This window comes from Phacochoerus africanus, chromosome 4, assembly GCF_016906955.1.
Source record: "Phacochoerus africanus isolate WHEZ1 chromosome 4, ROS_Pafr_v1, whole genome shotgun sequence".
NCBI lineage: Eukaryota > Metazoa > Chordata > Mammalia > Artiodactyla > Suidae > Phacochoerus > Phacochoerus africanus.
In genome coordinates, this window is record NC_062547.1 from 135277228 (window position 1) to 135421102 (window position 143875).

The 143875-nt window shown below is 44.4% G+C and overlaps 2 protein-coding genes across 3 annotated transcripts; both read left to right on the top strand.

Moving 5' to 3' along the window:
- The first annotated feature begins 3285 nt into the window (after positions 1-3285).
- ZCCHC10 (zinc finger CCHC-type containing 10) lies at positions 3286-25449 on the top strand. Of its 2 annotated transcripts, XM_047778619.1 has the most exons (4): positions 3286-3379; positions 17690-17851; positions 24013-24054; positions 24721-25449. In XM_047778619.1, exons 1-4 carry the CDS (start codon positions 3339-3341, stop codon positions 24983-24985), a joined length of 510 nt encoding a protein of 169 aa, XP_047634575.1. In that variant the 5' UTR covers positions 3286-3338; the 3' UTR covers positions 24986-25449. The 2 variants fall into 2 exon arrangements, with proteins under 2 accessions (XP_047634575.1, XP_047634576.1); XM_047778620.1 differs by lacking the exon at positions 24013-24054.
- Positions 25450-43698: 18249 nt separating this feature from the next.
- On the top strand, positions 43699-89291 carry HSPA4 (heat shock protein family A (Hsp70) member 4). Its single transcript, XM_047778621.1, has 19 exons — positions 43699-44084; positions 54839-54896; positions 57175-57315; positions 59341-59463; positions 65925-66024; positions 66750-66883; positions 68805-69049; positions 73839-73915; positions 75142-75293; positions 75793-75899; positions 76354-76487; positions 77459-77640; positions 78615-78704; positions 81819-81971; positions 82862-82987; positions 84573-84680; positions 86943-87062; positions 88407-88568; positions 89047-89291. Exons 1-19 carry the CDS (start codon positions 43978-43980, stop codon positions 89248-89250), a joined length of 2523 nt encoding a protein of 840 aa, XP_047634577.1. The 5' UTR covers positions 43699-43977; the 3' UTR covers positions 89251-89291.
- The last annotated feature ends 54584 nt before the right edge of the window (positions 89292-143875 follow it).

Genomic DNA, 143875 nt, shown 5'->3' on the forward strand with positions numbered 1-143875 from the left:
ATTTTGGTCTTTCTAGCCCTACTGCTATTATTTTCTCTTTTCTTAATATTTTCTAAAGGAGCTGATAATATCTTGATTTCTTCCTAAGATTACATTAATATTACCTCAAATTTTATACCATCTCAAATTAACAGAGATTATGGAATCTATGTCATAATTAATGGAGTTATGTGGCTTGGCTTCTTACAGATCAAGTCACTTAACTGGTCTCTCTACTTGGAGACTTAACACTTCTTTTCGGCCCCGCCTGTGGCTTGTGGAAGTTCACAGGCCAGGGATTGAACCTGTGCCACAGCAACGACTCAAGCTGCTGCAGTGATAACGCCAGATCCTCAATCTACTGTGCCACAAGAGAACTCCTCAGTCTACCAACACCCAATGCTTTCACTGACACATGGAATCTGAAAAAAGGTCAGACTGAACTTCTTTGCAGAACAGATGCTGACTCACAGACATTGAAAAACTTATGGTCTCCAGAGGAGACAGTTTGGGGGGTGGGGGGATGTGCTTGGGTTATGGGATGGAAACCCTGCGAAAATGGATTGTTATGATCATTATACAACTACAGATGTGATAAATTCATTTGAGTAATTAAAAAAAAAAAGAGAGAGAACTCAGTCTTGAGACTCTTAAAAAGACTCTAAGTGTTTCTTCAATGTAAGGCTTTCCTATCATCTCTCAGATAAAATGCAAATTTCTCAGCATGACAAATAATACCCTTGATAACACTGCACTCTTCCCACTTTTGCAGTCTCCCACACCACAGGCTCTGGGCCATGCTCAACAACTCTTTCTTAGGCAAATACGCCTCCCTTGAAAGGCTTTATCAAACTCTCCCAGCAATTGTTTTAAGACTTTCAGCTCTCCAGCGACTTATGACTTGACTTATGCTTGCACCGCTTAAGGCATGTCTGTAGTGGTTTATTAATAGCCTATGAATCCTCAGAGGAGGACAAAGACAGGTTCTTAGTACTAGCTGTCAAATTTTGCATGAATGAGTGTGTGTCCACATACTCACTGATTCCCTTCAAGTGAGCTAAATAGTTAGGCATGATTTTCCTTGCGAGTATCTAGTAATATCGGTTTACATGTTTTGTGACCCTAGGCTTTTATTATGGCTTTGCCTAGTACAGAAATCATCTCTCCAGAGTACTCTCAGGATTTCTTAAGAAAGGGAATTGTTTTATCAAGTGTATACCACAATGTCCATGTAACAAAAGTTACCTAGCAGTTCTATGGTTTTCATTTTTGATTTTGTCCAGAATTTTTGGGAGTAAGATCCAGTACTGGGGATTTATCAATGTGGCCTACTAGCATTTATTATCTATAATCCAAGTAACTTGTAATAATAATTATAGTAATATTTGCTTCCTGGGAGTTCCCCTCATGGCTCAGTGGGAACAAAACCAGCTAGTATCCATGAGGACAAGGGTTCCATCCCTGGGCTCTTTCAGTGGGTTAAGGATCCAGGGTTGGTGTGAGCTGTGGTGTAGGTTGCACATCTGGCTTAGATCCAGCCTGACTGTGACTGTGGTGTAAGTCGGCAGCTACAGCTCCATTTAGAGCCCTACCCCAGGAACTTCCATATGCCAAGGGTGTGGCCCTAAAAATATATAATAGTAATAATAGTAATAATTGCTTCCTTCTATTTGTTTTATCTTACTCTCTCTTGCCTTTTCACATTTGCTGTAGCGCAATTTCCTTTAAAATTAGTTGACAAATACATCTTAATATTGTTTTGTGGAAAACTTGAAAATTTGAGAACAAACTTCATCTAGAAAAATGAATGTTTAAGAGCAATAAAGAGAACTGAGGAGACCTAGAATTATTTAGGAGAGACTTGACCTACCAGACATCAAAATAGTCTATAAACTATGGAAATCAAAGCCATACAAATACTGGCACAAATAGATCTTTGGAAGAAAACAGAATGTCTAAATGAATTAAATTGGTACAAAATCAGAGTTCCCGTCGTGGCTCAGCGGTTAATGAATCCGACTAGGAACCATGAGGTTGCGGATTCGATCCCTGACCTCGTTCAGTGAGTTAAGGATCCTGCGTTCCTGTGTGCTGTGGTGTAGGTTGCAGATAAAGCTTGGATCCCACGTTGCTGTGGCTCTGGCATAGGCCAGCGGCTACAGCTCTGATTGGACCCTTAGCCTGGGAACCTCCATATGCCGAGGGAGTGGCCCAAGAAATAGGCAAAAAGACAAAAGAAAAAAAAAATTGTACAAAATGGATTTAGGAGACTAAACCTCCATGATCTGTCATTAAATGCTAAAATATCCTTAAATAATATTTGTGTACTCTTTCCAGTTGACAAATCAAATTTACCTATACCCTTATAACATCACTATGATATACATAAAAATGTAAGTAATTAACATATACTGCACTTGATGGTTTGATAAGGTCAGCATTTTTCAATGGACGGTTTTTTTTGTTTTGTTTTGTTTTGTTAAAGCCGCACCTGCCGCATATATAAGTTCCCCAGCTGGGGGTTGAATGCAAACTGCAGCTGCCAGCCCACGCCACAGCCACACTGGATCTGAACCACATCTTTGATCTACACCGCAGCAGAGGCAACACAGGATCCTTAACCCACTGAACAAGGTCAGGGATTGAACCCAGCATCCTCATGGATACTAGTTGGGTTCATAACCCGCTGAGCCACTGACGGGAACTCCTCAGCTGATGGTCTTACTCATGTTTAACTCATTGTTTTTCACTTAGCTCTCCAGACAACTTCTAGTTTCTTCAACACTGCAGTTTCATTCATTTATATATAAAAATTCATTTGTGTATAAAGATGACCAGGAGTTCCCCCTGGCTCAGCAATAATTGAAACTGACTAGTATCCATGAGAACACGGGTTCGAGCCCCAGCCTCCATCAGTGGGTTAAGGATCCTACGCTGATATGTGAGGTGCGGTATAGGTTCCAGACGTGGCTTGGGTTCCCAGTTGCTGTGTCATAGGCCAGCAGCTGCAGCCCGGATTTGACCTCCTAGCCTCGGAACTTCCATATTCCACAGGTGAAAAAAGAAAAGGGAAGGAACAGATCAACACCTCATCGGAGAATGTTCTTCCCTGTCTCTCCTGGCAATTACATGACCCCATCCTTCAAAAGCCTTGTTCAGAAGAGACAATCAAACTCACTCCTCTTCCTCAAACAAGGGCCCCGACACAGGCCCAACCCCCTACTTGCCCCAGAAGCTGCCCCCGCGACTCGCCAGGCGGGACTAGCTCCGCCCACGCCGACGGCCTCCAGGGTTCGAAGGCCCCGCCCTCTTTGAGGAACTTCCCAAAATCCTGCGCGGCGGGCGTCAGCTGCGCTAAGATGGCGACTCCCATGCATCGGCTCATAGCCCGGAGACAAGCGTAAGTGAGGGCCGGAGTCGGGCCGCGGGGCGGGCTGGGGGCGGGGAGAAGCGCGTCAGCCAGCTGGTGAGCGGGCGCCGGGATGCTGGGCCAGTGTCAGATCCTCTTTGTGACTCGGCCGAAGGTGCCGTTTTTCTCATACGTTGCCTCCCCGCAAGGGGCTGGGGCCCGGGCGTTAAGTTTGATGTCCGGTGGACTAGCGATTTCGTGGACGACGGCTGCGTAGGACCGCTAGGCGGGACCTAGGGGTGTCTGAAGAGAGTTTATTTAGCGTTTGGCTCCCGGTTACGGGACGCCCCGGAGTTGGTCACTAAGCGATTGATGCCCCTTTGACAAGTTAGCCGCCCACCCCACGCGTGACAGGGAGAAGATTGCAGCCCTCATCCAACACCCCCTTTTCTCGCCGACGTAAACCTTCTGCTTCCTGTGAGGGCCTCCAGCCCATCTGGCTTTACCTGCTCCCTTCCTGTTACCTTCCCTCGAAACAGCTGACTACGACGCCGACGTTTTCCCGAACTATCTTCTCACTTTCTGCCGTTCATTCTCTTCAGCAGAATTTAATAAGCATTGCCTATCATTCTATGTCAGGTTTGGGGTATGAGGAAAAAGAAGTGTTCAAGGCAAAACCTCTGCTTTTAGAAAGCTTACATTCTGTTGGTGGAGTCGATAAACTAAACATTTTACGTAAATACAGTTGATAATAAGAGCTTCGAAGGAAATAAGAGGTGATGGAAAGAGAAAGATCCACGTTTGGTTGGTTGGACAGGAAAGACTTTTCTGAAGAAATGTTTCTGTGGCATTTGAAGAGATCTGAAGTGTGAGAAAGGAGCCAGTCCTGAGAGGACTAAAGGAAAGAGCATCTAGACTGGAGTAGATACCTTGAGACAGGAAAGAACTTCGTTTTTAAGAACCGAAAGATGGCCAGTTGTAGCTAATGAGCTAGTAAAAGAGCGCGCAACAAGAGGTTTGCAGTGAGGAGATAATGAGGGAGTTCATGCCGGATGCCCCCCAACGTTTTTTTTTTTTTTTTGGCCATGTCTGAGGCATGTGGAAGTTCGAGGACCAGGGATGGAACCTGAGCCCACAGTAGCCACCCGGGCCACTGCAGTGACAATGCTTCCTAAACCCGCTGTGCCACAAGAGAACTCCCCAGATGCCCCTTTCTTGTAGTCTTTTTTTCTTCTTCTAACCTGCACACTTACCTGTCTGCCGCTTTTTCACTCTCAGCCATTTTTGCCCTCACCATTTTCCCATTTATTGCCCACAGTCTGCTCGAATGTATGTTCATATTTCTTTTTATATTTATATTTTTTTATTTTAAGAACTCTGATCATCCACGTCTCCCTTTCTTCAGACTCTTCCTCTCATGCCCCATGAAAAGAGTCCCTTGAGCGTAAGGATAAAGACTTAGGGAATCAGAGTAAGTAGTATGCTGGATGGAGGAAGGACACTTTGAAGTCAAATGGTTCTGAGATTAAGAATGGAGTGACAGTACTTAATAGATGTGTGCCTAATAATGTCACCAGGGTCTAATCTCTAACTCTCAGGTTTGTTCTTTTGTGTGTTGGTTCCATACTTGGATAGATTCACTCCTTTGGTCCTAAGAGGCTGTAGTATTTAGGGTCCTTTATGTCCTCTCAGCTTCAAGTTGATAGCATCTCACTGTCTAGGTTGGGTTCTATGCCCTTCCCTGAACCAGGTCTATGGGATTATGAAGCTATGATTGATTTGGATATCATTTTTTTCCTAGCATAATTGAACGGATCTTTATAAGCCAAAGAAGAGCTCAGTGGTGGTGGTAGTTTGGTCAGAGGAGGTAATGATTGCTAGAGTGACAAAACCAACCAATATCCACTGTAAATATGAAGTGAAAGTAAGACTTCTAGTACTTTTAGCATAAGTTTTGGAAGTATCACAGAATTAAATGTTCCATTTTTGCAGTATGTCTTTATATAGTACGTGAGCTTCACCGAAGTAAAGGACAACTCAGTTTTAGGAGGTTTTGTTCTTACTGGGAAGCAAACATGGTGTGTAATAAAACATGTCATGGTTTACAGACTGTCAGGAGTCCCCAAGTAGTCAGAGAGGGAGACCCTTTAGAGGCAAGGGCAGTCCAGTATTTTTGGGGTGAGGGGAAGGCAGAATAGGAGCATTTACTTTGCATTTTATATTTATCAAAAAGATTTAACTTTGTAAGTTCTCTGGTGGCCTAGGAGGTTAAGGATCAAGCATTGTCACTGCTGTGCTTGGGTCACGGCTGTGGCATGTGTTCAATCCCTTGCCCAGGAACTTCCACATGCTACAGGAGCAGTGAAAAAAAAAGATTTAATTTTATTTATAAAGAGCATATATCACTTTCATAAGAACACTTTTAAACTACAGGTTATATATGAGAAAGTACTATTGACATTCTTTTTTAAAAGTCTTTGGAGGAAAAGAGGAAAATTTGAACTTCCCATTCAGCACATCTTTCAGGAACCTAACTTCGAATCACACTTAAACACAACTATATGCAGAATGAGAAGAGTAGAAGTGAAACCCAGTAAACTTGAGGAATAGGTTATAGAGTCCTAATCCAGTCTGAATATGTTTAAGGCACTTGGCCCAGGTATTTGCTCCCCCAACATACCAGAGATTTTCCAGGTGAGACGGTTGTGCTGCTGCTGGTAATCTGAGGAACTCTGGCAGACAGAAGTGGTGCTGAAGGATTGGACGTAGGCAAATACTGTTTTGATTTTCATAGTGTGAATAGTAGATTCCACAAACTAGACCAGTGAACTTGACATCCATTCCAGGCAAAATCTGGCTGGATCCACTCAGAAAGAAAAGCCAAAATCACCAGGTATCACATCATTACAGATGATGTGCCTTGTTGCCTTTTATGTATTTATATTTCAGTAAGGCACTTTGGAAAGTCTCTCAGGGTATCCCTGAACAAAACAGGGATTAGGTAGATCCATTGAACATCATGGACAAAGAATATTGTGTAATGGGTTTAATGAATATGTAGTGGCATCTCATGATGGCCTGCAGAGTCTGGTCCTGAGTTTGGTCTTGTCAGCATTTTTATAAATGACTTGGATGAGGACACATTAGCATATTTATCAAACCTGCAGTGGACACAAAGCTGAGAGGGATAACTAATACAATGGATGACTGAATCCCGACCCAAAAAGTTCTTGACAGGCTAGAACTCTATGTTGAGTCTAACAAGAAGGAATTTAACAAGGGTAAAGTAAATATTGTAATGGTATTTTTTGTAAAAATTTTAATTTCCAATTGTTTGTTGCTAGTATTTTGACTTTTCTATATGGACCTTCTATCTTGTGACCTTAATAAACTCATGTATTTGTTCTAGTAGCTCTATTTTGGATTCTTAGGGATTTTCTGGATAATCATTTACATTTTTTATTTAGTATGTACATTTTTGTTCATTTGTTTTTTAATTTTTTATTTATTATGGTATGTACATTTTTGTTATATGTTACCAGGTAGCCCTTCAGAAAGTTTCTACTGCTTGCATTCTTACCAGCAATTGAAACTTTCTTTCTTTCTTTTTTTTTTTTTTGTCTTTTTAGGGCCTCACCCTTGGCATATGAAAGTTCCCAGACTAGGGATCAAATTGGAACTGCAGCTGCTGGCCTACACCACAGCCACAGCAGCCAATGCAGAACCCAAGCCACATCTGTGACCTACGTTGTAGCTCAGGGCTTTAACCTATTGAATGAGGCCAGGGATGAAGCCTGCATCCTCATGGATACTAGTTGGGTTGTTAACCTGCTGAGCCACAACGGAAACTCCCTAACCAGCAAGTAAGAATGCATATCTGGGAGTTCCCATTGTGGCTCAGTGGGTTAAAGAACCTGACTAGTATCCATGAGGATGTGGGTTTGATCCCTGGCCTCACTCTGTGAATTAAAGTGTCTAGTGTTGCCATGAGCTTTGGTGTAGGTCACTGATGTGGCTTGGATTTGGCATTGCTGTGGCATAGGCCAGCCGCTGCAGCTCTGGTTCCACCTCTAGCCTGGAAACTTCCATATGCTGCAGGTGCAGCCCTTAAAAAAAAAAAAAAAAAAGTCTGTATCTGGAGTCCTGTTGTGGCTCAGCAGGTTTAGAACTTGACATAGTTTCTGTGAGAATGTGGGTTCAAGCCATGGTCTGGCTCAGTAGGTTAAGAATCTGGCGTTGCTGCAAGCTGTGATGTAGGCCTACAGCTGCAGTTCTAATCCAGCCCTTAGCCAGAACTTGTATATGCTGCAGGAGTGGCCGTTAAAAAAAAAAAAAAAAAAAAGAAGGAATGTATATCTTACTATATTCAGAGGGCCCACTCTCCACCTTTGCCAACAATAGGCTTAAAATCCAGTCTTGCCAATGTGGCAGGTGTGTCTCAATATTTTAGGTATCAAAGAAGTTGTTTCACATAAAAGGGCTGTGCTATTAAAACACTTTTTTTTTTGTCTTTTGTTGTTGTTGTTGTTGCTATTTCTTGGGCCGCTCCCGCGGCATATGGAGGTTCCCAGGCTAGGGGTCGAATCGGAACTGTAGCCACCGGCCTACGCCAGAGCCACAGCAACGCGGGATCCGAGCCGCGTCTGCAACCTACACCACAGCTCACGGCAACGCTGGATCGTTAACCCACTGAGCAAGGGCAGGGACCGAACCCGCAACCTCATGGTTCCTAGTGGGATTCGTTAACCACTGCGCCACGACGGGAACTCCTGAAACACTTTTTAAAGCCTTAGCTTAGAATATAGAAGTGGAATAATATTAAATACAGTATTCATTTGAATAGAAATAAATACTGATCTTGTTTATTTTGAAATTGTCTGTCTTATTCAGCATTCTTTGTGGAAGGTTTAAGTATTTTTAGGGGTGATTGGTTAATATTTAGACCACCGTAAGTGGGCTTTAGATATTGGTGAATGTTCTGTTTATAACAAGAAAAAACAAACTCCACGGGGCTGGTAGACAATATTTTTATTGGCTGGGATCCTGAGTAGTAAGTTTTTGTAATATTGGGAAAACAACCTATGAGTTGGAGAAGACTTTATTTCCTTGATTCTGAGAGGCTTCCACCCTCCCCTGTATTTTCATTGTTCGGAAATGTTGTAAAAGGCTTTGAAATAGATTTCAAAAAAAACAAAAAAGATTACTGGGTGTCCTACAGGACACCAGTCTTTCTGTCTTTGTGACTTTATGAGGGCCTGTGCCTCATTGTCATTAAGCTATTTTAAAACTCTGTGAATTGTAGGAGTTCCCGTCGTGGCGCAGTGGTTAACGACTCCGACTAGGAACCATGATGTTGCGGGTTCGATCCCTGACCTTGCTCAGTGGGTTAATGATCCAGCGTTGCCGTGAGCTGTGGTGTAGGTTGCAGACTTGGCTCAGATCCCGTGTGGCTGTGGCTGTGGCGAAGGCTGGCAGATACAGCTCGGATTCGACCCCTAGCCTGGGAACCTCCATATGCTGAGGGAGCAGCCCAAGAAATGGCAAAACAAACAAACAAAAAAACAAAAACTCTGTGAATTGTAGAAAGCTGGTAGAAAAGAATCTTACCCATGGAAATGTGGTAAATTCTTGCTCTGTGGCTATTGACCAGTTTTTAACTATTTGTAAATTTACTTCCCACCTTCCTGATTGCCCGTGTATGTGTGCTCTTTGGATTCTCTTTTGAACCAGTTGCAACATCCTACTGGTTCCCTTATTAATTAAATAAAACCTTTGACATGTGTGTGTGTTATATTTGTGTGAGAGTCACTATTTTACGTTTGTTAATAATTAGCCTTTAATGTTTATGAAATTATTTCTGGAATGCATATTACAATTGTGTATAAAATGTCTGAAAAGTGGGCAATTTAAAATTAAGTTCATAGAGTGTTTTATTATTAATAGCCTTAAAAATTTGCTACAATATTATGTATTCAGATAAGCTCTGAATTTAGAGTCATGGTTGTTTACTGACATTTATGAACTATTACTAGGCAAAAAGATGACTCTTTTTTATTATCTTTTCTTTTGTGTGTGTGGTTTTTTCAGGGCCACACCCACTGCATATGGATGTTCCCAGGCTAGGGGTCCAATCGGAGCTGTAGCTACCGGCCTACATCACAGCCACAGCAACACCAGATCCAAGCCGTGCCTGCGACCTACACCACAGCTCACGGCAACACCCGATCCTTAACCCATTGAGTGGGCCTAGGGATTGAACCCTCATCCTCATGGTTATTAGGGGTTTATAACACAATGAGCCACAAGGGGCACTCCGGACTTCTTTATTATCTTTTAATACTTTATCTACTGAGACTTAGTTCCTTACCTGAAACATTAGTTCTTCACATAAGGATTATTGGCTTAAATTTTGGACAAGTGCTAAAAAATAAACTATGAGATAATAGTCAAAATTACAGAACCTGGCCCACAATACGGGAATTAATGAAAAGCATTCTGTAAACAATGTATATTCTCTTAAACTCTTTCCTATTTTAATAGTCATTCATTTTACAAATATTTCCTGAACACCAATTACGAATTCTTCAAAGATAAAAAGGTGACTGCTCTAGGTCAAAATTAAGAATCCAGCATCTCATCCTGCAACCATGTTTTGTGAAAATTTAAATTGCTGTGTATCATTAGCCCAAATAATTGATTAACCTAATGTGTGGATTGATATTAATATCTCCCATTTACTTGTGTATTATTTTTTGCCAAATTCCATACTTCTTGCTGTACCAACATCCCAGTCTGTAGAATGGGGATATTGTTCCCAAACTCCTTGGGTTTTTAATGGGGATTAGATGTAATTATGCATAAGTGGTACTTAGCTAAATTCCTGGCACACAGTAGGAATAAGTCATGATTATGGTTTTACCTAATTCTTATAATGACCTAGTGAAGTAGGTATTATCCCATTTATTAGAATAGGAAACTGAAGTTCAAAAACCAGCTTGCTAAAGAGCCTAAAGCTGTATAGTGAAAGAGCCATGAGGTAAAAAAAAAATTTATTTCCCGTTGTGGCTCAGTGGTTAATGAATCCGACTAGGAACCATGAGGTTGCAGGTTTGATCCCTGGCCTCGCTCAGTGGGTTAAGGATCGGTGTTGCCATGAGCTGTGGTGTAGGTCGCAGACGCGGCTCGGATCCCACATTGCTGTGGCTCTGGCGTAGGCCAGTGGCTACAGCTCCGACTGAACCCCTAGCCTGGGAACCTCCATATGCCGTGGGTGTGGCCCTAGAAAAAGGCAAAAAGACAAAAAAAATTGTTATTGTGAACTATAATATATGTACAAAGAAGTTCATACAGCATAAATATGTCAATAAATAGTTATAAAGGGAACATCCCATGTGACCACTACCCAGATCAAATAATTAAAAGTTGCCAATTCCAAAAACAAACAAAAACAACAAAAACAAAGGAGTTCTTGCTGTGGTACAACTAGAGGGCAGCGTCTCTGCAGCTGCAGGACACAGACTGGATCCTTGGCGTGGCACAGTGGGTTTAAGGATCCAGCATTGCACCAGCTGTGGTGTGGGTCACAACTGCAACTGGGATCTAATCTCTAGCCCTGGTAACTCCTTATGCTGCTGGATGGGCAAAAAAGAAGAAAAAAAAAAGTTGCCATTTTACTGGAAGCCACAAAGCCCTTTTCCAGTCACAACCTCCTTCCTCCTTCCTAAAGATAACTAACCACTGTTCTAACATTTATGGTAATTACTTGCTTCTGTTGGTGCTTTTAGCACCTAACTATGCACTAGTTTGATTTTTTTTTTGCTTGTTAGGGCTGCAGGTGTGCCATATGGAAGTTCCCAGGCTAAGCGTCGAAATGGAGCCACAGGCACAGCAACTCAGGATCTGAGCTGTGTCTGCGACCTACACCACAGCTCATGGCAACACCAGATCCTTGACCCACTCACTGTATGAGGCCAGGGATTGAACCTGCAACCTCATGGATACTAGTCGGATTGTTTTCACTCTACCACAATGGAAATTCCTAGCGCTAGTTTGATTTTGCCTGTCTTTGACCTTTACACAGAATCAGACAATTTAGACTGAGTCTGGCTTCTTATATCTCAGCCCCACCTAAGTTAAATTAGGCTGTAGTTTGTTCTTTTATTTTTTTTTTCCATCCTTACAGCCACACCTGCAGCATATGGAAGTTAAGGGGTCAAATCAGAGCCAAATCTGCAACCTCAGCAGCAACATACAGCAATGCCGGAACCTTAACCCACTGATCCAGGCCAGGGATCAAACCTGCACCTTCACATAGACAACATTAGGTCCTTAAGCCACCGAGCCACAGTGGGAACTCCTGTGGTTTGTTCATTTTTGTTACTATGAAGTATTCCACTATCTTTTATACCCCAGATCATTCTGCTTTGATGTTATTTCCAATTTTAAGGATTTTATGAATCTTGTTAAAAGTGTTCTTTTTTTTTTGTCTTTTTTAGGGCAGCCCCCGCAGCACATGGAGGTTCCCAGGCTAGGGGTCGAATCACAGCTGTAGCTGCCAGCCTATGCCACAGCAATGCCAGATCTGAGCTGCATCTGCGACACCACAGTTCACGGCAATGCCGGATCCTTAACCCGCTGAGCAAGGCCAGGGATCAAACCTGCATCCTCATGGATACTAGTCAGATTTGTTTCCACTGAGCCATGACAGGAACTCCTTGTTAAAAAATATTCTTATAGTTCTTTCTCTTCCTTTTCCTTACTTGAACAAGTCAGTCCTAAAGCCATTAGGTGGTATAGAGCAGAATAGGTGTCCATGCAGAGGGCTGACCTGGCCCTGGAGCATTAGAGCTGAAGTCAACCATATAGGGGCATGACCTTGCCCAAGCGGGGTGAGGAGCATGTCCACAGGAGGGTGGGAGAGGACAGCAAAGGGCAGGATATCTAATCCCAAGCAGAGTAAAGAGGACCTCTGTAAGGGGGGAGGGGTGGCAGTGGACATTTGGCTGCATGAGAAGAATGGACCCAAATAAGTAAATCTAGTGAGGGTACTGGAAGCCCGATTTTTCACTGGAAAGGAAAAAATAGAGTAAACTTTGTGAAGTTAGATTGGAATTAAATATACTGGTATGAATTCATGGTTTTCAAAATATATAGTGAAATATAGCTGTAAATGTCTATATGATCATTGTGTATGTTGTTCCCTTGCTCTGTTCACTGAGAGTCGTTGGAAATAACATTGCAGTAACAGTGAGCACATGTGTGCCTTGATCTTGAATCTGAATATAATCAGGGTTCCATCAGGCTGATTTCCAGCTGGGACAGGGAAAATATAACATGAGCCTGGGTTTTTTTTTTTGTTTGTTTTACCAGAAAGCAAGGAAGTCCTCGAAGAATGAAAGAGCCATGTCAAAAGAACGCAGAATCCAACTAGGAAGGATTCCTGCTGACCAAATCTAGGACAGTCTGAGGATCAAACTAGATCATAGTAATGGATTATAACTCATTGATTAAAATAGAAAAAATGTGTTAATGCTGATAGATGAATAAGTGAACTAAAAATTAGGGTATTTATGTACCTTCAAATACCAACCCACAAAATACTTAATTGCTTTGTTAGTTATCAATTATAGTTATACAACAACTTACCTCTAAATTTAGTGACTTCTAATAGTTAACATCTCAGTTCTGTGGATCAGGAATTTGGGAATGACTAAACACATTGGTTCTGACTCAAGTTCTTCCCATATGTTTGTGGTCAGGATGTTGCCAGGGGCTACAGTCATCTGAAGATTTGACCATGACTGGAGGATGTGCTTCCGAGATAGCTTATTTAGGGCTATTGGCAGGAGGCCTCAGTTCCTCACCACATGGGCATCCCTAAAGGCTGCCTGAGTGTCTAAAGTTAGAGTCATGCTTCTGGCAGTTGTTTACTGACATTTATGAACTGTTACTAGGCAAAAAGATAACTCTTCTTTATTATCTTTTTTTTGTGTGTGTGTTTTTAGGGCCGCACCTGCAGCATATGGAAGTTCCCAGGCTAGGTGTTGAATGAGAGCTGTAGCTACTGGCCTACACCGCAGCCACAGCAACACCAGATCCAAGCTGTGCCCACCACCTATATACCACAGCTCACGGCAACACTGGATCCTTAACCCATTGAGTGGTGCCAGGGATTGAACCTGCATCATCATGGTTACTAGTTGGGTTTATAACACAATGAGCCACGAGGGGCACTCCGGACTTCTTTATTATCTTTTAATACTTTATCTACTGAGACTTAGTTCCTTACTTGAAACATTAGTTCTTCACATAAGGATTGGCTTAAATTTTGGACAAGGGCTAAAAAATAAACTACTGTCAAAATTACAGAACCTGGAGTTCCTGTTGTGGCTCAGTGGTTAATGAACCCGACTAGGATCCATGAGGATCCCTTGTTGCTGTGGCTGTGATGTGGGCTGGCATTCATAGCTCCAATTTAACCCCTATCCTAGGAACTTCCATATGCCTCAGGTGCTGACCTAAATAATAAAAAAAAAAGGGCAAAAAAGAATTCCAAACTCAAGAATATGTCACTTCTGGAGTTCCTGTTGTAGTGCAATGGTAATGAACCCAACTAGTATCCATGAGGATGTGGGTTCAATCCCTGGGTTAAGGATCCAGCGTTGCCGTGGTGAGCTCTGGTGTAGGTCTCAGATGCAGCTCAGATCTGGCATGGCTGTGGCTGTGGCCGGTGGCTGTAGCTGTGATTCGACCCCTAGTTTGGGAACTTCTCTATGCCTCAGGTGCAGCCGTAAAAAGACAAAATTAAAAAAAAGTCACTTTTTTTTAGTACTGTCTTCTAACCCTTATTTGGCCAAGTCTATAATCAGTGTTGGGTATGGTTAAGTCTTACTTTTACTATATGCATAACTAGTTGTTGTTACACCATTTATAATCCGTCTTTTGCCCTACTGCTCTTTAGTGCTGTGGTTGTGATAAATTGTTCATATGTACATTAGTCTATTTCTGGACATTCTGTTCGGTTCCATAGGCTTATTTGTATATCTTTGTGCCAATCTCACATTCTTAATTATTACAGTCATATCATAAGTCAGTGTCTTTTATATTTTTCTTTCAGTTTTATTGAGACGTAGTTGACATACAGCACTGTGTAAGTTTAAAGTGTACAGCATAATAATTTGATTTACACACATCATGAAGTGGTTAGAATAAGTATAGTGAACATCCATCATCTCATATAGATACAAAATTAAAGAAACAAAAAAATTCTTTCTCTTGTGATGAAAATTCAGGATCTATTTTCTTAACTTTCATATATTATATATAGCCCTATTGATTCTATTAATTATGTTGTATGTTATATCCTAGGTACTTATTTATCTTAAAACTGGAAGTTTGTGCCTTTTGATTGCCTTCATTCAATTTTTTTTTTCTTTTTTTGGGGGGGTCTGCACCCATGGCATATGGAAGTTCCCGGGCTAGGGGTCGAATCGGAGTTACAGCTGCTGGCCTACACCACAGCCACAGCAACATGAGATCTGAGCCCCATCTGTGACTTACACACAGCTCACTGCAACACCAGATCCTTAACCCACTGAGCGAGGCCAGGGATCAAACCCACATCTTCATGGGTACTAGTCGGAGTGTTACCCCTGAGCCACAATGGTAACTCCACGTTTGTTTGTTTTTGAAGTCTGACTGACCTACAGTACTGTTAGTTCTGGACGTACGACGTAGTGATTCAGTTTCTCCATACCTTACAAAATGACCACCGTAAGTCAGTTTCTTTTCATACAAGTCTTCCCCACTTGATCCTTTATAAGGGTATTTTGGCTCATCTTGGCCTTTTGAATTTCCATATGCATTTTAAGGAATAAATTTAAGTTCTATGCCAAACAAACAAAAACCTATTGAGATTTTGATTGGCTCTGCTTTGAATATATAGATCAGTTTGGGGAGAATAGACTTTTTGCAATATTGAGTCTTTCAGTCTATCAGCATGGTAATCCTTTTATTTAGCTACTTATTTAGATGTTTAATTTCTCTCAGTAATGTTTATTTTCTATATAGAATTCTTGCACATATTTTCTTTTACTCATAAGTATTTGTTATTTTTTAGGATATTATAAGTATCACTTTTTAGAATTTTATTTTTAACTATTTTTGTTAAATAGAAACTCACTTTTTATGTGTTGACCTTATATCTAATACATTTTGGCAAACTATATAGTCCGCAGAGTCCTACATGCTGCCTATTCTTGTAGACTTGGAAGCTAAGAATGCTGTTTATACATGTTTGTGTATATATATATATGATCAATTTTTTGGCCACTCCTGGGGCACGTGGAAGTTCCCAGGGCCAGGGATCAAACCTCCACCACAGCAGCAACCTGAGCTGCTGCAGTGACAATGCCAGAAACTTAACCTGCTGTGCCACAGGGAATTCCTTATATGATCAATTTGATGATAGGGGACACTGGCTTTGAACCTCAGTTCAGTGAAATATTATCTCCCAGAAAAGAATTCCATTTTCATTAATAAACCTCTTTTGTGTGAAATGTTTTCATTAATAAAATACTTGTAGAGGAGTTCCCATCGTGGCACAGTGGAAATGAATCTGACTAGGAACGATGAGGTTTTGAGTTTGATGCCTGGCCTCGCTCAGTGGGTTGGGGATCTGGCGTTGCCGTCAGCTGTGGTGTAGGTCACAGGCGCAGCTTGGATCTGGCGTTGCTGTGGCTCTGGCGGAGGCCAGCAGCTGTACCTCCAATTAGACCCCTAGCCTGGGAACCCCCGTATGTCGAAGGTGAGGCCCTAAAAAAAGGCAAAACAAACAAACAAAAAAAACTTGTAGAAATTTGTTTTCTCTCTCTTTTTTTTTTTTTGGTCTTTTTGCCATTTCTTGGGCCGATCCCTTGGCATATGGAGGTTCCCAGGCTAGGGGTTGAATCAGAGCTATAGCCACTGGCCTACACCACAGCCACAGCAAGGCGGGATCTGAGCCGGTCTGCAACCTATACCACAGCTCATGGATCCTTAACGCACTGAGCAAGGCCAGGGATCGGATTCGCTAACCACTGAGCCACGATGGGAACTTCTCTTTTCTCTCTTATTATACAAAAACCCATGTAATTTTGTGAAATTTGCCTCTTGGTATGCAAAGCCTAAAAGCCTAAAATATTTATTCCAAATATTTACAGAGTTTGTTGACTCCAGTATAAAACCTTGCTAAACTCACAAATTCTTATTATTAAAAGTTTTTTATCTTTCCAATTTCAGTTTTTTATGTTTCCAATTCTTTTTCTATTTCTCATCACTGCCACATTTTTTTTTTTTTTTCCCCTTCACCTAGCATGTGGAAGTTCCTGGGCCAGGATCTAACCTTCGTGACAACAGCAGCAACACCAGATCCTTAACCTGCTGTGCCGTGAAAGAGCTCTTTCAATTGCCACATCTTAATTCAATTTCAGGGACTGAGATTTTTCTTAGTCCCCTAGGTGGCTAGAAGCTGGGCTGCACACTACATGCAGATGCTTTATTCTTAAGTAAAGCCCTTTTGGAGTCCTACTTCTAAATGTGTAATTTGTCTCCCTTACTTTTCATAGGTGATGCTTACTTACTGTCCTGAGTTGGGCAAAAACCTCCAGCACAATAGTTAACTTAAATATAGGGCTGACCACTCTGGGGTTCCAACTTCTTCCATATCTTGGCTTGGTTATGCTTTAGCCCCTTGTAAGTTCTCTTATGTCTCAATTAGATTGTTTAAAATGTTTTGACTGTCTTTTCTAGTTCTGAGCTGAAGGCTTGGTCTGAGTTAACCTTGTATGCCATTACTGGAGTGGAATTGGGGAAGGAACGTTTGAACTTAATACTTTCTAACTCCAGGGTCCTTGCTCTTAACCACTTACTATATTGCCTTGTGATTAAGTCTAACAAATTATTTAAAATGTCTATTTTTGAGTTGTACCTTAAACATAAATGTCATTTTATGCTTATATTGTTTATGCTTTTCATAGCAGAAAATGTCAAATCAAAAATTTAAGGCCTGGGGGAGTTCCTATTATTGCTCAGTGGTTAACAAACCCGACTAGCATCTATGAGGACGCAGGTTTGATCCCTGACATTGCTTAGTGGGTTAAGGATCTGGCGTTGCCGTGAACTGTGGTATAGGTCGCAGACGAGGCTCAGGTCCGGCGTTGCTGTGGCTCTGGTGTAGGCTGGTGGCTACAGCTCTCATTCGAGCCCTAGCCTGGGAATCTCCATATACCAAGGGTGCGGCCCTAAAAGACAAAAAGACCAAATAAATAAATAAATAAATAAAATAAAAAATTTAAGGCCTGTGTTCTATTTTTTGCTCTGTAGTGAAGCAAATAAGCAACATGTGAGATGTCAGAAATGCTTGGAATTTGGACACTGGACTTATGAATGCACAGGGAAAAGAAAGTACCTCCATAGGCCTTCAAGAACAGCAGAACTAAAGAAAGCTTTAAAAGAAAAGGAAAACAGATTATTATTACAACAAAGGTAAGTTTACATATAGTATTTAAAGGAATATTTATTTGTATTTATAGAATTTATCATGAGACTAAATATTTCATAGTGGTTATCCAGATTTAGGTTATGATATTAGCTAATGCTTAATGAGTGTTACTGTGTACTAGGCACTGAACTAAGCTCTTTACAAGTATTAGCTTATTTCAGCATCATATCTATACCGTTAAGGTAAGTACTATTATTATTCCCATTTTACCTAGGAAGAAACTGAGGCATGGCAAGATTCAGTAACTTGCTCAGTGTCACACAGCAAGTAAGTGTAAAAGTTAAGTGTTAAACCAACTAGCCTGTATCCAGAGTCCATGGGCTTAATCACTTTGCTTTATTGCCTCAATTGCCAATGAAATGACAGCAGAATACTATGAGATAGATTATGTGAACTAATGTGGAAAGATATCCAAGATAAGTACCCGCGATACTTATACTAAGTATATAAACAGGGAGAGAAGAGTATATATAATATACTATCATTTATGTTAAAAAGGAAGAAAAAAGGAGAGATGGAAATTTTTTTGGAAATATAGATAATTGATGAGAGTGGTTCCTTTCTAGAGGGAGAACTGGGTAGGAGAGAAGCTGAAAAATTATTATTTACTCTTTTATGCCTTTGAATAAAGCTTTTTTTTAAATTCCCATGAACTAAGTAAGTATACATGTTTTAGAGAAACTGAAATAGGAAGGTGTCAGGTCTACTTTGTGCTGCAAATTAGAAGCAGCATCTTCATGAGGACTGTCAGCTGTATAATAGTGTCTTAAAAATGTGGCCTTTCCAGGCAACAGTCTTCTGTTTTGTGAACAGGAAGGCTCTTCAAGGCCTGTAAGGTAATCACTTTCTAGATCATTGATATTCATATATGCTTTTTCCAAAAATAAATCTGTATGAGACCTTGCCTAACCTCTAATTTCGCAAAAGAAAGGCATACCTCTTACCTGTCTCTAATCTTACCTTGGTATATTGTCCTCATGTATAAAATCCTAGACATTTTTCACAATACTGATGTTTGTAAAAAAGGGAAAGACCCTAATTATTGGGAGCAAATTCATTTGTAATTTTTTTTCCCAGCAAAGTTGAAGGAGGATCTAATTAAGTTGTCAATTTAAAAGTATATTTTAATGATACATCATTATGTGATGTGACTTGTGGCATATAACATAGGAATGCAAAGAAGTGAGTGACATTGCTGCAACAGAACCCTACACCACAGCCACAGCAACACCGGAAGCCACAGCAACACCACAGCAAAGCTGGAAGAAAACTCTATACCCATCAACTTGTTTAGGTTAACAATGTTTCTCAGGGTTCAATCTGTAAAAATTAAGTATAGGAATTAAATTGATACTGAACCCTGTCACAGTCAAGCAGTAAGATCCATGGATACATAAACTGGAAAAAAGAAATCAGTGTCATTAAGAATATAGTTCCAGGAGTTCCCTGGTGGCCTAGTGGTTAAGGACTCAATGTTGTTACCGCTATGGCTCAGGTAACTGCTGTGGTGCAGGTTTGATCCCCAGGCCTGAGGGCTTCTGCCTGCCATGGGCGCAACCAAAAAAAAAAAAGATAGAGAGGAGTTCCTGTCGTGGTGCAGTGGAAATGGATATGACTAGGAACCATGAGGTTGTGGGTTCGATCCCTGGCCTTGCTCAGTGGGTTAAGGATCTGGCATTGCCATGAGCTGTGGTGTAGGTTGCAGACATGGCTGAGATCTGGTGGTGCTGTGGCTGTGGCGTAGGCCAGAGGCTATAGCTCTGATATGACATCTAGCCTGGGAATTTCTATGTGCCCTGTGTGCAGTCCTAAAAAGACAAAAGACAAAAATAAAAAAACAATATAAATAAAAAAATAAAACCTTGGAAAGATACCGTTTCAAGTTATATCTATATTTTTTATTGCAGGGAAATATCATAAGTCATCACAAATTTTTTTTTTTTTTGTCTTTTTAAGGCCGTACCTGAGGTATATGAAGGTTCCCAGGCTAGGGGTCGAATTGGAGCTGCAGCTGCTGGCCTATGCCAGAGCCACAGCAATGCCAGATCTGAGCTACGTCTGCAACCTGCACCACAGCTCTCAGCAACTCGGGATCCTTAGCCCACTGAGCGAGGCCAGGGATCAAACCTGCATCCTCATGGGTACTAGTCAGATTCGTTTCTGCTGAGCCACAACAGGAACTCCTAACTAAAATTTTCAGGCATAAAAATATATTAGTACATATTTTATGGGGGAAAGGAGAATAAAAGTACAAGTTCAAAGAGGAAAAAGGAAAATATAAAAGTACCAGCTGTGGAAAGTTTGTTCATTTGTTGTTTTTAAAAATTAATTATGGGAGTTCCCTTCATGGCTTAGCAGTTAACAAACCTGACTAGGATCCAAGAGGATGTGGGTTCGCCCTGGCCTTGCTCAGTAGGCCAAGGATCTGGTGTTGCCGTGAACTGTGATGTAGGTTCGAAGACGCGGCTTGGATCCCATGTTGCCGTGGCATAGGCCGGCAGCTACAGCTCCAACTTGGCCCCTAGCCTGGGAACCTCCATATATCATGAGTGCAGCCCTAAAATAGCAAAAAAAAAAAAAAAAAAAGATAGGTAATTGAACTTTGCGGTATTTACATTTATCAGAATGATCTAGCAATTAAAAAATATATCAAAAATGTATTGGGGAAATAAGTATTAAAATAAGTAAATAAAATAGGAAATGTAAAAAATAAATAAATATCAATATTTTATATATAACATGCTAGACTTTATAGCCTTTGCAAATATTAAAATTTAGGATTAGGAGTTCCTGCAGTGGGGCAGTGATTTAGTAATCCAGTTGTAGAGACTTGGTTCCCTACAGGTTTGATCCTTGGTCTGGTGCCATCAGTTAAAGGATCTGGCATAGGTTGTAGCTGTGGCTCAGATTCTGAGTCCTGGCCGCGGAACTTCCATACGCCATGGGTGTGGCCATTAAAAAAAAAAATTTTGGATTAAAAAGCATGAGGGGACAGAGTTCCTGTCATGGCTCAGTGGTTAACAAACCTGACTAGTATCCATGAGGATGTGGGTTCGATCCCTGCCCTCAATCAGTGGGTTAAGAATATGGCATTGCCATGAGCTGTGATATAGGTCGCAGATGTGGCTCGAATCCAGCATTGCTGAGGCTGTGGCCTAGGCTGGTGGCTGCAGCTCTGATTTGACCTCTAGCCTGGGAACGTCCATATGCTAAGGGTGCAGCCCTAAAAAGAGAAAAAAAAGTATGAGGGGAAAAACATAATTTTCAAAATTCTTTTATTAGGAATGTAAGAAAAAAATGTTTGAAGACCTCTGTTCTAAAGAATAAAGAATTAAATAAATAAATAAATAATTTGGAATTTCCATCATGGCACAGTGAAAATGAATCCGACTAGGAACCATGAGGTGGCGGGTTCGATCCCTGGCCTTGCTCAGTGGGTTAAGGATCCGGCATTGCCGTGAGCTGTGGTGTAGGTCGAAGATGCGGCTCGGATCCTGCTTTGCTGTGGCTCTGGTGTAGGCTGGCAGCAACAGCTCCGATTAGACCCCTATCCTGGGAACCTCCACATGCCATGGGTGCGGCCTTAAAAAAAAATGGACAAAAGACAAAAAATAAATTAATAAGAATAAAGAATTATGAAGGTGTCCCCCAGTTGTCTAGTAGTTAGGATTCATTGCTTTTACTGCTGTGGTTCAGTCCCTGGTCTGGAAACTGAGACCCTACATTAAGCTGCTGCATGCCACAACCAAAAATAAATAAATTAATAAAGAAAGAGTTATGAATAATTTCATTTTGACATTTACTTTTGTTTTTCTGGTTGTATTACACAGTATCTTGGTCTTAAAAATACATAGAATTTTAGTTACGGTTGTTACATAAAGACTGCTGATTTTTTGGCTCAGTAATAAAATGATGGAAATGTGTGAATTTAAGTGATCATGAATTCTTATGGTGTGGCTTAACAGATGTATATCTACCACTTATTTTACTGCAAAAATGACACTTCAGTAAGTAATTCATTGTGTAAAACAACTTTATATAAATACATGTTTATATTTGAAGACTTAAGAAATAAGGATAGAGGGAGTTCCCGTCGTGGCGCAGTGGTTAACGAATCCGACTAGGAACCATGAGGTTGCGGGTTCGGTCCCTGCCCTTGCTCAGTGGGTTAACGATCCGGCGTTGCCGTGAGCTGTGGTTTAGGTTGCAGATGCGGCTCGGATCCCGAGTTGCTGTGGCTCTGGCGTAGGCCGGTGGCTACAGCTCCGATTCGACCCCTAGCCTGGGAACCTCCATATGCCGCGGGAGCGGCCCAAGAAATAGCAACAACAACAACAAAAAAAGACAAAAGACAAAAAAAAAAAGAAAAGAAAAAGAAATAAGGATAGAGGCATTATCTAGGAAACAGAGAAGTTCATAATATAAAAATGCTAAATTTAGGAGTTCCCTCTGTAGCACAGCAGGTTAAGGTTGCAGCATTGCCACACCTGTGGTGTAGGTTGCCTCCGTGTCTCGAATTTCATCCCTGGCCCAGGTACTTCCATTTGCCATGGGCGTTGCCCCCAAAAAGTTAAATTTATAGGACAGTGCTATTGTAATAGTATAGTATAGTATAGTAGTAGAAGTAATTCTGTAATTGTTGATGAATTCTGTAATCCTGATTTAGTATGCATGTTGTTTGGCAGATATAGAGCAGCAAGCCATCTGTATATTTTACTCAGAAATTGCCAGCCTTTGTTCTTTATAAATAATGTGAGGGAACAAAGTCTTGAAGTATTAAGTCTTTGGTTCTTAAACAGTACACAACTGAACATTTAGGGTACATGAAGAAAAAGAGATGATTATTTTATTTTTTATTTATTTATTTATTTTTTGTCTTTTGTCTTTTTTGTTGTTGTTGTTGTTGCTATTTCTTGGGCCGCTCCCGCGGCATATGGAGGTTCCCAGGCTAGGGGTCGAATCGGAGCTGTAGCAACAGGCCTACGCCAGAGCCACAGCAACGCGGGATCCAAGCTGCGTCTGCAACCTACACCACAGCTCACGGCAACGCCGGATCGTTAACCCACTGAGCAAGGGCAGGGACCGAACCCGCAACCTCATGGTTCCTAGTCAGATTCGTTAACCACTGCGCCACCACGGGAACTCCGAGATGATTATTTTAAATTAAAAGTTTTTCTTTTTCTGTGAAATGGCCATTCATTAATATAATTCTAGAAACCTAGATTATAAATTACAGCTGTTGGGCTATTATTTGCTTTGTTCTGTTTTTCACTAAGTAGCTGATTTAGTCATGTCAACCAAAGTTCAAAACCAAAAAAAAAAGGGAGTTAGTATTGTGACTCAGTTGGTTAAAAACCCAGCTAGTATCCATGAGGGTGTGGGTTCGATTCCTGGCCTTGCTCAGTGGGTTAAGGATCTGGCATTGCTGTGAGCTGTGGTATAGGTTGTAGATGCAGCTCAGATCTGGCACTGTGTGGCTGTGGCATAGACCTGCAGCTGCAGCTATGACTCAGCTCCTAGCCTGGGAACTTTCCTATGCTGCAGGTGCGGCCCTAAAAAAAAAAAAAAAAACAGCGCTAAAAAAGAGTCCATTGGTGCCTTTGTTCATCTTAACTGCTAACTTCCCTGGCTTCTAAAATATGGTTGATAACATCTGACTTGCCTAAGTGCTGGTTAAGTTGACTGCATGTACCACATACACCTGCAGTAGGAAGCTTTCCTCTTGCTTATTAAAAAAAGCCGTGGGAGTTCCCATTGTGACTTAGCAGTTAATGAACCGACTACCATCCATGAGAATGTGAGTTTGATCCCTGGCCTCTCTCAGTGGGCTAAGGGTCCGGCGTTGCCGTGAGCTGTGGTGTAGGTCGAAGATGAGGCTTGGATCCCAAGTTGCTGTGGCTCTTGTGTAGGCCGGCAGCTACAGCTCTGATCGGACCCCTAGCCTGGAACCTCCATATGCTGCAGGTGCATCCCTAAAAAGACAAAAAGACAAAACAAAAACAAAAACCCCTGGATTCTCCATACATGTAATAAAAGACAAAGTGTTTCTCCAGTGTGAAACAGCGTTGGGGGTGGCAGAAGGGTTTGCCTGAGCTATTTATAATCCTGATAACAGGAGCTTCTTTTCCCCCCTCATGTTCATCAGCATTGGAGAAAGTAATGTAGAAAGAAAGACCAAGAAAAAAAGGTATGTATGGCTTTTGGAGTATTATATAAGTAGTAAATAATACTAGTCAGAGGGATGGGGGGTATGATTTAAAAATAATAATTATAAGATTTGGATCTAAGGTCTCATTTGCAATTCATGATTAAATACCCTGTTTTCTGATACATTCCTCTCTTTACTGTCATTTCTCCTTTTTCTTCAACTTTCTAGAGTTCTTATACCTGGAAATAGTAAATAATTTCTCTTGGGTTAGATTAAGAAATGTTATTAGAGTAGTACGAGATTATTGACCAGCTATATCTGGGATAAAGTAGTTAAGGTTATGAAACATTTACTACTCCACAGGAGGTTTATATAAACCCAGTTGTTAATCTACAACTTTGTTCTAACATCATTCACTCTGGAGAGAAATATAGTAGATACACTTATCTTGAACTCCATCCAAGAGAGTTAAATTGCTAAAGTAAAAGACCTTGTGGTTGAGGGAAGAGGGTGGGCACGATGGGGTTAGTTAGGCAATCCCCAAAGCCTCAGAATAGGGAGAGCATGCTAGCAAAGCTACACACACAGACACAGACACAGACACACAGACACAGACACAGACACACACACACACACTATTCATGGGAAATTGCTTTTCGACATTCTATTAAATGTCAGCTTCTCATGCATATAATTGTCTAATAGGTCTAAGAGTGTGACCAGTTCCAGTAGCAACAGCAGTGACAGTTCAGCCAGTGATTCTTCATCAGAGAGTGAAGAGTCGTCTACCTCATCCTCCTCAGAGGACAGTGACACTGATGAAAGCTCCTCCAGTTCTTCATCTTCATCCTCCACCAGCTCTTCCTCATCCTCTGATTCAGACTCAGATTCCAGCTCTTCCAGTAGCAGCAGCACCAGCACAGATAGCAGCTCTGAAGATGAACCATCACGGAAGAAGAAAAAGAAATAGAATTGCTCCAACCGTACTGGACTGATGGACTGAAAACATTAATGTGATTCTCAGAAGGGAATTTAGAATGTGTTAAGGCCAAATAGATTAACTGGTCAAAATTTCTGGAGTCCAAAAGTTTCTAAATGTTTTTCATTGTAAGAACATAAAGAGTATTAGTAATTGATTATATTATAAAGACTTTTTTAAGGGTAAATCTTGTTTTTCTTTTTTATCTTTAAAATATATCCCTAAAATTAATCACAGCTGAAATCCAATAAATTTATGTTTTCTCCCTGTGAAATAAATGCCATACTTTATGATATGTTAGTGCTATGTACCAGCCATGTTTTTTGGATAATGCATCAAAATATCTGACAGTGAATTTTTAAAGCTTTTGGCTGTATGTTATTATGTAAGATTTAATACATTGTTACTATAAGCTTAGGAGTTTTCCTACTGTTAATAAATGTGGTCTATTTTTATGTTTATGTTCAGAAAGTTACTCTGACTTCTTGTCCTAAATTGAAAGTTCAAGGAACCTATTAATAAATTTATACCTTTTGGATGGTACAAATTTCTAGTTACTGTATCATATCATTCATTTTTTTCTGGTTCTTAGAGTTACCCTTTTCTGAGGAAAATTATTCTAGAGGAAATTTTAAAAGGGAACAAAAATTCTTAAACTATATAGGGATCTCATCTTGGTTTTCTGTTGATAAATCCAGTGTATCAGAAAAGAAAACAGTCATTTGAAAAACTAAGTTGAGTTCCCATCCTGGCTTTGCGGGTTATGAACCCGACTAGTGTCCATGAGGATGTGGGATTGATCCCTGGTCTCAATGAGTGGGTTAAGGATCCACCGTTGCCAAGAGCTGTGGTGTAGGTCACAAATGCGGCCCTTGGATCCTGAGTTGCTGTGGCTGTGGCATAAGCTGGAAGCCACAGCTCCGAAGAAAAGCTAACTTAAGTAAAAGTGATATAAATCCCTTGTGTGTTAATGGCTACAAAATACCATTCAGAAGGGGAAAGAGGTGGGAAGAAGAGAGGTAATTTTTACAGAATATTAGAGTAATATTGGTTGCCTTTTACTAAAATTTCTTTAAGTTTTCATAGAGATTGCCTTTTACCATTTTGCAATTGTGGTATGACAGTTTTTATGGTAACTGGTCATAGATGACAGTCTACTGCATAAATGTGAATGATTTGGATTAATCTGTTGCAGTTACATGGTATATACACAGTTGAAATCTAGTGTGAAAGTTTAAAAAGAAATACTGCACAATATTTCTTAAAAGTGAAATACTCTGTCCTGGTGAAATTATTTGGTTTAACATCAGATTATTTTGCGAAGTCTTTTGAACTTTTTGGAAAGTGGTATCACTTGTAGAAAAATTTTGATTTGGGTTAAATACATTTTTTTAGTATAGTAGATTTATAATGTTCTGTCAATTTCTGCTGTACAGCAGAGTGACCCAGTTATACATTTATACACATCTTTTTTTTTTTTTACATTATCTTCCATCATGCTCCATCACAAGTGATTATAGTTCCCTGTGCTATACAGCAGGAAATAGAGGTTTTTAAAATTACAGATATCTTTTATATTTCTATGAAAAAGTAGTAGAAGATTACTTTTGAAGAAGATGGACTTCTATTTAAATGTTTATGTGTGTTATGAGTTTAAGGATCTGTCATTTCCTGTTTTATCTGCTTTCAGTGATTGTCAATAAACTCTCAAAACATCATTTCAAGGCTCCATACAGATTGTGTCTGTTGACAGGCAAATTTAATAATTTGCTAGCAAAGTGCAATTTACAGTGTCTGTAATTTCTGTAAGAGAAATTTTAGCAGTTAAAAAACTTGGAAGGGAAAAATTGTATACATAGGTTATATCACTTGTAATTAAATAAAATTCAGTTTGTGCTGATAAGCTTAAGCTTCTGTTATCCCCTTGCTACTTTACTTCATGCTATTTCTTATCCATTTAGATGGTAAGGGCATTTCAATTATAATTATTTTTGCTACTACACCTGTTTAAAGGTTTCCCTGAAAAAGTTCAGAGGACAGGAACTTGAGGCACACAGTTTACTCAGAAAAGCAGAATCAAAGGCGAAGTGGAGGATACCTTCTAAAGGGAGTCTCCCCGTCTTGCCTAAAAGCAGAACTCTGGAATGTGAGTCTCTGGCAAAAGTAGTAAATGTATTATTTCTCGACCACAGCTATATTAAAAGGAGTCATCAGACTATAGGTTTTCATTCCACAAACGTTAGTGTGACTGTACAATATAGTAAAATCGTGTTGTAATCAGAATAAGGCATTAGGCTATAAGTGAGCTCTGGAAATGGAAAAAAGTACAGAGAAGGTGTACTTTATAGTCACAGTTTTATTCTTTTTTTTTTTTTTTTTTGGCCCCACCCACAGCATTGGAAGTTTCCGGTCTAGGGATCAAACCTGCACCACGGCAGTGACTCAAGCCACTGCTGTGACAATGCTGGATCCTAAACCCGGTGTGCCACAAGGGAACTCTGTTACTATGTATTTATTTACTTATCTGTTTATTTATTTATTTGTGGGCTGTACCCACCACATGCAGAAGTTCCCAGGCCAGGGCTTGAACCCAAGCCACTCAGTAACAACACTGAATCCTTAACCAAGTCCCCAAATAACTCCTCTGCTTTTGAACTTGCTGTTGTGAACTGACTGTAGATTTACAGAAAATTTGTAAAAATACTGCAGTCCATGTGTACCTCATAAGCTTCCCCTGATGTGAGCATCTTACATAACCATAGTACCATGATCAGAACTAAAATATTAACATTTGATCAAGTATTTGGTTTAATAATTAAACCAAAAACCTTACATGTATTTCACCAGTTTTCCCATAATGTCTACTTCGGTTCCATTATATCACCCAGAAAGTACATGCAGTTGCTTCTGAGTCTGCTGCTGTCTCCAAGTTCCTTAGTCTTTCCTTGTCTTTCATGCCCTTGTCGCTTTTGAAGAGTACTGCTCATTTTGTCTAATGTCCCTCCATTTGGGTTTGTCTGGTGTTTTTCTCATGACTGAAGGGATGTTATGCTTTTTGGGAGAACACCACAAAAATGAAGATTTCCTCATGCCAGCATGTCATTTATTATTCGTGATGTTGACATGCCAGCATGTCATTTATTATTCGTGATGTTGACGTTGATACCTTGGTTAAGGCGGCTTCATCAAGTTTGCTCATTATAAAGTTGCCATCTTTCCCCTTTTAGTTAATAGGTACCTTGAAGGAGATATTCTGAGACTTTGCAAATTGTTTGTCCTCAGAGTCACCCACTACTTTCAGTGGACCTTGTTTACAATAGTCATTACTCTGATGTTTTGCAGATGGTGATTTTCCATTTCCCTCTTTGCTTCTACACTAATTGGAATTATAAGGAAGAGTTGCCTCTTCCCCCCTATTCATTTACTCAACGGTACTGTGGACTCATGGATGTTTATGTTGTTCTATGGGTTAAAATTCAATAATTGCATTTTGCTGCTCAAATTGTTGTTCAGAAAACAGCGTTGTGAAATTGCATCCTGGTGCAAAGTCAAATGTGTGTTCTTTATATGCCTTTGCATATAATAAAAAGAGCTCCTCTTCCAGTAGGATAAGTGAATTTAACCAAGTTGGCTAAGTAAGGGAGACGTTCAGAGCAGGGAGATCATTTGGTTTGTAAAGTGTAGTGGCCATGTGAGGGGACTAGTAGAAAGGCACTCAGGCCTTTGTAGGTTTGAGGCTGTGGTCCTCCGAGTGAGAAAAGGATGGCCCTTGCTTCTGCCTCTGGCTTGGGGGTGAGAGTGGTACCTGAAGTTCCCTGGAATGGGGTAAGAGCTGCCTTCCTCAATGATTTCCACTTTTCAAGAGGGCTTGAAAACTACTCAAACGTTGTGTCACATTCTCTGATCTTCACACACAGCTGCTTGGGTTCTTGAGGGTCCCCGGGCCTTGATCGAGGCCTTGCTGTGATGTGCCTTCATGAAGTGATTGTGAAGCTGTGTGCTTGTGAATACAGGATTTGTTGGTGGAGGAGAGAAGTTTACGTGCAGAGAGAGGCAGATAGAGAGGCAAGAATGACCTACCTAGACTTGATTGTCTCTTCCTTCAGTTTTTGGGGTTATCACAGCTTCCCTGTGATTAATAGGGTTCAGGTTGGGGTTCTGTGTCTTGCCTCCAAAGGATCCATGTTTTACAAATTAAGGGACTGAGATGCAGAAGTCTTTAAGTCATTTATCTAAGGCTCACTGCCTGAGCTTTTTCCATGATACAACTCTCCTCTCCTCTCCAGCTAGTTTTAATTATGGTCAGCCCTCCTTATCTGTGGGTCAAGAGTCTATGGAGTCTATCAATTGCAGAACAAAAATACTTGGGGAAAAAAATTCCCAGAAAGTTCCAAAAAGCAAAACTTGAATTTGCCCTGGCAACTGTTTACATAGTATTTACGTTGTATTTACACTGTTTAAATAGCATTTACATAAAAGCCTTAGGTATTGTAAGTAACCTAGAGATGATTTAAAGTATACAAGAGGGAGTTCCCATTATGGCTCAGCAGAAAAGAACCTGACTAGCATCCATGAGGACACAGGTTGGATTCCTGGCCTCACTCAGTGGGTTAAGGATCCAGCGTTGCTGTGAGCTGTGGTGTAGGTCACAGACATGGCTCGGATCTGGTGTTGCTGTGGCTGTGGTGTAGGCCAGCAACTACAGCTCCGATTTGACCCCTAGCCTGGGAACCTCCATATGCCGTGGGGGTGGCCCTAAAAAGACAAAAAAAAAAAAAGTATACAGGAGGGCATGTGTAGATTTTATGCAAATATTGTGCCATTTTATATAAGGAACTCGAGTGTGTATGGGGTGGAGGGGATCCTGAAACCAGTTCCCCAAGGATACCTGAGGGGTGACTGTACTTTGAGATAATATAGAATGAGTTCCCTTATGTCTTTTAGGATTCAATTGCAAGAAGCACAAAATGCAACTTTGGCTAAATAAACAAAGAAGTTATTGGTAGTTTGTTGGCTAGCTCCTAATCTAGAAGCAAGAAGTGCACACCAAGCCTTGAGGAGGCATTGAACCAGAAAAGTCCAGCTCTTAGTCATGGGAACTTGAGTGCTCCCTCTTTAGGCGATGGCCAGCAGGTATTAGATCAGCCCCCCTGCAGTACCTGTGTGCCCTGATCTCAACAGTGAGGTTCTCAGCTATGAGTTTGCTTGGCTTCTTACTGAGATGCACCCAGGCCCCCAGTCAGGGGTAAGATTCTACCATTAGCAGGCAACCAGAATGAGGAAGACGAGAGCAATACTTTAGAGAATGAATGCTGAGCAGAAAAAGCAAAAGATATACATTATATATCCTAGCATAGGACGTCTCAACAAGATCTTTCCATGTAGATTTTTCATACCTAGATATCAGAGGTAACACAGTTTTGCAAAGGCCTACAGTGGCCAAACATTTAGAAAGGTCATAAGGCAAACAAACAGAGAACTAGCTGAAATGAAAATCCCCATCTCTGCTCTCTTTCTTGCTCCCTTTTCTGGTGAGGATGATAAATTTCTGTGCTCTAAATTCTTTTTTTTTTTTGGTCTGTTTTTGTCTTTTTAGGGCTGCACCCCCTGAATATGGAGGTTTGCAAGCTAGGGGTTGAATTGGAGCTGTAGTTGTCGGCCTGCACCACAGCCACAGCAACATGGGATCCAAACCGCACCTGCAACCTACACCTCAGCTCACAGCAACGCCGGATCCTTAGCACTGAGTGAGGTCAGGGATCGACCTGTGTGCTCATGGATTCTGGTCGGGCTCAAAACCACTGAGCCCCTACTGGAACTCCAGATACGTAATATTTTTAAGAAATGAAATATTTAACATACAATTAAAATGCCCAGATTTAAACCACATAATTTGACCAATTTAAACAAATATATACATTCATGCAACCACAAAAGACCGACCCACCACCTCAATCAAGATATAGAATATTCTTTCATGATGTGACAAATCACAAGATACTGTTACACAACAGGAGGCATGAGGAATGAGAGTCCCCCATCACATCAGTCCATCTGGAATGGAATGAAGTTGTCAGTTTTTTTGCATTTCACATTGTCCACCTAACTCCTATCCCCCTTCTTGGCTCTTAGTGGACATTGCTCTTCTACTGTGAAATTCTGACAGCTCCTTGCAGCTGTTATCAGCACCTAAAAAAGGTGTCAGGTTTCCTGTAGAATTGGTTTCTTTTTTTGAAAATTTGAGTTTCATACAGACCCATTTTCTCTATTCAGTCTAGACAAAATAATTTCTTAAGTTTTTGACTCTACTTTTTTTTTGTCTTTTTGCCTTTTTTCTAGGGCTGCTCCTGCAGCATATGGTGGTTCCCAGGCTAGGGGTCGAACTGGAGCTACAGCTGCTGGCCTGCGCCACAGCCACAGCAACGCCAGATCTGAACCACGTCTGCGACCTACACCACAGCTCACAGCAACACCAGATCCTTAACCCAGTGAGCAAGGCCAGGGATCAAACGAGCAACCTCATGGTTCCTAGTGGGATTTGTTAACCACTGAGCCATGATGGGAACTCCAAGTTTTACTTTTGGTGAATGTAAAAAACATATGGAAAAACACAATTTACTGTTAGGTCCTTAGGCACATAGAAATTAAACTTTAAAAAAAAAAATCAGTATTGTTGGCGTTCCTGTTGTGGCTCAGTGATAACCACCCAACTAGTATCCATGAGGAGGTGGGTTCAATCCCTGGCCTCACTCAGTGGGTTAAGGATCCAGCGTTGCCATGAGCTATGGTGTAGGTTGCAGGCGCAGCTGGGGTCTGGCATTGCTCTGGCTGTGGTGCAGGCTGGCAGGTGCAGCTCCGATTCCACCCCTAGCCTAGGAACTTCCATATGTTGCAGGTGCAGCCCTAAAAAGATTTAAAAAAAAAATCAGTATTTTTCATGAGTATATATCTTAAGATTTAAAAAATATGAATCAAGTAATATATAATTAAGAGTCCTTTGTGTGATAGCTAAAACAACTGAAAAAACTTTGCTTATTTTTTCTAGGGTACCAAGTACTACTAGTACCAAACTCACCAAACTACTTCATTTCTCATTAGAATGCTAATCAGGAGAGTTCTCGTCATGGCGCAGCAGAAACAAATCCGACTAGGAACCATGAGGTAGGGTTTGATCCCTGGTCTTGCTCAGTGGGTTAACGATCCGGTGTTGCCGTGAGCTGTCGTGTAGGTCACAGATGTGGCTCGGATCTTGTGTTGCTGTGGCTGTGGCGTAGGCCAGTGGCTACAGCTCCGATTAGACCCCTGGCTCGGGAACATTCATATGCTGAGGGTGCAGCCCTAAAAAGACAAAAAAAAGAATGCTAATCAGAAAAATACTAAGTCAGGATTCAGTTTAAGTGGTGTGTAAAGCAGAAAGAGAACAGTAAATATACTTTGTTTTATGAATAAGAATAGCAAGATAGACTTTCTCCACAAAAAGCAGATGCAGCCTAAGAGCACTTCAGGGTTGGGAAGTGTATCTTCTTCTGCATGTGAGAAGCATCAGCTCAGGTTCCAGACAGGCTCTGGAATTGTCAACGGATCCTTTTCTTGTACTTGTTATCGGTAAATTCACTATCAAGATTTTCTTGTTGCAACATCTGGTTCTTATTAGTCTTTCAAGAATATGATCAAACTTGAGTTTACTCTGGACATTGTTAGGATTTGCTTCCAATTTTGCCAGCATCTGTAAATCTTGTCCACGTTAGGTACTAGAACTTTCCATTCATTGCATGGTGGACCATGATTATTTTTGTGAAAAACCATATATGCCCTGACTCTGAATTTTAAATATTCGAACGCTTCTTTTTCTTTCTTTCTTTTTTTTTTTTTTGTCTTTTGTCTTTTGTCTTTTGAGGGTCCCACGCATGGCATATGGAGGTTCCCAGGTTAGGGGTCTAATCGGAGCTGTAGCTGCCAGCCTGCACCACAGCCACAGCAACTAGAGATCCAAGCCTGTCTTCGACCTACACCACAGCTCATGGCAATGCCGGATCCTTAACCCACTCAGCAAGACCAGGGATGGAACCCGCAACCTCATGGTTCCTAGTCGGATTTGTTAACCACTGAGCCACAACAGGAACTCCCTTTTCTCTTTTTTTGAGGTATAATGGACATATAACATTATATTACTTTTGGGTGTACAGCATAATGATTTGATATTTGTATACATTTTGCAGTAAATCTGGTGAACGTGCATATGAAGGGCTTTTTATCATTGATAAATCTTCAAAGTGAACTTTAATCCCAGGCATTTTTATATGAAGATACTTACTGCTTTTGGAAGGTGGGTTTTATTTTTTTTAATTTAAAAAATTTTTATTGTTATTTTTTTTTCCTTTTAGGGATGCACCTGTGGCATATGCAAGTTCCTGGGCTAGGAGTCAAATTAGAGCTGCAGCTGCCATCCTACACCAGAGCCACAGCAACATAAGATCCGAGCCCCAATTGTGACCTACCCCACAGCTTGCAGCAATGCGGGATCTTTAACCCACTAAGTGAGGCCAGGGATCAAAGCTGGATCCTCACAGACACTATGTCAGGTTCTTAACCTGTTGAACCACACCGGAACTCTGGAAGGTGGGTTTTAAATGTACTAGTCATGGCTACTCAGGTTGCAAGTGACAGAAACCAAAATCAAAATAACCCTGGAGTTCCCTTTGTGGCTCAGCATGAGTCTGTAATGAGTGTCTGTAATGCCATCAGTTGTCACTGCTTCTCTAGTCTATGCTGATGGGCCTCTGTGTTAACGGATTGTGTGGCACATGCCCAGCAGAGATGTCCTTGGAGGACCCCGCTCCATAGCTCCCTGATGAGGAGGATCCCAGCTCCCCGATCACCACTCCTTCTTCACTGTTGCCTCTTGTTCCAAGGGTCTCTCCCAGCCAGCAGCCGTCTTGGGTCCGGTGAAAGCGTCCAAATTCAGCCACCTATTCCACCATGCAGTGGATCCAGAAGAACTATATATTTCCTTGTCACGCCATGCCACTGTCCTCCCGTGGTTCCTTCATCTGACTAGCTCTCTCCAGTATTCTTTTGTTCCTATTTGTCCCTCCTTTGTTCAAAGGAGGAAACTGGTAAGCATGCTGCCTCCCCATGCGGCCAACTAAGGCCGAGAATGGAGGTCTCCCTTCCCTATGTACCCCTCTCCAGTCTTTTTTTTTTTTTTTGCTTTTTAGGGTCGCACCCAAGGCCTATGGGGGTTCCCAGCCTAGGGGTTGAATCGGAGCTGCAGCCGCCAGCCTACGCCACAGCCGCAGCAATGCTGGATCCCACCTGTATCTGCCACCCACACCACAGCTCAGGGCAACACTGGATCCGTAGCCCACTGAGTGAGGCTGGGGATGGAGCCTGCATCCTCATGGATGCTAGTCAGATTCATTTCCACTGAGCCATGACGGGAACTCCCTCTCCCATCTTTACAAGGGATTCCCTTCTCACTTGTCTTCCCTAGAGAGACAATGCCTTCTGTCCCTCTTTGGTGGGAGGAGGAAATCTCTTCTCACTATGAAGTAATTTTGCATTCCCCACAAAGCAAATCACCCTGTCCCCGTCACTGGTCCCCATTCCACAGAGATGGAGGCCGGGTGGGTTGGAGTAGGAAAGAGGCTGGAAATGTCTAGGCTGTGTCTGTTACTCTCTGGGGGGAGGTGGCTGGCTCCAATTCCTGGCAATTTTCTTAAGGGTGGGGGTGAGTTAGCACTTTCCTGTTCTTACCTGTGGGCCCTAATTCCCAATTCGGGACAACTGGAAATGGGAAAAATCTCACGGAATAATCCTGTTTGAGCAACAGCAGTAACAACCATCTCTCATATTTTCTGATCAATTGCTGTGTGTCAGGCAATGTACATTTTATAATAACTGTAATATATTCTTTTCTTTCTTTTTTTTTGTCTTTTTGCCTTTTTCTAGGGCCGCTCCCTTGGCATATGGAGGTTCCCAGGCTAGGGGTCTAATCAGAGCTGTAGCTGCCGCCTATGCCAGAGCCACAGCAATGGCAGATCTGAGCTGCATCTGCGACCTACACCACACCTCATGGCAATGCCAGATCCTTAACCCACTGAGGGAGGCCAGGGATGGAACCCACAACCTCATGGTTTCTAGTCAGATTCCTTTCCACTGCACCACGACGGGAACTCCCTGTCCATTGTTTTTTAAGGATATAGTCCTTGAAGTAGAACTGTTGTCACAGAGTGTGTATACTTTTTCCAAAATTCTCTCTAGGAAAACAGAACCAGATCATATTTTCCCTGATACCTTCACCAATAAGGGGTACTGCAATTTGTTTTATATCATATTATATTGTTTTTCCAATATGCTATGAAAAAATAGAATGTCATTATTGTTTTAGTTAGTATTTTTAAAAATTCCACACGAGGCCGAACATTTTATATTTATTTGCTGTATGTATTTTTTAGTAAACGTCGTCTTCTAATATTTGGCCTATTTTTTCTGGTCTTTTACTATTACTATTTTTTTTTAGAGCCACACCTGTGGCATATGGAGGTTCCCAGGCTAGGGGTCTAATTGGAGCTGCACCTGCCAGCCTACGCCACAGCCACAGCATTGCTACATCCAAGCTGTGTCTGCAATATACACCACAGTTCATGGCAATGCCGGATCCTTAACTCACTGATTGCGGCCAGGGATTGAACCGTCATCCTCATGGATACTAGTTGGGTTGTTAACTGCTGAGCCATGATGGGAATTCCTGACCTATTTTTTCTGATTGGCATGATAACTATGTGTATATATGTGTGTGTGTATATATATATGTGTATATATATATATAATATTTGATGTCACAGGTATTAAGGATATTTCTTACGAAGTTGTCAAAAGATAATTTTTTTATTGTAGGAAAGTATACATAACACACAAGTTATTATTTTAACCATTTTTTCACCTTTCTTTTTTGGCCTTTCCCATGGCATGAGAAATTTCCCAGGCCAGGGATTGAACCCAAGCCACAGCAGCAACCTCAAATGCTGCAGTAACAAAGCCAGATCCTTAACCTGCTGGGTCACCGGAGAACTCCTGTTTCTGGACTTTTATTTCTGTTTGTCTTTGTCCTTCCTGGTACACAGTTGTAATTATTACAGCTTCATTACACTGTGTTCCCTCCTGTCGTTGTGACAGGGTGGCTCGGCTACCAGAAGCCACGCCTTTAGTTAAGAGAGCTACTCCTCACAGAGGGCAAATGACCAACTTTGCTTTAGCAAGTACCAGCAACTCTCAAATATCGCAGTGCTTTAGGAAATTCTCCTGAAAATTCTAGAGAAAGACACTCACCTAAGGAATCCAAAGTAAAACCTGAGTGGGTGTGGGTGTGTGTGTGTGTGTGTGTGAAAGAGAGAGAGAGAGAGAGATGGAAGGGAGAGCGAAAGGAGCTCCTTTGTGAACTTCTGTCAATCATTTTCAGGTCATTTACGTGCAGATGCCCGATGGTCACTGTGTCCCCTCTACTTTGGAAGGGGATTTTACTTTTAGAGACGAAGCCCCCCAAGAAAGAACATTAGAGAGAAGCCTTCATGGAGGCATTTTAGTTACTCCACTGCCATTCTGAATGACTTGGAAGAGAACTTTTAGTGGATGGGGGCTTCTTGCCCCCCTGGATCTCATCTCATTTAGGGGCAAGATGATACATCAAAGATGAACATGCTACTCCTTCCTGCCTCCTCACAACATGTGCTGATACTATTGGCATTTAAAAAAAAAAAAAAAAAGATATCCCAAGCCCTGCTCCCTGGCACAGACTACTGAACCAAGCTGGGATCTTTAAGGCCACTGCTCTTTTTCAAAAACAAACTTTTGCCTTCAGTGGAAATGGCACAAAATATATCCATATTTAATAGACTACATAGTAGGCTTAAAGGACCAGTCATCCAGTCGTGAAGAATGATTTTTTAACCACATTTCTACTCTTTGCTGAGCACCTGATTCTTTCAAAGCCTTTCCAGAATACATAACGTTCTTGTCATGCTTTGTGTTTCACAGTTATCTCCAGAGGGGAAGCTGCTTCTCGTTACCTTTTTCAGGCTTGTCTTTGTCTTGTCTGGAAGAGAAACTCTGAAGTGAGCTCAAGTCAGTTCTCTTGTTTCAGCCTGCTGATGCCTGCTGTTGCTGCTTCCCTTAGCCATGGGGATACATTCCTGTGCCGTTGCCAGGAAAACATGTTAGTCCCTCTCCTCTGAGTTAGGGCTCGCACGGCTGGTGTTCAAGTGTTAAACTGGGATCGTCTGTGATATATTTAGATTTTGAACTCACATTGCATTTGGACATTGGCTACATGTCCACAAGAAAATTAATGGTCCTCCTTCGGTTGTGAAGCAATGCATGGGCGGAATGCCACGTGAAATTGTTCCTAGGAATGCTGTTCCCGTAACACTGGTTTCTCCAATTAGACATATTCACACTCCAGATGCCTCTTCAGTCAGGAAACCTGAAAAGTGAAGTATTATCAGAGGCCACGGGACCTTTTAAAATCATTGTCTTTGAGTCCTAGCGCGAGCATTCTGTCCTGAGACAAAGGAGCTGTATGCGGCTGAAGGGAAACCAGCACAGGGTACACTGAGTCCTGATGGGTCTGATAGTGTGAACAAAAGATGGTAAAGAGAGGTTTGCAGTTTGTAGACATGACACGGCAGTGGCTACTGTGGCAGCATAGCTCCCTGGGGGCGGGGCGGGGGGGGGTCCTCTGTACTCAGGAACAGGACAAGCCAGAGCAGAACTAACTGAGTAGAGCAGTTCAGAGTCACGTTTCTGCTCTCAGCAGACCAGACCCACAGGCAGGACTTTGGGGTGGAGCTGGAATGTCAGCTGCTAGAGGTGGATGAAGACTGAGTCTGGGGCTGGTTGAGGAGAGGGTGGAGGCCGGAATTAAGGAGGTGAGTCAGGCCAGGAAAATTATCAGTGATCAAGAGACCTAGAAGAAAGGGTCAACATTTTCTGATCTGCTTGCCTGGTCTCGAGAAATCGGTGTGAAGTTCACCCAGCACTTTAAGATTATTTCAAAGAAAAGGGTTTGGACTGATGACAAAGAAGGACAAATGCATAAGTGAACATCAGCCCGAATAAGGGCAAGAGAGTGGAACTTTGCGGAAGGACCTCAGAATGAGATCATAGGGCTACTCCGTAAGCAGGCAGGACGATAGAGTGAGGAAGGACACAGGATTTCAGCCAATTTGGAGTTAGAAGCAGACTGGAATCGTACTTTCTATGTCAGAAGAGTATTATGATTAGAAAAATGCTTGAGGGAAAAATGCAGGAGATTCAATTGTGATCTACTACTCTTTAGCCGGAACTTCTTGTATTTATAACTAAACAAACTTTAAACTGGTTTTCTTTTTCTTCCTCCCTTCCCTCCCTCCTCCTTCTCTCTTCCTCTCTGATATTTTATATTATTTGAATTGTGATACCCAAATCACTCAGCACAGTATCTGGCACACACTGTAGGAGCTAGAGATGTAGGCAGGATTCCACTGGACACTTGGCAAGGAAGATTATGAATTCCCAACAGACTGAGAAACTTTTGTCTTATGGTGGGCAGGCTATAAACACTGTAGATTTAAAACAAAAAGGAGTTCCTGCTGTGGTACAACAAGATTGGCAGCGCCAGGACACAGGTTCAATCCCTATCCTGGCACAGTGGATTAAAGAATGCTGTGTAGGAGTTCCCGTCATGGCACAGCGAAAAGAATCTGACTAGGAATCATGAGGTTTCGGGTTGGACCCCTGGCCTTTCTCAGTAGGTTAAGGATCTGGCATTGGTGTGAGCTGTAGTGTAGGTCACAGATGCGGCTCAGATTCCGAATTGCTGTGGCTGTTGTGTAGGTCAGCAGCTGTAGCTCCAATTTGACCCCTACCTGGGAACCTCCATGTGCCGAGGGTGTGGCCCTAAAAAGAAAAAACAAAAAAACAAAAAAACAAAAAAAACATTCCTGTGTGGGTTGCAATTGCATCTTGGCTCTGATTCCTGGCCCCAGAACTCCATACACTAAGGGGCAGCCAAAAAAGAAAAAAAAAACAAACAAACAATAACCTTGTTATCTGCTTAGAACTAAATTTAATCATTGTATCAGAGAAAGGCAAATTCCTCCTAAAATACGCTGCTAAATGAAAAGAACTTGTGTTCCACCCTTGGGGCCTCTAACATTAAATGTTCTGGCAACTTTATTGCTTCACCATCGTGCTTCTTGGAAACTTGCCCCTTTAAATTCTTTAGAATTCTTAAATAACTTTTTCTGACTTCATTTATTTAAATATCCCAAAATAGCCTCTTGAGCTATAAGTTGGATGATCAAGGAAATTATTTTTAGCAGGATGAGTACTCTCTGTGACTAATGTTAGTTATACTTTATTTTGAGAAGGACAAATGGTTAAAAAGATTGATAGGACCAATAGTATTTTAAAATCAAAGCAGTGCCAAGGCAAATAAGGCAGGTAGGTATGAAGTTGGAACAGAAAAAGATATGGATGTGTTTTTGGCCAGCTTAGCTAAAGGCTGTGGAGGCCTCCTGCAGTGTGGAAGACAGAGACAGAGCCCACCACCCAGACATAGGGATCTTTTAGGGAGTTTAGGCACTTCAGCCTAGGGCAGCCTCTTTACCTGAAAACTCAGTTCCCCTCTTGGTGGCTGTTCAGCTAAAAGACACAAACAAGCCAAAGAGCCAGAGAAGGAAGAATTTCTTACTTGCAGCAAGTAAGAACTCCGGGATCTTTCTCAAAGCAGTGTCTCCCAACAGCAAAACTGGGAGAGTTTTGGAGTTCCCTGGTGGCCTAGCAATGAAAGGATCCAGCATTTTCACTGCTGTGGCTCAGGTCACTGCTGAGGTGTGGGTTCAGTCCCTAGCCCAGGAACTTCTGCATGCTGTGGGTGTGGCAAAAAAAAAAAAAAAGGGGGGGGGGAGTTTTAAGCTAAGGGTACCTGCATATCCCTGAAGAGGCTTGAATGGTGTATGCAGATTCATGAAAAGGCTTGAGCAGATAATTCAACATATAACTGAGACAAAGCTTTAGCTGATTGAAGCCAAAAGGGTGAGAGAAGTTCAACATTCTCCACCTAGGTGGGGGCCTTAGTCCTGGCAGAACTCAAAGATGTGTATCAGACTGTTTTGTCACTTAAGGAGGAAGTAGAACACCGTTTTATGGCCGAACTATTGTTTCTTTCCCTTTTTTCCTGCGTTCTCTCACTTCCCTTACGATCTTAATTACTGAGACCCGTTCAAGGGCAAGCACTGTGATCAGGCTTAGATCATAAAATGGCTTAGGTCAAAAATGGCTTCTCTTATGTCAAGAAAGTCATGCCTAGTTCTCTTTCTCCAGGGATCCCCTACCTGCTTGAAGCCTGGCTTCTGTTTGTCCAGTGCTTAATAATCCACAGCAGACAGATACAACTCTTGCCATAATTAGGGCCAGTAATGTCTTTGGTATTATTGATATCCTCATAGTTGGAAGAAAAATAGGAGATAAAGGAAGGCAGTTCAAGGTCAATTTTTGATGTTATTTTTTTTTTTAAATTGTGGTAAAATATACATAACAAAACCTACCATTTAAGTCATTTATAAAAAAGATGACTATTTTTATTTTTGGCCTTGGCATGCAGCGGCTTGACATGAGTTCTCAGTTCCCAGATCAGCGAGTGAAACAGGGCCTCAGCAGTGAAAGTGCTGAATCCTCACCACTAGACCACTAGGGAGCTTGCAAAACTTTTTTTTTTTTTTCCTGGCCACGCCCATAGCATGAGGAAGTTCCTGGGCCAGGGATGGAACCTAAGCCATAGCAGTGACAACGCCAAATCCTTAACCCCATAGGCCACCAGGAAACTCCCCCAAACCATTTTTATGTGTATAGGTATGTGGTTTTAATATAGTCACATTGTTTTGCAGCCATCACTACTGTCCATCTCCGCAACTCATTCGTCATCACAAAGTGAAACTACACCCACTAAACAAAAACTCTCCATTCCCTCCCACCAGCAAGGCCCTAGTGACCACTCTTCTACTTTGTTTCTATGAATTTGCCTATTTTCAGTGCCTTGTATAAATGGAATTATACAAAATTTGTTTTTATGTGTCTAGCTTCTTTGACCTAGCATGATGTTTTCAAGGTTCATCCATGCTGTAGAATGTCAGAATTTTTGTTCCTTTTTGAGGCTGTATAACGTCCCATTGTAACTATATACCATATGTTAAAAACACATTCTTGCATCAGTTTATATTTGGATTGTTTCCACCTTTTGGCTATTGTGAATAATGCTGTCAGAGTTCCTGTCATGGTTCAGCAGAAAGGAATCTGACTAGCACCCATGAGGACGCAGGTTCTATCCCTGGTCTTGCTCAGTGAGTTAAGGATCTGGGATTGCTGTGGCTGTGGTTTAGGCCAGCAGCTACAGCTCCACTTGGGCCCCCAGCCTGGGAACCTCCATATGCCTCAGGGGCAGCCCTAAAAAGACAACAACAACAACAAAAATGCTCTGAATATGAGTGTACCAGCATCTTTTTGTCCTTGTGCTCTTTTTCAAAGGCTTTTTTTCCTGACTCCACACCTCCTATTACAGCCTCAGGTTAGCACAATGGCAGGTCCTGAACTCCTCAGTACTTCTTTTTGAAGACAAAAACAGGTTTGATTTAGCCACAGTGTGAGAACTGAGTGGTAATTAGCATATTTAAAGACATATAACATGTGTTTTAAGCATTGTTCCTGGAGACTGAGGTGGCTTTTTAGGTAGCAGGTGTGAAATAAGATTCCTATTTTATGGCAAGACAAGAATTTTTTTTTGTCTTTTTTTTTTTTTTTTTTTTTTTTTGCTTTTTAGGGCTGCACTCATGGCATATGGAAGTTCCCAGGCTAGGGGCTGAATCACAGCTACAGCTGCTGGCCTATGCCACAGCCACAGCAATTTGGCACCTGAGCCACCTCTGCGACCTACACCACAGCTCACAGCAACTTGGGACACCCGACCCACTGAGCGAGGCCAGGGATCGAACCCGCATCCTCATGTACACTAGTCAGATTTGTTTGCCCTGTGCCACAATGGGGACTCCCAATAATATGTCATTTAATGTACAGCCCTCTGTCTCTAAAAACATAACTGTGCCAACACTTCTAAAGAGGGGAACGCTTCTCAGAGCTTTCTGAGATGCTCCTCTGGATTATAATCCTCAAATCTGGCTCAAATAAAATTTTCCTTTTTTTTTTTTTGGCTGCACCCAAAGCATGCCAAAGTTCCCGGGGCCAGGGATTCAACATGTGTTATAGTAGTGACAATGCAGGATCCTCAACCTACTGAGCCACCAGGGAACTCCTCCATTTCTTTCTTAGAACAAGTAATTAATTTTTCATTGACACAGCAAACGCAGAGGTTTGGGAAAATTTACTTTTGTCTTTGTTTATCCACTTTATTAAGTGGTCCAATATAATTGAGCTCTGAGATGGAGGTCTTCAATTTAGCCTACCCAGCAGCAGTACTTCCTGAAGTTCTTTTCAACCCAGACTAGCTAGCTATTACTTTTTTTCTAACTTGAAAGCAGCCTTTCATTTTTCCTAGTGTCCAGCATTCTGTGTTGTAACAGTTGCCATCCTGTAAGGGGATCCCATTTACTTGTTTAGCTACTCCTGTTACTGGTTGGATTCAGGTTTTGTGGGGTTGAAGCTTACACAATGTTGGGGGCCCTTAAAAAATCATAAAATAGATACTTAGAACAAGAAATCATATCAAATTACTGGAGACACAGATATTCAGATTCCTGGTCTTCTAAGATTTCTTCAAGCGATTTATAAGAAATGCTCATTACGTAGAGTTGCTTCCTGATTGCCAGCTGGCTTCCTCTCTATACCAAGAACACATCATAACTCTCCACAACTCCCTGCTTTCCCAGGTGCCCCTGCAGGGGAGAGTGCCTGCTTCATGTAATCCTGGCACTACCGATATGTCTGAACGTACCTATGAGTGCGTGTTTCTTGCATCCAGCTCAAGACAGGTGCTTAAAATGGGTTGGGGATTGAAAGGCTAAAGTGCAGTAGGTCCTTTAGGGGCAATTGCATCTAAGGACAGGACCGGTTTAGAAAACGGTGCAAGACTGAGGGAAAAAAATCAAGGCAGGGGGATTGAGAGTGACTTCCTCCCCTCCTTCGCAAAGGGCTCTGTCTCTGATTTTGACAGAACCTGAACTAAACCTCTGTTCAGGGCCCGGGCCCAACAGCAATCTTTTCTTCTACACACCAGACCCCACCAAGGCGAGATGACCAGGCTCTCCCAACTTTGAGGATTAGTGCGCGGTCCCATTTTACCGGGGCTCAACACAAGATGGGGCGCGGGAGGTGCCACAACCGGAACTTTCTCTGAAATAAAGAAAAACGGCGGAAGTAGGCCAACAGCGCTTGCTCAGTACTTTTCCTCAAACCAGCGCTCCTATTTCCTTCTGGAAGAGGAGCTGCTTCTCGGTTCCGCGCCGCCGCGAGGAGCGCTGCTGCCGGTTCTGTGCGCAGGCTCAATTGGCCAGCTCCGCCTCTCTGCCATCTTTTCTGCGGCTTAGTCCCTTCCCAGGTTTTTGCGGCCGGACGTGACGTAAACATGTACGCAAACGGGGGGCGGGGCTTCAGAAGGAAATAGGAGCGCTGGTTTGCCGGGGTCTCGCGAGAACATCCCGTCGCAGTTCTCGCGCTGCAGCTTTACTCTCGTCGCAACGAGATCTTTCGAGATCTTCTCCGCCCCCGCTACCGGCGCACCTTCTGCGGCCGCTGAGCCGGAGCCGGTCTGAGCAGTGCCCTCCGCCGCGGCTTTCCTTCTAAGAACCGAGGGGCTCGTGTGGTCACCCTCACTTCCCCAACTAGCCCGGGTTCCCCGGCCCACACGGCCGTCTTTCCGCGCGCCAGCCCCGCCGGGGTCCGTGTCGTGTCTTGCCGGCCGGACCGGGGCTCGAGCCCGAGCTGTAGCCGGCGCCATGTCGGTGGTGGGCATAGACCTTGGGTTCCAGAGCTGCTACGTCGCCGTAGCCCGCGCCGGTGGCATCGAAACGATCGCTAATGAGTACAGCGACCGCTGCACGCCGTGAGTGTGGGCCAGGCCAGTCGCGTGCACTGGGGGGTGGGGAGGTAGCACTTGTTCTGGTCTGTGCCACTCGCGGTTTGGGGAACGTGGGTCGGGCAGTAATCTCCGTTCCGAGCCGAGGCCGTGGTGGGTAGGGCACCTCCATTGGGTTTTAGGTCACTGGTGGCCGCGACCACCACCGTGTGGGTCTGCGGCAGGGGCGAGGCCTTTTTTTCTGTGGCCCGCCGGCTGGCCGAAGGCTGTGAATGGATACTTGGACCTGCGGATGTATTGAGTAGGAGTTGGGGGAAGGCAGGCCTGGGATGTGGGGTGGACCGAGCTCCTCTTTTAGAGAGTACATAATAGGCGCAGGGAGTACTGACGTTTCTTCAGACCAGCGCAGAGTTTGGAGTTTTGCACACAGCAGGCGCTTAATAAAAGTTAGTTGAGTTGAACGAGTTCTGGCGGTCGCCGGCCCTAAGAGCGGCCAGAGTCCCACGTGAGTGGGGGTGGGGTGGCGCCCGGAAGAGAGGAAGCCGGAGCACCGGAGATCTTGAGGTTGGGTTGGCACGGAAAGATAGCAGAAATGGATTTAATAAAATTTGATGGCTTTTGGATATCTTTGCATTCACTTTGATTTTTTACGTCGTTTCAGTAAATTGAACCACGTTGGGTCATTTTCTGTTATCATTCTGTATGCATCCACCCTTAACAGCGTTCCATTCTCAGGGTAATGCATTCCATCCGGGGTGTTGGCCGCAATTGTTAATGAATGACTCAGGGGCTCACTTCGACTTTTAGAACCTATAGTAAGTTATGGGACCAGTATAGACACAGCGCTAAAAAAATCATGACTCACCCAGGCCTTTCTTTGGTTAGAGTTAAGAGTCTACTTTTTGAATTCCTAGAGATATCTTTCAATCTATTGTTTTCCTTTCGGACAAAATTTTTTTGAAGTTTCATATTTGTTAGATTCTCATTGTGTATCATAAAGGGCCTCTTTTCTAAGGCCCATTCCCCCCCCCAACTTTTGTTGGTTTTCTTCAGCCACAGATTTCTGGCCAAGTCTCTTGCTCTGTTTACTAGGCTGATCATTGCTACCCAGAAGACTCACGTTTCCCTTGAACTTGTCAAATTTCTGCTCCTAATTTTATTTCGCCGTCCTTGTGGCATGTGAAAATTCCCAGGCCAGGGATCCAGTCCTTGCCACTGCAGTGACAAAGCCAGCTGCTTAACCCACTGAGCCACTAGGGAACTCCTTCTGCCCCCTTTTTTTACACCTAACTCAAGCGCTTCCGGGAAAATCCACCCCAGATTCAAAACTATAGTCTGATGTTCCTTTCTCAATTTTATTTGTAGTTTTCCATTTTAATGAGACGTTATGCACACAAATACAGTTAACCCTCTTAAAATATACACTTTTTTTAAGTGTAATCACAAATTTAGGTAACTATTCACACAATTTTAAAACATTTTCATCACCCCAATGAGAAATCTTGTGCTCATTAGCAATAACAACCTAGTCCCCTATTCACCCATCTTAATAGTTTTCAACGGTTGATCTAATATGTATTTCCAGGGAAGTGTATTGCATACCAAAAGGTTTTTTTTTTAAAGCATTAAAGTTTGTTTTTAAGTATTTAGGCATTAATTTCCTATTTGGTGTTGCTTTCTGCATCTAGCTAGCTTCATCTGTAGAGAGATCAGAGATCGTCTTCCCCAAGAAATTAGACCCAAGGGTCTAGTATGCTGAGCTAGACTTGTAACTTCTTGGTCTTTTCCTGCCTAGGATTGAATAGACTTGAGCTCCAAAAAGAAGAAAGTTACAGATATTGGAACAAAATGTACTTGTCCTTTGTTTTAGACTCTTATGCTCCTTTTCCTCCATCCATTGGGCAGATAGTAACTGCAGCAGTTTTATCATGACTCTCATTATTTGGAACTGAAAGAGTTGTTTCAGAAAAGAATTTAATCTTCCCAAATCACAGTTAAATTTGTCGCAAAGACTGGATGGGTGACTAGACATACCATGTAATTGTGATAAGAGTATCTATTTAAATAGCTTATTTTCCTTATATGTTTTTCCTGTATTTCCTGGGAACTTAGAGGGATGCCATATGTTCAAATAATTTTTTAACTATGGTCTTGATTAGCTCTGTTGTTGGAGTCTGGCTAAGTAGAAGAAAAAGGTTTTTTTTTAAGTAATGGTTATGGAAGAATGGATTTACATCTCAGGTACACATGAACTTTTTAATGTGAGTGGAATGAGATGCAGGTTCTGGAGAGCTGGCTATGATGGGAATAACTCACTTCAAATTGTGGGTGCAACAGGATATGAATTCCATTCTTGATGAGCCAGTTGAGTCTTACCCAGAAGAGACCCTTGCTTCTCACCAAATTTAGGTTTCATTTTAGCAGATAATGAGTGCTTCCAAAATGCCGTTGTACTAAGCAGTGAAGGTAGTCTGATAGATAAGATCCTGACATTGTCGACATGGCTAGTGGAGAAAACCAGATGCTAAACAAACATATAATTCCTGACTACGGTAAAGGCCCCCATGGGAAAGTACAGAAAGTGATGACAGGGGGACCTCATTTAAACTGGATGGTGGTAGTGATGGAAGGTGCTCTAAGAGAAGTGCCATTTAAAATGAGTCCAGAGGAGGAGGATTTTCCCATGGGCGTGAGGAAAGAGTTGTGCCCATCAAAAGGAATAGCAGGTGAGGAAGCCCTGAGGCTAGAAGAGCTTGGTACTTAGGACAGACTGAGAGGATTATAGCCACTTCAAAGATTGAATCTGGAGAGGAGATAGGCAGGGCAGGCTAGGTTATGGCAGGGCTTTGTAAATCATGCTAAGGACTTTTATCTAGGTGCTGTGGGAGGTGATCCAACTTATATTTTAAAAATATAGTTGACTCTTTTTGAGGAGAATAGATTTGAGAAGGGCAAGAGAAGAATCAGGATGACGCTTAGGAAGCTAGTGCAGTATTTGGTCCATGTGGGAGTTGATGTTGCCCTCCACCTGTGTGTAGCATGGGAAAGAAGTGTGGGCAGCTTAGAGATAAACTTGGGAGTTTTAAATTATGAGTCTCTGTGTTGACATTTCTTGACCATAGGCTTTGGGATAAGAGGAAAGCCTATTTTTACATTTAGTTGGATTATTACAGTAGAAAGGGTACAAGCTTAAAGCTTCTTTGGAATTAAAATATTAACGGACTGCAGACATTACAGGGGTTAGTTGGGCCATACTGTGTAAAATTTATAGGGTAGAGATGAGTTACTTAGGGTAATTTTGTGTGACTTAGTTCCTAATAAAACAATGTATTAGTAATTTGAAGAGATAAAATTGTCTCTTGATAACTACCCTTGAGAGAGCAAAAGCTGAAAGTATGTGTAGGTTCTGGTTAACTGGCAGATTAACATCTGAGACCTTATTTGTGTAAGAAAAGTGTTCCTCTCTGGAGTGAATGTCTATGTGTTGTGTAGATCTAAGTAGAGCTGCAGGATGACTTGGATCTTTTGGGTTCAAAGAAAAGGAAATTTGATTTGTTAGCTAAAGTTTCAGACTACTGACATTTCTCATGTCTAATTTATCAGTTGTGGAAACTCATGCAGCAACTAAAATACAGCCTTGTATACAGAATTGGTAGGAGTACTCTACAAAACTTCATGTCATTGAGTTCTAAATTGGGTTTCCTAAAGTAAAAAAAAAAAAAAAATTCTTTTTTTACTGACTTAACCAAATACTTGTTTGCTTTAACAAAAAATCAAAGTGCTTGGAGTTCTCTTGTGGCACAGTGGATCCGGTGTTGTCGCTGCAGTGGCATGGGTCACTGCTGTGGTGTGGGTTCCATCTTTGGCCAGGGAACTTCCATATGCTGTAGGTTCGACCAAATAAAAAAGTGCTAAAGTAAGATTAAGTTTCTTCTCTAATTATTTGCTGTTTGCTGTATATAATTGCATGCCTTTTCCCAGACTTCTACAAATCGACAAATAGGGCCATTTTTTTTTTTTTTTTTTTTTTGTCGTTTGTCTTTTTAGGGCCATGCCTGAGGCATATGGAGGTTCCCAGGCCAAGGGTTGAATCAGAGCTACAGCTGCTGGCCTAAACCACAGCCACAGCAACACAGGATCAGAGCTGAGTCTGCGGCCTACAGCACAGCTCACAGTAATGCTGGATCCTTGACCCACTGAGCAGTGCCAGGGATTGAACCCAAGTCCTCATGAATACTAGCTGGGTTCGTTAACCACTGAACCACAACGGGAACTCCACTGTACTGTATTTATGAACTATTTTCTTTCACTTATATTTTAGACATCTCTCAAGGTCAGTAAATATGTATCTACCTCCTTGAATATATGAGAGACCATGTTACGGCTTTAACATGCTCTCCTCAAATGCTCAGTTTAACTCTTAAATTTTTGTAATTAGAAATAGTCTTCAGGAGTTCCTGTTGTGGCTCAGTGGTGAATGAACCCGACTAACATCCATGAGGACACAGGTTTGATCCCTGGCCTTGCTCAGTGGGTTAAGGACCTAGCATTGCCATGAACTGTGGTGTAGGTCGCAGACATGGCTTGGATTCCATGTTGCTGTGGCTGTGGTGTAGGCTGGTGGCTACAAGTCTTGATTCAGCCCCTAGCCTGGGAACCTCCATATGCAGAGGGTGTGGCCCTAAAAACAACAACAAAAAGGAAATAGTCTTCAACAAGTAGTCTTTTATATTTACATGTTAACATTTTTATTTTGGTTAGATTTCCAGATGTGAAAGTGGACAAAGGATATATATATATGTTTAGAATATTGCCAAGATACTTTACAAAATTTAAGTGGTTATTTTATACCAGAAACGTAAGTGATTTCTCTGTTTGACTGGTTTGTGAAAATTATGAGTTATTAAAAGTACATAAAGTGTTGAGAATAATATTTGTCAGATAGTAAATACTCCTTAAGTATTTGCTAATATTGCTATTATTACTTACTTTTTTGTATTTGTTCTCTTTATTAATGGACTGTATATTGAGACAGTACAATGAAATCAATGGAAGTTGGCCTTTAGGGTTCATCAGATATGTAGCTTTTAATGTGTAAATGTTACTGACTGAGGAGTTTGTGATTCTTTAGGAACTGGCTGTCTTGAAAGTGTGAGTTGTTGGGTTTGTTTGATATCAGCTGTTTGGGTACTTGCTAGTTCATGGCTAGGGCAGTGACCATGGTTTTCCCTGATTAACATAATAACCATTAGCAGGCCAGTTTTGACTGCATTTCTTATTTGATAGTCTAAATAGTCTTGTAGCTTCTCTGAAAAACTCATTTTCTTACATTGTTTAAGAAATTGATTTAAAGCAACAGCCATCTTAATGTCCTGAGAGTAGTTGTACACACACCTAGAAACATGAAACTGTACCATTTAAGGAGCAGTGCTGATTGTAGCTCTTCCTAATATCCCATCAGAATGCGCATACATGTTTGGTCAGTAGTATCTCTTATCCAGGGAAGATAATGCCATTCTCTGGTTTTAAAAAATGAGTATTTCCAGGACTTAAAGAATAGAACAGAGGAGTCTTGAACTTGATTCGAATTAACTTCATGTGATGCCAGCCTGTAATTTGGAGTGGAGGAGAGGCAGTGCTAGTCAAGCAGCAAGTGTCTTTGAGTACTGCTGTTGTAGCAGCATTGACTTGGCCTTGCGTGGATATAAAGGAAGCGTAAGATAGAGTCCTGAGGTGGAGATGTAATCGTTCTAGTTGAAAATATGGATGCCATGAAGCAACAGTAAATAGGATAAGAGTATAGCTGTGGACAGGGTTATTAAGTACAGACTTTAAGTACAAGTTCAGTCGGGGCTGGAGTGATAAGGAAAGGCAGGAGTGGGACTTGAGGAAATAGGATTAAAATACCTGGAAGAAAGGATTGAGACAGTGAAGGTGTAGAAGTAGGAATTAATCTAATGGGTTTGATAGGCAGTACAAAAGTATGTATGTGTGGGATTTGGAGTTAGTCCTGATTTTTTTTTTCTTTTTTTGGGACATACCTGCAGCATACGGAGGTTCCCAGTCTAGGGGTGGAATCAGAGCTAAAGCTGCCGGCCTACACCACCACAGCCACAGCAGTGTAGGATCCAAGCCGCATCTGTGACACACACCACAGCTCATGGAAATGCCGGATCCCAAACTCACTGACCACGGCTGGGGATCAAACCCGCCATTTCCTGGGTCCTAGTTGCATTCATTTCGGCTGTGCCATGGTGGGAACTGCAGTCCTGATTTTGAATCTTGGACTCTAATGTTTACTAGTCCTGTTTCTGGGCCCATTAACTTGACTTCATTCAGTTCTTCATTTGTAAAATTGGGTCAGTTACAGTTCTTTTTTCAGTATTTGGGAGAATCAAATGTGGAATGCTTAGCACACTGCCTGGCTTGAGAAGGCTCAAAATGAAAGCTGTGGGACAAAGGAGCTTGACCTGCCTGGGTGAACGAGGGGCTGCCCTGCTGTAGATATGGATTGCACGCCAGCTGTCTCCAAATTTTGTAATTTCCTGCTGAGTGGAAAGTAGTACACATTTCCTTTCCTTTTTTTTTTTTTTTTTTTAAATTAACGGCTGCATCATCCACATGTGGAAGTTCCTGAGCAGTTGAGGCTTCTGTCACAGCTACAGATCTGAGCTATATCTGTGATCTATGCTGCAGCTTGCAACAATAACACTGGATTTTTTTTTTTTTTTTGGCCTTTTTAAGGCTGCACCTGTGACATATGGAAGATCCCAGGCTAGGGGTCAAATTGGAGCTGTAGCTTCGGGCCTACGCCACAGCCACAGCAATGTGAAATCTGAGCCACTTCTGTGACCTATACCACAACTCATGGCAATGTCGGATCCCTGACCCATTGAGGAAGGCCAGGGATTGAACCTGCATCCTCATGGATATAGCCGGATTTGTTTCTGCTGTGCCGCAGCAGGAATTCCCTGTTTCTAATTTTCTACAGTGAGTTTGCAATAGAAAGCACTGAATAGGCTCTATTTTGGGTCTGATATTTGACCTAATCTTTTTGGGGTTTTTTTTAATTTAATTTAATTTTATTTTATCTTATTATTTTAGTCTTTTTGCTATTTCTTTGGGCCGCTCCCGTGGCATATGGAGGTTCCCAGGCTAGGGGTCAAATCGGAACTGTAGCCACTGGCCTACGCCAGGGCCACAGGAACGCGGGATCCGAGCCGAGTGTGCAGCCTACACCACAGCTCACGGCAACGCCGGATCGTTAACCCACTGAGCAAGGGCAGGGACCGAACCCGCTACCTCATGGTTCCTAGTTGGATTCGTTAACCACTGCGCCACGACGGGAACTCCGATATTTTTATTTTTTTTGCTGCATGTGTGGCATGAAGAAGTTCCTGGGCCAGGGATCAAACCTGCGCCACAGCAGCAATCCAGACCACTGCAGCAGTTCCTGTCGTGGTGCAGCAGAAACAAATCTAACTAGGAACCATGAGGTTGCCGGTTCAATCCCTGGCCTCGCTCAGTAGGTTAAGGATCCAGCATTACTGTGAGCTGTGGTGGAGGGTGCAGTCGAGGCTCGGATCCCGCATTGCTGCAGCTGTGGTGTAGGCCGGCAGCTGTAGCTCTGATTCGACCCCTAGCCTGGGAACTTCCATATGCTGTGGGTGCGGCCCTAAAAGGCAAAAACAAAACAAAACAAAACAAACTGCTGCAGTGACAGTGCTGGATCCTTAATCTGATGAGCCACCAGGGAACTCCAAGGGTTTTGTTCACATTTAAGTATTGTTTCTTGGGAGTTCCTACTGTGACTCAGTGGGTTAAGAACCTGACTAGTATCCATGAAGATACAGGTTTATCCCTGGCTTCACACAGTGGGTTAAGGATCTGGCATTGCTGCAAGCTGCCGTGTAGGTCACAGATGTGCTTCGAATCTGGTCTTGCTGTGGCATAGGCCTGCAGTTGCAGCCCCAATTTGACCCCTAGCCTGGGAACTTCCCTGTGCCCCAAGTGTGGCCCTAAAAAGAAAGAAAAAAAACCCCAAATATTATTTCTTTGTGTAAGCTTTTAGTTTTAAAACCCTTTCAGTGTGTATTATGTGGTAAAGATTGTCCCATTAAGTGACATTTGCTTGCTTTGAAAGAAGTTGGGAACTGTTTGTAGTGTGCATGTATAGATAAACAAGAAGATGAACAGTTTGAACTGAGACAAACTTAGTTAGCTTTTCAAGATGTGTGGGACATTCCTTTTTACTGTTAAGAAGGCAGATGTCCAGTTCAAGAGTAAGTAAAAATGTTAACTGACCTCAAAGAGTATTGCCTGGGGCAGCTCTGTGTAGTAGAACATTTCATGGTGCATAGTTGAAGTGTTCTTCATTTGTGTCACCCGGAGTCCCACAAGTTTTAAGCCAAGTCTAAAAAGCTTTAAGAAATTGATTTTTACTTGAGGAAGATTGGGAAGGTATTATGAAAGTGTGTGGTATTTCTGGAGAACGAGTGAGATTTAGAAGGACCAGGGCATTTCAGGTGGCAAAAGTGGTAGAGTGAAGCAGGAAGTCTGGAAGACTGTCTGACTCGTGTTGGGGCACTGTGTGCAAGAGGTGCAGCTGCAAAGTGGGGGTGGGGGTGGGATTGTGAGAGGCCTTCGGTTCTATATTCAGGTATCTAGGCTTTATTTGCTGCTAATTAGTTTTGTTTGGAGGGAAATTAGGAGCAAGACAGATTCAAAATTACTGAGGTGGAATAAGAAATCAGCCCTTCAGCAGGACATACAGTGAAGTTGAAAACATTTTATTCTTAGAGCTAGTATTGTTTTGAGGAGACAAAGGCTTGAAAACAGGGCTTCAGGTAACAATGGAAGGTAAATAACATTGGCTTTCAGTATGTTGGGATTGTAGTATTGGTGGGATACATCTTAGAAATTCAGATCTGATGGCTTTTAGGACAATGTAGGTTTGCATGCCTAGGCTAGAAGTGGAGAAGGTGCAAGGAGTGGGTAAGATTACTTTGGCAGTATGGGCCGTGATAGGAGAGACATTTAAGTGGTGCTCAGGGAGGTTTTTTTTTTTTTTTTTTTAGTGTGATGTTTTTGCAGAAAGGCTGAGGGACTCCATCCACCATGTTCTAGTCCCGTAGAGCTTAGAGTTCACAGGAAATCTAATGGGATCCCAGGCTGTGCCATAAATAAAGGGTGATGCTGACTGCAACTGTTCTGGGAAATTGGCTTACAGGGGTTCTTACACAATGGTAGGAAAGGGCCGTTGAGGCACAGAGAAGCCCAACCTTCTGCCAGTTTGTACAGGGCTGTTAAGTTTATCTAAGTAAAGCAGTTCTGGACTTCTCACTGTAGTGCAATGGGATTGGTAGTGTTTCTGGAGTGCCGGGATGTAGGTTTAATCCCCAACTCAGCACCGTGGGTTAAGGATCTGGTGTTGCCGGGTCACAGCTGCAGCTTGGATCTGATCCCTGGCCTGGGAACTCCATATGCTTGCTGGCAACTGCATATATTGCAGAGTGGCCAAAAACGAAACCAAACCAAACAGCCCCAGGTCTACTTAATAGGTCATCTAATGTAGTCAGATTTGGACCAAAGCGGCATGGCTCCAGAGCCCCTATTTTTCCTCATTGCGCTAAATTGGAAGAGTTAGGCATCCAGGGAGAATAGAGAGGAGGGAGGGTCAGAGCTAGCTGGAGTGTTAAGTATGGAGAAATGACCTGTGTATGGTCTTGACTTGAGTTGCTTTCAGATGGTATGACTCTGGATAAATTTACTTATTAATACCTTTTTGGACTCTTTCCTCTTCTATGAAGTGGGGATAAGATAGGGTGCTTTCGAGGATTAAATGAAATAGTACACATAAGCAATTTATGCAGTCATTACTACAGTAGGAGAGAGAGAAGGCTTTACTGACTTGAGGAAATAGACTTTGGGAAGAGCTTTGTCTTTTAGGATTTTTTTGGGATGGCATGGGTGAATTTGATCCTCTTTTGGCTTGAGAGAAAGCAGGTACTGGAAAGGGAAGTGACAAATATATGAGAGTAAAGGGAACATGGGGCAAGTTTCCAGAGGAATTAATTAGAGGGAAAAACTGGGAAGCAAAGAGGCCATGATAGCAAAAGCATCAGCTCTGGTATAACTGACTTTTTAAGCTTAAACACAGTACTCTAAAGTATTTATACCTTTATTAGCAGGTTTCAATTTTGCTTTCTAAAATAAGCAGTATATATATCAAACCAGTAGGCAGTATATGAATTGATTTGGAAGACTGTGTTTGAAGTAGGAATGAATTTTCTTGTCAGAAATGGAGTCCTTGGAAGCTAGTTCTAGAAAAATAACTTTTTATTTATTTATAATAGGACATGAATTGTTTTCAGGGTTTATAGACTATTTTCTTGGTTAAGTTTTGAGCTGTTCTAAAACACAAAGAACATTTAATCGATACATTGATATGGTGGGTATTATTTTATACTGGCATTTTGAACACCAGACTTGAAGGAGTAGAGGACAGTGGAGACTGGTTAGTCCACTTCTCTGCAGTATTTTAGACAGATGATTATATCAAACTCGTGCTTCAACATCTAAATGATAGGACTCTCTTTATTCTAAGAAGCATCTCATTCTATGGACAGTTTCACTTAGTAGAAGGTCAGAATCACAGACTTGCGTTGTGTGCTGTTAAAATTTAGGGCTTTTTGGCTAAAAGTCAGAAATCTTGTCAGCCTTGATTTTGGATGTGATGTTGCAGTAAGGTGTGATGCTTTAATGTTTGTTTTATCTTCTAGGGCTTGCATTTCTTTTGGACCTAAGAATCGTTCAATTGGAGCAGCAGCTAAAAGCCAGGTAGAATTCTGTTTTTTTCCCCGAAGTGACTCATTTTTCTGGTTTGACCATCCTTCCCATTCAGCAACTATATCAGTGCCCATTATGTGCCCAGTACTGAGAGCCCCTAGGTGTACAACTAAGAGACAAACCTGATCCCTGGTCTCATGTACTTAAGTGAGAAGCAAATAGCTTTCTAAAATAGCATGAACAGTGTAATTAGTTTAATGCAGATTACTGGGATGTTACCCAGATACTGTTTAAGAAAGTTTGCTTATTCCTCAGTATTTTAGATATTCTTTAAAGTCTATCTTGTATTTTCATCTTATTCATATTTACGGTCTGTGTTGTCTCTAGATTTGATCTTATTGATAAAGATTTTCAAGGAAGGGAAGCATACTTGGAGAAGCAGACTTGCCATTAGTTTCCCTTTTTGCTGTACCTGTGGCAGGGGAAAGTTACCGGCAAGGGTTCGAACCTGCGCCACAGCAGCGATCCAAGCCACAGCAGTGACACAATGGATCCTTAACCTGATGAACCACTAGGAAACTCCTGCCGTTAGCTTACTTTTAAATCAGAAACCTAACATATTTGCTGGTTTCTGAGTAACTTGGAGTAGCAGAACCTGAAGGATTCTATTTTCCTGAGCGTCTGAGGTTACTATAAAATTAAGGATTTGAATGTTACATGTTTCAGTGGTTCATTCTGGAGCAACAGTAGAATAAATAGCTGTCTATTTTTCTGCACCTGGTTTGGCCTAAGATTCCTAAGTCCAAAAAATGGTGCTTGGCCAGTTGATTTTTAATTAAATTGGGGGTTTTATAATTTCATTTTCAGAAAGTTCAGAATGTTTCAGGAGATAATGGATAGCAAGTACAGAGAGATTTTGGCATGTCTTTTCCTTCTAAAATTCTAGTGAATTCTTCCTGTTTTTAAACTTGCTTTCATTATTGAGAATGGTTATTGTACTAAACTGGTTGCCTAGTTCTAGGTTGACATAGTTACTGTGATACTGGGTTTCTACTTGGCAGCTTACTGAAGCAGGGCTTGACTTGGGAGGCCTCATACTGTTTTACAAAAGAACCTGTGTGTGTGCCTTTTTTTTTTTTTGGTCTTTTTGTTGTTGTTGTTGCTCTTTCTTGGGCCGCTCCCTCGGCATTTGGAGATTCCCAGGCTAGGGGTCCAATCGGAGCTGTAGCCACCGCCCTACGCCAGAGCCACAGCAACGCGGGATCCAAGCCGCGTCTGCAACCTACACCACAGCTCAAGGCAACGCCGGATCGTTAACCCACTGAGCAAGGGCAGGGACCGAACCCGCAACCTGATGGTTCCTAGTCGGATTCATTAACCACTGCGCCACCACGGGAACTCCTGTGTGTGCCTTTTGACATAGCTGATGTAGAGGAGCCCTGCAGTTTTTCCTTGGGGCTTGTGGCGCTTACTCCTGCATTGAAAAGAGGAGCCTGTAAGTCTTAAGCAGAAGTTCATTCTTAAATTTTTTGAATGTCTTTACCAGCATTTTTTTCCCCATAAGTTATAATACTTATTCTAGAGAAATTAGAAAATATAGAAAAAGTATAAGGAATTTGGAAGTTGCTATACTACCATTATCCAAAAATGACTATTACCTTAATGTGTACTCTCTTGTATTCTTTGTAAGCATATAAATGTTTTTCTCTCCCCCACCTCCACCCCAAGAAAGTGCCGTCATACCATATAGATACTTGTCTCCAGACTTAAAAAATACTCTTACCCACTGTCCACACATAATGCCATAATTAATTTACCCATTCCCCTGACCTTGACCCTCTAGGTTCTTTGCAGTTTTCTGCTGTGATAAGTAATACTCTGTCAGTTTATTTGCACTTATCTTTGGGTGCTTAATGTCATCTTTTTTAGCTTTTATGATAAGTTTCTTTCACTAGAATGCCTGAATTGATATGTACTGTCAGATTGACTCCTGGAAAGTTTGAATCACAAACTGTGGGTAATTTTTTAAAGATAAAAATTATTTCATATAATTGTTTGTTAAAAGTTTAAGAACGGAAAATGCTTTTATAGGGGTAATGACCTGTCTTCAGACTGGGCTCTGGTCTGTGTGATCTGTACAAGTCCCTCACCCTTACTTCACGTGCTAGACAGGTGTTGTTCAGAAAGGTTTAATGCTGAAGAAAACTGAAACTCGGAAGGAAACTTTGGGGAATGAAGACGTTGCTAATTTCATCTTGAAATTGTTGCATTTTTTCCCCTTCATTTAAATGCTATTAGTTTTTCTAATCTTTGATATTCTTTCTCTTAGATAATATCTAATGCAAAGAATACAGTCCAGGGATTTAAAAGATTCCATGGCCGAGCATTCTCTGATCCGTTTGTGGAGGCAGAAAAATCTAAACTTGCATATGATATTGTGCAGTTGCCCACTGGATTAACAGGAATAAAGGTAAGGTTTTCGAAGTAGTGTCTTATGCTTGAAATACAGTCTTTTATAATCTATATCATACCATTCTAATTTCCAGTGGTAATGAAAATGCTTTTAAGTGCTTTGGAAGGCTTTTGGCTGGTAAAGACCACTAGACATTTTTTGAATCATCTGGATTTTGTTTGGGAGCCATAGGTGGCTCTGCTAACATGGGTTGAATGGCTAGGTAGTGATGGTGTGAAGTAACTGCCTTTGCTCCTTGTGTTGTTGGCTGATGCAACAGTCTTTCAGACTTTCTGGAAGGATTTTTAGTGAATGACTCGTGGAAGACCAGGCAAAGAAATCAATACTTTAAAGCCACTAGCCAGATACATGGTCATACTCTTGACATTAGGATTGGAAAGAAGTGTTGTTCTTTCCAACAACAGGGAAAGGGACTTTAGTCCTTGCTATCTCTGGGATATCTAGGAGAGTCTCTTTGTGAAAACTGTAATGAACTGGTCATACACAAGAGATTAGAGGCTGGAGGATGGATAGGGTGGATACTTCTGCCTCTCCTGCCCTCACAGGTGGTAAGAGGAATCTAGTGTGTGTGAGCTTTCCAGGCAGCCGAGTTTTAGTGAAAATTTGGTGTTTGAGACACCCCGTTTTGTGACATAAGGACCATGGGAACATGGTCAAGAGCCAAGAGATGATGAGAGTTACGGGCAAAAAGTAGTCATTTGTGCTGTTGTAGCTGAGAATTTAGTTGAAATTGGAAGTAAATTCTGCTAACTGAAAAATGATTGCTGGGTTTACTTAGGGTATCTTCGTCAGTAATTTCGTAACAGTTTGAGTGGACCAAATAATGGATAAATCTGGAGTGCAGGAGGAGAAAAAAGGAAAAGGAGTGGAGGAAATGGGGGATACCTAGAAAGAAATAGGATGGGTATTAGCAGATTTAGTTAGAAGCATTACAAGAGCAAAGGAGAAAGAGAGTAGGGAGAAGACCTGGAAACAAGTGGATCCAAGTATGAGATTGGAAGAATTGACCAAATGAGGGAAGAAGAGTAGCTTCACCAGGAAGGTAGATTTCTCATCTTTATCATGCAGTAAAGTGAGAAACTGTTATAATCTACAGCAGAATAAGTTACGGTTGGCCTGGGGAGTAAGGAGGTAAGGAGAATGTAGTGTTCAAGCTGAGGTGCAGCAGGAACTAAGAGGAGAAAGTGCCACTTTCTGGTCTAGATTGTAGTTGCAGAGTATGGGCATGTGGAATGCAGCCTTACCTTAGGCAGTCTATTCAATGTTAAAAGTTCGTTACTCTTGGAGTTCCCGTTGTGGTTCAGTGGTAGCGAACCCGACTAGTATCCACGAGGATGTGGGTTTGATCCCTGGCCTCGCTCAGTGGGTTAAGGATCCGGCGTTGCCGTGAGCTGTGGTGTAGGCCGCAGACGCAGCTCGGATTCCATGTTGCTGTGGCTATGGCGTAGGCTGGCAGCTGAAGCTCCCATTTGACCCTAGCCTGGGAACCTCAATATACCACGAGTGTGGCCCTAAAAAATTAACAACAACAAAAGTTTGTGACTCTTTATCGAGGTTGTATGCTTTTATCCAGGTTGTAGGATATCTTGAAGTTTTGTCATTTATTCTTTAATTCAACAAGGATTTATTGCGTCAGGTCTGTCCTTGATATTGGGACTATGGCAGTGAACAAGTTAACGAAAAGCATGTCTTTGGGTTAGATTGGATCCTAATTGGGTCAATAATCATAAAGTCAAGATAGTAAACAAAGTGAAACACATAGTATGTCAGATGGTAAAATAGTTTCCACCGCCAGACGTCTTGATGGAAGGGCCAGTGTGGAACCTGGTGAGCTACACACACCAGTTTGCTTCTGCTCAGGTACTTGTCTCAAGAGTTGTGGTGGTCACAACATCACATTTACATAGTTGTCCTCACCTCTTGAGATAATGTTCCACTGATAATATTAGAGATTGTTCATTTTAGGTTTTTAGGACATGATGAAGTATAATAAGTTTAGATCCTTTTGTTGTTTTATTGCAGGTGAAATACATGGAGGAAGAGCGAAATTTTACCACAGAACAAGTGACTGCTATGCTGTTGTCCAAACTGAAGGAGACAGCAGAAAGTGTTCTTAAGAAGCCTGTTGTGGACTGTGTTGTTTCGGTGAGGCTAATCTTTACACATTACTGGGGTCTTGCATGAAGAAGCAGAAAAAGAAAGGTGTCAGTTGCTAATAAAATTTCTTTTTGCCTTAGATTTTAATGGTGAGTTTAAGAAGATATCAAACTAGGGTTCCTAGGGTGGGCTCAGTGGTAAGGAACCCGACTAGTATCCATGAGGATGCGGGTTTGATCCCCGGTCTTGCTCAGTGGGTTAAGGATTCGGCATTGCTGTGGTGTAGGTCACACATGCGGCTTGGCTCCTGTATGGCTGTGACGTAGGCCAGCAGCTGCAGCCCCAATTGAACCCCTAGCCTGGGAATTTCCATATGCTGCAAGTGCAGCCCTAAAAATCAAAAAGAAAAGAAAACACTGCTTTTTCTCCATCTCTATCTCTGTATCTTTATCGTTTCCTTTTCTGTTTTTTTTTTCTTTTTTTTGGCTGGGCGGGGGCAGTGGGGGGGAATTGCACCTCTGGCATGTGGAAATTCCCAGGCCAGGGATCAAACCGGTGCCACAGGCAGCGACGGGAGCTGCTGCAGTGACAGTGCTGGATCCTTAACCTGCTGTGCCACATGAGAACTCCTCTTGGCTGTTTCTATATCTAGCACTGAAGGTACGACGGCAGTAGACTTCATCTCGTCTTTTCCATGTGTCTGTTTAGATGGAAGCCTGGCTGTAGCTTTGCGCTTGTAGTATAGTGGAGTCCTTGGGGATGGTTGAAATTTGGGTGGCTTTGTTGGTTTTGCCACTGAATCTCCTCATTCTTTTTTTTTTTTTTTGGTCTTTTTGCTATTTCTTGGGCCGCTCCCGCGGCATTTGGAGATTCCCAGGCTAGGGGTCCAATCGGAGCTGTAGCCACCGCCCTACGCCAGAGCCACAGCAACGCGGGATCCAAGCCGCGTCTGCAACCTACACCACAGCTCACGGCAACACCGGATCGTTAACCCACTGAGCAAGGGCAGGGATCGAACCCACAACCTGATGGTTCCTAGTCGGATTCGTTAACCACTGCGCCACCACGGGAACTCCTGAATCTCCTCATTCTGCAGTTGGGGTCTGATATTTTAGCTCTTTGGCCTCTTTTGTCTTAATATGTTAGTGCAGAGGTCAGCAAAGCAAGGACTGTTGGGTAGCTTATTTTACCTCAGAGTCATTTATCTAATGCGTTCCTTGGTTTGCGGCTATCTAGTAAAGGTAGTACTGACTTTTGTCAGGAGGAGTTGTCAGAAAGAGTTGGATTATGAGTCATAATCCACATTTTGGGGGTGCAAAGAATAAAAATGCAACTTCCCCCATAGAGCTCGGATTCAATATAAGCAGTGTATTTCGTAGATGGTTTCTGCCTTTACTCAAATCTCTTTTGGGCTTTAACGTTTGTCCCTGTATCCCCTAACTTTTTTTTTTTTTTTTGTCTTTTTGCCATTTCTTGGACCGCTCCGGCGGCATATGGAGGTTCCCAGGCTAGGGGTCTAATCAGAGCTGGAGCCACCGGCCTACGCCAGAGCCACAGCAACGCGGGATCCGAGCCGCGTCTGCAACCTAAACCACAGCTCACGGCAACGCCAGATCGTTAACCCACTGAGCAAGGGCAGGGACCGAACCCGCAACCTCATGGTTCCTAGTCGGATTCGTTAACCACTGCGCCACGACGGGAACTCCTATTGTCCTAACTTTGATTCTGAATTTTGCTCTGTGTAGAGGTAAAATTCATGTAAAATGGCAAGAATGCCTGAGTGGCTTTTTCAGATTTTGCGATCAAGTTAAAAAGGTGATGGATTAAATTATGCATTCGGTGTTCTTGAAGAGTATCGGTGATTTGCTAGGAGAATTCACAGGACTCAGAATATAGCCATACGCACAGCTAAGATTTATTATAGTGAAAGGATGCAAAGCAAAATCAGTGAAGGGAAAAGGTACATGGACAGTGTCTGGGGGAACCCAGATATAAGCTTCCAAGAGTCCCTTCCAACAGAGTCAGACCAGAAGTGCTTAATGCCTCCAGCAACAAGTTTTGATAACATAGAGGAAATGTCATGCACCAGGGAAGCTCTGCCTGAACCTTGATGTCTGTGCTTTTGTTGAGGGTCGTTCGCGTAGGCCCACCATGTCTTCAGCATAAATGATGTTGTACAGACAGTTTGGGCTCAGTGAGCCACTCCCAGAATCACGGGAGACTTTTCTCTTGATTCAGGGAACTCTATCATTCAAATCCCCAGATGCTAGGAAAGGGGCTGCCTTGCCTTCAGGCCTATCTGAGGCTCTCCGTCTCTGGCCTCTCTGTGAGCTTTTTCTGCACAGTCACTGCTCCAGCTCTTGGTACTGTGGTGTATCTGATTGCTTTGATTGCTTTGTAACTAGGGCCTGGGTGTATTTCACTTTTTTTTGGTCTTTTTTTTTTTTTTGCCTTTTCTAGGGCCGCTCCCACGGCATATGGAGGTTCCCAGGCTAGGGGTCCAATCGGAGCTGTAGCCGCTGGCCTACACCAGATCCACAGCACCACGGGATCCGAGCCGAGTCTGCGACCTATACCACAGCTCACGACAACGCCAAATCTTAACCCACTGAGCAAGGGCAGGGACCGAACCCGCAACCTCATGGTTCCTAGTCGGATTTGTTAACCACTGAGCCACGATGGGAACTCCTATTTCACTTTATTTACAAGGTGATTTTTGTTAAAACATAAGCTTTATTTTGGGGGGAAGGTAATAATAACTCTCCTGATCAAATCAGATCAAATATGTAAAAGGGTATATGGGAAGTTTTAGCACACTCTTGTACTTAGTAAGTAGGTTTTCTCCCCCCCCAGAGGTTAGCAGTTCTACCACTTTGTTACAGATCTTTCCAGAGATTTTTATGTATCCAAGCAAAATATGTATGGGTCCTTTTTTACTTTGATTTTTCTTTTAGTAAATTTTGGGCAGTTTACCTTGTATTTGTTCTATAGCAGTAAAGAGGTGCTGTCCTCCTTTCGTGGCCGTGGTGTCCCAGTTTATGTATGTACCATAATCTATTTAAGTAGTTCGTATTTGTTGGACATTCAGATTGTTTCCAGATTGTTTTTTAATTGAAGTGTAGTTGATTTACAGAGTTGTGGCTATTTCCACTGTAGACTTTTTTTTAACTTAAAAATTTTTTTTCTTCTTTTTAGGGCCCTACCTGTGGCATATGGAAGTTCCCAGGCTAGGGGTTGAATTGGAGCTGCAGACACCGGCCTACACCACAGCCACAGCACCAGATCTGAGCCTCGTCTGTGATGTACACCACAGCTCATGGCAACACCGGATCTTTAATCCACTGAGCAAGGCCAGGGATTGAACCTTCGTCCTCATGGATGCTAAATTCATTATCCACTGAGCCACAATGGGAACTCCAGTGTATGTGATTATAATATTTCACTCTTGAGGTAAACTTGAACATTTAAAAATTTTTGAGTCATTTTTTATTTCCCTTTTTGTGAAATGTTCCTGTCCTTTGCTTATTTTATTTTGAATTTGTGGTCATTTTGATTTGTAGTTCTTTGTATATTTGAGAAACTCTTTGCTCTTTTATGATGTGAGTTGCAAATATTTTCCTCCATTTGGTCATTAGAATTTTTAAATGAGTCAGATATATTAATCCTCCTCACCTCCCTTTTTACTCTGCCCCCTCCACCCCCAGCAAACATTATTTTATTTTTATTTTACTTAATGTTTTTGGCTGTGCGTGTGACATGTGGAAGTTTCCGGGCCAGGGATTGAGCCTGTGCTACAGCAGTGATGCCAAACCCTTAACTGACTGACCCACCAGGGAGCTCCTATTTTCTTTATTATTACTTTTGGCCACACCTGAGTCATGGGTAAGTTCCTAGGCCAGGGATTGAACCTGTTGCCACAGCAGTGACCCAGGTCACTGCAGTGACAATGCCAAATCCTTAACCCACTGAGTCACCAGGGAACTCCTCTCTTTATTTTTTTTTATTTTTTGGCTGCCCAGCTACATATGGAGTTCTTGGGCCAGGGATCATATTCGAGCTCAGCTTATATGAGCAACCTATGCTGTGGCAACACTGGATCCTTTTAACCTCTGTGCTGGGCTGGGGGTCAAACCTGCGTCCTGGTGCTGCAAAGATGCTGCTGATCCCAGTGCACCACAGTGGAAACTTCTCATATTCATTTCAGCAAATGTTCTCCTTTGGCACCTTACTGACATTAAACCAAAGACCTCAGTTTGACAGATGTGGACTGAGACCATTTGTAAACTTAGTATTTGTAGGTCTCAGTGCCTGCAAACATCAGAACACCTGTCCGTCTCTTTGGTCCCTTAGGGAGGCCTGAAACTGTTTCAGGTTTTCTAACAGTGCTGGCCACAAGGTGGTGGGAAAGTTGTGGCACTGCGTTTTGCTGGCATGGGAAGCCAAGCAGTGCCTTGAAAGCGGGTTCTTTTCTCAAGTGACGGATCTCCAGGTAGAGTCCCAGTCATCCTTATTCATCATATTCCTGCTTGCCTGGGCTGGAGTGAAGAAAGGGGTATCCTCCTCAATGACACAGGGGTGAAAACACAAGCTGGTTTGCACTCTTTAGAGCTCCAGGATCTAAGGAAGTCTTGTCTAGGGGAATGGGGCAGTGAGCTCTCAGGTCAGTGCTGCTGGCCAGAGGAAACCCTGGGTCCGGCTTTGCAGCCTTTGCACATCGGGCATTTTCCTTGGACCCATGAAATACTAAGTCCATCAGGACATTTTGCTTATATGCAGTTTCTGACTGTCAGAGTTCAGGACTGTGGCTTGGGGCTCTTTTTTAGGATTTTAACCCAGGATTAGCTATCCAGAGCATAAAATAAGAGGGAATACATTCTATGGAGTTCCCTTAGTGGCTCATTGGAAATGAATCCGACTAGTAACCATGAGGTTGCGGCTTTGATCCCCGACCTCACTCAGTGGGTTAAGGATCTGGCGTTGCCATGAGCTGTGGTATAGATCTCAGATGTGGCTTGGATCCCGCGTGGCTGTGGCTGTGGTGTAGGCTGGCGGCTACAGCTCCCATTCGACCTCTCGCCTGGGAACCTCCATATGCCACGGGTGTGGCCCTAAACAAACAAAGAGGGAATACATTCTAAGGATCAAAGCTTTTCTTTGTGGCCCTGCTGAACAATTTCAGACATCATAGAGACAGAGAAAACTGGGCACTCAGCAGGTCAGGAACTGGCCTTCAGACCCAGACTTCTCTGGTTCAGTAGAAAGGGGACCTCAGCTTGGGGTCCAGCATTCTAGCTTAGCTCTGGAAGACTAGTTGACCCTTCTGTGAATTATGAGCAGCTGCAGGAGAATGAATACTGGAGAGAAACACACAAACCAGAGCTCCTGAGTCTGCTTCACCAGCATCTCGAAGATATCTTGAGGCAAAGAACCATGTGGACCCAGAGAAGGCAGAGCATGGCCAGCTGCTTCTCTGCATCCTGGAAGAAGTTCAGGGAATGATGGTGGTGAAGTAGATCCTGAGCCCATCAGCAGCGAAGCAGGACATGAATAGATTCCAAACGGGAGAGGCTAGGAATCAGGCTGTCCACACATAGGGCCAGCAGGTTCAGGAAGATCACGAGGCCCAACCACTGTACCAGCTCTTGGAGTGAGAACAGCACTGCTCTGGTTCAGCGAGCCATGACCCTGCCTGACGGTCCCACCTGCCAGGCTACACCTCCACTTCCTGTGGGCCTTGTTGGCGCCTGCTACTTTTGCTGCAGTGAGCAGGAGGCAGCAAGCGGTCTTGCCTGTCCCGCCCCTGGCCCCCATCCCAGCCAAGGACCCAGCACTGCCTGCTAGTGGACACCTGCCTTTCTTGGTCGAGGTGCCCCCTAGTTCTTTGGGTTTTGTGTTATATTTAGAAAATCCCTTCTTCTTTGATGGTAAAGGTTCCTTTTCATTCTGATACTCAAGTTTTTTTTTTTTTTCTTGTTTTGGTTTTTTTGGTCTTTTTAGCGCTACATCTGCAGCATATGTTAGTTCCCAGGCTAGGGTTCTAATTGGAGCTACAGCTGCCAGCCCATGCCACAGCCACAGCAACACCAGCTCTGAGCCACGTCTGCTACCCACACCACAACTCATGACAATGCTGGATCCTTAACCCACTGAGCGAGGCCAGGGATCAAACTCGGGTCCTTGTGGATACTAGGTGGGTTCATTACCACTGAGCCACGACAGGAACTCATGATTTTTTAAAAACATTTAAATCCTTGACTTGAAATACATTTTGCTATTAGCTGTGTGGTTAGGAATGCAGTTTTATTATTTTTTTCTGTGTGACCATTCACTTGTGCCAAGACTACTGTAGAGTTCCCTACTGGCTTGAAATACTTCTTTGGTCCATATACAAAATAAATTACTATAGTAACTTATATGAAGGCATTTCTGGATTTGCCTATTTTTTTGACAGGTGCATTTTAAACAAGGAATCTCCATAATATAGTAAAATTTCAATTATTTTTTAATAGGTTCCTTGTTTCTATACTGATGCAGAAAGAAGATCAGTGATGGATGCAACACAGATTGCAGGTCTCAATTGCCTGCGATTAATGAATGAAACTACTGCAGGTAAGAGTCCATTAACTGGATTTGTTTTTTGTTTTTTGTTTTTCCTTTTATTTTCCATGGGAGCAGGGATTTATGAAGTTTTGACGTGCTCAGTCTTGAGGTTGTGAAATCTTAAAACCCTAGGGTTTCTTGTTCCTTATTTTGTTTGGGGCACTTACCACCTGTGTGTCTTAGTATTTTTTGGATATTCTGTCACATATGAAGAATTCATCTGACAAGTGCTTTTTCTGTATTCTCATAACATTTACTTTGGTATTTAATCATATACGTGTTTGGAAAGTAATGCATTTATTGTGTGTTTATAGCATTGCTTTGGTTTAAATACTTTTTCTCCAGCTTGTGGACTGGTGGATTCAGAAGGATGGGGTATATAAAAAGCAGCATCTTAGGGAGCAGAATTTATGGGAATGCTGAGATGTCACAAGGGTGGAATTGATATTGGAAAAAAATCTTAGGAAAAGTGGGAAGTAAATTGGGAAAAATTGTCAAAAAAAGCCGCTGAAATGGGAAATGAGAAACACTAAGGAAGCCTAAGTGCAGTAAGCATTAACTCTTTAATGTTCTTCATGAATAGATCATTTGAAACTTACAAACGTTTTGATTTTTTTCTAAAACAGCATGTGATGCAGCCCTGTTTGCTTTATATGGAGTCTGTTTCTTCCTACTTAAAAGGATTTTAAGTTTACTACTTAAATTATATTTTGTTGAATTTTTTTCTTATGTAGTTGCTCTTGCATATGGAATCTATAAGCAAGATCTTCCTGCCTTAGAAGAGAAGCCAAGAAATGTAGTTTTTGTAGACATGGGGCATTCTTCTTATCAAGTTTCTGTGTGTGCATTTAATAGAGGAAAACTTAAGGTAAGTGTATTTTTCCAGAAGACTGTATTGCAAGTGTATGGCAATTAGAAATTTATTAGTGCAACTCAAAATAGTTGGTTAAAGAATTTTGTTTCAAGAATTTTGTTTCATTAATGGAAACATCCTCTGAGCCATTTGAACTAGAAACTAGGTGTGTAGGGCTGGGGTGGAAGCAAGATCCGATGTGAAGCAAAGAGCATAGATCTGGCGGAAAATGCTCCTAAGATTCCTGAGTCTATTTTTCTTATCTGTATTGTGGGGAAAATAATGCTTGCCTTGCAGGCTTACTAGGATTCTTTAATGTTTAGGCCCTTGGTATATCGTACACTGAGGATTGAGAGAGTAATAAAGTATTCTCTTCTTGTCCTTAAGGTTTTTAGTGTCCTGGGAACAGGGTGGAGCAATCAGAACTTTGATGGTCCAAAGAAACCAGATTAAGAGTGATATTTTAGATTTCTGGCAAGGTTAGAGCTCTGGAGGAAGCAGTTTTGTACACACGGAAGTCTAGCAGTGTTAATGGCAAGGAGGAACCAGCAGGTGATCATGGTCACAGTTGAATTGGATGGTATGTGCTAGTTTGTTAGACAGAAAATCAGTTCTCTAGCTTGGTGATTTTACCGAGAGTTAGCTTAAGGACCAAGGACTTTTCGAGTACTTGCTTTGTATTTGGATTCTGTATCAAGATTCTTGGTGCCAAAGTCTAAATTGGGTTTCCTCCCCTGCCTTTGGGGGTGGTTGGGATACTCACTATCCTGAAGTGAGTATTTGTTAGGTTTGGAGGGAATTTGAGTTTCTCTTTGTTACAGTCCTGTTTCTTTGAGAACTGGACTTGGCTCTGCTTTATATTTTATTTGTTTCTGTCTTTTTTAAAAAGTATATAAAGCAGATCTTCGGGATGGTTGAGAAAGAAGAGGTTCCTGAGTTTTATGATTAATAGTGAACCACGTGTAATTCTCAGAGTTTAAGCTGTACTTTAATCTATAATGGGGTTACTTCTAAAACCCATACTCTTACCTTTTTAGACAGAAGGTACTAGCCATAATTTAGCCATAATAAAACTAGGAATAATAATATTAGCCATATTTGTCTTTGAGTCAAAGTGATGTGTATTAGTATCTGCTTCCTCCCCCCCCATTGTTCTTCACTATCAGCTGTTATTGGAGTTTTCCAATGATAATTAAAATTTAATTATCAAAATACTTACTATAAAATCATAACAAATTTGGAAACATGTATAAAGAAAAAACATTTGTTATCTTACTGCTATTTGGTATATTTCATTCTAATTTTTTATGAACACAAAGTTAGAATTATACTGTATTCAGTTCTGTGTCGTGTTTTTCATGAGTTCATTTCCTCAGAACATTTAACATTCTTTGGAAAGATTGTTTTAAGGGTGTGGCTCATCACTTATTTAGCCAACCTTCTGTTATTGAATCTGATTAGTTTGCTTCTAATCTGCTAGAGATTTGGAAATGGATAACCTAGGCTAATTAGTTTGTTTTCTGGTGGTGAATTGCACCATTGGTATTAATTTTGTGGTAGCGATAAGACCAGAACTGTGTACATGTGTATTGGGCCTTGAATTGTAGTTGTTTGGACTCAGATTGGTGTAGTGGAGAAGCCATAGATTTTGGACCTGAGGTTGGGTTTTGAATTGTACTTCTGCCACTTAATATCTTTGTGACCCACAGATTATCTGATCCATCGAGGGCTGTAGCATCATCTCTAAATTGGGGATTATAGTACCTCTTTTTTGTAGTTGTAACCCATGATTAAATGACAGAGGCATATTGCCATGTTTCACCCTTGGTATCTCTTCCCTGCCTTTTATATTTATAATTTATCATTTACCAGTTAAATGTATATCATGATAAAAATTTAATTGATTGGTTCGTTTTTGGATTATCTTTTTCCGAAGGTTCTGGCCACTGCATTTGACACAACACTTGGAGGCAGAAAATTTGATGAGGTGCTAGTAAATCACTTCTGTGAAGAATTTGGAAAGAAATACAAGCTAGACATAAAGTCCAAAATCCGTGCATTATTACGACTGTATCAGGAATGTGAGAAACTCAAGAAATTGATGAGTGCAAATGCTTCAGACCTTCCCTTGAGCATCGAATGTTTTATGAATGATGTTGATGTATCTGGAACTATGAATAGGTAACCATATTAATATACACACACACACACTTTTTTTTTTGTCTCTTTAGGGCCATGCCTGTGGCCTAAATGAAGGGTCCCAGGCTAGTGGTCGAATAGGATCTATAGCTGCCAGCGTGCACCATAGCCATAGCAATGCTGGATCCTTAACCCACTGAGCAAGGCCAGGGATTGAACCTGCGTCCTCATGGATGCTAGTTAGGTTCGTTTCCGCTGAGTCACGACAGGAACTCCCCATATCAGTATTTTGATCGTGAACTGAACTGTGATGTTTCTCTACTTATTTTAGCCTATTCGTTAATTGCTGGAAATGTCATGCTTGTTATATGATAACTTCAGTTCTATAGGTAAAATTAGGAGGGCATTTAGGATTCTGCCTTTTATGTGATGATTGGGTTTGGATATTTTAATATATAGACTATGATGTTTGTTCTGGTTAATGGAATATTCCAGGAAATTTGTAGTTTCTTACATTTGCATGTATTATACATGAGTTAACAGTTTTCATAAACCTAAATTCAGGGCAGATCGCTTTAATGCAGAATTATACTGAATTTGCTTTAGTCATTGATCATAAATTGGTGTTTTTTTTTTTTTTTTTAGGGCCACACTGTGGCATATGGAAGTTCCCAGGCTAGGGGTTGAATCAGAGCTGCAGCTGCTGGCCTATACCACAGCCACAGCAACGCAGGATCTGAGCCTTGTCTTTGACCTACACCATAGCTTATTATGGCAATACCAGATCCTTAACCCACTGAGCGAGGCCAGGTATTGAACCCACATCCTAATGGGTACTAGCCGGGCTCATTATAGCTGAGCCACAATGGAAACTCTGAAATTAGTGTTTTTTTTGTTGTTGTTGTTGTTGTTGTTGTTGTTGCTATTTCTTGGGCCGCTCCCGCGGCATATGGAGGTTCCCAGGCTAGGGGTCCAATCGGAGCTGTAGCCACCGCCCTACACCAGAGCCACAGCAACGCGGGATCCGAGCCGCGTCTGCAACCTACACCACAGCTCGTGGCAACGCCGGATCGTTAACCCACTGAGCAAGGGCAGGGACCGAACCCACAATCTCATGGTTCCTAGTCGGATTCGTTAACCACTGTGCTACTACGGGAACTCCCTGAAATTAGTGTTTTTGAGTAGTTTACTATCTCTTGAGGATGACAGGTCTTTTTGTACAATGCTGTGAGAATTCTGTGTAATTGACATTTCAAGGCTGTCCTCAGAAATACCCAGAATGTTACTGTTATCTGGTTAGGTTGATTGGAAGTTCTTTAGGCTGTGAGTTCTGTTGGTAGAATTCAGCCAGGACTGATAGCTTGTTTGGGTAATGTGGCCTGAGCTATCCTCAGAATCCTTAGAATCAGAATTGCTTCTAAACTGTTAGAATTAGACTTGTGCATAGTAGCCAAATCGTAGTCACATTTCTCTTATACTTGAAAGTGATGGTTTTCATTTTAAACATCTGCTTTGTTGTGTGGATGTATGTGTTGAGGGACTTAAGCAGTATGTGTTTGGCTGCTTTTGTGTCTGACTGTTTTCACCTAATGTTTTCTAGGTTCATCCAGGCTGTAGTATATATTAGTACATCATTGCTTTTTATGACAAAAAAAATACTGTGTGGATGTATGGCATTTTATTTATGCGTTCATTAATTGATGAACATTTGGGCATCCACCTTTTAGCACATTTCATGAACAAGTTTGAGTATCTTGTTTTCAGTTCTTTTGGGTATATAGCTAGGAGTGGAATTGCTGGGTCATATGGTAGTCATGTTTGGCTCTTTGAGGAGTTGCCATACTGTTTTCATTGTGGCCAGTACATCTCTAGTGGATGTGCATACTTCCCTTCTAAAAGTTCAGAAATACGTAATTTACATAAAAATGAGTAAAATAGAGTTACTGTATGATTCAGCTGTTCCACTCCTAGGTATATGCCCAAGAGAAGTGAAAGCACATCTACATTTGTAGTTTTGCAGCTGTAGTTCCGATTCAAACCCTAGCCTGGGTAGGGCAACAATGGATCAATCCTTAACTCACTGAGTGAGGCCAGGGATGGAACCCGAATCCTCATGGATACTAGTCGGATTCGTTTCCACTGAGTCATGATGGGAACTCCCATCAGATTTGTTACTTTATTATTATTATTAGTTTTTGCTTTTTAGGGCCGCACCTGTTGCATATGGAGGTTCCCAGGCTAGTGGTTGAATTGGAACTACAGCTGCTGGCCTACACCACAGTCATAGCAACGCTGGATCAAAGCCGTGTCGTGTCTTCGATCTATAGTACAGCTCACGGCCGCTCTGGATCCTTAACCCACTGATCGAGGCCAGGGTTGGAACCCAGAACCTCATGGTTACTAGTCGGATTCATTTCCACTGCGCCGTGATGGGAACTCCCCATAAATTTTATTTTTTAATGCATGTAAGAGCCAGTAACAAATGTTTATCTACACATTTAAGCATTTTAAATAGAGTTTAACTTTGCTGCGTTTCAGCAGTTCCATACATCTTTGTAAACTACTACTTTCATTATCATTTTGGAAAGATTTTCTCAGGCCTTCATACCTGAGGTAGCCACTGATTAGGTTTTCATTTTTTGGGGGGAGGGGGATGGGGCATAGATTACGTTTACTTATTTTAGGATTTCTTATAAATGGAATCATACAGTATTTGGTCTTTTTGTGTAAGATTTGTTTTGCTTAGTATAAAACTTGAGATTCATTTAGTTGTTGCATCTATCATTTGTTCCTTCTTGTATATTGCTTCCTAGTATGACATTGTAGGTTTATTATTTTTTTTCTTTTTCTCACTACTGTTTCCTAGTATGACATTGTAGATTTATCATTTTCTCCTATTAATGGACACTGGCTCTTTCTAGTTTTTTTGCTGTTAGAAATAAAACTGTCATTTAAAATTGCTACCAAAATCAGAGTTTTGGTTGCTATACGTGGTAACCAGTATTGGTATTAGGTTTCTTGAATTTTTACCATTCTGGTGAGTGTAATTCTATACCTCTATACTGTTTTTCTTTTTTTTTTTGAGCTGTAATTCATAAGTCACACATTTAAAGTATATAATTCAGTGGATTTTACTATATTACCACCCATTACCACAAGACAATTTTAGAATATTTTTGTCACTACATAAAGAAAGTCTAAATGGCTATCAATCTATGAAAAGATATTGAGGAACCTTATTAAATGCATATTTCTAAGCAAAAAAAAGTCAGTCTGAAGAGGTTATATACTGCATGATTCCAACTACATGACATTCTAGAAAAGGCAAAACTATGGAGATAGTGAAAAGATCAGTGGTTAGCTGGGGTTCGGTGGAAGGGAGGAATGAATCGATAGAATTCAGAGGATTTTTAGAGCAGCAAAGCTATTCAGTGTGATACTGTAATGGTGAATACTTACACATTTGTCAAACACTGTAGAACCCTAATTTATACTGTCATGTCAATATTGGCTCATCTTTTGTTAGAAATGTATGTAATGCAAGATGTTAATAGAGAAGCTGGGTGGGTGGGGTAAGGGGTATGTGGGAGTTCTCTGTACTTGGTGTTATTTCTTCGAAAACCTAAATTGGAGTTCCCATTGGGGCTCAGCAGTAAGAAACCCAGTTAGGATCCATGAGGATGTGAATTCGATCCCTGGCCTCACTCAGTGGGTTAAGGATCTGGCGTTGCCATGATTTGTGATGTAGGTCACAGACACTGCTTGGATCCTGCGTTGCTGTGGCTGTGTGTAGGCCGTCAGCTGCAGCTCTAATTTGACCCCTAGCCTGGGAACTTCCATTTACTGCGGGTGCGGCCCTAAAAAAAAAAAAAAACCACCCCCAAAGTGTATTAATTGAAGGGAAAAAAAAACAACAACCCTGTACCCAATAGCTGTCTTTCCCTGGCTCTTCCCCCCACCCCCCTCAGCCGTAGACAGTTGTTAATCTACGGATTTACCAGTTCCGAACATTTCATATAAATCAAGTTAGTCATATATGTTCTTGGAGCTCTCTTGTGGAGCAACAGGTTAAGGATCCATTGTTGTAACTGCCTAGCTTGGGTCCCTACTGTGGCTTAGGTTTGATCTCTGGCCCAAGAGCCAAAAAAACCTTCCTAAAAACCACCCCGTATTCTTTTGTGATTGCCTTATTTCATTTAGCATGGTGTTTTCAGAGTTTGTCCGTGTTCCCACATGTATTAATCCCTTTTATTGTTATCGTTCCTTTTTGCCTTTAGGATTTTTTGCACTTTTTTGCTTGTTACGAATAATGCTGCTGTGAACATTCATGTGCAAGTTTTCGTTTGATCCTATTTTCCATTGTCTTGAATAGATACCTAGGGTGGAATTGCTGGGTAATGTAGGAACACTGTTTAATATTTTGAGTAATTGCCAAACTCTTTTACAAAGTGGCTACATCATTTTCTATTCCTACCAGGAATGTTTGCCTGATCTAATCTCTTTCCATCCTTGCCAGTACTTGTTTTTCTGTCTTTTTTTTTCTTTTTTTTTCCTCCATTCTTGGCCGCCCCTCGACATAAGGAGTTCCCAGGCCAGAGATCAGATTTGAGCCGTATTTGTGACTTAAGCCACAGCTATGGCAATGATGGATCCTTAACCCACCGTGCTGGTTCCGAGATGTCGAACCTGTGACCAAGTGCTCCTAAGATGCTGCTGATCCCATTGTGCCACAGTGGGAACTCCTATCCTATAAATGTTTATAACCATTTATTCCACATAAAAGTGGAATGTGATTTAACTTACTGTTTTTTTTTTTTTTTTTCCTCCACAGAGGCAAATTTCTGGAGATGTGTGATGATCTCTTAGCTAGAGTGGAGCCACCACTTCGCAGTGTTTTGGAACAGGCCAGTAAGTATATTTGTGATTGAATTGTTCATCTCAGGCTCTTTGGAAAATGTTGTTAATTGCTTTTCCCCCCAGTTTTACAAATTTTCATTGCATGAATTATTGCAGTGCTGTATTAAACTTCTTTCATCTCTACCTTTCCCCTAGAGTATACCCCCACGCCCACCCCACCTCAAGTTATTTTTGATGATAGTTTCTGGGGAAATCTAATAGTTTTCCTAGGAAACCTAATTCAGATTCAGAGATGGATTTAATCTCAGTTATTTCATAGTGGTAGTAATTGTCTTTAGCAGTGTTGCTGTGGTAGTCTTAGAGGTTTTTCTGCCAGTGAATATTTTGCTGAGTAATAAATGAAGGGAAGATAGGATAACCATATACTTAATTGAATAGAATGCTTTAATGTTATCTGGTGTAAGTTTACTTTAAAAATACATGACTGATACTGCAAAACCTTGACAAACCTTTCCCTAGAGTCCACTCTTGTGTTGTTGCTAACTGTTTCATAGTGTTGAGAAGTACTGTAATCTTAACACAAGCTCAGCTCTTAAGTCAGAATGAGTATGACAGGTGGGCATGTTCTTTCTATACCGCCACAGCCCGTTTCTTTAAATAGTCCTTCTCAACAAATTGTCAGTGTTTGTTTCAGGAAACCAGAGCTATTTTATGAGTGCTGTGGAGCCTTGGTGTGTACCTTCTTTTCTTCTGATATAAGAAGACTGTACCTGTGTTATAGTCGGGACTAAGCTTATGCTTTGGATGGAGTGCTGAAGTGGCTAGATGTGCATCTGAATACCCCCTTTTTTTTTCATCCCATGTTGGAAAATCTAATATTTTGAGGCCCTTCTTCTTTTTTTTTTTTTTTTTAAATGGCTAGTTTAACTGTTGATGTTTTAACAGCTAATTGTGTGAGACTGTTTCTGAGATTGCTCTTCTTATACAGTCTTAAGATGTTAGGTATTCCTGGCCCTCACATCTTAAGTCCTGATATTGTTGTCCCTGCCTTCATTTTGAGTGTCAAAACATAACTCCCTGCATCCAGATGGCACATAACTCTGTGTGTGTGTGTGTGTGTGTGTGTGTGCATGTTGTTGTTGCGGTGGTGGAAGCGGGGGGGAATGATGGGGTTTTGTTAAATATCTGAGTTAATGTTGTGATTTATATTGATCTTATATTTCAATATAATTTACAGATCTAAAAAAATCTAAATGGTTCCAATTGTTTTAAAATAGGGTTAAAGAAAGAAGATATTTATGCAGTGGAGATAGTTGGTGGTGCAACACGTATCCCTGCAGTGAAAGAGAAGATCAGCAAATTTTTTGGTAAAGAACTTAGTACAACACTAAATGCTGATGAAGCTGTTACTCGAGGCTGTGCATTGCAGGTGAGCTTGCTTTTTTTCACAGGTAGCCGTTTATAGGTATTAGAACAATATAGTAGCAGTTTTATGTATCCAGCTAGTCTGAGACTAGCTCAGAGTAATCTTAAGGTTTAAGATTCTGAAACTTTTGTTTTAAAATTCATGTCTTAGGTGGCATTCATAAATGGAATTTTACTCTGTAACATGTAGTAAGATGATGTTTACTAAAAACATAGGTAAACCTGAAATACCACTAGAATTTGGCATATTTGTTGTATGAAGTAGTCTTTTACAATCGTTAAATAAAGGTTGAGGTTAATGGAAAAATGAAAAAGAGTAGCTAGATTTTATAAGTAATTTGACAAATGATAGATATTTATAAAACCACTTATTTATATACTATAAATTAATGTAAATATTTAAAAATCATTGATGGCCCCTGAAGTTATTATTATTAGGTCTTTTAATAATTGGTTCATGATGTCTACTTGCCAAATGGAATTTTTAAAAATTACTATTCTAGTGTGCAATCTTATCGCCTGCTTTCAAAGTCAGAGAATTTTCTATCACTGATGTAGTACCATATCCAATATCTCTGAGATGGAATTCTCCAGCTGAAGAAGGATCAAGGTAATAATGTTTATTAAATATTTTTATACTTAAAAGTTAAGGTTGAGTAAAATAATACTCTTGATTTCAACTTTTTAAAAATTTATAATATTTTGTTAATAGTGCATGAAACAAAGTGATTACTTACTTTAGTCACAGGATAAGTTTATGTCCTTATTAGTTTCCTATATTTGATCCTGCTGAAATAATTGGTGGCTTTTGTGTACTGATTGAAGTGTATATATATGTGTGTGTATATATATATATATATACACACACATATATATATATATTTAAAACTGACACTGTATATACACATGCACATTTTTTTCCCCCTTGCAAACTCTTATAATCTGGAAGTGATACCAGTTGGTAAGAGTAACTAGAGCTGTACAATAATTTTAAGCCTAGAATACGTGGCTAAAAGTGTTAGAAATGTCCTAAATTTGTGTTTTTGTCTTTTCCCTCCATTTAGTGACTGTGAAGTCTTTTCAAAAAATCATGCTGCTCCTTTCTCTAAAGTACTCACATTTTATAGAAAGGAACCTTTTACTCTTGAGGCCTATTATAGCTCTCCTCAGGATTTGCCCTATCCAGATCCTGCTATAGGTAAGCAAAGAGTTAGGGATTTAAATTAAAAAAAAAGTGTACTTGGGAGAACTGGGATAGCCAAGCAAGTACAGTATGCTGAAATTTGAGTATATTAGATCACAGGAAAACCCTCTTTCCTCTTGTTACTAGATTTAGAACCAGCAAGGTGGTCATTACTTAATTGAATCTCTTTATTGTGGGCCGTAGTTCTTGGTTAATGCACATGATTGTTACACCTTGTGCATAATGTGGTGCTATTTACCAGAAGGAGTTGAAGAGCTTTGGGTCTGACTCTAACATAAGAGTTACAGTATATGCAAAAAATAATCAGGAACTTGTGCTATCAGTATCATAGGTTATGGACCCATGTTGGCTTGAGTCTTCATTGACTCTGAGAGAAACTTAGAATCTGGAAATAATACCAGTGGAGGAGAGAGTTACATGATAATTACAGACCTAGAATACATGGGTAAAGTATTAGGAATATCCTGAATGGCACTTAGAAGCTTGGAAAGTTAACCTCTTGCGTTTTCCTCATTTGTAAAATAGCAGTAAGTATGATAGCTAATAATACTTAACAGATTTTTATGAGTTAGAAAACAGAAGCAAAACCTTGGTATAGTAGCCGAATCTGGAAATGGCTAAGTGGTAAGCAGTATGGGATCATTGGGATTTTTCAATAGAGGAGAATGTGGCAAATCTGTTTTAGGATCTTCACGGGCAGTAGCACATAAAGATGACAGTTTGAAGGGTTAGGAGATACTCGAATCCTTAGGTGGAACAAGATAGTAAGAGTTTGACTATATGTGAGATTCAGGAATTCTGATGATTTAACAAAGTTCTGAGCATGCACACTTTGTGAATTTCAAAGAATCACGTTACTGACCTTTCATTGAAAATGGATGTGACCTGGCAGTATGAGCATATGTTTGTATTTGAATTCATCCTCTTAGGTTATTTGCTCTCTTTTGTCTTTCATATGTCCCTAGCTCAGTTTTCAGTTCAGAAAGTCACTCCTCAGTCTGATGGCTCCAGTTCAAAAGTGAAAGTCAAGGTTCGAGTAAATGTCCATGGCATTTTCAGTGTGTCCAGTGCATCTCTAGTGGAAGTGCACAAGTTTGAGGAAAATGAGGAACCGATGGAAACAGATCAGAATGCAAAGGAGGAAGAGGTAATGCGGACAATTTTATGCCATTTTTGGCCGTTTATAATGGTTCAGAGGTGACAGTTGTGTAGAAATTCTGGCAAAAAAGATTGGGAGATAAAGTTGCTGAGGGTAGGTCTCCATGTGTCTCATTTCCCCATCATGTGTAAACTCCTGCAAAATACTTACACAGAATTTACATAGAAATGGAACATAGTTGGCTTCCTCCTTCTTAATTTGAATTATTCTTGGTTCTTTCTAATTACTGGAGAATGCTGAATCTCAATCGATTATTTTCACAGGTAGCATAGAATTCACACTCATTTGTTGCAATGAGTTCTGTCCTTATTGTGTATCAAAGTCAAAGCTTTTTAAAACCTGAGATGTTTTGGTTTCATTCCCACAGACTTTGTTCGAGTTGCTCTGGACCAGGGCCCAAGTATCAGTTTTGAAAGCCTCCGAGGTCATTCTAATGTGCTGTAGGCATTGAAAGCCAGTGTGATGCGGGGTCTCTACAGGCTTCTCCCTTCTTTATCAGTACCGTCAGGCTTTGTTCTTTTAACAGAATTTTCATGGTGTCCATCTCTCCTAAGGCACATAATGATTGTACTCTTCAGAATGGAAAGGCTGAGGAAGCCTAGGCGCGAGGAAGCTAGGAGAAACTCATGCTCTCTACAGATTTTACTGTGTTACATATTGCTGCTCTGTGTATTTAGTGCTGTGGTTTACAAAGTAGTCGTACAGCCACTCTTACTTATTGTAAGGGCAGGGCAGGTGCTGTCACAACTGTACAGATGTATTAACTGAGCTCCAGAGAGGAAAAATTCCGTATTCTAAGTGTAACATAGGTGTCAATAGCTGGAATTTGAGTCTGGGTTGTCTGATTGCTGGTGATTGAGCAGAAATTCCACATGGGGTGATTTTGCCAATGTGTCCTGAAGGTTGCATAGTCTTTCACTAGTATATCCTAGTTTCAGGATTTGGTGTGACCTGTTTTTCAGAAGATGCAAGTGGACCAGGAGGAACCACATGTTGAAGAGCAACAGCAGCAGACACCAGCAGAAAATAAGGCAGAGACTGAAGAAATGGAGGTATAACTTGTGTTTTAGAGTGTGATTTGCAGCCTCTTTATGTTACACTCTTTGGCTGAGCTATCATGTCTTGGAAGGGAGTTAGATTAGAAATCTTCATTTATTTGAACCGTCCTAAAGTAAGGCTTTGTAGTGTGTTTGGAAGGTACTATTGGCAAGATGGTCTTGAAAGTTTAGTTGGATGTTTGTGAAAAGTAAGTACTCAGAAGCCTTGTTCTTACTAGGCTAGTGAGTGGTTCATCACGAGGCTGGTTCCTGAATGGCTGTTACTAATAGCCATCCTACCCATAATTTACTCTTTACTAATAAACAATGAAACATGGTTTTTTCAAATTTTGTCAGCTCTGAAACTTGTCTTTTTGTTGCAATATACCATTTATAATAATAATGTATTGAAATATACTTTGTAAATAATGATATTTATTCTAGGTATTTAAATGAATATGTAAAATTTTTGGATCCTTTACAACCTATTCTTTAACTTTTTTTTTTCTTTTTTGCTTTTTAGGGCAGCACTCACAGCACATGAAAGTTCCCAGGCTAGGGGTTGAATTGGAGCCACAGCTGTGGGCCTGTGCCACAGCCACAGCAACACGAGATCTGAGCTGCATCTGTGACCTATACCACAGCTCACAGCAACGCCGAATCCTTAACCTACTGAGCGAGGCCAGGGATTGAACCCGCATCCTCATGGATCCTAGTTGGGTTTGTTAACCGCTGAATCACGAAGGGACCTCCCAACTCTAACGTTAAAGTTTTCATGTTTAAATTTTGTTGTCAGCACTGAAAATAGGTTTTCTTTCAAATCACTTATGGTACTGCAGTGTATAAACTCACTTTCTACGGTATTTCTTTTTTTTTTTTTTTGTCTTTTGTCTTTTATTGTTGTTGTTATTTCTTGGGCCGCTCCCGCGGCATATGGAGGTTCCCAGGCTGGGGGTTGAATTGGAGCTGTAGCCACCGGCCTACGCCAGAGCCACAGCAACGCGGGATCCGAGCCGCGTCTGCAACCTACACCACAGCTCACGGCAACGCCAGATCGTTAACCCACTGAGCAAGGGCAGGGACCGAACCCGCAACCTCATGGTTCCTAGTCGGATTCGTTAACCACTGCGCCACAATGGGAACTCCTCTACGGTATTTCTGATTGTGGCATTTAAAAAAGTTTGGCAGAGCCTTTAGGAGGCTTAAGTCTCTTACCCATTTTCATATCAGCTAATTAATTTTAATTACTTTTTTTTAGCTGTGCAAGTAATTTTAAAAAGGAAAATAACGGGCAGAGGAAATCATGCTCACAGATGCTTTAGAGTACTCCAGGCCTTTTCCAAGGTGGAAGAACGAACTGTTACTGTCTGGGTTGGGGTAGCAGAGGGAGAGAGCAGTACTTATTTCCTGTGTTTGTGAAGGTGGGAGAGGAGAAAGGAGAGGTGGACCCCAAACCCCCCTCACCCAAAGCCATGGAGCTGTGGACAGTTTTATGGAGCTTGTTCTTTAAATTCCTTCCATGAGGTGGCTTGGGAACTGACACCTTTCATGTGTTGTTTCTAAGGGAAATAAAATACAAGTAATACATAAGTTTCAGCCCTGACTTAGGATTTGGACAGGAGGTGAGGAAATGACTGAAATCTTGGCATATGTCATAGAGCAAATGGTATTCCCGATGAATTTGAAAGTTACAAATAAAAAATAAAAAATAATTGGAATGAATTATTTTTCTAATCTCTTGATCAGCAGGAGCTTTCACAGCATAAAAGCAGTGGAAGTCATCACAAATAAAAAGATGGATAGATTCAACAATAAAAACTTGCATAGACAAAAATTGGAAAATTAGAAAAAAAACTGGAGGAGTCAATTGGATGAAAAAGAAATCACTCACATCCCAAGAGAGCTGTGGATAAAATATGTCTAGGCATTTGGAAGAAATAAATATGCCTTACAAGTGGTAAAAAAAGATTATTGGCCCAACAAAAATAATCGTGGAAATAAATTCCTGTTGTAGCCTTGGTACGGTGGAATGGATTCCCTTTCTTCTTGTGAGAATTACTACTTGTGAGAATGTAAATAAGTACAGACAGGGAGTTTCTGTTGTGGCTCAGTGGGTTACCAACTCAAATAGTGTCTGTGAGGACTCGGGTTTGATCCCTGGCCTCATTCAGTGAGTTAAGGATCTGGCATTGCTGTGAGCTATGATGTAGGCTGCCAGCTGCTGCTCTGATTTCACCCCTAGTCCTAGGTGAGGCCCTAAAATGACCAAAAAAAATGTAAGTACAGGTACTCTGGAAGTCATATTGCTGTTGTGTTTCATATGCTCTCCCCACTGATTTCCCATGCATATTTGTGTGTTTAAATGAGAGTGGAAGAAAATTAGAGAATATTTAAGAATGGTTATATGTTGACAGTGGTAGTATGGGAGGTTGTTTTGTAGGTATGTATGTATTTATATGTTGATAAGTATGTGTGTATACGTATGTGTTGGATTGTAAGTATATATGTCTAATCAAATCAGTAGTGTTAAGTATAATCACTTTGTGGTGGAGTCAATCTCTAGAACTTGTCCATCGTTTTTTTTTTTTTTTTTTTTCTCCCATCTTTTTAGGGCCTCACCTGTGGCATTTGGAAGTTTCTGGGCTAGGGGTTGAATAGGAGCTGCAGCTGCCAACCTATACCACAGCCACAGCAGTGCGGGATCCAAACCGTGCCTGTGACCTACACCACAGCTCATGGCAACACTGGATCCTTAACCCACTGAGTGAGGCCAGGGATCAAAACTGTGTCCTCATGGATACTAGTCAGGTTCATTACTGCTGAGCTAGGATGGGAACTCCTCTAGAGCTTTTTCATCTTGTCACACTGAAACTGTACCTATTAAACAGCAATTCCTCATTCCTCTATCACTCTTGCCCCTACCCACTTGCAACCACCATTCCTTTCTGTCTCTGTGGATTTGACTCCTCATATAATATTTATATTTTTGATTTTCCAGATATTGTAAGAAAACTAAAAAAAAAAGGCAAAATAAGCATTTGAAATGTGACCCATTTGGAAGTTTGAGTCTGTTTGTTTATTTTTTTTTCTTTTGAGTCTGTTTATTCTTAATGCTTTCTGTTATTTTAGACCTCTCAAGCTGGATCAAAAGACAAAAAGATGGACCAACCACCTCAAGCCAAGAAGGCAAAAGTGAAGACTAGTACTGTGGACCTGCCAATTGAGAATCAGCTATTATGGCAGATAGACAGAGAGATGCTCAACTTGTACATTGAAAATGAGGTGGTTATTTTAAGTCTTCTAGAACAATAAGCAAAAAAAATAAAAAGAATGTGATCATAGTGTTCAAACTCTGTGTTGCGTGACCTTTATGCATTTTAGGTTGTTTGGAGTTTGAGAGCAGTTGTAGTGTTGGGGTACTGGAGGGCGAATTTAATAGATCCCATGTAACATCAGAATTCTTTTATGGTGATAGGTCTTTATTGCTAAAAACTCTGTTACGAGATCTTTGATATTTAGAGGAAGTGTCATTCATGTTTGGGTGTGTGAGCTTTGTTGTTCACTAGAGATGGGGATGTTTGAGGCCAGGGTCAGGGAAGTTGATTGGTGGGAGAAATCACATTAGCATTAATGACAGCACTGTCTTATTTATTAGTTCTTTCCCCTGTTGCCACTCAAGATGTAACTAGTTAGGGTGAGTGACGCTAGGTTTGGGACCCTGGAGCACAGTTACTTGGTTAATTTTTGTCTCTGAGGTTTCTTATGATATATGCATTGTTCTTAGAATAGTTTTGTTTTATAGAACCTTTAGCATCCATACTGTATGAATAATTTGATTTTTTTGGGTATGTACTATAAGCAGAGTGATACCTACCTTGTGAAATTATGCTAATTGTTTCTTAAAGTTCTCTTTTCTTGAATTATTTTCCTTATTTTTGCTTTTGAGTTTCTGTATCTTGGTATTCTCCTGCTCTTTTTTCTAAGCCTACTCCCAGAACTCTCCCTTGATCTCCCTAATTGACTGATGACCAGTGCTTCCAGCTCTTTTCTCTTGGATGATTTACAGAACTAAAAAGATTTGAGGGAGAAGGCTTCTGTGCTTTTATAGTTATATTACATAAGTAAGAGGTCATTGTCTTAGTTTTCTGAATGTCTAACTATACTCTTCACAGGGTAAGATGATTATGCAGGATAAACTGGAGAAGGAGAGGAATGATGCTAAGAACGCGGTGGAAGAATATGTGTACGAAATGAGAGACAAGCTTGGTGGCGAGTATGAGAAGTTTGTGAGTGAAGATGTAAGTATGTGCCACCGTGTTCCAGCTTAGGTGTTTCTGGGAGCATCCTTAAATGTAGTGACAGGGGAAGTTTGCATCTGGGTTGACAAGAAAATGATGAAAAATAAACTTTTTTGGGAGAAGAGTTTTATATTGTTTATTTTTGTTAGTGGAGTGTTTCCCAAAGGTTTGTCTTTGTGAATTATTCTTTTTTTGGTGTATCACTTTTTGATATATTTGCATGCTATTATTTACCTAGTGTTTTTTTTTTTTTGGCTTTTTGCCTTTTCTAGGGCAGCTCCCGCGGCATATGGAGGTTCCTAGGCTAGGGGTCGAATCAGAGCTGTAGCCACCAGCCTACACCACAGCCATAGCAACGCGGGATCCGAGCCACGTCTGCGACCTACACCACAGCTCATGGCAACGCCGGGCGGGTCCCCAACCCACTGAGCAAGGCCAGGGATCAAACCTCCCACCTCATGGTTCCTAGTCGGATTCGTTAACCACTGCGCCACGACGGGAACTCCAAACCTAGTATTTTTTTTTTTTTTTTTTGGTCTTTTTGCTCTTTCTTGGGCTGCTCCCGCAGCATATGGAGGTTCCCAGGCTAGGGGTCTAATCGGAGCTGTAGCCACCGGCCTACGCCAGAGCCACAGCAACGCGGGATCTGAGCCGCATCTGCGACCTACACCACAGCTCATGGCAACGCCGGATCGTTAACCCACTGAGCAAGGTCAGGGACCGAACCCGCAACCTCATGGTTCCTAGTCAGATTCATTAACCACTGTGCCACGATGGGAACTCCTAGTATTTTGTTTTTTAAATCAGCTCATGTTCCCCTGTTTTTTTACCTCACTTCTTAAAAAAAAATTCAGATATAATTGGCATATAACTTTGTTAGTTTCAGGTGTACAACATTATGATTTGATGTTTGTGTACATTATGTTTTTTCTTTTTTCTTTTTTTTTTGTCTTTTTTCTTGGGCCGCACCCTTGGCATATGGAGGTTCCCAGGCTAGGGTCAAATCGGAGCTGTAGCCACCGACCTACACCACAGCCACAACAACACCTGATCCGAACTGCATCTGCAACCTACAGCACAGCTCACGGCAACGCCGGACCCTTAACCCACTGAGCAAGGCCAGGGATCGAACCCGAAACCTCATGGCTCCTAGTCAGATTTGTTAACACTGAGCCATGCCGGGAACTCCCCTGTATGCATTATGAAATGATCACCACAATAAGTCTGGTTAAACGTCTGTCACTACACATATCTAGGACGTTTTCTTTTGATGAGCATTTCCAGGATTTACTCTCTTAGCAGCTTTCACATATGCAACACAGTATGACTAACTGTAATTGTAACTCACTTATTTTTAAATTCTGAAATTTTCAAACATATCCGAAAGTCCCCCACAGTGGAGAAAATAACATAATGACCACCCTGTACCTATACTGTTTTGTCAGTTTTATTTTCTATACTCCGATCACCCCACTTGACCATATTTTAAAGCAAGTCCAGATATATCACAGTCTGTGCCTGTTTTTTCATTCGTCAATCAGCTGATGTTCGATTGACCTGATTACAATGTTTCCTTCATGTTTAGGATCGTAACACTTTCACCCTGAAACTAGAAGATACTGAAAATTGGTTGTATGAGGATGGAGAAGACCAGCCAAAGCAAGTTTATGTTGATAAATTGGCTGAATTAAAAGTAAGTGACTTTTGAAAGCAGAAATATGCTGAATCCATGCTCTTGGTTCCATGGAGAGGATCTCAAAATTGAGAGGATTTCTCCTGTAAAGTAATGAAGACAATTGAAAGTGATTGAAGAACTGTAGTTGGGGGTGGGGGGGGATGGTACGCACGTTCCTGGGCAAGGGACGGACAAGCCAGTGACAATGCCGATCTTTAACTCTGTGAGACTCAAGTGAACTCCAAGAGCTGTATTTCTTATAACTTAGGTTCATTATCTTTCTCACATTTAGAATTTCATGTTAACAAAATAACTTTCTAAAAATTTATTTAGGCTTAAAATATTTCACTGAATTGCAGATTGTGTTCTTGGTTGTCAGAGGTTGGAAGACTGGCAAGATGTGTCCATGTCCTAAAGGCACCTGCAGCGCAGTTGGGGGAGGCCTGTGCTTATGGCTTTGATTCTCAGTAGAGCAGAAGCCTCTGGTTTTGTATTTGAACGATCTGATGGTTACACCTCACAGTTAAAAGTACAAAGAGTTATTTAAAGTTGAGGCCTTTGGTTTGGAGAAAGATGTAAATGCACAAGAATGAGTTTGTATTTCTCTGGGTTGCTTAGTTTCTTGTCAAACTGGGACTCTGAGTGACTTCTGGAGTGGAATTGCTCAAGGACAGTGCCCTGGAAACTGTAGTTTCCTGACATTCTGGCAGGAATATTTAAAAAACCTCCAGTGAGATCCTTCCGATTGAATTTTTTTCTTCCTTTTCTTTTTAGGGCCGCACCCACAGCATAGGGAAGTTCTCAGGCTAGGGGTCGAATCAGAGCTACAGCTGCTGGCCTGTGCTACAGCCACAGCAACATGGGATCCGAGCTGCATCTGTGGCCTATGCCACAGCTCACAGCAATACCGGATCCTTAACTCACTGAACGAGGTCAGGGATTGAACTCACATTCTCATGGATTCTAATTGGGTTTGTTACCGCTGAGCCATGATGGGAGCTCCCCCCATTGAATTTTTTATTTACTTTTTATTATGGGAGATACCTAACACATGCAAATAGAATAATAGCTTCAACTGTTGTCAGTTTATGTCCAGTCGGCTTCATTTCTATTCCTTTGCACTCCCAGGGTATATTTAATTCCCAAATATTTCAGTATGTATTTAAAAGAAAATGTAACTTTGTGATGGAACATGGTGGAAGATAATGGGAGAAAGAAAATGTGTGTATATATATATATATGTGTATATATATGTGTGTGTGTATATATATATACGTGTATATATGTGTGTGTGTGTATATATATATACGTGTGTATATATGTGTGTGTGTGTATATATATATATACGTGTGTGTATATATATATGGCTGGGTTAATTTGCTGTACACCGGAAATTGACAAAACATTGTAAATTAACTATAATAGAAACAATAAAAATAAAAAAAAAGTAATCTTAAGCTGTACCATTATCACGCACATAAAAATTCTGTGATATTGTCACCATTAATATCACCATATATTCATTCAGATTTTAGGTTCAGCTGTTTGGTAAAATTATTTTTTACCTTTGTTTGCCTCAGGATCCAAATAAGGTCCATTCCATTTTGTGGAAAAGTCTCTTAAATTTGTGTCTGTAGTTCTGCTTCCATCATTTCTCCTTCCTTACTTAGTTGATGAGAAAACTGCATCATTTGTCCTGTGGCATTTATTTCCAGTTTGGATTTTGTCCATTTTCACCTCTGTGATGTTTAATCTTATTTTGTAAATTTAAGGTTAGAGCTAGAGGCTTTTTCAGATAACAGGTTTAAAATTTTTTTCCCCCCCAAGTGTATTCATATATAGTGTTGTATATCACTATCAGGTAGCTCCTAATTTTTGGTTGTTTCCTAATTTGAGAATTAGCGCTCAGGTGACAATTGCAGTGACTCCACATGGAATAATATTGAGGTATATTCTCATGTAGCCTGGAGATTACATTTCACTGGCCTGGGAAAAAGTATTGAACTTAAATATAGAGCATGGAGGTTAAGTGTAATTTTTTTTTTTTTTTTTTGGTGGGGTTGGGGGGCATGTCTGAGACTTGCAGAAGTTTCTGGGACAGGGATTGAACTCACACCATAGCAGTGACCTGAGCCACAGCAGGGACAATGCTGGATCCTTAACCCACTACGCCACCAAGGAATTCCAATTGTATTTTAATTCATAATCTTAGTAGAAAAATATTACTCTGATAGTTTAAACTCCCCTCTGAAGAATTTGTGTCTTCTTTCTTCTGTTAAGAATCTAGGTCAGCCTATTAAGATACGATTCCAGGAATCTGAAGAAAGACCAAAATTATTTGAAGAACTAGGGAAACAAATCCAACAGTATATGAAAGTAATCAGCTCTTTCAAGAACAAGGTATCCTTTTTTTTCTCCCCACTTCTCTGCTATTATATTTGTAGAGTTGAGTTTTGAGACATTGACCTAGCAGTTTTTTTCTCTTCTCTTTAGCTGTTGTTTAATAATAATAGTTTTCTGTTTGGATGTTAGTATAATATATTTTATAGACTCTTACTAAGAACCCTGGGATTTGTTATTTCTCTTCAATAGTAAGTGGACTCTGGAATTGAGCAAAATTATTTGGTTTTCTTTACTCCTTCCGGTCTTAGAACACAGTAGGCAAATAATTTGGATTGCGATGCAGAGGTAGGACTGTCTCAACAATAAACTACTCCATTTTTTGAGTACCATGCGATAGACACCTGTAAATACATTACCTCATTAAATCCACACAGTAGCCTTATGAAGTAGGTCGTTATGCCAGCTCTTATAGATGATTTCTGACGTCTTTAGTCCTCACCCAAGGTTACTGTTGGGGGAGCTGGGATTTGGCTTGAGGTCTGATTCTGAAGTTTAATAATTTGGTTAACTCTCTACTACAGGTTGTTGATGATTGTCAGTGTTAGAAAATTTAAGACAGATAAATTGAGCTGTTCCCAGCATGTAGAAATTGCTGGGCTAAGGATTGAACCTGTGCCATAGCAGCAACCCAAGCCGCTGCAATGATAACACTGCTGTGCCATGAGAATTTTCTCTCAATTTTTTTTTTTTTAAATTTAAAAATGCTTGTGAAAGGCATCCTTTAAAAAATTATATTTTTAAAATTATTTTGGTTTCTAATCAGGATGCCTACACCTCAGGTTTCGTATTTGATGACATGTAATTTTTTTTGCATTGTGAAATTGTTACAAGCATGTGTTGTTTATACTGTTGAAGCCTTTATTTCTTTTTCTTTTTTTTTTTTAGGGTTGCAGCTGTGGTATATGGAAGTTCCCAGGCTAGGGGTAGAATTGGAGCTACAACAACGCCAGATCTGAGTCGAGTCTGTGACCTACACTGTAGCCCATTGCAGTGCCAGGTCCTTTAACGCACTGAGCGAGGCCAGGCTCAAACCGACATCCTCGTCGCTACTAGTTGGATTTCTCACCTGAGCCGCAATGGGAACTCCTGTTGAAGCCTTTAAATTGCTGCCTTATGTATGCTTTTGGCTTTTAAATGTATTTCCTTAGTGTTTAAAGAATTGGGATTACTTTTCTTTTATTCGATTTTTAGGAAATTGGATGTCTCTTTAGCTTGTGAGGCTAGACACGCTTCATTCTGGGAAAGCTTGTAACTTGGAAAGAAGGTGGAGAACTAGGCGATGTTGACGTAGGGAGAATGTCATCATCCTCTGACACTTTTCTGGTTGGCCACTGCTTACAGGAGGACCAGTATGACCATTTGGATGCTGCTGACATGGTGAAGGTGGAAAAAAGCATGAATGAGGCCATGGAGTGGATGAATAACAAGCTGAATCTGCAGAACAAGCAGAGTCTGACCATGGATCCAGTTGTCAAGGCAAAAGAGATTGAAGCTAAAATTAAAGTAATTTATTTATTAAAATTTTTTTTTTCTTTTTGTCTTTTTAGGGTCACACCCTTGGCACATGGAGGTTCCCAGGCTAGGGGTCTAATTGGAGCTGTTGCCACCAGCCTGCACCAGAGCCACAGCAACACCAGATCTGAGCTGCGTCTGCGACCTACACCACAGCCCATGGCAACGCCAGATCCTCAACCCACTGAGCAAGGATCGAACCCACAACCTCATGGTTCCTAGTCGGATTTGCTTCTGCTGCGCCACAACGGGAACTCCAAATTAATTTTTGATTTGAAAGATTTAACAGTCTTCCTGTCAGCCTCATTTATTATTAGTAATCCTTAAAGTGACATTTGGGAGAGAGTTTCATTGTAACTTCGCTTATCATGGCTTGGGGATTGGGTAGGAGAGGATAGACTTGGATTTTAGTGTGTCATGTAAAATTTGTTATTTTACGAGAAACCAGTTTTCTTTCCTGTTGTTCTAGGAGCTGACGAATATCTGTAACCCAATAATTTCAAAGCCCAAACCCAAAGTTGAACCTCCAAAAGAGGAGCAAAAAAATGCAGAGCAAAATGGACCAGTGGATGGACAAGGAGACAGCCCAGGCCCTCAGGCTTCTGAGCAGGGTACAGACACAGCTGTGCCTTCGGATTCAGACAAGAAGCTTCCTGAAATGGACATTGATTGATTCCAACAATTGTTTATATTAAAACAGACTATTATAAAGCTTTAAGTTGTCACCTTTGTTCTAAATATCAACTAGAGCAATTAAATACTGGAGATTTCCTAGTCAGTTTTTAGGGGATTCTGGGGGACGGGATATAGGTAATGTATGGAGCATTTTGACTTCTAAATAGTTAGATACAGAAATGAAGTGCATTGTATCTTTTTCATAATGGTACTATTTAGAAGCCCAGTTAGTTATACTGAGCTTATGCTTTATTCTTTTTGTTTAATCATGCTTATACAAAGAGAAGTTTGTTTTAGAAAGTTGAGCTATAGCTATACCTAGCTATCAAGCAGACTTTTTGTTATGACATATATGGCAGGAACTCTAATTGTGCTTCAAAAATCTGCTGTGGACAGTGCCACAAAGACTCCCTGCCTGGGCTGGGGCTGGGGCTGGGGGCGCGCTCTGCCTCTGTTTCTGAGGGCCAGAGCATGGCATGGATTGATGGAACAATGAAGGGTGCTCTGAGCTTCTTCACGTGTCACTGCTCGGTGACTCCAACACCTGTTTCCTCTTCCCCCATTAAAGGAGCTCCCATGACAAATGCCACGTGCTGCTCTTGGGAACATGCACCCTTTCACCTGGAGCAAGTTAATGGAGGGTTTTGGGCCTAGAGGCTCTTCCTGAGAATGTCCGTTCCTGAAAATATGTTCACTAACACCCTAAGCATCAACGTCTACATAAGTTTCTCTTCAGAGGGTTAGATTTGGGTAGATGTACTGTTGGCTATAGGCATGGTAAATTTAACTAGGAATTGATTCTTGTTAATTATGGTGTAAAGATTTGTATCCTGGCCTGCTTATTCAGGTGAGAGATGTGCTATGTAAATTTGAGGTATAGCTTGAAGTCCTAGGACAAGAGTTAAAAGTAACTTTTAGCTCATTCACAATCACTTACGCGTCAAGTGTTAATATCTGTCATGAGTCTGCCGTTTTTTAATGTGTTAAACAGCTGACAGATCATATAAAAAACTAAGATGCACTGGATTGTACTAGATGAGTCTGAAATTTGTGTTCAAGTGTGGTGCCTGACTTTAGCAACACCTCATTCGTGCTGTGCAGCCAATGTCAGGAACACCAAAGCATTCCCCGCGGCTGCCCTTTGGGCAGCGTTGATAGTGAGGCATTTTGGAAACTAAGGGAAGCCTGTAGTATTAGAGGCCAGAGCTGATACCTGCCTTAGGAACTGTTAGAAGTTTTGTTGGTTGCATTTTGGACTTTTGTAATAATTGTTAATCTGTATAACAGAGTGCTTCTCTGTTACTTTTGGCCTATGGTGTTAGAAATAAGATTATACCTTGCATATTTAGAAGTTTCTGTCCATCTGTGCACTGTTACAAGCTCTGAAGTGCTATTATACACGTTGCCGAGAGGAGGAAGGTGGAAGTTTATGATGGAGTGTGAGCATGCGTGGGAGCCTCGCAGCACTAGGATTGGCCCTGTTCTTACAGCATCCTCTCTCCATTCTCTACCTGTCCTGCTTCACGAGTTCCAGCTGGCCCGCTGTGAGGCCAAGAGCTGCTTTGGAGTGCTGGCTTTAGGATTAAGCCAATTCTTATGCAACTGACTCAGTCCTTAATGGCCATTTCTTCTCAAAGTTTTTGTGTGTGTGTGGGGGAGGGTGTGGGTGTTGGAATGGGGGTCAATTTGACGTTTAAAGTTTAAACTAGAAGTAAGATGACGTGGTCTGCGTGCTCTCTGTTTAGACAGGCTTGAAGACCCATTGGATTTACATGGAGGCCAGGCCAGTGAGTGGTAATTGATGACTTGTGTGCAGACAAGCATTTATCCAGATTGCGTTTGTTAAAAGCTCCAAATTACATTCTTACACAAAAGAAAAAAAACATTCAATAAACATGAGACACATTTAGGAGAACTTAATAAAAAGAAACCTGTCTTACACTCAAAGAAATGGTTTTCTTAATTTCCTAATGAGGGGTGTGTGGGTGGGTGTGTGTTTGGATGTTTGTGTGTTTTCAATAAAAACTTTCCTCTACAGGTAAGCCTCCTGTTTGGCGAAATTCCAGGTCATTACTTGTCAGAGACCTCCATTCTGAAGACCGTTCGAGGCACTGCATACCGGGGGGCAAGAAGTTCTCTTTCCATGCTTACACCCCATGTTGGGTCTTGGCCCAGGTCTCTGATTGAGGAATCCCTGCCTTGCTTCTGAGGGTTTTGACAATAGCAGGAAGTGGGTTATGGCCCCACAAAGGCCAGGGTCTGCCCCTTCTGAGAGTAAGACATGGCCCAACTAGTGCTAGTGATGGCGGATAGGTGATGTGTATGTGTGCTTGCGTGTGTGGGGGTGCACATGTGGGGGCGGTGTTGTGTTGAAAGGGGGGTGAAGCCGTCGCAAGAGACCCCAGCGGTCCAGAGCCTGGGGCCTAGGTGGGGAGGGGTCTGCATCTCTTGGAATCCTCTGGCTGTGTTAGCTTACTGGCCAGGCCTGCCAACAGGGCCTGTGCCCACCACCTTCACACAGTGTCTGCACTAAGGTCATTTCCCTGGGCCTCTGGCTGGGAGGAGGGTGCACACTGGGAAATGTGAGTGGGAAGCCTGGCCCAGCCAATAAATGATTCTCCAGAGTACAGGCATTTTATGGGGGTGTCGGGGAGTAACAGCCGTTCACCCAGGAGAGCTATTGGCATCGGCACGTGTCACTGGGGAAGAGGGTGTTGGAGGCAGAGTCGGCTGGTGTGAAGCTGCAGTGGGGCAGCTCCGGCTTGATGAGAAAAGCACTCACAGCTTCTACAGTGTTGAGGAGCCACATGGAGGCTTTAGACGGTGGCCTTTGAGATGCTCTTCAAACGTCTCAAGTGGTTTTTGGAGGTTTTTGTCCAAGGTGGTAGGGCTGAGATTGAAGTCCTGGTGTGGTGCCCTGGGGCTAGACGTTTTAGCCGGGAGGGAAACTGCTTTAAGGGTTCTTTTGTGATATGTGCAAAATGAGCTGGGCCTCGTGGAAGTTAGTAGTGGGGCTTTTGGAAAAAATTCTATGTTTGAGGGGAATGAACCAAATGGAGGGGGATGAACCTCTTCTGAGGAAGAGGGAAGATGCAGGAGTGACTTTAAAAAAAAGCTATGTTGATGTTCCCATCGGGGCGCAGTGGAAACGAATCCAACTAGGAACCATGAGGTTGCGGGTTCGATCCCTGGCCTCGCTCAGTGGGTTAAGGATCTGGCGTTGTGGTGAGGGTCGAACACTCAGCTTGTATTCCGCGTTCTGTGGCTGTGAAGTAGGCCGACAGCTGTAGCTCAGATTCGACCCCGAGCTTGGGAACCTCCACATGCCGCTGGGCGGCCTTAAAAAGCAAAACAACACTATGCTGGAGTTCTCTGTGGCACAGAGGATTAAGTTTAAGGATCTGACATTGTCACTGCTGTGGCTCTGGTTATTGCTGTGGTACCATGTGGTTTAATTCCTCAGCCTGGGACCTTCCACATGTAATGAGCAGGACCAAAAAAAAAACTATGCTCTCAGAAGTTTGGGAAGTAGATAACCTTTATAGGGTAATGACAAGGTAACAGTCTAGGCTTCAAGGGCCTGATACCAACTTATTGATCTGGCTCTTGGTAATTCATTTCCATATACTTGATCAGTTTTGATCATTAAGTGGCTTCAACAGATCATTTCTTACATGAAATTGTAGGTTATAAAATAATATGCACAGCTTCCTGTGTTTGGAAAGAACATGAAATGTGTTTACGTAAAAATCGAAACCAAACCGTATAGCTTTTTAAAAATGAAATGGTTTCTTCCCAAGATGGGATTGTAATTGATGTCTGTATGTTTTTGCTTGTTTGTATTTTCTAAGATTTCTGTAATAAGCATCTCGGAATTTTATAACGTTAAACATACTAGAAATATATTTTAAAATGAATGGCTCGGAGGTTTCAAACCTAGGATGACAAACATGGAGCTTCGGGTCTGCAGGAGTCAGTGCAGATGTTCGTGGGCATCTGGATAAGATGAGAAAGTTGTACAAGAAGGACCCGACAGATCCTGAAGCGACATTTGGATGTGGAAGGAAGTTTGGGGGGGTCAGGGTGTGTTCAGGGTGTGTTCCTGCCTTGGGCATTTGGCTGTGTCAGGAAGAGGCATTGGAAACGAGGTGCTTGCTAGAGGGGAAGGACCATGCATGAGGCATACGAGGGAGGAGGGGAGTTGGAGGAGAGGTGGTGGTGGCCAGCAGGTTTAGCTGCTGTGGGAATGCTTTAGCAGAGGGCGGGTGCAACTCATGGACTTGGAGAGCCGACGTGTGGTTGCCAAGGGGGAGGGCGTGGGAGGGACTGGGAATCTGGGGTTAATAGAGGCAAACTGTTGCCTTTGGGATGGATAAGCAATGAGATCCTGCTGTGTAGCACTGGGAACTATATCTAGTCACTTGTGAAGGAGCATGAGAATGTGCGAAAAAAGAATGTGTATGTGTATGTGTGACTGGGTCACCTTGCTGCACAGGAGAAAATTGACAGAACACTGTAAACCAACTCTAATGGAAAAAATGAAAATCATTAAAAAAAAAAAAAGGAGGGGTGGGTGGGAGCTGGGCTTCACAAGCGTGCTGTAAGGCTGCAGGAGGGGGAGTGTGTGCACAGAAAGCTTGGCCTCGCTGAAATGAGGGATCGGCTTGGGAGAAAGGAGGTTGGGCAGCCACCTAGGCCCGCTGTCCTGTGTGCAGAGGTTCCCACCAGCTACCTGGAGACCATGGCATTCCTTCCCTGGGTGATGCTCCCTTGCTTCTGGCTGGAGCAGCCCTGGGATATGACCCTCAGTGCTGGTGTGATCCTCTGAGGTGGATATGGCAATTTGGAGCAGGTGCCGAAAGTGTAGAAATGAAAGAGGTGACCTCTTGAGCAGCAGACAAGGAGGCAAAAAGGAAAAATGGCCACTTTTTTTTTTTGAAATAACAATTTAAAAAAAGTAAAAAATAAAAAAAAAAATAAATGGCCATGTTGAGGTAGGAGCAACATTTCCAAGATGATAAAGGAGGGAGCAAATTTCTGGGGAATCAGGGAAGGGAAGCCCTCATAGGATGTGAAAAATATACTTTCCAGAGCTGTCCAACACCTGTGAGCAAGGGACAGTCTAATCCTGACTATTTTGTCACTCCAGTTTTGACACATGTTGTAAGGGCAGGGAGTGGGAGTAGGGGGAATATTTACTTTTTTTTTTTTTTCCTTTTTATGGCTGTGCCTGTGGCATATGTAAGTTCCTGGGCTAGGGGTCCAGTTGGACCTGCAGCTGCTAGCCTCTGCCATAGCCATGGCAATGCCAGATCCGAGCCACATCGGTGACCTACTCCACAGATTGAAGCAATGCCAGACCTTTAACTACTGAGCGAGGCCAGGTATCAAACCCACATCCTCGTGGATCCTAGTTGGGTTCTTAATCCACTGAGCCACAACGGGAACTCCGGGAATATTTACTTTTAACTAAGTGGGATCTGCCAGGTTCCAGGACAACAAGCAGGAAAAAAAAGAATATAGAGAGCTGTGTTTGAGGGTCTGCTTTACTTGTGTCTGTGTTTACATCCTTTGAAAGCCAGGTGGACTTGTAAGATTTGGAGCCCCAGATCAATGGAGGGAGAGAGAGCACTTAAATACTTTTATCACAAGTAAGCCGGCCCTTACCCTTCGAATACCTTGTTTTATCTACAAGCACTTTAAAAGTTAAAATAGAGCTGACTACTCCACAGTCAAGACTTTGCTAAATGCTTGGGGGAGAGAAACTGGAAACACTTGGAAAGTTTCCTGGAAGCTCTTGGAAAATAGCTCAGTATCTCAGCTTCCAAGATGTAATCCCCAGCAAAGCATTTCTGAGAATGAGCTGGATCAGATGTTCCAGAAAAGGATGGCCCAAATGATAGGGTACCTTTCAGCAATGCCAGTGGGCAGACTCCTAGGACTCATGTGAGATTCCAGGAGGACCAGGAGGGCTATGTGGGATATAATTCGGAAAACCGAGAGGGCTCGTGCAGTCCTCAGGCTGGGTGAAGGGCCTTTCCTCTGTGATGGGTCCTATCTTGGTCTAGTCGACATCCTTCAGCTGCTCCCTGCAGCCAATGTGAAATACTTGAATACACACACGTAGTATTTTCAGTGAATAAAAAACTCAGAACAGGAGTTCCCATCGTGGCTCAGGGGCAAGGAATCTGACTAGCATCCATGAGGACACAGGTTCGATTCCTGGCCTTGATCAGTGGGTTAAGAATCCAGCATTGCCATGAGCTGTGGTGTAGGTCACAGACTCGGCTCAGATCTTGCATTGCTGTGGCTGTGATATAGGCCAGCGGCTACAGTTCTGATTCGACCTCTAGCCTGGGAACCTCCATATGTTGAGGGTGCGGCCCCAAAAAGAAAAAAAAAAAAAGATAGGAAGAAAAAGGAAAAAGAACCCCCCTCAGAACAAAAGAACTATACTTGAAATTGTCTCTAACAAGGCCGACAAAGCTCACAGAGGTGGTGGGTGGCAGAGCCAGGAATCCCTACTCCAGCTATTTTGAAGAATGCTAATCTTCTGGAAAGTGCATGCCCAAAATATGGATGGGGCTTTTTGCCCTCTGAAACCATTGCTCTGCATATGGCATTATTTATTTGTTTATTTATTTATTTATTCTTGTGAGTTGCACCAAATTTATTTTTAATTTAATTTTTATTTTATAGTGATTTTTATTTTTTCCATGATAGCTGCTTTACCGTGTTCTGTCAATTTTCTACTGTACAAGCATTATTTAGCTTGGCCCTGGCTTCCTGAGAATCTGATGAGGTGTCGTGCCAGCTGTAGTGTTGAAGATTGCCACATGAGGGCAGCATTGCTCTTCTGTTGCCTGGGGCCAGACAAGGTGAAGGCTTCACTCCAGGAGTCCCAGAGTTCGGAGGATGCAGACGTCCATCTCCTCTCCTTCAGGGTAGCCAGTAGCAAAGCAGGTGTGGTTTAACAGAGCCTCAGGCTAGAAAGGAGGGGAACTTTTATGGACTTTTGCTGGTAACCCCTTAGGTCCTGATCACTCAAAGTGTGGCAGCATCTATCATAGAAGAATATTGGACCGACTTCAGAACTTGGGTAAGTACGCCGTCTAGTGTATCTTGAACTCTGCTGGGGCTCTTTCTAAAAGGCTGATTCGGATTTGGTAGGTCAGAGAGGGGCTTGAGAGACCACAAGTCTAACAATTCCCAGGCGATACTGATCACAGACCATATTTTGACTTGGAAAAACCTAACCTCTTTGGGGAGTTCTCATTGCACCTCAGCAGAAACGAATCTGACTAGCATCCATGAGGACCCAGGTTTGATCCTTGGCCTCGTTCAGTGGGTTAAGGATCTGGCGATGCCAGGAGCTGTGGGCTGTGGTGTAGGTTGCAGATGCGGCTCGGATCTGGCGTTGTTGTGGCGTAGGGCGGCAGCTACACCTCTGATTTAACCCCTAGCCTGGGACCCTCCATATGCTGTGGGTATGGCCCTGGAAAAAAAAAAAGACTAACCTCGTTGTTAAGACTTAACCTCTTAGTTAAGCCTTCGTTTCTTCATCTGTGAAATTGTGATCATCCCAGTTCTGCCGATCACATGAAATGATGGATGTGGAAGATATTCAAGACAAAAAAGGAGGATAAAGGTATTGTGATCACGAGGCATGTAACGTGTGGTTTTGACCCTACTGACAGTGCAGGGAGCAGCGGACCCGGCTGCAAGCAGTCCCAGGGCTGAGGAGGGACCTTCTTTCTTGTTCTCATCCTGCCAGTAGCCCAGATTCCTGAAGAATAATGTTGAAGGGCATGACGAGCAGCCTCAGGAGCAGAGAGGCACCAGCCTCCTTCTGGGGAGTTGGTCACTAGCCCCTGGGCTGGCGGGGCAGTGTGGTTTCCTGACCCTGGACTGCACATGAATCCATCCTACCTAGTGCCAGAGATGCAACCATTTTTTTTTTTTTTTTAGTGCTGCACACATGGCACATGGAGGTTCCCAGGCTAAGGGTCAAATCAGGGCTACAGCTGCTGGCCTGCACCACAGCCCCAGCAACACGGGATCTGACCTGTATCTGCGACCTACACCACAATGCATGGCAATGCCAGATCCTTAACCCACTGAGTGAGGCCAGGGATCGAACCTGCCTCCTCATGGATACTCATCGGGTTCATAACCCACGGAGCTCCAATGGGAACTCCTCCCACCACTCCTTTTGACTTGAGTCTCTGCTGTGGACTGGGTGTGATCTCACTGGTAGCCTGAGAAGGAGGCTGACACTGACCTATGTAGTGGGTAGGGTTTCCAGCTGTGGATAGAGATTCCTAGGAAACAGGTGAATGACCTCTGAATCCCAGGCTTCTTCTACTGGGAATTAAGATCATGTTCAGAAGGACTGGGTAAATGGGAGCCTCTGGACACCTAGTTTCGTGTCCTCGCCTGGCCTTGGGGTAGCTATCCCAGTGCTGAGTGGTCCCCCAGTGTGTGAGGTTCCCTGGGCTTTCTCTGCCACTTTCAAAGAGGCCTTTATCCTGCCATTGCCCACCCCCTCTAAGCTCCATCTTGGCCAGCTTGTTTTCCAGATTTCTCTAATGCCACATTAGGATAATGGGTACCGGAGACTGAAGGAAAAGGGCAGGGGAGAGAATGGCGGTGAGGCCCCTTGCTGTGGATCAGCTCCTGGGTTCTCCTCTGAGGCTCAACTCTGACTCTGGAAACCTTGCGGGAGCTGAGTTAAAACCCAGTTTTGCTGGGCTCCACCCTCAGGGTTTTTGATTCAGGAGTCTGCGATGGGGTCTGAAGATCTGTATTTCTAGCAAGTTCCTGGTCATGCTTTTGTTCTGGGGATAGAGACCCCGGGTACCGGGTAAAGGGGGATTAAATGAGGCTGTTGATTGACATGGTAAACAGCTGATGGTGCAGGTGGTTGTGGGTGGGGTTGGGCGGGAAGAGATTCAAGCAGCATTGTGGGGGGTAAGATGAGACGAAGAGGCAGGGTTCCTTTGGAGAGGCCTGGCTGGGTTTGGACCTTTGAGACACGTGGAGCGGCAGGACGATGTCCTTTCGAATACTCCGGCTAGTTTCCCCTGGCCCTGAGCTGACTAGGGCTCTGTGACTTTGCCCTGACCGGTGGTCACCCGCGTGTGCGGCTTCTCTTCTCTCCCCGGTGCATCCCACCCGCCTGACCCTCGCAGGGTCGGTAAGTGTGTGATTTCTTTCTCTGCCATGTCTTTGCCCTGATCGGGCTGAGAGCTTCTCCAGCCTGGAGAAGCCTTTGCTGCGTTGAGTTCGCTTCTCACATTGGGCCCCGGCCTCCAGAGCCAAGCTTCATGTATGCACATCCCATACTGGAGGAGAGAGCCGTGGCTTGCGGGGTGGGATGGGGTGTGGGGGGGTGGTCCTCACAGTTCAAGGGAAAGGCCTTGGTCTCCGGATGTTACCAGGTGAGACATAATGTCCCACAGTTTCCATTAAATCATACGCGGCTCTTCAGCCCGCTCCACACAGCATTTAAAGACCCTTTAAAAACAAGCCCTGCATGGGAACGAACGCATCAAGCAGCACTATCTGTTAATGAAATTGCTTCCTGTTAATTTGAGTTTACAAAAAAAATGGTTCTCGACAATCTGGCGTTGCTGTGATGGCCCCCATCTCCGAGAGGAGGCTGCCCCCGCCGTGGCCACCTGGGAGCCATGGCAACTGCCCGAGGGGACCCGGGGGCGGGGGTTTGCAACAAATGGTGAGCCTGGATTTTATTTCTTGGCCACTGGTCCTTTCCACAAACATTTTCTGAGCAGCCGTGGGGCTCTGCTTTGACTTGGGGAAGCAAATTTCAGCAGGGGCTCCAGCTGTCTTTACGTCTCCCTTTGCCTACTTACCAGGGCTCAGAAAAGCACAGTTAATTGACAATTAACCTGCAGGGTAGGATGGGAGCTGACAAGTGAAGGGTGAGCAGGGGTGGCTGCATCAGCAAGGGGAGGGAGGGGTCGGGGCAGGAGCCCTGGACAGTGGGGGAGGGTGCGAGCAAAGGCGGCGCAGGCGACCTCAGGGCCCGAGGGCCTGTGGGCGGAGTCACAAAACCTACCTCTGCCCACGCCCCTCTTTTGCAGCCATTATTTTATATGAGGGTTCAGGGCCTTTTGAAATCGAAGGTGTTAAACCACCAGAGATGGGGGGGGCAGGGTGGCGAGCAAGGTCAGATTCTTGACCGGGTCTCTAGAGCAAGCTGGAACCTGGCCTGTGGATGCAGGAGCGAGGCGGAGCATCCCCTCACCCTGCACCCCCCGCCCCCTCGCAGCTTGAGGGCACCTGGGCGCATGCGTGGAGCCAGCCAGCCCTGAAGTCTGCGGGGCCTTGGCCCCGGCACCTGTGCCTGAGCCATGCCTCTGTTGAACAGGCAGGCCAGGGCGGGTGGTTCAGCAGTGTCTCCCATCTGGGGGTGGGGGCTGTCTGTGGCAACAAGCCCAGCCTCTGTGCTGTGCTGGCTGTAGGATGGGGACAGGTACGCCTGCCCTGCCAGCAGCATCCCCAGGGGAGGTCGGAAGTGTTTGGGACGGGAATTCCTGGGGCTTGGAGCCTTGTACAAGACAAAGAGGCCTTGCTTTTCTCCTTTGAGGGTGTTGCTCAGCCCTGGTGAATTTCTAAGGCAGGGTGCAGTTTGGCTGATGTACATTGTAAAGGTCCCGCTGTTTGTGGGGAGGGGGGCTGCAGGAAGGCTGGTGAGGGGCTGTTCAAGGAGAGTGGGTGCCAGGGCAGAGAGCCTTTAATCCGTGGGAGACAGGGCTCCGGGGGCTGTGTGGTTCACTGTGAACGACAGTGGCCAGAGACTTGGCCAAGTTTCTGTGGTTAAGCAGGGATCCCATGTGCTACAAGTAGAATCAGAGAGAATCTGCTTTTTAGGAAAAACCACCGTTTTATATGTTAAGAAAGTCATGGCAGGAGTTCCCCTCATGGCTCAGCAGTTAAAGAACCAGAACAGGATCCATGAGGATGCGGGTTCCATCCCTGGCTTTGCTCGGTGGGTTGTGGATCTGGCATTGTCGTGAACTGTGGTGTAGGTTGTAGACTCATCTCCAATCCCACATTGCTGTTGCTGTGGCTGTGGTGTAGGCCAGCAGCTGTAGCTCTGATTCAATGCCTAGCCTGGGAACCTCCATATACCACAGGTATGCCGCTAAAAAGCAAAAAAAAAAAAAAAAAAGTCATGGTGACCTATATTCAGCCCCCACCTCCTCCTGGCCTTTGTGGCAGGGGGAGCTCAGGGTGGCAGGGTGAGGGCTGAGGGCTGTGTGGGAGGAGAGGCCTTGGTGAGGATGCAGGTGGTTTGGTGAAGATGGGTGGGCAGGGCTCAGGCCCCGGGCTCTCTGGGAGTGCTTGCTCAAGGACATGCTGGCCAATTGTCCTTGTTCCGCCCAGCTCCTGAATTTCCCATGTCCAGGATAAAATGGGCTTGGCTAGGGTTTCCTCCACTCCCAGTTGCAGGGTCAAGGGTGTTCCCCAGCTCCCTGACACCTGGGTGACTTCGGCTTTTCTCCCAAGGGAGGGTCAAAGAGCAACACCTGCCCTCCATCTGGGAGGAAACGTTCAGCGTGGGGGTGTCCCAGTTGCCCGTCCCAGTTGGAGGACACATAGAAATCGTCTTTGGGGACAGTCCTTTGTGTCTTTTCTGTGTGGGTCTCTCTCTCTCTCCGCATCTAGTGGCCTTACGTGGCTATCAGTGGCACTTTTCTCCTCCTGGTGAGAAGGTAGATGGATGTTCCTACCTCCTTCTGGCCCTGGGCTCTTGGGGGACGAACTGGGCAGTGTGTTTGTTTGTTTGATTGTTTGTTTGTTTTTTGATGGCATCAGCAGTCTTGGGAAGTTCCCGGGCCAGGGACCGAACCTGCGCTGCAGCTGCGGCAACACTGGATCCTTAACCTGCTGCACCACAAGGGAACTTCCTGGGCAGTGTTTTAAGGAGCGTCTGCAGAGGTTCTGGTGATGCCCCCTTCATACCATTTTCAAACATTTTTCTTACTTCCTAGGCCCACTTGGTGGTGATTAAACGTCCTTTCTTTTCAGCCCTGATTGTGTTAAAATGGCGCAGGGGACAACTTCGCCAAAAACAGGACCACGTTCATACTTGGGAGAGCCCTTCCTGGGTCCCGGAGGTGGCTCCTGTTGGGGGCCGCCTCTGCCCTGCTGGTGTCCCATGACAGTGGGTGCATTCGTTTCCCGGGGCTGCTGTGCCAAAGTCCCTCACCCCAGGGACTCACACACTGGAAAGGTTCCCTCACTGTTGTGCGGGCCGGAGTCTGGGGTCCGGGTGTGGGCAGGGTTGCTTCCTTCTGGGGCTGGGATGGAGACTCTGCGGGTGCTTCACTCCTGTTTCTGGTGGCCTCAGGTGTTGCCTCTTTCTTGGATGGTGGGCTCCCAGTGGCTTTTTGTTTGTTGCTTTTTAGGGCCGCACCTGCGGCATAGGGAGGTTCCCAGGCTAGGGGTCCAATCAGAGCTCCAGCTGACGGGCCTACACTACAGCCACAGCAACATGGGATCTGAGCTACATCTTCCATCTACACCACAGCTTACAGCAACGCTAGATCCTTAACCCACTGAGCGAAGCCAGGGATGGAACCCGCATCCTCACGGATCCCAGTTGGGTTCGTTAACCACTGAGCGTATACCTCTCCCGTGTCTTTATATTGTTTTCCCTCTGTGTGGGTCTGTCTCTGTGTGCAAATTTCCCCTTTTTATGAGGATGCCAGGCATATTGGATTAGGGCCCATCCTAATGAGCTCATTTCACCTTGACTGATGCTGTAAAGACCCTATTTCCTACTTGGGTCCCATTCTGACATATGGAGTTCAGGATGTCACTATATCTTTTTTTTTTTTTTTTGGTGGATACAATTCAGCCCATACCTGGCCTCTTTGTGTGTGTTTCTCAGAGACTCCAGGACACACACAGGTGGCAGAGACCAGGATGAGGGGGCTGAGGGTTTCCGGGATGGTGTTCTGAGCAGCCCCAGGGGCTGGTCTATCAGGAAGGGCTTCTGGGATTGAGCGCAGATGCCAGGAAACTGCCATTGAGACCTCTGGGCAGGGGAGCTCCACTTTTCCAGATTCCCTTTTCTGTGTCGCTCCTTCTTGCCCTCCTTCCACCGCCTCTGGGAGCTGTTGTGAGAGGAGGTTTGTGATGTAAGCCCTGCCGGCTTCCTGCTGGGGGTGGCCAGGGAAATTCCAGAGAACCAGGCATAACCTCACCCAAATGTGCAAGAACCCACTTTCCTAGTGGGCCTGTATAAATGTGCCAAGAATTGGGCTGATTTGGGTTCTGGAGGGGTGGGAGGGACCCAGGCTGTGGGTCCAGGTTCGAGTCACCTAAAGTATAAACTCCAGAGCGCAGGTGCTGTGGATGCTTTAACCATGTACACCGGGGTCAGAGGTGAGCCCCGGGGACCTGCTCTCTGCGTGGTACTTTGCGCCAGTTCTTGCATTTAAAAAAATTTTTTTTTGCCTTTTTTTTTTTTTTTTTAGGGCTGAATTTGCAGCACATGGAGGTTCCCAGGCTCGGGGTCGAATCAGAGCTGCACCTGCTGGCCTACGCCAGAGCCACAGCAACGTGGGATCCGAGCTGCATCTGCAACTTACACCACAGCTCACGGCAATGCCAGATCCTTAAGCCACTGCGTGAGACCCGGAATCGAACCCGTGTCCTCAAGGATGCTAGTTGGGTTCATTACCCCAGAGCCACAACGGGAACTTGGCGCCAGTTCTTTCCTCTCTGTTGTTCCTGGGGTTTCAGGGTTATTACCGGGACACCACCTCCAAATGTAACCTTGGCTTCAGACACGGGTCAAGATGGCAAGAACGGACTTTCACATGGAGATCTTGCCGCATTTCTCGGTTCTGAGTGGTGATAAGAGGGACGGCTGCGACTGTGTCTGCAATTTCCAATCACAAGCCATCATTTTACACACTCAGACATCTGTTTTAAGATCCTAGTGGAGGGTGGTGGGTCATTGGTTCCCTTTTGTCCTGGACCCCTCAGTCAGGGCCCATCACCTTTATTATAAATTCTCAGGGATTTATTAGTAAATATCTGGGGAGCCTGATGCCACTCTGCAGCCAGGGAGCTCAAAGTATCTGAGCGTGGGCCTGCCTGTCAGTGTGTCCCCGGGGAGCCCAGGGGCTTTGAAGCGGGGGAACCGCAGGGCAGCGTGTGGGGAGAGAAGCCAGAGGGGCAGCTCCCTGGGAAGGAGGCCTGATGCCCCCTGGGGTCTGGTGCTCTGGAGATGGGGGTCAGAGCTGTGGGGTAGGACCTGGAGGCTGAGGGAAAAGGTGGGAACTGGACCGCCTTGGCCTCCATCCAGGCTCTGTGGTGCACCTGCTGGATGCCTCTAGGCAAAGTATGTAAGTCTCCTCCTCTGTCACATGGCGATGATGATAATAGCCCTGCCTGCAGGGATGATGAGAAGGGGTAACAAGACTGTGAGCGAGGGCTCAGCATCATTCTGGGCACATGGCGAGACCCCACAAGTGGGATGTTAGTGCAGGGACATGGAGGAAGATGGATGGATCGAGGAGCTGGGGCCAGGGAGGCGCAGAGGGCTGTCTGCAGGAGCACTCGGGCACCGGGATTGGCTGGTAGAGGGGCTTCAGTCACGGCTCCCCATGGGTGGCTGCCATCCCTGTGGCAGCTGTGGGCCTGTGCAGGGGAGGGAGAATGTGCCGCCTGCCCTCTGTGGTCTGGCTGGGAGAGCATCCAGCGTCCCTGTATTGCAGGGTCCCTGCCTTGCTCAGCCGTGTCTCCATCCTGGCTGCTAGGTTGCTTTCCTAGTCATGGTGCCAGATTCTTTTTTTTTTTTTTTTTGTCTTTTGTTGTTGTTGTTGTTACTATGTCTTGGGCCGCTCCCGTGGCATATGGAGGTTCCCAGGCTAGGGGTTGAATCGGAGCTGTAGCCACCGGCCTACGCCAGAGCCACAGCAACGCGGTGGTGCCAGATTCTTGATCTGCCTCCTGATCCGCACATCCTGCTTCCACTCCCGCAGGAGCAGAGGTGCTGAGCACGGCCCAGGAGGAGCTGTGATTGGGGGTAGGGGACTCGAGGTGAATGCTCCTCCGTGTCCTTTGTCCGGGGTTGGGTTCTGGCCGAGCTTCCTCTCTGTGTCCACGTGCTGGGGTATTCCAAGGACACAGGGATGATGGGGACCCCCCAGGTCTTTAGGCCTGCACCCCAGGCTTTGAGGTGTTGAAAGGGAGAGGGATTGGCTGGCCCCAGGCCTCTTTGGGCCCCTTGGCCCAGCTTGTCCTGGCATAGATGTGGCGGTAATTAGTTTTCAGGTGCTTGCAGGTCTGGGAAAGAAAAGATAGTTTTTGCCCCAAATGGGAAATGAGTGGCAGGAGAGGTCAGCTTGGCAGGGAACTTGTGCCGCCTTGTCTTCTGCCAGCTGGATTCTGAGGCGTCTCACTGGCAGCTAGGGCTCTGGTCTCGGTCCCCCCTGGGGTGGCTCTATGCTTCTCCCCTAGTGGATGAGGCAGTGCGACCAGCAGGAACCAGAGCCTGTCACTCGCCTCACTCAGTGTGTGCTCACTGGGCACTGACTTTTCTCTTCCTTTTTTTTTTTTGGTTTTTAGGGCCACACCTGTGGCATATGGAGGTTCCCAGGCTAGGGGTCAAATCAGAGCTACTGCTGCTGTCCTGTGCCACAGCCACAGCAGCGCAGGATCTGAGCCACATCTGTGACCTACACCACAGCTCATGGCAGTGCTAGATCCTTAACCCACTGAGTGAGGCCCGGGATCGAACCTGCATCCTCATGGATGCTCATTGGGTTGGTTACAGCTGAGCCAGGATGGGAACGCCTCATACTTTTTTTTTTCTTTTTTGGCTGCCTCAGGGCATATGGAGTAGGGATCAGATCTGAGCCACAGTTGGGACACGTGTCACAGCTGTGGCAACACTAGAGCCTTAACCCACCATGCTGGGCTGGGGATGACACTTGGGTCCCAGTGCTCCAGAGACTCGGGATCCCATCGTGCCACAGTGGGAACTCCTTTTCTCATGCTTTGAATCCATTCCTCCCTCGCTGCCCACTAGATCTGGGTCTGGTGTCCTCTGCAGCCCCATCCGCACCACCCCCCTGCCCTGGACTCCAGCTCAGCAGCCCTCCTTTGGTCTCTGGCTACTTGGTTCTGCACCTGGGGTTTGGGACGCAGGTTGTGCTGCTGGGCAGGCTGCTCCTCAGGTGCTACTAGGGCTCCTTGCTCCCGTCTGCCAGTCTCTGTCCCTCCCCAGAGAGCCTGGCCCTGGTTCCTGTGAGGAAAATTGGTCCCTATCGGTTGCCCTGTCCCGTTTCCATGTTTGTTTCCTTCATGGTCTTATCCCAAGAGATGCAGAGTGAGGGGGTTGAGAGAAAGGGCTCAGAACCAGAGACAGCTATGTCTGATGTTTCTTTCTTTTTCTTTTTTTGTCTTTTTAGGGCTGCACCTGTGGCATGTGGAGGTTCCCAGGCTGAGGGTTCCAGCAATGCGGAATCCAAGCCGCATCTGTGACCTACACCACAGCTCACAATGTCAGATCCTTAACCCATGGAGGGAGGCCCGGGATCGAACCTGCAACCTCATGGTTCCTAGTCGGATTTGTTTCCCCTGCGCCACGACGGGAACGCCTGTGTTTGTTGTTTCTGACCTTCCATGTACGGGGCCTGTGTGGCCTTGAATGAGTTATTTAAGCCCTCTGTGCCGCCTGTGTATGTGGAGATAGTGATAGAACTTTCTTTGTAGGATTGAAGGAGTCAGAACATGTCAAATACTGAGGATAGTGTCTGTCATTCGAGTCAGCGCCTGGGAAATCACAGTCTGTGCTTGTCTGGCTTGCTGGTGTCGTAGCTACTAGACTGTAAGTTCCAGGTGGGCCAGAACCACGTCCCCCCTGCTCACGGCTGCCTTCCAGGGCCGGTGAGTCACATGTGGGCCACAGATGCTCATTGAGTAAAACCAACAGTCCCAAGGCTGCCTTAGAGGATGGCAGAGCTGGGCCTCAGGTGACAGAAGCCTATTCCCGGACCTGAACTTTCTTCCCTCCATACTGATGTTCCTGTTTGTTTGTTTGTTTATTTATTTAGTCTTTCTGTCTTTTTAGGGCCACACCCACCACAGCATATGGAAGTCCCCAGGCTAGGGGTTGAATCAGAGCTGAAGCCGCTGGCCTACGCCACAGCCACAGCCACAGCCATGCGGGATCCGAGCCGCCTCCGCGACCTACCCCGCAGCTCACGGCAAGGCTGGATCCTTAACCCACGGAGCAAGGCCAGGGATCAAACCCATGTCCTCATGGATGCTAGTCAGGTTCGTTAACCCCTGAGCCACTACAGGAACTCCTCAAATTATTAAAACTCAACTATTCCCGTTCAATTTTGTGCCTCCCCCCCAGGAGAATGATTTGTAAAGGAAAATAAAATGATGTCCCTTCTTGGGGATTCAAGCTTGGCATCCGCTATGTGGTAGCGAGAGAGTGGCTTGGTCACCAGTGCTGGGGGCGAAATGGGAGCAGGGGACAGGCGTGTCCTTGCCTTCTCTTCCTTTTGTTCATCCCAAAGGTTATCTGCTCCCACAAGGGCCACGGCAATGCTGGAGTGAGGAGCAGGGATGGGGGCATCTGCCTTGTCCTTGTCCCTCTGGGGCTGGCATTCTCCTGGGGGTCTGAAAAAGGCCTGGCCTTTCCCTGGGGTCCACTCCAGCCCAGCCTGGAAGAGCAGTACGGAGGGGGCCCTTGGGCAAGGATGGAGGGGACTTTGTGGAGTGGTTCCATGTTGGGGCATCTCCTCAGAGTGCGCCCGGTCCATGTGTGGGGGCGCTTGAGGTGATGTTGGCATCTGCCACCTAGGCAGGGGTTAGACAGGTGGCTGAGCCCATTGTGGATCGTTCACAGAGATTCTGGAGGCCTCAGTGATGGGTTAAAGTGGATATAGGAATTGTGTCCCCACCACACTTGTCGGGCTGCAGAAGCACCAGGCCCTGCGATTCCACAGTCCAGGCAACATCTAGGGGATGAGCTGGAATCTCCCTCCTGACAGTGACCCCAAAACTTGCACACAGACTTGGGGACTGAGAACCCACTCTATTTCTCCTCTGGGAGGGGACAGTCTGGAGTTCTGAGAATTCCGCCCCCCCCTTTTGTCTTTTTTAGGGCCACACTGGCGGCATATGGAGGTTCCCAAGCTAGGGGTCAAATCAGAGCTGTAGCTACTGGCCTACCCACAGCCACAGCAGCATCAGATCTGAGCTGTGTCTGTGACCTACACCAACAGCTCACAGCAACACTGGATCCTTAACCCACTGAGCAAGGCCAGGGATCGAACCCTTGTCTTCATGGATCCTAGTCAATTTTGTTACCTCTAAGCTCTGAGGGGCCTCCAAATTCCCTCTTTCTAACAGCGCTGACCTCCCTTCTCTGGGCAGGTGGGGTGACCAGGTGGAAGAGAAGGGCCTGCTTGGCAGTGTCTTGGTAAGGGGGCAGAGCTGTTTTCTTTGAAATTGTGGGCCTTTTTTCCATGGTGCCCTAAGTTTGGGGGCTCAACCCAAACTTCAACATGGGCAAAGTGCATTGATATCATGTCCTCCTCTTCCCCAGGAGATCGGCCTGCTCCAGGAACAGCTCTTTCAGGGACTCGATCCTCCTTGTCCCCTGGCCTGGCTGGGTGCCTTCATCAGAGCACGAAGCTATGAGAACCGCCGATGCCATCAGCCTGTCACTGCAGCACGTTTGGTACTTAGCACCTACTCGGAACCAGGCAGTTTCTGCCTCCTGAGCCTGAAGTCCAAGGGCAGAGGGTTCAAGGTGAGTCTGGTTGGGGTGAGAGGTGTGAAGCTCAGGCTTTGACTCTTCCCTGTCACCCACTTGATCTGAGCCAGTGTCCCTGAGCCTCAGGTGCTGCTGGCTTGTGTTTGTATCTCCTTGTTACCAATGGGGCTGCAGCCTCATTTGTCTGATTGATGGCTAATAGTCTCCTGGTTTGTACTTTTTCTCAGCACTTTAATAATGATCCATGAACCTTTCTCCCTGGAGTTAGATTTGGAGGGTCTGAGTCTCCAGGAACCCCTTTTTTTGGTCGTTTTAGGGGCTGCACCTGCAGCATGTGGGAGCTCCCAGGCTAGGGGCTAAAATGGAGCTCTAGCTGCCACAGCCACAGCCACACCAGATCCAAGCCGCGTCTGTGACCTACACCACAGCTCACGGCAACAGCGGATCCTTAACCCACTGACTGAGGCCAGGGATCAAACCTATATCCTCATGGATACTAGTTGCTTTCATTACTACTGAGCCACAACGGGAACTCTGTCCGGGAGCCGTTTCGATTTTTACAAATTTTGTAAAGTAACTGGGGGATTTAAACTCTCTCCTGGCTGGCACATCTTCACACGTGTTTTTTTGACCCTTAGGACCCAACATGCTCTGCCCAGGTATTTCGTGATTGCCATTTATGTCTATGAAACAGGGTGGGTCAGGGACTGGGGCAGTGCCTGGGTTGTGTTCTCTTCATTGGCTCTGGGCCCGTCTGCTGGGCTCTGGTAGATCCCGTGGGCCCTGCTGAGCCTGGAGGATGCTGCCCTCCCTCCTGGAGCCACTTTCTTGTGTATTTCCGGTTCGCGCATGCGGCTTCCAGCTTATGCGGAAGTAAAGACTCTGACGTCTTCTTCAGTTGGGGGGAGTGTGGTGCAGCCCGGCTGCCGACATCCTGCCCAAGTGCAGTGTCTGTGGCGGAGGGGCTTTGGGTTTGATGGAGAGCCCTCTTTTCTCTTGCACCCAGGTCGCATCACCAGGGACGGGGCTGGTCCCATCACTGGGCTTGGTCTCTGGGTTAAGTTCGTCACGCTTGGTCATTTTTCTCTCGGGACAGATCTTCTCCCAGGGGATGCTTCACTGTCAGCAAATGGACCCCCAGGGAGCTCCTTTTATTATATTGTCAAGCTTGCTGGTCACGGGGCCAGCCGGAACCACCTCCCATACTCGGGGTTTTTCCTGGCGGTGGCTCAGGGGTGGTGTTTTTCGCTGAAGAATCTTGAAGGGCCAACAAGATGAGGGCTGCATGTGGGGTGGGGATGGACAAGGCAGATAGAGCTGCCCATGGGTACGGGTAGGTGGTTCTGGTTGAGCGGACCCCAAATTTCTGAGGGAGAAGCCTACTGCTTCTTTTCCCGTGGTGTCACTGGTGCCTCAGGGGTGCGCCTGGGAGAACAGTGGGGTGTGTATCTGAAAGCATATGTACCAGTGGCCCGGAGCCATCCCCACACTCTCACTCAAGGGAGAAGTAGATGAAGGGCAGGTGTCCTGAGTCTGTGTGCTCTTGGTACCAGGAGTCAGTCTAGGGCCACTGGGGGCTGACATCTGGACTAAGTCTTGTGTGTTCTTCCAATGAGAAATGGTGCTTGGTCCCAGGTCTCGGAACCCTGATCTTGTCCTTTATTCTTTATCCATCTCGATAATAACTGTTCATTAGAGGCATCATGAGGAGCAAAATCGATGGTCCCTCCCCTCATGGAGCTTAGGTTCAGGTGGGCCAGTCTTTTAATAACCACACGGAGGAGAGCAGCCTTGTAAACTTGGACGAGCATTGTAAGAAAAAGGGAGGAACTCCTGCCATGGGAAGGCAGCTTGAAGCTGAGACCTGAAGTGTAACCTTGAGATGATGACGCAAGAAAGACGGGGTGTGAAGGGCCTTGGGACGGGAGGGTCCAGGTGAGTTCAAGGGACCAAATGAAGGCTGGTGGTTGGTGTTCAGAGAGCAAGGGGCTCCTGCGAGTGGGAGGCGGAGTGGGACAGAGAGGCTAGAGCCAGTCCACACAGAGCCATGGAGCCTGGGCAGGAAATGGGGTCTTTATCCCAAGACCAATGGGATTGTACTGAAGGCTTTGAGCAGAGGATGAGTGACCCTGGGATCCTCCAGGAGCCAGAATGGCACTGAGTTAGCCGATGCCTGCAGGTGTCCTGATGAGACACAGTCGTGGCTTGGACCAGATGGTGGAGGTGAAGATGCAGAGAGGGGCACTTATTTGCGAGATGTGAAAGAAGTGGCCTCACCAGGACCTGGGGGAAGTTGGGGATGCTGTGGGAGGTGGGGCAGGTGCTGAGGGGAGCTCCCAGGTGCCTGGTTTGCCAACAGGGTGGTTGGCTCTGTGAAGGTGCCACTCCCTTCAGGTGGGGAAGTCAGCTTCAGTGGAGAGAATCACTAGCTGGAGAGAATCACTAGCTCAGATTTGGATGGTCGAGTTTCTTATTGATTGATTGATTGTCTTTTCTAGGGCCGCTCCTGCAGCCTATGGAGGTTCCCAGGCTAGGGGTCTAATCGGAGCCATAGCTTCTGGCCTACACCATAGCCACAGCAACACGGGATCCGAGCCACGTCTATGACCTATACCACAGCTCACGGCAACACCGGATCCTTAGCCCACTGAGTGAGGCCAGGGATCGAACCTGCAACCTCATGGTTCCTAGTCGGATTTGTTAACCGCTGAGCCACGATGGGAACTCCTGGATGGTTGAGTTTTAAATGTCCCTTACTTTGTAATGATGTTGCAGTGTCTGAGAGGAAAGGTCGAAGGGGCTGTTGGCTATTTTCGTCTGGCACTTGGGGTAGAGAGCTGGCTGGAGACAGAGAGCTGAGGGTCACGTGGTAACAGAATACACAGGCCTCAGGGAAGTGTCCAAGCGGGGAGGGATAGATCGCCTTCCGCTGAGCAGGTGGCCTGTTGCCCTACTTCCCGCCTGTCTGTCCATCCCACGCTGTGTGGAACTGCTTACTCTGGGGTTCGAGAGCCCAGGCGTGCAGGTCCTGGCCTCTGGGGATGGGGTTCCAGACACCAGGATGTAGGTTCCTTCCATGCGGGAGCTGTGGCTGAAGACCAGTGGTCCTGCCCCTCTCTTTTGTGACCGTCACCTGCCTCTATGTGGCTTGATGTCTAGACACTCCCAGAGTCCATCTCCACCGGGGAGCTGGCTTCCCACTCCTGCCAGGAGCCCTTACCATAAATACTCCTGGATTGTGTGTGTTTTTTGTTTTTTAGCGCTGTACCCATGGCATATGGAGGTTCCCAGGCTAGGGGTTGAATCAGAGCAGTAGCTGCTGGCCTGCGCCACAGCCACAGCCACGCAGGATCCTAGCCACGTCTGCGACCTACACCACGGCTCACAGCAACGCCAGATCCTTAACCCACTGAGCGAGGCCAGGGATCGAACCTGTGTCCTCATGGATGCTAGTCAGATTTGTTAACTGCTGAGCCACGACAGGAACTCCAAATACTGCTGGACTTGGAAGGCCAAAGCTCCTGACCCACCAGAGCCCAGGAATACTGCTGTGCTGCCCCATCTAGGCTGTTACCATGAGGGCCATTGAGGCTTCGGTCCCAGCAAGAGGACTTGGTGGCTTTCTCTGGGGAGACGGGAGGATCAAGCTGTTTGCTCACACATGTGACCCTGGTCACTGTCACGCATCGTTTTAGCTGGGCTGTCACTCTGCTGGAAGTGACGCCCACTGCTTTTCCTTCTGGAGAAAATTGTTAAGTGTTCAGAAAAATAAATTCCTTGGTGGGGTTGAAGATAGCCTTTTTCCTCTTCTTTATTCATTGTTATGAATTGCAATCAAAGACAGTTTAATGGTGAAATTGCTATAAACTGGTGGAGAAAACATTTCTTTGGGTATTAGTTTTGTTTTAGTAAATTATAAAGCAATGATTTAACATGCCACCTTCAGGATTATTTCTGCCTCTCAGTGGGATAATAGCATCAGTGAGATCTACTACAGCCTTCATTTTCTAGAGAGCCCAGATAAATAATCTCCCACTATGCTCTGGAGCAAACTAAATTACCTGTGACTTTTGATATCTCCCATCCAGAACAACGAGGATGTCACTTTGAGTGGGTGGCATGGGAGAGAGCCTACAGATCCCTGGGAAGTCTGCTGCCAAGGAGGCAGAGTTAAAGATTTAAGCTGGGACCCCAGGAGGGACTCTGCCTGTGAACATGTGTGCACGGGTTTCGCAGGGGCCGTGCTGCACCAAGGCTCGGGGGCCACAGGCATGTGGGGTTCTGGAGAAGAGGGAGGAGGCTGCGATTAAGAGTGAGGGGCCCAGACAGCCCCCCTGATGATACAGGCCGTCAGTGGGCCATAAGCTTCTCAACGGGTTATTTAATAAAGATTTTCTGAGTCCTACTGTGTGCCAGCCACCTGCTTGCCAGGCACTGTTTTGGTTACAGTTTCCATATCTGCTCTTGGGGGAGGTCAGAGTGCAGAGGGGCCCTAGAACCAACAGATGCATCGTGCACAGGGAAAGCAGTAGGTGCAGCAGGCCTTCTGCTGCTGGGAAGGCATCACTGAGCTGACCTCTGTCCAAGCCTTGAAGGCGGTAAGGACTTTTCTGAGCAGAAATGGGAAGGAACCCCGTTACAGGTGGAAGGTGCAGGATGGGTGGAGGCCCTGAGGGGTGAAGTTCTGGGCTGAAGGCACCTGTAGGCCGTGCTCTCCAGAGCGTGCTATTTCTGGGAGGCAGGATGGGAGGAACGTGGGACCACTTGGGGAGGGCTCCTCCTCGTGGGCCTGCCTTGGGAGTGGATTGGCTCTGGGACCTTGGATGAGACTTGTGGGACTCCTCTGCTCAGCATCACACTGCCTCCGCTACCCCTGCTCCACGCAGGGGGGCTGCCTGTGGGAAAGTGTGCGAGGGAAGGGGTGGCAGTGTAGACAGTGGGCAGCCTGGGTTCCAGTCTGCCACATCACTTTCACTGGCACCCTAGACTTTGGGTAAGTCACCCCGGCTCTCTGAGTGTCATTTCTTCACCTCTAGGATGAGAGGGGCTTCCCTGCCCCACAGGCTCCTGGGCGGTTTCTGTGAAGCCATGAAATCTCCAAGTATGTGAGAACTGGGTAGTCTTTGACCTGGGGACCAATAGCTTTATATTTCTCCAGCCTCCTTGGCTGGTCCTGGAGAAGGGAGAAATCACCTGAGAGAGAGAAGGTTGAATCTGCACGGGGCTAGAGCTGGTTAAGAGGCAGCTTGGCTGGATAGCGTCCTGGAGCCCCATCTCTCAGGGAGCTGGCAGAACCCTGCGTGTGGAGAGGGCTGCGATGGTGGATCTGACTGACTGTGGTTGGGAGCAATTACCTGGGGGCTTCTAAGAAGTGGGGACGGCCTTCCAAGGGGGTACATTTCAGTAACTCGGGGTGACTACACTGTTTGGAGGAGGCCTGTCTGGCCACTGCGGGGCTGGGTTTGGTAGAGGGATTGCGCCGATTTGGGACCCTGGAGGAGGGGTTGGTTATCTGCAATGCCCATTGTTTTCCTGTCCTTCCTGTCACGTTGCTCAGCTAGTCCTCTGATGAAAGGTTTTGCAAATGCTTCACAAATATCAATTGGAAAAGGCCCCCAAATTATTAGGGGGGGCCCCATGTCTGGGTCTGGCCTTAAAAAGTGCTAGGTGCCAGCTGTGTCACTATCGAGCACTTGAGGAGTTCCTGTCGTGGCTCAGCAGAAACGAATCTGACAAGCATTCATGAGGATGCAGGTTCGATCCCTGGCCTCGCTCAGTGGGTTAAGGATCCAGCAATGTTGTGAGCTGTGGTGTAGGTTGCAGACGTGGCTCGGATCCCGCGTTGCTGTGGTTGTGGTGTAGGCTGGTAGCTACAGCTCTGATTCGACCCCTGGCCTGGGACGCTCCATATGCCTCCAGTGTGGCCCTAAAAAAAAAAAAAAAAAAAAAGCCACTACTGAGCACTTGAAATGTGGCTTGTCTGAATTGAGAATACATTCAGGTCTCCAGAGGAACTCACTGCCTTGGCTTTATTCCCAAAGGCCCCTCTTCACTGGACCGAGAGGTCCTTCTGGGTGGGAAGCAGCTCATACTCATTCCTGTAACCACAGAACCTGGCATAGATCCTTCATGCAGGAGGCTGGTTGGATAGATGGGTGAGTGGAGATGTGGCAGAATGGTTTTCTGTGGACATAAATGAACCTAGAAATTGAGAACATTGCAGCTGGATGAATGGTTGGCTGGATTGGAGCTCAGAGAGACGGACAGATGGCTGGTTGGGTGGAAGAACAGATGAATAAAAAGGGGGATGCAAAAGAGGACGGCGGGAGTTCCTGTCGTGGCGCAGTGGTTAATGAATCCGACTAGGAACCATGAGCTTGCGGGTTTGGTCCCTGCCCTTGCTCAGTGGGTTAGGGATCCGGCGTTGCTGTGAGCTGTGGTGTAGGTTGCAGACGCAGCTCGGATCCTGCGTTGCTGTGGCTCTGGTGTAGGCCGGTGGTTCCAGCTCTGATTCGACCTCTAGCCTGGGAACCTCCATATGCTGCGGGAGTGGCCCAAGAAATGGCTAAAAAGACAAAAAAAAAAAAAAGAGGACGGCGAATCTGCAGATGGCTGAAAGGATGGACAGGTGGCTGGCGGGACAGACGCATAAGTAGGTGGAGTGGATCAACGCAAGATGGATGATTAGGCAGGTGGGTAATTGGGTGGCGGGTTGATGGAGGATGGAGAGAGGATGAATGAAGCCATTTATTCCACCACAAGCCCTGGCCAAGCCCTGCTGAGGTCAGCATGTCCTGTGGTCCCTGCGTGGCACGTTTCTCTCCCCCTAACGGACATGTCTGGAGATGCTCCAGGCTCTCGCTGGATTCTCAAGCGTTCTCGTTGCTCTGGCTGTGCTAATTGAGTCTCTCCACCTCATTAGAACTGTCGGCTCCCTGGAGGGCCACCCCCTTCAGTTTCTGGGGGCAGGTTGGGACAGGATGTGTATGGGGTGCAGAGGATAATGTGTTTGTTAGCCCGCGTGTGGGGGAGTCTTTGTGACTCCATCATCCTTCTATATACACCTCACAGGACTTTCCAAATAACCAAGGAATCGAGTCTCCTCCGCGTGACTGAGGAGAAGAGGGTGGCGAAGCCGTCTGAAAGGGTTCTGAGTTCACAGGATGGGGAGACAGGACGGAAAGACAAGTCTTCTTAGGACCCTCTTCCTGACCCACCCTCACGCACGCAGACACGGACCTTCCAGAAAGTGCTTTCTCTCCTAGCCCAGACTCCTTTCGCAGCAGTCCCAGGTCACGGGGACAGCCTGTCTCCTTTGGGGACAATGAGTCTCAGAGAGAAGAAAGGCCTGGATTTGAATTGTCTCTCTGGAGGTGGCAGGAATGGGCGCTGGGATGGGAAGCTCTTGGTCACCCTCGTGACAGGGGACCTGTAGGCGTGGAGGGGAGAACAGACGCCTCCATCCTGGGAGGCCCTGTCACTGCGCAGGGCCCTTGGGGGCGACATGCCAGATCTGGTCCTTTCCAAGTTCCGGATTTTCTGCATCAGCAAAGGCTTTAATCATTCTGATCAGCAGTCAACTCATCACCATTAACCAAATTACATTTCAAGCAGAATTCCCGGAGAGGTTCTGTTGCAAATGGTGCAGAAGGACGAGGGGGCTTTTCTGCACACCATAGCTTGTTTTGCACCCTTGGGAGTCGGGGGATGTTCGCTTTCCAGCAGTGGTTTCCTCAGAAAATGCACAACCCCTTCTGTGCTCCCTTTCCTCTTATTTTTAGGATCACAACCGCCCAATCTCATCGTCTGTAATCTAAGAAGTGCATGGATCATTTTTTTCCCCTGTGAAATATACCTCCCCCCCCCAGAGAGAGAGAGAGACAACTGGACCTCTTTTTACTAACTGCCAGTACAGTTAAGCATCTAGAAGAAATGCACAAATCTCTCAAAGCCTGGATGGGAGTAACACTCAACTTTGCTGAAGGTTTTTTTTTTTTTTTGTCTTTTGTCTTTTTTGTTGTTGTTGTTGTTGTTGCTATTTCTTGGGCCGCTCCCGCGGCATATGGAGGTTCCCAGGCTAGGGGTCGAATCAGAGCTGGAACCACCGGCCTACGCCAGAGCCACAGCAACTCGGGATCCGAGCCGCGTCTGCAACCTACACCACAGCTCACGGGAACGCCAGATCCTTAACCCACTGAGCAAGGGCAGGGAGCGAACCCGCAACCTCATGGTTCCTAGTCGGATTCGTTAACCACTGCGCCACAACGGGAACTCCTGAAGGTTGTTTTTGTTTTGTTTTGTCTTTTGTCCTTTTAGGGCTGAACCCTTGGCATATGGAGGTTCCCAGCCTAGGGGTCGAATCAGAGCTGTAACTGCTGGCCTGCGCCACAGTCACAGTAACGCCGGATCCGATCCATGTCTGCAACCTATACCACAGCTCACGGCAATGCCGGATCCTTAACCCACTGAGAGAGGCCAGGGATGGAACCTGCAATCTCATGGTTCCTAGTCAGATTTCTTTCCACTGCACCACACAGGGAACTCCGAAGGTTTTTTTTTTAATGGGACCACCAACTAGGAGTTATCAGCAAACTTCATAAATGTTCTCTTTTTATCCATTTACGTCTTTGCATTTTTTTTTTGTCTTTTTATGGCTGCATCCACGGCATATGGAGGTTTCCCAGGCTAGAGGTCTAATTAGAGCTGTAGCTGCTGGCCTATGCCACAGCAGTGACAGATCCCAGCTGTGTCTGCAACCTATACCACAGCTCATGGCAATGATGGATCCATGACCCACTGAGTGAGGCCAGGGATTGAAATCACATCCTCATGGATACTAGTCAGATTCATTAACCACTGAGCCACGATGGGAACTCCCTGTTTATGTCTTTGAAGACTGGGTTTTCTAGCATCTGCTCCCATTTCTGCTTTGTCTTCAAAAATGCCCCTTCTCCAGTAAAGACAAATCTATTCTTACGTAGATTCTTATGTAGTGACTTTCAGACTCTCCTTGTTCTCATCCTGTTCTGATCCCTCACCCTGACCAGTCCCATGAAGGGAGATTGGTCTCTTAGCCACTTTGGCCAAATTTGCCGGAGTGACTGCGACTTGGCTGTGCAGGCTGCAGTACAAGGTTTGGCCTCGGGGAAGGTGAAGGTGGACAGAAAAGAAGTCAGGGATGCTGAGGGTGAGGTGCCCTCCGATGGTGCATTATCTTCAGAAAAGTGCTAGTATAACCATCTTTGGTTCTCTGAGGAACAGAAGCCCCCTCATGCTAGTTAGTGGGGCGTGATGGTACGAGAAAAAAGAATGGATGTATGTGTGCCTGGGTCACCTTGCTGTACAGTAGAAAATTGACACAACACGGTAAACCAGCTGTAATGGAAGCCAATAAATCCTTATAAAAAATTGTTCAAAGGACACAGGAATTGCTTTCAGACCCCAAAGACAGGGAGGAAGCTGGGATTCAGGAACGGGCTGAGACTAGAACTTGGAAAGTTGCTCTTAGCCTCCTTTTCTCCCCTCCCTCTGGCTCCTCCCCCTTCTCCAGACTCCTCCTCTTCCTCCCCAGTGTCTCCCCCCTCCCTAGTACCTCTTTCTCTGCAGACCAGCTTTCTCTCCTTCTCGGGGCGTAAAGAGGAAGATGGCCCCCCGACCCCTGGAGCTGTCCCTTGGCACACAGTTCCAGTCACGTGAGGAAAGTAACGTGAACATCCTGAGTTCAGATACCTGGAGAGGATGCTCACTGATGCATCTTGGCTCATGTGGTTTCCCCAGGTCTAGTCACCTGTGGTCAGGAGGCATAGACGTAGCTGCCGGGACCCACCCTTGTGAGAAGGCACGTTCTCAGGGGGGATGGGATGGCTCATGGGCTGTGCAGACTCCCCCAAGGTGTTTGCTATAGGAGGTACTTGTTGGACAAATAAAAGTGGGGAGGCCTGCTCATGGGACTCTGCTGGCCATTAACATGGCTCTGATCAAATTATATATGCTTCTGCTCTATTGCATTATCGTTTTAGTAGTTTTTCATATTATTACATATTTTTATAGACTTCAAGTGGCATTATTATAAATTACTTAATCCTTTTCTTTTTGTGGGACACTTATTTAAAAGCTTTTTCAAGCACCATGGTTAATATAGCAATAGTGCTCTGTATGTATAAGGCTCTTTCTAGATTTTGTATAATTTTCTGTGGAATAGATTGCTAGAGGTAGAATTAAAGGTTCAGGCTCTTGTTTGCAAATGAAAGAGTCCACTGGGGATATTTAAGCAGGAAGGACTCTTTACAGGAGATAATAGATATCTCTGGGTGGTGATGCAGAGAACCAGGCTTGCGTATGACTGCCAGGGACAGTGCAGCTGGGATCTGTGTTCCATCCCATTATGGGACTTTTTAGTGAAATGCTGCTGCTGCCACTTCCTGCTGCTTTGCTTAATGACTCCCAGGTTCTGGACTCTAGAAAATCTGCCATAGGTTCTTTAGGAGGACCGGTTGCCTTCAACAGCACAGTATTAGAAAGTTGTACTCTTTACATATGGCTCTCATTTCACCTCTCCCTTCTGAATCCAGGTCTCATATGGGTGAATCCTCCTGGCAAACCTTGGGACACGTGTCTTCAGTCTAGCAATAGGGAAGTCTGATAGGTGGATCCTTGGATTCTTAGTGCAAGGTGGTAAGACTCATGTGAAACTACCAAGATATTAAAAAGATATCAGATATTGGCATTTCCTGGTGGCCAAAAGGTTAAGGATCTGGTGTTGTCACTGCTGTGGCTTGGGTCACTCGCTGCTGTGGTGTGGGTTTGATCCCTGGCCTGGGAACTTCCATATGCTGTGGATGTGGCCACCTCCAAAAATTAAATAAATAAAAAAAGATGTCAGGAAGCCATGAATGATGGATGGCTAGTATGTATTCAGATGTAATTTTAGAGGAAAGGCTATACAGGCTGGAGTAGCGGCTAAGGGATATCATCAAGAACCCAGATACTTTCTGTTTTTCAGTGTATGGACAATGTGTGTCCTCATGGTCCCAAATAGCTGCCATAGCTCCAAGTATCACATCATTATTTGATAGACTTTCAAGGAAGAAGGAAAGGGGTAGGAAGAAAAGGGACCTTTTTCTTAAGTGCTTTCTATGCAGAGCTTAAAGTCTCGAGCAGACTTGCTTTTGTAAGTCAAATGCATATTCCTACACACATCACTGGCAAAAGGTAACAGAACTACCATGGTTGCTTAGATGTGGACCCTGTTCCCCCAAATTGAGGTTCTGTTAGTAGGAAAGAAGTAGGAATAGCTTTTTTTTTTTTTTTTGGTCTTTTGTCTTTTTTGTTGTTGTTGTTGTTGTTGCTATTTCTTGGGCCGCTCCCGCGGCATATGGAGGTTCCCAGGCTAGGGGTCGAATCGGAGCTGTAGCTGCCAGCCTATATCAGAGCCACAGCAACGCAGGATCCGAGCCGCGTCTCTAACCTACACCACAGCTCATGGCAACGCCGGATCCTCAACCCACTGAGCAAGGGCAGGGACCGAACCCACAACCTCATGGTTCCTAGTCGGATTCGTTAACCACTGCGCCACGACGGGAACTCCAAACTTTTGAGAAAGCAATAGTAGCTGCCATAACGGGAATTAACTTTTATTTATTTTTGTATGAATATTTTAGGATTTCTGCTACCTCTTGCCAAATTGTTTCCAAAAGGGTTGTATCAAACTAAGTTCTTATGAACATGTGAGTATGTCTATTTTACCACCTTCTTGCCAACTAGTGAGTTTTGCATACTTATTAATAACACAGTACTAAACCCTTGTTCTGATAGTTTTTTAGATTAAATTATCTGGAATTTTATAGAAATACAATCTTATCCTAAGTGAGTGAATGAAAATGATCGTATAGTTTCATTTTAATAGCTATAGTTTTTTTTTTGTTTGTTTTTTTTTGTCTTTTTGCCATTTCTTGGGCTGCTCTCGCAGCATATGGAGGTTCCCAGGATAGGGGTCGAATCGGAGCCGTAGCCACCAGCCTACGCCAGAGCCACAGCAACTCGGGATCTGAGTTGCATCTGCAACCTACACCACAGCTCACGGCAACACTGGATCCTTAACCCACTGAGCGAGGCCAGGGACCGAACCCACAACCTCATGGTTCCCAGTCGGATTCGTTAACCACTGCACCACGACGGGAACTCCTGGCTATAGTTTTTTTGTTTAAAAAAATTATTTATTTTTTGGCTGTGCCCATAGCATGTGGAAGTTCCCCAGGCCAAGGATTGAACCTGTGCCATAGCAGTGACCTGAGCTGCTGCAGTGACAATGCTGGATCCTTAATCCACTGTGACACAGGGAAATCGAACATTTACAGCGTTAAATGCTGTTTCTTACTGTATTGATCAGGTCTTTCTGAAGAGTCTGAGAAAATAATGTTGATAACATGCTTCCCTGTCTTACTGATTTTTTTTTTGTCTTTTTTTTTTTAGGGGCACACCCACAGCATAGGAACTTCCCAGGCTAGGGTTCGAAGCGGAGCTGTCACAGCAACATGGGCTCGAAGGCATGTCTGTGACCTACACCATAGCTCATGGCAGTGCAGGATCCTTAACCCACTGATCGAGGCCAGGGGTTGAACCCATGTCCTCATGGTTCCTAGTCAGGTTCATTACTGTTGAGCCATGATGGGAACTCCTATCTTCCTGATTTTAATGTCAACAGTCAAGTGTTAAGCTGGTGAGCGTGATTTGTGCTCATCATTTGAGAGAAGTCTGATTCCTCAAATTTAAACTATTGGTTCTAAGATGCACCAAGTTAATGGTGGCCTGGTGGGAAGGGGTTACTTAATATTAACTTTATGCATTGATTGAAAGATATGATTTCAACAATGTGAAAGGAATAGAATAACCAAGGGGAATATTTATATATTTTCTTCCCATTGATAGTGTCATGTAATTAAATACACAATTGTTTGAATAAAAACAGGATACTTATGGAAGATAAATTCTTTATATAATATATACTTTATTATGTTCAAAAAGTATCATTCTATTCCCAGATTTTAGAATTTTCATGAGGTAAAGATGTTGAATTTAAGAAGAGTCTAAGCATTAGGGTGTCACTAAAAAATTGATGCCCTGATCTGAGAGATTATATGACTAATTTCCTAACACCAAGTCATTTTTGCAATTGTAGGATAGAGCCTACTTTATTGTTAAATATTGTTCTTTTGGGAGTTCCTGTCATGGCTCCAGGGGTAATGAACCCGACTAGTATCCACAAGGACACAGGTTCCTGTCCCTGGCCTCGCTCAGTGGGTTAAGGATCCAGTGTTGCCGTGAGCTGTGGTGTAGGTTGCAGGTGCAGCTTGGATCCAGCATTGGTGTGGCTGTGGTGTAGGTCAGCAGCTACAGCTCTGATTCGACCCCTAGCCCAGTAACTTCCATATTCTGTGGGTGTGGCCCTAAAAAATATGTAATTAATATTACATTGATTTCTATTTTCTGGTAATTTTATTTAGGATTATTACCTTATTTTCTTTCTTTTTTATTACTCAAATGAATTTATCATATCTGTAGTTGTATAATGATCATAATAATCTGATTTCACAGGATTTCCATCCCACAGCCCAAACACATCCCCCCACTCCCCAAACTGTCTCCTCCAGAGACCATAAGTTTTTCAATGTCTGTGAGTCAGCATCTGTTCTACAAAGAAGTTCAGTCTCTCCTTTTTTCAGATTCCACGTGTCAGTGAAAGCATTTGATGTTGGTGTCTCATTGTATGGCTGACTTCACTTAGCACTGATAGTTTCTAGGTCTCCATATTGCAAAAAATGCTGGTATTTCATTCTTTTTAACAGCTGAGTAATATTCCATTGTGTATATGTACCCCATCTTCTGGATCTACTCCTCTGTCGATGGATATTTAGGTTGTTTCCATGTTTTGGCTATTGTAAATAGTGCTGCAATGAACATTGGAGTACACGTGTCTTTGCAAGTAGTGGTTTTCTCTGGGTAGATGCCCAGGAGTGGGATTGCTGGATCTACCGTATTTTCTTAAGTGAGCAAATCCACGTTGTTTACTATTTCTCTCAGATTTTGATGTCAGAGTTATGATAATTTCATAAAACAAATTAGATTGCTATTCAACTTTTTTTTTCACATGGCAATACAGTTCACAGGACAGGAATTAGCAGTTTCTTCTTTAAATTTAATTTCATTGGTGTATAGTTGACTTACAATGTAGTGTTAGTTTCAGGTGTACAGCAATGTGAATCAGCTATACATATATCTACTCCTTTTCAGATTCTTTTTTTTTTTTTTAGAGCTGCACCTGCAGCGTAAGGAAGTTCCCATGCTAGTGGTGGAATTGGAACTGCAGCTGGAGCCACAGCCACAGCAAGGCCAGATCCATCTGCAACCTATGCCACAGCTGGCAGCAGCACCGAATCCTTAACCCACTGAGCAAGGCCAGGGATGGAACCTGCATCCTCAGGGACATTATGTTGGGTTCTCAACCCACTGAGCCACAAAGGGGAACCCCTCAGATTCTTTTCCCATATAGGTCACTATAAAGCATTAAGTAGATTTCCCTGTGCTATTCAGTAGGTCCTTGCTACTCATCCATTTCATATATAGTAGAGCATCCATGGACACTTGCCTCCATCTCATCTCCATCTTCCAGAAGCCTGGAGGGACTGCTCATGGGGGGAGGGGTGGTAAGGCACACCTGCCCCCCAAGCTCTAATGCACCCTAAGATAGTCCCAGCAAAAACGGATGCCTTTATTAGAAGTCTTTCTTAGGTTCAGCCTACTCAGTCTTACTCCTCACATGCAAATGTGAACGAAGCAAGCTCTGTACCTCTTCCTCCATGGGGCAAGGACATTTTGGGAAATGCAAGTTGGGTCTCAGGGGCTCTGCTGGACACAGGGATGAGTGAGGTGAGGGCTGGCCTTCTGGTAGGTCCCAGTCGAAGGTGGTGGGGCAAGGGCTGGGAAGGGTAGGGGTTCAAGCAGACTGGGGGTGATGTAAGCTGAGTGTTGGGACTTGGCCGGGGGGTGTGGACTGGAGGGACAAGGTGGGTGAGGGGGCCCGGCTGGAGATGACCAGAGGCTGCGGGGGAGTCCTGGATGGCCACAGAGGGGGAGGTGTGAGTCCTGTAAGATCCCGAGGGCCCAGCCTCCCAGCATGTCCTCTGTACCAGTTGTTCCCAGGGGCTCTGAAAAAGCTGAAGGACGAACTCGAAGTCCCTGGCCGACAAAATCAACTTTGGGAAGTGAAGTCGCCGGCAGAGGAGATAACCTCTAGGTATTGTCACAAAGTTTGTGTTACTCTTTGACGGGCCTCATTTATTTTTGGCAGAAGGTTAAAAACTATACAAATAATTTTAATGGACATAATTATGTTCTCATCGGAAAATAATGTGACCCAGTTTCATAATGACTCAAAAATGATCACTGGGTGAATGGCTATTCATTAGTGAAGAGCTTTGGAAAAAAATGCGAATAGATTTGGAAAGCATTGTTAATAAGCCATTACGTTATGTCTGGGGGTCAAATCACCATGTCATGTCAAAGCATAGATGTATGGCTCCGTTTTTCATCATTTCGAGACAGTTAAGCACGTACCGTGCATCTGACTGGGCAGATTTGAGACACGAAAACCATATATCTGCATTAGGAAGGGAACGGATCATTTCCAGCCAAAATGGAGATCAAAGCTCTTTCGACATCCATTTGGCAAGAGCATGCACATTTTATAGCTTCTCCAAAAGTAGTCGTGATTTTATCATCACACGTTCCTTTCCCTCTCTCCGTGGCCTTCTCTCAAGCCCAGAGAGGAAGATCACACGTTGTCAGGAACTTAGGACTTGGACGTGGAAGTCCCGCCAGTCCAGCCATTTGCTCTTGCTCGTGGGCTGGGGGTATTTCTAAGTCCTCTTTGCGTTTCCCCAGAGTGGGTCGGGGGGGACACAGCATGGCCCTCTCCTCTCAGGGAGACCCTCACGCTTTTGGGGGTGGGCTGCTGGCATCCCTTTTTGCCCAGCACCCTTCTTCACTCCCTGGCACTTGGGGGAGCATCCCCACCTCCCAGAGTCCTCATCGGGGAGCGGAAGGGGTTGAGGCTTATGGAGTGACTCTGTGCTGTGTTGGACACTCTGTTTCTAAGCCTCCAGTGGAGCAGGTCCTGTCATCTTTGTGTCACCAGCGAGGGACCTGCAGCTCCAGGAGGTGAGGGGATCCTGCAAGGTTGCTTATCTTGGGAAGGAAGCCCAGGGCTTGGAGAGAATCTTTAGGTCCAATATGCCCTCTGATATTTGACTGCCTTTGGTGACTTAGCCATGAAGAGGTCACCTAGCCCAGGCGTCACCGCCTCTTCTGGAGGGATGCTCACCACCAAATGACGTGTCCCCTTCAGCGGGAGTAATGAGTATATATGCTCATTGTTTAAGCCAGAACCCATACAAAGTAAAAGATGATGGCTCCCCATGCCCTTTCTAAACCTGTTCATCAGAGGAAGTCACTTGTTAGCACTTGACTGTGTATCATTCCGAATATCTTCCTATGCATGTAAAAATATGTACATTTTTTTCTAGGGGCTGCACCCACGGCATGTGGAGGTTCCTAGGCCAGGGTTCAAATTGGAACCTCAGCTGCCAGCCACAGCCACAGCCACACCAGATCTGAGCCATGCACCACAGCTCACGGCAACACTGGATCATCAACCTGTTGAGCGAGGCCAGGGATCGAACCCACGTCCTCATGGATACTGGTCAGATTCATTTTCGTGGAGACACAACAGGAACTCTGAATACATACATTTTTAAAGTGTAAGTAGGATCACAGGTATTGCTCTGACATGCTTCTCTCAACCGTAAACTGGGCATGTGCTTTTGGCTATGCGTATGCAGCTACTTCAGTCTATTGATTTATCATCTACCAGCTCTCCAGCTATCAGCTGTCCATCACTTATCTATCTCTCTATCCATCGATCTTTATCTGTCGAGTCGGTTCAACCTTTCAAACCCAGTCTTCAAAGTAGGTCTGATTATTTTTCACCCCTTCTGTCTTCCTGTCTCTTAACTGGATTATCATTTGTAGACTCCTACTTGCAACCTCTGCTTCCACGCTTCCCCTGTCCTGGAGGGTCTTTTGGACGCAGCCGTCAGAGCGTGCCTTTCAAAATGCAAGTTGGAAAAACAAACAAACAAAAACCAAAATGCAAGTTGGGCTGCCTCACTTCTCTGCTCAAAACCTTCCCATCAGAGCAAAAGCCAGGGTCTTCCTGCGGCCTTGGAGGCTCCGTGGTCTGCCTCCTGCTGCCAGCCTGATCCGTTCTTTTGCCTCCCCCAGGCACCTCTCTCCCCTGTTGGCTGTGCTCCTGCTGCGCTGGCTTCCTTGCTGTTCTTTGAACTTGCCAAGCCTGCTGCCGTCTCTAGGTCTTTGGATGTACCGTTTGTGTTGCTTGGGATGGTCTTCCCAGAAAGAAGACTTCTCTTTCCTCCTTGCAAATGTGTGCTCGAATGTGCAAAGGCCTTGCCTGTCCACCCCTGTATCGACTGATATAATTTCTTACGGGGATTAAAAAAAGTCATGGGTACACACACCCCAAGTCTAAGCCAGCATTCTAGTCACTGATGGACTATAAAAGCATTCCAATTTACATGAGGAAAAAGACAAATCTGTTGATTTAGCCTCTCTGTTGAGGCACCTGCACTGCTGGATTAGGCAGAAAAAGAAGGGATGAGAAGGACTGGAAGTCCTGGGCTGGTGACTGAATTTCTAGAGGGCAAGTAGGCCAATAAGATGTTGGGAAGAGGAGGGTGGGGTCAGAGGGTGACGTTTGAATTAATGATGCTAACAGAGGGGTCCGGTTGGTAGATGACAAGGTCCAAGCTGTGGCTGAAATGGTGTGGAAGAGGAGGACACTGCAGTGAGGTGGGCTGGGACGTGGAGGTCAGGGTGCAGGGTGGGTTATCCAGGTGGCTGTCACCAAGGAGGGGGCAAGGAGTGGAGGTGGAGGGGAAGAGGGGGGCCAGGTGCCCAAGTCTTAGATGAGCGATTTGCCAATCACTGGGTGACACAGTGCGGAGGCTCTTGAAGGTGGGGAAAGTATGGATGTGACAGCAGAGAGAGAAAGGACCCCTCTTCCCATCCTCTAGGGCCTGGGGGAGTGGCGTCCCCCATGGAAAGCCAGGTTTCAGAGAAGGCAGCCTTTTGAACAGAGGCCGAAGAAATGGGAGAATTTTAAAATTATGGCGCTGTAGTGCTAGAAGGCCTAGGGGGAAGCCAGGCTGTTAAAGGAACTCTGTCCTAGAGAATTTACAGATCTTAAAATTTCCAATTGAAAATTTTAGACCTTCTTCATAACAGAGTATATTTCTAGCATTTCGTATTTATTTCCCTTCACTGTTTACCAATTTACGTTTAATGAACATTTGGTTGAGGCCAAAGAAAGGGCTGCTTGCTTTCCATCTGCTTAATGATTCCTCTGCCGTCCCAGCTGCTGCATCAGCTCCCGAGTTGGAAGGAAAAACCCTTGTGGTTGTAATTGTGTCCCCTTTTCTGGTAACCTCGTACCCCAGTCCATGAGCCAGCGGGCCAGGTTCTGGTTGGATTCCCACCCTCTGTACAGCAAAGCCCGGGCATAGACATCTGTACTGTCACAGAAACTCCAAGGCAGTGTGGGGGCCACCGTCCATGGTGTCTTGGCTGTGGATGTCACTGAGACTCCTGGAGGGGGCTGTCTGAGTGCATAAGACCCCCTCTTTACTCCAGGTTCTGGGGAAAGTCAGCTTACTCTAGGATTACATGGGAGATCGCCAAGAAGAATGACCAGCAGATCTCCTGGTGCACAGTAGGTGGTTTTTTTTCCCCCTGTTCGTCAAAAGGCATCTCGACAGCCTTTGACAGGGTTTGATGGGGTTTGCTCAGCCCCCCTCGTGGCGGGAATGATGCTGGCTGCAGTCCCATCTATCAGGACCGTGGCTGTTGTGGCGAAGTGGCTGATGTACAGCCATGAATCACGGTGCGAGAACTGCTCATGATTGCCTTATATGTGTTTTCACTTCTCAAATTTAAAACCATTTACTGCTGGGAACAGATGTTAAATTCAGGAGGCTTGTCAATTGTTGGCGCTATACACAAAAAAGATGCTTAAAATTAGAAGCCTGATTGAATTTTAAGTACAGTGATCACAGTGGTTGGAACTAAAATAATTGAGATGGTAAACAGCTTATGAGGGGAGACAGGAGGCAGCAGTGGAAGGAGAAGCCGAACTTAAATTTGAAAAGGCATGATGTGGAGTTAGAATGGGAGTTCTGCCATGGTTGTTAATTAATACTTAATTATACTAGAAACTTTCTAGCAGGGCTTAAGGAACATTAATATCAAGTACATTCATTCCTAACTTAGGTGGGGGCAAGAGAAGCCATGAGGATTCAATAATAATAGTAAGAAAAATAACCATCCTGGAGTTCCCATCGTGGCTCAGTGGAAACGAATCCGACTAGCATCCATAAGGATGCAGGTTCAATCCCTGGTCTCGATCAGTGGGTTAAGGATCTGGTGTTGCCAATGAGCTGTGGTGTAGATCGCAGATGTGGCTTGGATCTGGAGTTCTTGTGGCTGTGGCACAAGCCAGTGGCTACCTCTCTGATTCAACCCCTAGTTTAGGAACCTCCGTATACTGCGGAGATGGCCCTAAAAAGCAAAAAAAAAAAAAAAAGTAATAACCATCAGGCATTGGGCGTCTGCTATGTGTCACATACTAGACTTGAACCTTTTATGTATCTGATTCATGTCTAGACTGTTGATTATTCTCCAGGGCTAGGAAGGCCTGGCAATGTAAGTGATGGCCTGCTTTGGCCAATTGGCCAGTTGAAAAAAGGGTGGTAAAATTATGTGATGTAAAACTTCCCATTTTAACCATTTTTATGTATAGGACTCAGCGACATGACAGCCACAATGTTGTGCAACCGCCACAGCTGTCTGTCTCCAGCACTTCTGCGTCATCCCAAAGAAGAGACACGGTACCTGCTAAACAGTAACCCTCCACGCTTCCCTCCTCTGGCCCCTGGCAAGCTCTCCTCTCCTTGCTACCTCCGTGAATTCGCCTTGGCCACAGTTGATAAGGCTGATGTCACCTGTCTCTCAACCCCCAGCTAACCAGGTCTGCGCCTGTCCTTGGGTGACCCCATGGGATGCGCAGACAGCCAGGCTGGCCTGAGATGGGTTTTGACCCCATGGAGCATCACGAGGAGGGTGAGCTCAGAGGAGGCTGGGTCTTGGCAGCTGAGCTATGGTAGACCTGCCTCCCCTGCAAGGCCCCCTGCCCCTCGATGCTCTGTTCTTCCTCCTGTCCGGGGCTTGGGATGGAGTGCGTTCCACATGCCAGCTGCTGCAGCACCTGTAGTTCTTTGGACGTACCGGTTTCCCTTTCAGGGACACTTCACCCCATCTGCTCTCCTTTGTCAAAATAACTACTTCTTCCTCTTCCTCCCCACCTTCTCCTCCTCCTTTTTGTAGGGCTACACCTGCGGCATATGGAAGTTCCCAGGCTAGGGGTCAAATTGGAGCTGCTGGCCTATACCACAGCCACAGCAAGACTAGATCCAAGCCATTTCTGTGACTCATGCAGCAGCTTGTGGCAATGCTGGATCCTTAACACACTGAGCGAGGCCAGGGATTGATCCTTAACACACTGAGCGAGGCCAGGGATTGATCCTTAACACACTGAGCGAGGCCAGGATCTCTCTCCTCACAGAGACTAGTTGGGTTCTTAACCTGCTGTCCCAGGAACTCCCTGCCAAGGTAACGTCTCATCCTTCAGGCCTCAGCTTAGAGGTTCCTGCAGAAAGCTTCCCTGACTCTGCCAGCACTCAGCCTCTGCCAGGTCTGGTGACCACCTGTCCTCCCAGAGGCTCCTGAGTGTCTTGTATCCCATCGTGCTCTCAGTGTCTATTCAGTTGCCTGGCTGCCCTCCTCGTTCGTGGGTGGTTGAGGGCAGGCCCAGGTCCACTGGGCTGCCAGCATCAGCACCATGCCTGGCATGCATTTGCTAAGTGTGGGATGAATCCCCTTCACCGCCTCCCTCCCTGGGAAGAATCACAGGGTGCAGCCCTCTGCAGCCTGCTCTCCCTGGCATCTGCCCTGGGTTTCCGCTGCTTCCTGTGTTCGAGAGCTGGCCACGTGCACAGATGGCTGGGATCAGTATATGTGGAGGGAGGGGGCGCTCCTAGCCTGGCTCAGGGGCTGACGTGCCCCCTCCCCCCCCGGGGGGGGGGACGACCACGTGATCCCTTGAGAACCGGATGTGTTATGTGCACTTGTTGACATTCAGGCAAGTTCAGGTCAGGACTTGGTTTCCCTGTTTGGTTCTGAAGTTGGCTCCTCCACCGGACTTCCTGGCTGCACTCGAGGGCTCCTTTGTTCCTGATGCCCTTGCTGGCAGCTGTGATCTGAGATTTTCATTTTCCTAAACCCACACGTGTTGTTTCAGGTTGCCATGGAACAGAGATAGCCTCTTCGCCTATTTCTGCCTCTTTTCGTGCTTTATGGGGTGGTCAAGACATGCATTATGTAAATATTGTGGTTTGGGCTCTCATCTTGCAAGAGGAGCCCCAGGCCACGCACCGAGAGAGTGCCAGCTACACACAGGAGCCTCTGGGAGGACAGGTGGTCACCAGACCTGGCAGAGGCTGAGTGCTGGCAGAGTCAGGGAAGCTTTCCGCAGGAACCTCTAAGCTGAGGCCTGAAGGATGAGACGTTACCTTGGCAGGGAGTTCCTGGGACGGCAGGTTAAGAACCCAACTAGTCTCTGTGAGGATACAAGCTCAAGGTCAGAGATCAAGGCTTAAGCACGTGGGCTTTGATGTGCAAGAAGTGTGGCCAACAGTGTCCATTGGTATTAAGAGAGGGGTGACACCTAGCTTAGGGAAGTCCTGGCCCTTGCATCTGTTTTCATTTAATGCTTCCTCTCACAGATCTGTCTCTCAGAGGCATGTAGGTGTCATTTTTAAACTGCTGAAAGGCTCTCAATGATTAAGACGGCAGCTCTGACTCCCCATTCCACCACTCACTAGCTCTGGGACCTTGGGCGCGTCACTTTCCTCTTGGGGCCTGATGACTGCAGCCTCCTAGGGTGGTTGTGACGATGAAATGAGATAAAGCAGGTGCTCACCGCTAGGCCTGGCACATCAGCAATGTTACGTATAGGATAAGTATAGTGTTGAGTTATTATTTAGAATCCATAACTCATATTGCTTTTATCTTATTTTATTTTTTTATATAATTTTAATTTTTTTCCATGATAGCTGGTTTACAGTGTTCTGTCAATTTTCTCTTGTGTAGCATGGTGACCCAGGTACACATACATGTATACATTCTTTTGTCTCACATTATCAGTCTCCATCATAAGTGACTAGACATAGGTCCCAGGGCTACACAGCAGGATCTCGTTGCTAATCCATTCCAAAGGCAGTAGTCTACATCTGTTAACCCCAAGCTCCCAATCCATCCCCTCCCCTCCTCCCCTTGGCAACTACAAGTCTCTTCTCCAAGTCCATGATTTTCTTTTCCGTGGAAAGGTTCATTTGTGCCATGTTAGATTCCAGATATAAGTGATATCATATGGTATTTGTCTTTCTCTTTCTGACTTCACTCAGTATGAGAGTCTCTAGTTCCATCCATGTTGTTGCAGATGGCATTAGTTTGTTTTTTTTTATGGCTGAGTAGTATTCCATTGTATATATATACCACAGTAGGCAGATGTGGTATATATTGTGTTTTATTTTATTTATTTTGTTTTACTTTATTTTATCCTTTTGCTTTTTAGGGCTGCACCCATGGCATTTGGAGGTTCCCAGGCTAGGGGTCAAATTGGAGCAACAGCTGCCGGCCTACCCCACAGCCACATCAGATCTGAGCTGGATCTTTAACCCACTGAGCGAGGCCAGGGATTGAACCCACGACCTCATGGTTCCTAGTCAGATATGTTTCCCCTGCCCCACAATAGGAACTTCCTTCATACTGCTTTTAGATTTCAGTCTCTCACATGTGACCAGACAGACCCTGGGGTCTGTGGTCTCTATTCTACCTGGAGCAGAGGTATCAATGATGCTGATTCTGAGCGCAGTTTACTCTGTGGTCCAATAAAAGGACTCTGGGAAGGGGATTCCAGCCAGCTCTCTGCCTGGGGAAGAATCTCTTGTACTTCAGGTTATCATTGCCTAAAGTGTAGGCCGTGTGACCATGCCCAAAAAAGAGATGTTTGGTGGGCTTAAGTGGTCTGTGTGTAGTTGGGGCAGGTGAGAAAGGACCTTCTCATGACAGGTCTGGGTGGCCTTGTATTATCAACTGTGTACACCTCAGCAGGAGAGGGCTGCTTGTGCTGTGTGTGTGTGTGTGTGTGTGTGTGTCCAAGACAACTTCTCTATGCTTGGCAGGGACTTGGGATCGGCCCAGCTGTCCAATGTTGACTAAAGCTGCTGCTGTGACAGATGTTCTTTTGTTTAGGGATTCATTTTGGGATATTTAGCACAAAAACTTGAGGTAAACAGTTACTGCTCAAAGATTCATACTGAACATTAAAAGCTCTTTATTAGCAATCTGATTTCATGGGCACATAACTGCCTCCTGAGATAGTCATCTGCAACCTAGTGAACATACTTCATCAGATAATAGTGTGAGAACCGGCTGGGCAGTAGCCCTGCGGGCTCTGAAGTTGCTCCCTGGAAGATGCTTATTCAAGTGTCCACCAGCACCCTCCCCTTTGCGCCCCACCTCAGGCCTGCTGGTTTCGAGAGCACACTAGCAAATTCCCCAGGCAAGAAGACCTACCAGGAAACAGCCAGCCCTGGAAGGTGGGCTTTGCGTCTGTGTGCTGTGTGGCCAGTTTTTTCTTTTTCTGCCCTGGTACCCATGCTCCTAACTCTGACTATACAGGTGACACAGGTTTGAACTGCGCGGGTCCACTGGACATGATTTTTTTCCAATAGTAAATACCAGATACTCCATGATCCATGGTTGGTGGAGTCCTGGGTGTCCAAGAGTCAACTGTGGATGTTAGTTGCAAGTTCCCAGATGGTCCGTTGGTACAGAGAAGTTCTGACTTCATGGAGGAGAGTGGGTGATGGGCAGAGCTCCAAATGGCCCGAGGGAAAAACACTTTGAGCTCCAGAGGTTCTCTGTTCCTCTTCCAAACACCCAGGGCTATAGATCCCATGGGAAGGCTGCTGCATAGGTTTAACTCTTCTGAGGTTAGGAAATTGTTAGTGGAGGTAAGACCCGATGTTGGGAGTTCCTGTCGTGGCTCAGCAATAACAAACCCGACTAGTACCCATGAGGATGCAGGTTTGATCCCTGGCCTTGCTCAGTGGGTTAAAGATCCGGCGTTGCTGTGAGCTGTGGTGTAGGTTGCAGATGTGGCTTGGATCCGAGTTGCTGTGGCTGTGCTGTAGGCTAGCAGCTCTAGCTCCAATTTGACCCCGAGTGTAGAAACTTCCATATGCCTTGGGTGTGGCCCTAAAAAAGACAAAAAAAAAAAAAGAAGACGACTTGATGTTTCTCAAACTCTGCTCATATCTTGCCTGCTGGGGCCTCATTCTCTATCCCTGGTGTTTTGTCCTTAAGTTCTGGAGGGCTCTGAAGGATGGTTGGCAAATGCAGCTGGAATGCCCATCATTTCCAAAGACAGGTTCCCTCCTCAGGACAGGGCAAACTGGTTTTCTGGCTAGTCAGAGAATTCTTTGTCCCTTGGTTTTTTCCATTGTGCATCCAGAGTAGTATTTCTTCTCAAAAGCCTCAGGAGCTAGTTTTCTTTGAAACGAGTGAGAAAAAGGAAAATAATTACAATGAGCCAAAGTCAGGAACGCATTGAAGGGTGCGATCTCCGTCTAGTTTATCTAGCTTTGCAAAGTGTGGTGTGTCCTGACGGGTATTTCCATCTTTCATCTCATTCTGCCTTATGTATTCATACATCAAATCAACATGCTCTAGTAAAGTGGAACCGAAGGTCAAGACATTCAATTGCCCGCGAGCCACAGGCACACTTTTCAAATAACACCTGACTGGTTAACAAATGGAATTCTCGTTATGGAATCTATTAGGGCCCACCGTGGTCTTCACAGCAACTCTCACAGCAGAAGCATGGTTGCTCATCTATAAAATGTATATTTGTCTTCTCTGGTTCCCTCAGGCGCCAGACTTGCAGAGCTGTGGCAGATGTGTGCCTCTGGCGCCCCATCCCCCCATATTAGAGCCTTCTTCCTGGGCTGGAATGATGTCCGGGTCCTCAGAGTGGGGAGTGGGCCTGTCATGGCAGAGGAAGCTCCTGGCCAAAGCTCAGGGTGCTGTTGGCTTGGAAAGAAGTTGTAGCCCATTACTGGCATTGCCTTTTACACCTGGGTCCAAGGCTGTAGGGGTACACACGCCCTTGAGGTGAGGTTGGCGAAGGCACCGGGAAGGCCTCTTGTTGCCTAGAAAGACTGCTCCCTCCCACCGCTGGCCCCCGCCAGCTTGCATTTGTGTTAAAATGCCTCGAGCTCTTTTGGTGTTAAAAGTGACCCCTTTCTATCTGCACAGCTGTGATGGATGGTGGTGCTGGAGGGCACTAATGCTTCACTTCCTTCCTCCAAGGTCAGCACTCGGCCTTGGGGCCAGAGAGGCAGGGCTCCAGGGCCAAACAGAGCCCGGGAGCTCTGTTGGGGGTTAGACTCATCACCTTGCCTCCTGCTGAGGGTCATTAGGCTGAGGGTGTTTGTTCCCTGGGGCCCTGCGATTTAGTAAATTCTGGGGTTGTAAGAGCTGCAGAGGAAGGTGACAGGGTGTTCCCTCTGAAAAGTGGTTTTGGGAGCTTCTCTTATGTTCTGGATTCTCTGTAGAGTCTGTTGAGGTTTGCTCTGGACTTGGTTGGTTTTAGCCACTGACGTCTCATGTCCAGGAAACCCCTGTCTAAGGCAAACCAGAAAAACGCCTTGGAGTGACCAGAGAGAGCTGGTCCTCACTCTCTCGGGAGCTGTCTGACCACGGGTTAGGAGCTACGGCCAGGAGTTGAGTTCCTGGCAAACCCTAATCCCGGAGAAGGGAAGGAGATCCTGGTTCAGGGGTCAGATGCTGTGTGGAAACAGCAAGTCTGTTCCCTGCCCTCTTCCTGAGTTTCCTGGGCTACCACCTCCCCAGTCTCAGATGACCACCTTGGCCTGGTCTCTTTCCTCCTCCGGGAGCTTGCATTTGTGTTAAAATTCCTCGAGCTCTTTTGGTGTTAAAAGAGCTCCTGCCTCCTCTCCAGCTCTGCACTGGCCTCAGCCAGCTTCTTTGGAGACTGTCTCAGGCACATCTCTTTTCCTGTGGTTGGCCCCATTTTTCTCTCTTGGCATTTTCCAGTGGCTACGTGGGGACTGGTATGATGTCTGTGTGCCAAGGGACCCAGCTTCATGCAGGAGGTTGGCTCACCTGCAGGGCCTGGTGTCCTTGTCCAGCCACAGTGACTGTGAGAAGCACTGATCCTGGGCTCATGAGCCCTGACGTGAAGCTGGAGTGCCAGACCAGGGTGACTAGTAGGCCTTGATATTAACCCCAAGCAGCTTCTCTGCGATGGGGCTGCCAGAGCCCTTTTGAGTGCTCATTGTGTGATAAACCCCACCTTACGGCCCCATCAGCTTGCATCTCCCCGTGTCTGACCCCCCTCTCCAGACAGCGGGCTCCTTATGCCCACTGTCTCACCCTCAAAGCTGGGGCATGAATGCCGGTACCTGTTGCTGCCAGGAGTTAACAAGGGTGTCCAGGAGAGGATCAGGGGTGGGAGACATGAGTGATTTTCTTTGACGGTAAAACTGTTAGGCATAGAAGGAAAAATCTCCAACGGCCCTGGAAGCCAAAAGCAAGGGGAGCATGAATAATGAAGACAAATTCATTTGGAGCTCACACCCGAGGTGGGAGATGCAGTTGGGATAACGAGTTCCATCAGGTGCCACGTTGTTGGAGGTGGTGATGGAGAAGACAGGACCGCTGATTGACCTGTGAGCCAGACCCTGGCAACTGGGGGTCTCTCGCCCTCTACCCTGTCCTTGGAGCATCACCCCACTTGCCTTCCCTGTGCTAGATGCTGCCCAAGGATGCCGTCTTGGGATAGCGATGCGGCACTGGGACCACCTGGATGGTGTATGTAACCGAGCTCGGCTAAGGCCTCTACAGACATTGGGAAGATTCTGGAGAGGGGGCGTGGAGATCTAGTCATCTTGCAGCTGCCCAAGGGAGGCTGCATAGATAAGTTCCCTTGCTTATTAAATCTGCCCCCACCCGATCTGGAGTGGTCTTCCACTTTCTTCGGTCTCTTCCTACCCTCTGTGGACTGGAGCCAGGTTCAGATTCACCCCCTGCCCCCACCCCGGGCAACTCCCGAGGAGGTGAAATTGACACACACGCAGGCCTGGAAGACAGGCTTGTGAGCTCCAGAACTGGGCTCTCACTCCAGCCTGAAGTTCAGCACCATCAGATGCACAGGAACATGGAGAGGCAGCTAATAGCTGTAATTTCCACAAAAATCATTTAGGTGTCACAATCATCGTGTGGAATGACACAGGAGAACATGCCCAGGGAACTGATGAGTGTTTTTAAAGGGACTTGGGGTTTCAGGTGTGGTATTTACATTCACCCAAGATGAGCCCAGGGATCCCAAGGAATCAGAGGCCTCTGGCTTTCCTTAAACGTTTTATGTCCTGGACCGGGCCTGACCCTACCTGGCAGAGCCTGTATAAGGTGTTGTCACTGAAGGTTCATCTTCATGCTCAGACTCCTGGCACCAGGCACCGGCTTGGAGCAAGAAGGCCAGTCTGCTTCTCTGTGTAGGAATAAGGTTTCTTTTGGGCTGCCTTTAGTTGGGGGCAGAACCGAGTTGGAGGGCTGCTTCTTGGCATTTTTGCTCTTCTTAGGCAGGGTTGGTACAAGGCAATGGCAGTGACTGTCCTGCTTGGGGTCTGGAGCCAGGAGTGTGGGCTGGAAGGTGCCACAGGTGGAAGAGGTTGGGGGTCCTGTGAGTTGGATAGAATTTCGTGGCCTGAGATTCCAGCAAAGGCAAGAGGAAACCGACCAGGTGCTGCAGGATGCCAGTTCTACCTTCAAAACCTCTTGTGATCACATAGTTATATCTGTAGTTGGTTATTTTTCTTTTAATATAGGGAGCTACAAAGAAGGAAAACCCTTCCCGTCCAGAAAAACCTTGTTGATATTATTAAGACAGACAAAACAAAACATTTTTAAGGTAAGAAACCTCAGCCTACAGAAAGGGAAAAATGCTAAAATCTCTGAATCCTTTTTCCTCCACTTTCTCTCTCTTGTTGTAGCTTCTTACGGGTCCCCTTTGGGAAAAATTATGCATCTACTTAACAAATATGAATCAACATTCTTTTTAAACTCAAAAAGGCTTATACTTTCCTACACTTTGGTATTTTTTTCCTTCAGATAACAGTTACCTGGTGACTTTGCCTTGTTAGTACATACAAATCTATTCTATCCTTCTTCATGGCTGCATAGAGGTCCTAGTGTGAGTATGCCATACTTTTTATCTAGTCAGTCCCACTGATGGTCACTTTTGTTTTTCCATTTTTTTCCCCTTACAAATAATGCTGTGATGATTTTACACATATTTCTTGGGGAACCTTTGCAACTAAGTTCAGAGAGTAAATCCTAGCCATGGAACTACTAGGTCAAATGTGTATGATTTTTTTTTTTTTTTGGTAGGCATCATCTTGCCAAAGCCAGTATATGCAAGGAGGCAGGAAAATAGGCAATGGAAACTGGTCAGTTGTATGTTTTATCCTATAAACTGTTCCTATCTATTGTTAATTTTCCTTTGAGTTTTTCTTACTTGTTTTTGTGAGTCTTGGCTTAGACTTTTGTTGTATATGTTTTCCAAGTTTTTTCAGCTTTCCTTTTTTCTTTGCATAGATACATTTTAATGTTTTATTGAGTCAAATTTATCACTCTTTTCCCATTATAATTGTTGCATTTTGTGCCACACTTGGAAAAATTGTGTCAAAATTCTGGCTCGGCCTCTGACCACCTCCATGACTTAGGAACCCTCTGGCACAGGGTTGTTTGTGGAAAGAATTACAAGAGGACATATGTGTGAGGCACAGGTGCTGATATGTGGTATGACTTCATGCTAAATGAGCCTACATCAGCCTATTAAATCATATTTTCTCACCGAATAATCTCTTCAGGAAGAGTTTTTGTTAGCTTTGTAACTCACTTGGTCTGGAAAGGTGTGAGGTTTCTTTTGTGAAAGGGCGAGGCTGAGAATAAATGGTCCCGATTGAGCCATTGGGTAGGGGAGGGGCATGGGGGACAGCAGGTTTTAGGGGTCTGGGCTAGGAGGATGGAGCCGACAGGTGCATTGTGCTCTTGCCATTGCAGTCTGAGATCACTGCCCTGCTCTGGACCTGGGGATTCTCTTGACTCTTGATCTGTAGACTTCTTGGTAGAAACCTAGGGGTCATACTCAGGAATTAGATTCTGTGAAGTAAGAGATAAAGTAGGGGGAGTTCCTTTTGTAGCTCAGTGGTAACATACTGACTAGTATCCATGAGGATGTGGGTTCGATCCCTGGTGCACTAAGGATCCAGCATTGCCATGAGCTGTGGTGTAGGTCAAAGACACGGCTAGGACTCCACGTTGCTCTGGATGTGGTGTAGGCTGGCAGGTGCAGCTCTGATTTGACCCCTAGCCTGGGAACCTCCATATGCCGTGGGTGTGGCCCTAAAAGGACCAAAAAAAAAAAAAAATAAGGTGGGCTTTGTTCTTCCTATGGACATTAGAGACAATGGGATTTACTATAAGTCCAGGGCCTGGGGAAAATGCAGCTTTCTCTGTGTGTGTGTGAGTGTGTGTGTTTAGGGAGGTGGGGCTGGGGGAGTGGTAAGTCCCTGGGCTAGAAGCCAAGTATCCTTGAGCTCTGTGTGTCCATGCTATGCTCACTGCTCACAGGCCCGCTTGGAGGAGAAAGGAGGCCTAGGGGCATGTGTGTACTTTCCTCAGCTGCTGGAAAGGGTGGCTTTTGGGCCAGTTGGAGAACCAAATGTGTTCTTTTTTGTTTGTTTTTTTGTCTCTTTCTAGGGCTGCATCCTCGGCATATGGAGGTTCCCAGGCTAGGGGTCGAATCGGAGCTGTAGCTGCCGGCCTATGCCAGAGCCACAGCAACGCCAGATCTGAGCCACGTCTTCGACCTACACCTCAGCTCATGGCAATGCTGGATCCTTAACTCACTGAGTGAGGCCAGGGATTCATCCTGCAACCTCATGGTTCCTAGTTGGATTTGTTTCTGCTCCGTCACAAGGGGACCTCCTGTATACTGGCTTATTTAAATGATTGCTTTCCACTTGTGATTTCCTTCATCCTTTATCTTCCTACTTCTTTCCTATTTAGAGGAAAGCTTCAATCTTTCTTTCTTTCTCTTTCTTTCTTTCTTTCTTTCTTTCTTTCTTTCTTTCTTTCTTTCTTTCTTTCTTCCTTCCTTCCTTCCTTCCTTCCTTCCTTTCCTTTCCTTTCCTTTCCTTTCCTTTCCTTTCCTTTCCTTTCCTTTCCTTTCCTTTCCTTTCCTTTCCTTTCCTTTCCTTTCCTTTCCTTTCCTTTCCTTTCTTTCCCTTCCTTTCCTTTCTTTCCCTTCCTTCTTAGGGCCACACCCATGGCATATGGAGGTTCCCAGGCTAGAGGTCCAGTCGGAGCTGCAGTTGTTGCCTACACCACAGCCACAGCAACTCGGGATCCGAGCCTCGTCTGCTACCTACGCCACAGCTCACGGCAACTCGGGATCCTTAACCCACTGAGAGAGGCCAGGGATCCAACCTGTAACACTATGGTTACTAGCTGGGTTCATTAACCACTGAGTCACAATGGGAACTCACCTTTCAATATTTCCTTTTAGGATAGGTTTACTATTTCTGTATTCTTATAGTTTTTGTTTGTCTGAGAAATTTTCTATTTCTCCTATTTTAAATGATAATCTTGGTGGGTAGAGTATTCCAGGTTGCAAAATTTTCCCTTTTAGAACTTTTAATATATCTTGCTACTCTCTTCTTTAGGCCCACTCTTGTGGTGCTGAGAATACTTCGTTCTATCTGATACTTGTCAGGCAGGGGAGGGACAGATGTGTTTCTGGAGATGTTTTCTCTTATTTTTTCTTTGCTTCTATGAAATAATTTACGAAACCTTGACTTGCTAATGCAGATTAAGAGAGTCAGTATATATTTGGCTCTTCTGAGCTGTTGAGGAGTAGTTTGTTAGAAACTTTTGTATTATTTTAACAGTACGATTTAAATCACTCCAATAAAATGTACATGAATGTATTCTCATTTCTAAAAAGGAAAATCATACTAAATAAGGCTAAAGTCCCCTTTGATCATCCCAATCTTGATTCCTTCCCCACTTTCCTTGAGGTTTCCATGGTTATCAGTTTGGTGTATATCCTTGTAGAGCTTTATTCTGCACATCTACATACATTTATATATACCCGTGGAAAATCTGTAGTATTTGTAAGTGTCTATGCGGGTAGCACTGTGTGTCTATATGTGTGTTTAAGAACCTGAAAGGTGGGAGTTCCCTGGTGGCCTAGCAGCTAAGGATCTAGCATTGTCACTGCTGTAGCATGAGTTTTATCTCTGGCCCAGGAACTTCTGCATGTTGTGGGTGCAGCCAAAAAACAAAACCCACAAGAGGTAATATACCATGCCTCATTCTACAACTTTCTTTTTTCACTGAACTAAATATCTTGGCAATCTAGCCATATCAATACCTGGAGGCCCACCTCACTTTTAAAGACTGCTTCATGGTTGTGGTGGGCAGAGTAAGGCTTCCCTTCCAGAGATATCCACACAATGACCCCTGGAACTTGTGACTATGTCACCTTACATGGCAAAGTGGCTGCGTAGATGGGGTTAAAGGTGAGGGCCATGAGATAGGGAAATTATTTTGAATTATCACGGTGGACACAGGCAACTCACCAGTCCTTTCCAGTGGATGAGAAAGACAGAAAGGTAGGTAAGGGAGGAACAATATGGAAAGGATTGCTCTTGCTGGCTTGGAAGATGGAGGAAGGGGGCCATGAACCCAGATATGCATGGCCTCTAGAAACTGTGAATGGGCCTCAGTTTACAGCCAGGAGGAAAAGGGATCTCTGTTTTATAACTTTAGGGAGCTGAATTCTACCATCAAAGGGAATGAGTACGGGCTGGGTTCTCCCCAAGAGCCTCCAGAAGGGACTTGGCCTGCCCTGGTCTTGTGACTTCTAGAACTATCAAATAGTACGGTAGTGTTCTTTTAAGTCACTAAGTTTGTGGTAATTTTTTATGACAGCGATAGAAGACTAGTAATAGAATGCTGTTCTCTGGTGTGAGCATACCACATTTATTTCGCCACCCCTGTTGCTGAGGGATGTTTACGTTCCCAATTTTTCTGTATTTCCCATGTTACAGCCAAGAATTCTTGGTACACCCCTCATTGTGAGCTTTGAAAGGGGTGGTTCTAGGACAAATGGTTTTTAAATGTATTTTTGGTAATCCCCAATAAGAAATAAACTTTATGCAGTGACCCGTTGTACCCACCCACATATGAAACCTCCATGAAAATTGTGAGAAATTTTACTTGTCCCTACTACATGTTTTGCCTTCTCATGTTTCCGAGGCTACTCTATTTTATTCAAGATCAATGCTGATTGCTCGCCACTCACCTTACTTTGTAGTTTATGACTAGATCTCAATCTATAGTTTAAAAAACACTGATGTAGAAGCAACTTGGCTAGTTGATCTTCTGTAAGACTGACTGAACCTGTGCTCTGACCATCACTCCGCCTAACAGGGACACCAAACCACAACATCATTTTTGGTGATATAGTGTAGAGTTCTGCAATAAGACAGTCTAGAGATAAGCTATGTGAGCATATATCATATATGTCATAGCATAAGGACTTATCATTTATGTCATCACAGCATAATTTTTATGTTAAATTTAGTATTTTAAAATTATTTTTATTTTAAATCATTTTAATTCTCAAATAATTGTGAATTCACAGGTAGTTGCAAAGCTAGTACCGAGAGGTCCTATGGACCTTTCCTTGAGGTTCGCCGATGGTTGTATCTTACATAGTTAAAGTACAATGTCAAAACCAGGAAACTGACACCGGCATAATTCGTGTGTATAGCGATGTCATTTTATTAGTTGTGTAGATTTGTGTGGACACCACTGCAAGTAGGGTACAGAGCTCTTCCATTGCTCTAAAGCTCTTCCCCTTGCTCATTTCTTACAGGCAAACCTATCTCCCTTTCCTTAAACAACCCTCCCCTCACAAGTACTACTGTACTTTCCATCTCTATAGTTTTGCCATTTGAGAATGGTACAGAGTCTCATGTGATTTTTTTAAGATTGGCTTTTTTTCTTTCTGCATAATGCCTTTGAGATTCGTTTTGTATTGTTGTTGTGTGTATCAGCAGTTCCTTTTCATTAATGAGTAGTGATCCATGGTGTGAATATATCATGGTATAACCAGTCACTATTCAAGGAGGTTTTGGTTGTTTCCATTTTTTGGCTATTTTAAATAAAGCTGCTATGAACAATCATGTAGAAGTGCTTTCTGAATATAGATTTTGATTTCTCTGGCATTGATGAGTCAAATGAAATTGCTAGGTCATACGATAAGTATGTTTTTTAGTTTTTTTAGAAACTGCCAAACTGCTTTCCAAATGGCTTTCCATTTTTGATGTACCTGTACATTTTGATAGATCTGTACCTATGTTCCCACCAGCAATGTATGAAAGTGTATGAGAGGGATAATGTCTCTTTTTTTTTAAAATTCTTTTTTGTCTTTTTGCCTTTTCTAGGGCCGCTCCTACAGCATAAGGAGGTTCCCAGGCCAGGGGTCCAATCAGAGCTGCAGCCGCCAACCTACACCAGAGCCACAGCAACGCAGGATCTGAGCCATGACTGCAACCCACACCACAGCTCACGGCAATGCTGGATCCTCAACCCACTGAGCAAGGCCAGGGATCGAACCTGCAACCTCATGGTTCCTAGTTGGATTCGTTAACCACTGAGCCACGATGGGAACTCTGAGAGATAATTTCTTTACATCCTTGTCAGCATTTGGCAATGTCATTATTGATGTTACTGTTCTAATCGGAGTAGTGATAGCTCATTGCGGTTTTGATTTGCATTTCTCTCTTGGTTAATGATGTTGAACATCTTTTTATGTGCCTGTCTGCCATCTGTAATCCTTTTCAGTGAAATGTCTCTTCATATGTATGGTTTTCTGTTTTGAGAGTTACTTACTGGTCTGGTGGGAGGTGTGGTAGTGAGGCCCAGTGCTTTTTGGTGTCTTTTGGTTCTGAATGTATACTAAGAATCAAAACCTATGACTTTAAGGAGTTCTGTCACGGTGCAAAGGGATGGAAAGTGTCTCTGCCGTGGAAAGGACGTGAATTTGATCCCCAGTCTGGAGCAGTGGGTTGAGGATCCAGCATTGCCGCAGCTGTGGCGTAGGTTGCAACTTCGGCTCTGGTTTTGGTCTCTGGCTGGGGAACTCCATGTACTGCAGGGTGGTGGGGGAAAAAAAAAAAAGAAAAGAAAAGAAAAGAAAAAAGTTTATGACCTTAGAATATTCAGACATGGACAAAGTGGCTATCCTAGTTTATACTTCCATCAGAACTTTCTTGTGTGCCTGTTTCCCCTATAGATTTGCAAATATTTAACCATTAGTAATCTTATTTTTTGGGCACATGTGCAGCCTGTGGAAGTTCCTGGGCCAGGAATGGAACACATGCCGCGGTTATGACCTGTACCACAGCTGCAGCAACACTGGATCCTTAACCTGGATCCTAATCTTGTTATTTTTGCCAATTCGACGAGCAAAATTGGTTTGTACTCTTTTAAGCTACATTTGTCTGAGACTGAATACTTTTTCTTAGAGGTTTTTGGAATTTGTGTTTATTCTTTTAAGAATTAGCTGTTTGTAGCCTTTGCCACTTAAAAAAAATCAGTCTTTAATTGTATAAACAATCTGTATCTTATTTTTCATCATTTTTTTAAAAAGGAAAATTACCACTTTTAAGTCTCAAGTCCCCTTTGAATACCATCCTGTTACTTAACCCACTTCTCCAATCTTGGTATCTTAAAACAAGCACCATTTATCCATGAGTCTGTAGGTTTCCTGGGAGTGCAGCTGACTGGGGCTGACCGAGGGGTCTGCTGGCTGGCTGGTGGTAGTCTTGTTGTAGTCTGTAGTCCAGATGATCTGGACTGGAATGACTTTCCTTTCCCCACTTATCCTTCCATTAGGACATTCTGAGAATATTCTCATTATGAGTCCAGAAAAGGAAATAGAAACACATAGGCACTTTTTTTTTTCCTTCGCTTTTTAGGGCTGCACCCACGGCATATGGAAGTTCCCAGGCTAGGGGTCCAATAAGAGCTGTAGCTGCCAGCCTACGCCAGAGCCACAGCAATGCCAGATCAAGCCGCATCTGCGATCTACACCACAGCTCACAGCAATGCGGGATCCTTAACCCACCCAGCAAGACCAGGGATCGAACCCACAATCTCATGGTTCCTATTCGAATTCGTTTCCGCCGTGACAGGAACTCCCACATAGGCACTTTTTGAAGATTGCTTTTAAAGTCTTTCTTTGAAGACTTCGGCTGTCCCAGTGGCTGAAGCAATTCCACGGTTAAGTCCAGAGTCCCAGTGTGAGGGCACTGCTAGAAGGCATAGATACAGAGAGGTATGGAACACTGGGTCATTAATGCAGTGAGTCTACCATAGTCCACTCTTGGGCCACATCCCTCCCATACGCAAAGTATGCTTACCCCCATTCTAG

Bases quoted from the DNA above. Each gene is read 5' to 3' on its own strand.
- ZCCHC10 (XM_047778619.1), top strand. From the start codon at position 3,339: ATGGCGACTCCCATGCATCGGCTCATAGCCCGGAGACAAGC. The intron at 3,380-17,689 runs GTAAGTGAGGGC...TTTGCTCTGTAG, and splicing joins CTCATAGCCCGGAGACAAGC to TGAAGCAAATAAGCAACATG. The intron at 17,852-24,012 runs GTAAGTTTACAT...CATGTTCATCAG, and splicing joins AGATTATTATTACAACAAAG to CATTGGAGAAAGTAATGTAG.
- HSPA4 (XM_047778621.1), top strand. From the start codon at position 43,978: ATGTCGGTGGTGGGCATAGACCTTGGGTTCCAGAGCTGCTACGTCGCC. The intron at 75,900-76,353 runs GTAATAATGTTT...CCCTCCATTTAG, and splicing joins CCAGCTGAAGAAGGATCAAG to TGACTGTGAAGTCTTTTCAA. The intron at 84,681-86,942 runs GTAAGTGACTTT...TCTTCTGTTAAG, and splicing joins ATAAATTGGCTGAATTAAAA to AATCTAGGTCAGCCTATTAA.